Genomic DNA, 144,179 nt, shown 5'->3' with positions numbered 1-144,179 from the left:
TATGGCAAAGAGTTGAAGAATATCAAGCTAAGTGAAATAAGTCAGTCTCAAAAAACCAAATCCAAATTTTTTTTTGATATCAAATGTTAATTCACAATAGTGGGGGCTAGGGAAGAATATACTTACTTTAGATTAGGTAGAAGTGAACAAAGTAGGGGTGAGGTATGGGGATGAGAAGGATAGTAGAATGAATCAGACATTATTAACCTATATACATATATAACTATAGAACCAGTGAGGTTCTGCATCATGTATAGCCAGAAAAATGAGAAATCATTCTCCATTATATATGATGTATCAAAGTACAAATGCATTCTACTACTATGTATGAGTAATTAAAACAAATTAAAAAATAAAATAAACAAATCAAAATTAAAGGGAACGTAAGTCATCTCAATTATAAACTTAAACATTAATGGCCTAAACTTATCAAGTAAAATACATAGACTGAGAGATTGGATTAAAAAAGGACTGTATAGAGGGAAAAGAGGGGTGGGAGGGGTGGGGGGGAAGGGAAAAAAATAACAGAATGAATCAAACAACATTACCCTATGTAAATTTATGATTAAACAAATGGTATGCCTTGACTCCATGTACAAACAGAGAAACAACATGTATCCCATTTGTTTACAATAAAAAAAAAACCAAGACCAAACAATATGCTGTTTCCAAGAGACAAGCCTCACAGGCAGAGACATCCCTAGACCAAAGGTAAAAGAATGGGCAAAAACATATCATTCAAATGGATTTCACAAGCAAACAGGGGTTTCTATCCTCATATCAGATATAGACTTCAAGCCAAATTTAATCAAAAGGGACAAAGAAGGACATTCAATACTGTTTAAGGGAATCACACGTGATTAAGTCATAACAATCATAAATATTTATGCCCCCATTTAAACAATGGTGCATCTATGTATATCCATAGAACTGCTCTCAATTTCAGGAATCAAATAGACCACAGCATAACAATACTGGGTGACTTTAACATATCTCTCTCACTACGGGATTAATCCTGCAAACAGAAACTGAACAAAGAATCTTTAGAACTAAAAAATACAATTAGTAATTTAGACTTATCAAACATATATTGAATATTTCATCCAACAATGGCTGAATACACTTTCTTCTCAGCAGCACATATATCCTTCTCTAAAATAGACCATATCTTAGGCCACAAAGCAAGTCATAGCAAGTATAAAAAATACAGATAATACTTTGCATCCGTTAAGATAATGAAATTTGAAATCAATGATAAAATGAAAACTAGAAGCTACTCCAATACCTAGAGACTAATAATATGCTATTGAATCAAAAATGGATAGCAGAAGAAATCAGAAATGAAATTTAAAAATACTTAAATGTAAATGAGAATAGCGATAAAACTTATCAAAGTCTCTGGGACTCAATGAAGGCAGTGCTAAGAGGAAAATTATTGCATTGAGTTCATTCATGAAAAGAATAGAAAAGACAGCAAACAAATAACATAAAATTATATGTCAAAGCCCTAGAAAAAGAATAAATCAACACTAAAACAGTACAAAACAGGAAATAATTAAAATCAAAGCTGAAATCAATGAAATAAAAACAAAAGAAATAATCCAGAAATCAACAAAAAATTGGTTCTTTGAGAAAATATATAAAATGATAAACTCTTAGCCAAGTTAACAAAGAGAAAGATAAAACTCAAATTACTAAAATTTGCAATGAAAAAGGAAATATCATAAAAGAACAGTAATGAAATACAGATCATAATCAGAAACTATTCTCAAAATTTATACTCTAATAAAATAGAAATTCTTGAAGACATTGACTAATTTCTAGGGACATATGTTCTGAATCAGGAGAAACATTAATTTCAAGCAATGAAATTGCTTTTGAAGATGTCATCAAAAACATATCAAGTATCACATAAATATAAACAAATAAAATAAAGGTATTGTGTCCATCCATGACTAAAGTGAATATTTTTTAAAAAAGCCAACCAATAAAGAAAAACCCAGAACCAGAGAAAGTCTCAGTTGAGTTCTAAGCAGACCTCCAGAGTAACCACACATCAATACTTCTCAAATTAGTCCATGAAATAGAAAAAGGATGGAAGGGATACATGGTGGGTTCAATATATGGAAATCAGTAAACATAGTTCATCACATCAGTAGATTAAAGACAAGAATCAGGTGATTATCTCAATAGAGGCAGAAAAAGCATTTGACAAAAATACAGCATTCATTTATGTTCAAAACAATAGAAACGAGTGATAGTAGGAAAATACCTCAATATTGTAAGAGCTATATATACTAACCTCAAGGCCAAAATCACTCTAAATGGAGAAAAATTGAAAGCATTTCCTCTAAAATCTGGAAAAAGACAGGATGTACTCTGTCACCATTCCTATTCAACACAGACCTGGAAACCCTAGCCAGAGCAATTAGGAGAAAGAAATTAAAGGAATACAAATAGGAAAAGAAGAACTCAAATTATCCCTATTTGTGAACAGCATGATTCTATATTTAGAATACAAAAAATCTCCACCAAAAAACTTCTAGAACTGATAAATGATTTAAGTAAGCAAAGTAGCAGAATACTTAACATCCACAAATCAATTGCATTCCTATATATCAGTGATGAATCTACTAAAAGAAAAATTAAGGAAACTATCTCATTCACAATAGCCTCAAAACAATATTTGGAATCAATCTAACAGAAGAGGTGAAAGACCTCTATAATGAAAACTACAGAACGCTAAAGACAGAAATTGAAGAAGACCTTAGAAGATGGAAAGACCTCCCATGGTCTTGGATAGGCTGAATTAATACTGTCAAAATGACCATACTACCAAAAGCACTTTACAGATTTAGTGCAACTCCTATTAAGCTTCTGATGACATTCTTCATAGAAATATTAACAGTAGTCATAAAATCCATCTGGGAAAATAAGAGACCCAGAGTAGCCAAAGCAATCCTTAGCAAGAAAACTTATGCAGTAGTAACCACATGGCCATGCCTCAAATTATATGACAAAGCTAGAGTAACAAAAACATCATGGTACTGGCAACAAAACAGACATTAAGACCATGGTACAGAATAGAAGACACAGAGACCAACCCAAATAAATAGTTATCTCATACTAGACAAAGGCGCCATAAACATACTTTAGAGAAAAGATAGCTTTTTCAACAAATGGTGAAGGGAAACTGAAAATCCATATGTAACAAAATAAAATTAAACTCCTAGCTCTCACCCTGCACAAAACTCATGTGAATAGGCCACAAAGCAAGGACCTCGGCATTAGACTAGAAATCCTGTGCCTACTAGAGGAAAAAATAGGCCCAAATCTCCTTCATGTTGGCTTAGGAATTGAATTCCTCAACAAGACCTAAAGCACAAATAGTAAAATCAAGAATCAGTAAATGGAGTGTTGTCAAATAGGATAGTGAAGAATAGAGTTACTTTATATTAGGTAGAGGGCAGTGAAGGGAAGGAAAGGGGTATGGTGGTAGGAATGAAAGTAGAGTGAAATGGACATTATTACCTCATATACATATGTGACTGCATGATCCATGTGATCCTACAATATGTATAATCAGAAAAATGAGAGATTACACAACATTTATGTATGATCTATCAAAATATATAACTGCATTCTACTATCATACAACTAATTAGAACAAATTTTTAAAAATTAAAAAAAAAAAAACTAAAAAAGATTCTTCACAACAAAGGAAACAATCCAGAACATGAAGAAAGAGCCTACAGAAAGAGAGAAAATCTTTGCCACCTGCACCTCAGATAGAGCATTAATCTCCAGGATGTTTAGAGAACTCAAAAAACTTAACACAAAAACACAAATAACTCAGTCAATAAAATGGGTAAAGGAACGTTTTCCTTCACTGAAGATGAAATACAATTAGTGTCAACAAGTATATTTTTAAAATGCTCAACATCACTAGCAATTAAAGAAATGCAAATTAAAACTGCACTGAGATTTCATCTCACTCCAGTCAGTATGGCAATTATCAAGAATACAAGTAACAATAAATGTTGGTGAGGATGTGGGGGAAAAGGTACATTCATATATTGCTGGTTGCACTGTGAAAATTGGTGCAACCACTCTCGAGAGCAGTATAGACATCCCTCAGAAGACTAGGAATGGACCCACCATTTGATCCAGCTATCCCACTCTTTGGCATATGCTTTAAAGACTGAAAGTCAGCATACTATAGTAGTGATGCAGTCACATCAATGTTTATAGCAGCTCAATTCATAATAGCTAAGCTATGGAACCAACCTAGGTGTCCTTCAACAAATGAATGGATAAAGATATATGGTATATATACACAATGGAATATTACACAACCCAAAATAAGAATGAAATTATGGCATTTGCCAGTGAATGGATGGCACTGGAGAGTACCATCCATTAAGTCAATTCCAAAAAACCAAAGGCCAAATGTTTTTTCTCATATGAGGATTCTTACTTATAAAAGGAGGGTGGGGTATGGGGAGGAGAATTAGATAGGGGGGAGTGGAGGGATGGGAGGGAGGATGTGAATGGGAAAGAGAGTAGAATGAATTGGCATAACTTTCCTATGTCCATACATGAATACACTACCAGTGTAACTGCACATCATGTATAACCACAAAAATGGGAAGTTATACTCTATGTATGTATAATGTCAAAATACATTCTACTGTCATGTATAACTAAAATGAACAAATCAAATTTTAAAAATGCCATTCCTAGAGTGTAAAAAAAGATTTCAAAATATGAATTTTGTTCAAACATTAGTCCACTGCAGATGTTTACAGCTACAATGCTATAGTTATAGATCAAGGGTAGAATAATTTCCTTGGCCAACTAACAGTCTTCAACACACATTTATTTAAGTAAAGAATGATGTGAAAGTAATGATTGCCTTGATTTCACATACATATGTAGTGGTTATCTATTATTGCAAGAAAAAAATATCCCTAATCATAATGACTTTCAATAAAATATATATATTATAATACCTATATTAATTATATATTAATTAACAGTTTCTGAGCATCAGAAATCAGTCTGGGTGCTTCTCAATCAAAGATTCTTTGGAGGTTGCATTCAAGCTCTTGACTAGAGCTATACCATTTCTAAAATTGTTACTGAAGTAACGTCTGCTTCCAAGATGGCCATTCCCAGAGCTAGGAGTCTCAGTGCGTCTCAACATTGGTCTCTCAATAGAATTTCCTGAGTATCCTCAAAATATGGCAGCTGGTTTCTTCAGTGTGAGTGTTTGGAACAATGGAGGAGGGGTGGGAGGAAAGTCGAAAAACAGAAAAAGAGGAGATGGGGAAACAAAGGACTCAAAACTAAACACAAATTCTTTTATAATCTAATCTTAGAAATGTCTTCACTTCTTCCATGTGCTATTGGCCTTGCAGTGCATTAGTGAAGATTTAGAAAAATAGGAGAGGGCATGACCTGGGACCCTCTTTAAGGTGGCTACTGCATCTAACAATGTTACAGCTTTCTCCATACAGTATAGAATACAAGATTCACAAAATATTTTTAAATGCAAGATATTCATGATATTATTAATATTACTTTGAATAAAACAAGAATATTGGTATTTAGATAACTTAAAAATATGAACAAGAAATCAGACTATTGAGTCTATTAACCATTTAGGTAGGAGAAACTTCACAATCCTTTGCTAACATTAAAATATTTCTTTCACAATGCTTTATACCCTGAGTTTTTAAATGATACTCCATTTTTACATCAAATGCTGACTCTCAATTTCTTCAAATTTCTTAAAGAAAGTGACTAAGATCTGATAAATTTTCTAAATTATTAGTGGGTTCCTTTTATTTAAAACATGCTTTCTTTGCTGGGTGCGGTGGCATACACCTGTAATCGCAGTGGCTCAGAAGGTTGATGCTGGAAGATCACGAGTTTCAAAGCCAGCCTCAGCAACTTAGCAAGGCCCTAAAGCCACTCAGTGAGAACCTGTCCCTAATAAAACACCAAAACAGGACTGGGAATATGGTCCTGTGGTTAAATGCCCCTGGGTTCCATCCCCAGTACAAAAAAAAAAAAAAAGCTTTCTTTCAAAGGGAATATTTTTGAAGTAGTTCTTTTAAGTCACTAATAAAAACTTTAAGGAGCCTACAGATGAAGTAATTTTATATAGTTCATTTTATAATTTATTTAATTTCATTCCAGCAATGGAAGAATCTTTTGGCACCAATCATATCATACCTATGTGCCTAATTTCACCTTTGTCAGATTAGAGGTGCAGCATAGCACAAGAATTTTAATTTCAGCCATCCAGACCGAGGAAGTAGTATTGTTTAAAGATAAGAAATGTAATTGTAAACCAGTAGACCTGAGTTCTAGACTACACTATACTGACTGTAACTGACTATAATTCTAGAGTTAAGTCCTTTAATGCTTTTAGACCTCTGTTTTCCCTATCTTTAACTAATGGCTTAAGGTAGCTATCCCTTAACATGACTTTTAGAACTGAATCCCTATCCCTGGGCATAGTTTTGGCCACTGAACTTCTATTTCATCAATGTTGAAATATGCAAAGAGAGGAATTGGATTTATGTAAATAAATTCAGTGCAGAATGTCAATAGACCAAATCATACCAAAATTATTTCTCAGTGCAAGATTGTGCAAAACCCTTATACTCTCCACACCTTGACATCTTCACCTGTAAGGTGAGGATTGATCTTTAACCATTTCTTGACCACTTTGATATGAAGACCCATCAGGGACTCATAAAACTGATTCTGTAAGTTCTTCATGATTAACAGTAAACTGGGAGTGACTGAGGCCCAGAAGGGTTAGACCACCTATTATCCTGGATAAGAGTTAGTGGAAAGCATTGCTTACTTCCTATTTTCTTGACTTTACAGGAACCTGTAAAGTTCTTCAGTCTAACCAACTTGGAAAAAAATACATAATTTGAATGCTTAAATTTATTTCCCAACACTTGACATTAAACTTGATTTTAAAACATAAAAGCATTAAATAAAAATTGAATTGAGTTCACTGAGTTTGCCTTCCAAGGATATTTCTTACTTTGTCTTTTTATACTCCACTATTTTTTTTTCCATCTACCAACAATTTTTCTCCATACTTAGAGTGGTGACCTTTTACTCTCAAATCTTTGTACTCATTAGTGACCTTCCTAAGACCCTGGGTCTCATTTAACACTCCAGTATTTTTTTAAAATTTGAAATATCAAGGCAGTTACCCCTGCACTCTTCTCTTGGTTGCTATTCTTTTAATGTCTTCATCCCTTCTGTAGTGATTTATTTACACTTATAATTTTATTACATGTAAGTTGTTAAAGTTCTTCAGAACACTTATTTATATTAAAGATGCTCTTTCAAATTAAACTGTGTGGCACAGCTTGCCCATTCATACTCAAGTGCTCTTAAGGCTCTCCGTGTATATCCCCTATAAGGGAACGGATATTGTTTAAAAATTGCATTTTGGAGACTTTATAAATCATTCTGAAATGAGTGATATACAGGTAAACCAAAAGACCTGGATTTTAGTCCAGCTTTTTCCATCAATGATTGCTTTGGTATAGTTTATTTCCTTTCAAATTCACATCAGTAACACTTAGTAAATACATTATGAGCCAGCTGTATACTTGGATTTCAAGATACAAAGATAAATCAGATTTATCAAGTGAAGAAAGGATAGCAATGTGAAGCAAAAGAGCAAGCATGGAGCCTTGTACCAAGTGCTGCTGAGGCACAAAGCAAAAACAGACTTATTCTATATGCAGTGAGAAAAACTCTCTAAGTCTCAGTCACAAATGACCTGAGGTGCACACAGGGGCAGCAAGCAATTTGCAAAACAAAAGGAAGAAGAGTCAAATAAGAAAAATAGGGCAGTGTGTGCATGAAATTAATAGAGCCTGTTGTACTCTCCTGTTGAGAGGAAGAAATAGTACAGGTTACTGACTGGTAGCTCCTTTTTCAATCAATTCCTGTAAAAATAAGGAAGCAAAGGAGAAACATGGAGTTGATTAACTATGGAAAAAATGAGAAATCTGATGGCTCTCTTGGCTTAGTGTTTCAGGAGGGAGGTGGGGAGATGAAGGCTGCAGAAACCAGTCAAAAGAGAGTTTGGAGGAAAGTTTTTCAGTTCATTTTTTAATCATTTATTGGTGGTGGGGGTGGTCGTGGAAAAACTATTGCAAGCCATTTTTCCCAGTAGAAATCATTAGCAATAACTTGGGTGGTCATTCAAATTGGGTATGTTTGTGGGTGGACATGCGGAGGTAGATTAGTGCTTTGCAATATGAGATTGTAATGAGAAATCCATGTCAGCTGCCCCTGGCATTGTCTTTTCCACTCCCTCCTTACCCAAAACAGCCCATGTCAGCAAAGCCCTTAGATTTTCAAAAGGTTCAGATAAATGGTGACCTGTTTATCTCTTGCCAATATGTCGCTTCTTGCACGTTTCAAGGTGACCCCTTGATAATAGCTTTTCTTTGTCTTTGTCTGGGCTACTGTGCCCTAGAGTTCATCTTCTTCCTTCTTCATTTCACCCAAAGAGATCCAGAATGATATCTGAATTTCTGCCATTCCTTGACATACATCAGAAGATACAGGGATACAGAAAGGTAGTTCATTTGCTTATGGTCAGTCATAGGCTAGCAAGGGGCAGTGCTGAACAATGAATCAACAGATCTGATTCCAATACCCCATTTTATTCCACATCGGTGACATGCATAAATGTATACTGTATTCTATATATGGAGAAGAAAGGCCACATCTGAAGCATCTTAAACACGATTTAAAGCAAGTCCAGAGAATTGATGACCTGAGCTATGTACTGACCATTCTGGTCCATCTGAACATCATAGTGCTTGCTCCTGACCAGTGTCTGTGGGGGCTTCTCATGCAGCCCAGGAGAGGGAGTGAGTAGCTACACTGGGGATGACTGCTGACTTCTGGGCTCTGGCAGTACTTTTAGATAAAAGCGGTCATTTCTTGCATTCTCAGGTTAACTAAATAATGAGAAAGAAATTAAGTCTTTTAAGGGGTTCATGCACACAAAGCCTGTTTTCCCACCTTTCTATTTGAAAATTTGGAGTGAGATGCTGAAATTTGGACTAGGATCCTCAGAAGGAGTCATGGACTGGGTAGAAAAGAGCAGGTGATTTGGAACCTATGACAAATAAACCAAGTGAAAATAAAGAAACACAAGTTTGTAAGTGCACACTGGAGGAATGGAGAACAGTTCAAGTGACTGACCTTGAAGAAAAATGGAAAAATGATTGTTAGCCGTCTGGTACCCAAAGAGACCGCACTCTGTCCCTTTCCCTATGTCCCCATCCTGTGGCCTCATGTTCAAGTATTTAGATTGAATTTCTTTCAAGATTATTGTTTCATTTTGTGTTTTTCTCTGCAGCTGCAAGTTGGATAAATCTCTAGTGAAGTGGCCCTGCTTTGGAGATTTCTGGAATCTTTTCTTATCTGAGGTTCAATGAGTTATATGAGGGTCAGAGTGGGTTTGAAACAGCAAGACAATTTATGCTCTCCAAGATCAATACAATTTTCTTGAAAATACTGTTTTGTATTTCTTGCTTGCAGAGAACTGAGCTATATCTATTGTCCAAAAGTAAGTTTTCATCTATGTACAATTATATTGAGCAATAATTCATCCAACAAATATTTAATTCACATACCATGAAATTCTCTAGATAAAAATAGTATAGAAAATAATATGAGACAAATATGCTTTCTGAGAACTTACATTGTATGTTTCTTATTTTTAAAAAAATATATTGATTATTAGATACCAGGATGAGTTACTAGAAATTTATTTTTATGTTACCTCCATCTATGAATTTAAATTTGGTCTCTTTAATTACAAAATGCATTTAATGAAACCTGCTTAAAACATAGAACCATCTATATAAAATGCATACTATAGAGTATTAGACAAGTGTAAGATATAATTGATAACATAAATATTCTGGTTTTTCAGAATTTCTTATCTCAAAAATCATGGAATACATAAAGTATGTCTGGTATTTAAGTATATCTTAAATTCAGAAAACTAATTATTTTAATTTAAAAAGTAAAGAACTGTGAGGTACAATCTCATCCAGGTGTCAAACCTAGAACAGTAGGTTTAGAATTATTAATATGATGAGAATTTTAGTGGAACATCCCACAGGTCAATCTTGAGTCTTATGGTGATAGTAGCAAACTTAAAGAGATTTAAGAAAAAATAGGAAAAAATTATTATCCTTGGAAACCAGTTAAATATGGTGACTTGATGGAGACAGAAAGAAAATCTTAGGATGGCTGCAAGCCACAAAGTTGATGCTAGCATGACTGACATTGTAGAAAATAACAGGAAACAATAGGTTTAGGGTTTATCAGAATAACTTCAGCTTTACCTATAGAAGTATTAGGTGCTATATTTATTATTTATTTCTACAAAACAAATTATTCCAAATATTTGCAACATTAAAACACATATTTATTAATTCAAACTTTTAATGAGGACCAGGAATCCAGGATGGATTAGGAAAGCGGGCTCAGAGTCTCTAACATAATTGCGGTGAAGCTGTGGGCCAGGTTTGCATTCCTATCAAATAGTATCAGTTCCAACCTCAACCACATTGCTAATTGCAAGAGACTTCACTTCCTTATCATGGTCTATCAATCAGACTGTTCATCACATCGCTTCTTCTAGATCAAGTGATCAGAGAAAGAGGGGAGCAATAATCCAAGAGAAGACCTCTTATGAAATTAACTGCTTTCAAGAAATGGCATGACTTTTGCCATAACCTTTTGATCCACAAACAGCAATCATGATACAGTTTAGAAAAGTCGTACACAAGAATTAATATATCATGAAGTAGGGATCATCTTTGAAGGTGGCTATCAAACGCTATTAAAAATATACAGAATACTGATAAATGAATAGTTGTGCTACTGAGGTCAGGGCTAAAGATAGAGATTCGAATAGTTTCAGTTTATGAGTGGCAGTTGAATTTTGAGAAGAGGTGTCTGCTGTCAGAGGTGTCATAGAAATGACCCTAATCAGAGTGCATACAAATACAAGTCCCATAAGTGGCTAGGAGGGTAGGGATGAGAGGCAGCACATACTTTCCAATATTTTCTTATTTTTTCTAATGAGTTATACATGACAGTAGCATGCATTTTGACACATCATGCATTTATGGAGTATAACTTCTCATTCTTCCGGTTATCCATGATGTAGAATCCCACCAGTTGAGTAATCACAGCTGTACCTAGGGTAGTAATGTCTGATTCATTCTACTATCTTTCTTACTCCCATACACCCTCCACTCCCTTCATGCTCCTCTGTCAAATCCAAAGTACCTTTTTTCTTCCCTAGTCTCTCCACCCTTATTATAAATTATCATCTGCATATCAGAGAAAATATTCAGCCTTTGGTTTTTTTGGAAATGGCTTATTTTGCTTGGCATGATATTCTCCAACTCCATCCATTACCTTCAAATGCCATAATTTCATTCTTCTTTGAGGTTGGGTAATATTCCATTATGAATAGATACCACATTTTCTTTATCCATTCATGATCTTTTCATGTTATCCCATAATTCTCGTAAGTTCTGTTCATGGGTTCTTACCATCTTCTCTGTTTGGTCAACTTTATTTTCAAGATTATATATTTTGTCTTCATTGCCTGAGGTACTGTCTTCTAAGTTGTCTAATCTGTTGGCAATTCTTTCCATTGTATTTTTAATTTGGTTTATTGATTCCTTTGTTTTAGGTATTCCAGCTTGATTTCTTTTTATAATTTCTATCTCTTTATTGAAGTGATCTTTCACCTCCTGAAATTGATCTGTGATTTCACTTCTTACATCATCCTTTATGTTGTGAACAGTTTAACTATGTACATTCTGAACTCCTTCTCTGACATTTCTTCTGGTTGTCAATAGAATCTATTATTGGAGCATCTCGGTATGTTTTGAGTCCTTTCTTTCCTTGATTTTTCATGTTGTTTGTGTGTCTTCCCATCTAGCAGTGTGGATCTGAGGTATTAAAATTTCTACCCTGTAGACTTATGGTGTCTCTGCAGGTTTCTGGTACCTCACCTTTAAGGGGGAGATCAATATTACCAGCACACAATGCAAACAATATACAGCCTTAAGTCAAATAGCTCCTTATATTTACAGTTTCATCACAATAATCAGAATGATGTGATCAATCTTTGTCTGCAATATAAATATTAGGTTTGAAAAAGGGTTTACAATTTCTAATGGTGGAGAAAGAGAGAACAGGAGTGGTGTAGGATGTGATGTCATATTTATAAGGAAGGAGGAGAGAAGACAGAAGTATAAGGTTGTAGGAAGACTGAAATAGGAATCACTAGAAGTTGGCTGTTAGGAGGAGAAAAGAGAGAAAGAGAATCCAGGAAAACAGATATGTGAGAGGAAAGTATATATATAAAGTAAAAAAAATAATAAAATAAATATAAAAAAGTAAAAGCAAAAAGTAAAAACAAAAGAATACACAACTATACTGAAATATACTATTCAGACATCCCAATAATCAATAATCTGATATATGAAAAGTATTTGGTCTCAAAAATGGTGGGGATGTGAGGAGGGAAAAGAAAAGAAAAAAAACTTAAAGGAAAATCAAACAATTGTTTTCTTTGTAGTTCAAAAACTACTCAGTTTCCCTTCTCAGTCAATAGGTGGGGTTGTCTGGAGTTTGTTGTTAGTTTCACCCTCAGGATGGTGAGTGTTACTAGGGTGGGAGTGTTAGTCCTGGGGGTAGAACTCCTGGAGGCATGGTATAGCAATTGCTGGTCAAAGTTGGAAGACTGCACTCTTGGAATCTCCTTTGGGTTCCACTCATGTGATGTAGGAGCCTGATCTTAGCCCCTTATGGTGCCTGGGGACCCCACAATTCCTGGTCTCTAATTTAGTCTCCAAACTCAATCTTTCTTGTTCCTGCCCTTAAGACTTCCTGGTCAGATTCCTCTCTCCTGAGTAGTCCTGAGAGCTGAGTGCTGGGACCTATGTATTTGTCATGGAGAGCTGTTCTGTATTGGGTGGATCAGGACCAGGTACTGAGAGCTGTGGGCTGGTGGCATAGCTGGTCCAGATTCATGGCTAGGGAGGAGTTGGGAGAATGGGGATTGGGGATCCAGAGGGCCCTGTTGTTTGACAAACCTGGCAGGACCAGGGGATCAGTGGATAATGGACTGAGGAGGGAATCAGAGACCAGTTTGTTGTGAGGTCTCAGCGGGTGCCGGGCTGAGTGGGCACCAGGAACCCAGTGGGTACCTGACTGGTTGGCAGTGTGAGCTGAGTGTAAGATGCCCTCACACCCTCTTACAACCTCAGACCTGCTGAAGCCAGTCCTATCCATCCCTGTGCACTTCAGGACTCGTGGACCTGGAGAGGGTCTGGCTCTCTCCAGCCTCTGCAGCAAGATGATGGCTAATAGCACAGCTAGCAGGAAGAACTCAGGTGTAACCAAATCTGTAGGCACCTTAATGATGGGCTAACAGGCCCTGGCTGGTGTCCCTTGATGGAAGCAGCCATGTCCTGAGATGGTGCTCAGGCAGCAGCAAATCTGCCAGTACCTTGATATTGTACTTCCATGCCCTGGTCAGTATCCCAAGATAGAAAGGCTGCTGTTTCTTGAGAGGGCAATGGTGGCAGCTGAGGAGTCCCATGATGGAGGCTGCCATGGTCAGAGATGAGGCAGCAGCAGCAAGTGGTGCACTGATAGTGGGTGGCCGAGTTAGGAGATGGGGAACCCAGGCTATGCTGTGTGGTGGGCTGCACCTTGCAGTGGGTGACTTTTCATATCTTGAGTACAGTCTTTCAGGTACTTCCAAAGGTTCTAAATGACCACATCCTGCTTCCTATACCATGACATTTAGAGAATCACTGATGTATTCACTGATTTTTAATCCAATAAATATTTATTGAGAACCCACTGTATATAATACCAAAATCAGTATATGCAAAAGACTTAAACTTTGTCTTATGAAAGGAGAAAAAATGCAAAACTACTATTATCAAGAGAATTGAGTACAAATAGAAACAGAGTAGACCCTGAAGGATACCAAGATGAATTTTCTAGAAAACACACAGAACAGTAAATTCTGTGAGGTCAAATGAGTAAAGAACTTTACAAAGGAAGAAACAGAGTCAGACTCAAGATAAAACTGAGCAAAAAATAATGACTGAGAAATAAATAGCAATAAATTAAGGAATAGTAATTAAACATAAAATAACCTAATTGTCTTTTTAGAATACAGATTGTAATAGACATTTATTTTTAACATTCTCAACATTTGGTCATTAAATACTTGAAACTTCTTTTCATCATTAGTGAATTTTCCAAGGTATATATAATTTTTGATCATGCCAAGCTTAGGTAAAATAATTATCAAGAGTCTAATTTCTGTGTCTTTTACTCTTAATGAGTGTATTTTCTTTTCAAATCTCATCCACTATTACAGAATAAAAATTTTAACAATTTTGACATGTTATTAAAGAACCCATATTTAAAGTCTCAATTATAGATTATTTTCCTAAGAAATAATTATCTTAATTTAATCAAATTCATTTGATTATGGTTCATTATTTTATTTCATATTTCACAATTTTTCAGAAAATCCTGAAGTATGTACTTCTACTACTCTGAGAATCACCCCAGGACACTTTCTGGTCCAAGTCTCTGTGGGCTCTTATTTGAGTTTTTATAAAAACTTCTAACTATCTGCTCTAAATCCTTCCCACTCCCAGACCAATGCTGAGTATGCCTAGATCCACAACCAGATAGCCTAGTGAAATGTAAGTAAGGTCATGGTGCTTCATTTCCCTAAATCTACCCTCTCTCTTAGGGATAAATTTAATTTGAATTTTTCTTATTCTGGTTTTGGATTATCTTCTTAGGAACAGTACATTTTAGCTCCAGAGGAAGAAATCCTTTTCCCTAGTGTACATAGACAGCACACCAATTCATCCTTTAGAAAAGTGAATTATATTATATTTCCAGCAGATATAGACTAAGGGTTCCAATTTATGCAAATGAGCTACTTCAAATACATAAAACATAAGATATTGACCTCAATTCATCACCAGTATGTTTTTAACATAAAAAACATAGAACCATGCTAATTTTCTTCTTAATTCCTTTCACAAGTCATATTTCTTTCCTGTCATTAGTCATATTTTTTTTGTTGATGGCAGATTGCTTTCATTTAGGCTCAATACTTAAAATAAGTAGCTATTTTTGAAACCTCTTACTAATTTTTTTTTGAGTTAAATTCTGCTAATGGTTCAGAGGCAACTGAAGTTTTTATGGCTAGTACACAAAATAAAATGTTAGTTTGCATCTTTCCAAATTAAAAACAAAATGATAATTTTATTACATTTCCCCATTAAGAATTATGGTAAATTTTTCAAGTGTCCTATTGACAGTATGAACAACTTATATTCTCATGTTTTTAAGCTAGATTTTGTGAAGTTATCCTGGGATTGATGTTTACCTAAAATTATGCCCTTGGAAATGGCAACTCTAGTTTTACTGTAATGAATATAAGAATTTACTCTTAGGTAAATTCATTTATCAGATATTTTCCAGCTTGACACCTAAATGTATTATTCTGAAAGATTTACTTCAGATTAATGAGTCCTAACTTATGCAGGAATGCTAGGTCCCAGAGGATAGTCTAGGGTCACCAGATCTCTACCAGGTAGCTCTCTTATGTTCTTATAGAGAATATGATATGGGTCATATCTCCCACTAGATGTAATTCATTCTCTCCCCCACTCCAGTTTTCATTAAAATATACACTCTACTTCTCTCCTCTATATTTATGCTAATTTATTTGTCCAGTTACTCTTCAAGATATCCATGAAAGTTATAATTTCTGTCAACCTATATATTGTGAGTCCATTATCTGTTATTTTAATTCACCCTGGGCTCCAACAACATTGAACTGTTTCACTTTCTCTTGAAAGTTTGTGTGTGTACCATTCCAAGTTCTTGTTCATTTTTCATTTCATTTGTTTGAAATGTCTTCCTTTTTTTTTTTTTTTTTTTTTTTTTCTTTTTTTGGTGGTGGTGCTGGGGATTGAACCCAGGGCCTTGCACATTCAGAGTAAGCACTCTACCAACTGAGCTATATCCTCAGTCCTGAAATGCTTTCCTTTGTCTCAGAAACCCTCAATCTTTTCTTTGCATTCTTAAAAAGACATGTTTATTAATAGACAATTCAGACCAAGATATCTTAAATCATTTTGGGAGAAACAAGATGAAGGTACAAATAAAATACACAGTTGAAACATGAAAAACAAATCATCTGTTCTTATCATCTAGATAAAATGAAATACTGGGTGGATCTAACTCTTATCACCTTCCCAGCATAGGTTTATTTTTCATACCATTATTATGATATGGTATCTATTTTATTTTTGTTTTCTTGTAACATTACAATGGTTATTTGTGTTATCAAAAGTGCTGGTGCAATCACTGTGGAAAGCAGTATGGAGATTTCTCAAGAAAACTAGGGATGGAACCACCATTTGATCCAGTTATCCTAATCCTTGGTATATATCCAGAGGATTTAAAATCAACATACTAAAGTGAATCATCCACATCAATGTTTATAGAAGCATAATTTATAACACCTAAGCTATGGAGTCAACCTACGTGACCTTCAATACATGAATGGATAAAGAAATATGGTGTATGCACACAATGGAGTATTACACAGCCATTAAGAAGAATGACTTTATGACTTTTGCTGGTAAATGGATGGATCTGGAGACTATCATGTTATATGAAAAAAGCCAATCCCCAAAAACCAATGGTTGAATGTCTTCTCTGATATGTGGAAGCTAACCCACAGTAAGCAGGGCAAGGGAAAAATAGAAGTTCAGTAGATTAGACAAAGGGGAATGAAGGCAAGGGAGGGGGTTAGGAAAAAAAGACAGTGGAATGAAGCTTACAAAATTTTTCTATGTATATATTATGAATATACCACAGAGACTCTTACCATAGTGTACACCCACAAGAATAGGATCCTAATTAGAGGAAGATGTTACATACTTGTATAATTATGTCAAAATTGAGTCTATTGTCATGTGTAACTAAAATGAACCAATAAAAAAATCCAGGGTAAATTTTATTCAACTATAAACAAACCACTGGCAGAATTCTCTCTCTGTCCCTCTCTCCCTTCTTCCCTTCTCCTATGCCTCCCTGCTTCCTTCTCTCCTTCCCCAATTCCTTGCTTTTTCTTCTCCCTCACCACCTCACCACCTCAATATCTTATACACACTTCCCTCTCTTTCTACACTGTCCCTTTTCCCTCCCTTCCTTCCTTCCTTCCTCCCTTCTTTCCTTTCTTCCTTTCTTCCTTTCTTCCTTCCTCCCTTCCTCCCTTCCTTCCTCCCTTCTTTCCTTCCTCCCTTCCTCCCTTCCTCCCTTCCTCCCTTTCTTCCTTTCTTCCTAACCTCATCTCTTTCCCCCATGCAATACACTTTCATTTAAATTTCACCTATGTATTATGTATCTTCTGGGGGTCTGAAGATTCTAGTCTTCTAAAATATTCCCTCAGAATTATTTCCATCAAGTTGTCATTCCATCTCCATCTCAAGAGGTCACTGGACTCCATATTTAGAGCCTTGCAGTTATTCCAACTCAATCTATTTCTCTATGGCCTTCATCAGAGTTTACTCTACTCTCTCCCAGCAAAAGAGCCCATTTGAAGTTTGAGCCCACATTGAAGTTTGAGAGAAAAACAGTAATCTGCATTGGTTGATTGCCCTAGGTATGAAGGGCAAAATATTTTTTGATGTTTGAAAAATCAGTAAGGAACTGTATTTGACAATAGGGATACTTTCATCTTAAATCCTATTCATGCACTGCTTTGTATCATGTTTTCCAAAGGAAAATAAAAATTTGGCAGGGACAACCCCCCAAAACTGACAGGCTTTGTCAATATTGTTTCATGATTTAATTTCACCCATTAAATGACTAAACCAGACTTATCAAGATCTCTGAGCAGTAAATATGTTCCCATTTCTCTGATAGTTATTATTTTCTGGTGATGCTTGCTCAGCCTTCCTTAATAAGATCTTTTAAAGATAGAGGGAATTGCCTGGGACCTACAGTTCTTAGCTTTACCGTGAGCAAAAAACTATAAATGTAGAACAAAGAGGTCCCACATACTCTTGATCTACTTTCCCTTTTTGGACCACTTAAAATAGAATATTTATTTACTTCTTAAATTATGTTTGTCAGCTTTCCATTATTGTAAAGAAATACCTGAGATAATCAACTAATAAAGAAAAAAAAGTTTATTTGGGTTCACAGTTTTAAAGTTACAGTCCATGAAACTGCTTTGGACCTGTGTCAAGGTTCAGTATGGCAGAAGCATTTTGGAGCAAAGCCAATCATATTATGGTAGGAAAGCAAAAGAGAAACAAACAGACCAGAGTCCTACAACTCCCTTTGAGGGCATACCTCAGTGATTGGAAGACCCTCTACTAGGCCCCACCTCTTAAGTTGCCACATTTCCCAACAGTTCCAAACTGAGAGACTAAGCCTTTAACACGTGGGCTTTGAAGGGACATTTAAGATCCAAACTATAGAATTAACCCTGGTGAAATAATAACTAAGATAACCATTTTTTTTTCACTAATGTCTGTTTTCTGTTTCAAAATCTAACCCAGGATCTCACTTGGGCTTAGCTGTCATGTCACTGTAGTTCCCCTGCCTTGAAACAATTCCTTAGTCATTCTTGACTTTCATGATATAGTTCATGATTTTCTTTCGTACTTTTCATGTCATTTTGAATGGGCAGCAAAAGCATAGGATGACCTTCAATTTGAGATTGTCTACAGTTAGTTCTGTTAAGATTAGTTTTGAGACAACGCAGTTACAGGACACAAAGTTAAGGTGTCCTTAGTGCATGATTTCAGGGGTATGTGATATTGACATGTTTTTCTGGGAAAATAGACTACTTGACAAAAGCAAAGACTGTTGGATTTCTCCGCTGTAAACTTACAATTTTTCCATAGTCAATTACTAAATATTTGGGAGAACATAGTTTGAGAGTATGCAAATATTTTGTGTCTACTGAAACTTTCACACTCTTTAGTATTCATCAGTGGAGTTTGCCCAGAAATTTTTTAACCGTGATGTATTAATAGAGATTTTCTATTTTCTGATAATTTATATACTTATCAATTTGACTCTTGATAGTTGAGTGGTTGATTTTTTTAAATCTTCTTTGTTTCTCAAACATTTATTTGTTTAAATATGAACTCTAGGATATTTTTGTGCTTTAAGTACTTCTTCACTTTCTGGTCTTGCAAGATGTCCCAGGATTGTCCTCATTTTTTCTTTCAAAGCCCTTGAATCAGTCACTTCATTAAGAAGCTCTTGATTGAATAATTCTTATATTGAATAATGGCCTTACAAGATATGGGTGCAGGATGTGCTCACTGCTACTGGATAACAATGCTTCTAGTTCCACACAATGGATATAACTAGTATATATGTATATGTGTGGATGTGTATACAGTTGGTTTATATATCATGTATATATACACATATATTGTGCATTAATATACACATGTATATGGTGTTAATATACACATGTATACTTCTAGATATTTTTTGTGTCCATCTGTGTGTGTGTGTATAGGAGTCTCTCTTATATACAGCAGATATGTTTCAAGTCCCCAAGGAGATGCCTGAAATTATATACATGATATATCACATTTTCTCATATATACACTTTTATGTTTAATCTTAATTTATAAAGTAGACACAGTAAGGAATTGATAGCAAAATAGAACAATTACCACATTATATATAACAATATGACAGTAGTATAACAACTTCAACATGCAATTTATTTATACCCTTAAGTTGAGAACTTTTACATGTTCACATAAGGGAAGCATTTTACAGTTTCTTGTTGGCATATATGAATTGCCAGCATCACTACCCTTGTGCTTTGGGAACATTATTCAGTAAAATAAAATTTACTTGAACTGGATTAAAGAATGATTCATACCACAGGTGGGATGGAGTGGGATGATGGAAGATTTTATGACCCACTCAGGGTGGCATGCAAATTAGAACTGATAAATTGTTCACATCTGGAGTTTTCCAGCTATTATTTTCAGACCAAAATTGACCACAGGTAACAGAAACTTCAGAAGACAAAACCACAGATAAGGGGAGGCATTACCATATATACATTTTTTCGAGTCTAAATTGGTACCTTTATCTTTAGTCTAAAGTCACAGAACTTGTTCTAGCTTCCACTTTTTCTTCCATTGTAGATTCTCTAGCACAAAGGAACCTGGTTTTCTCTGTATTTCTTTATGCAACTCTCGCATACAAATGAGATGGTTTTGGAATTCCTAACCTACATTCCTGTGAGAAAAGAAATGAACCAATTGAGATGCAATGCTTTTATTCAGTCTGTCTTTAGCTTTATGGTATCTTTCCTTGTTCATGTTTGCAACTTAAATGTCACAATTTCTGTGAGACCTACTCCCAGACCCATCACTGTTAAAATCCACGACCAAGGATTCCTCTGCCTGAGCTTCTGTGCAGATTAGAACACAATTCCATAAGGGCCCTGCAATTCTGGGGATGTAAAGAGAAGCAAGAAACAATCTCTGCCCTTCAGGAGCTCATTGCCTCAAGATGGTTGCTGCCTATCTGTTCACAATAAGGGGTAATGCAATCACATGCTACCTTGACATTACAATGAATTCAGCAGTTCTTATATCAGTAAGCAAAGGAATGAACAGATGCTCTATGTGAACAGGAAAGAAAGAGTTCTGTAAATGTACATGGAGGCTGAAGACACAGAACTGTTTAATGAACTGTTCAGTGTCTTGCATTTGACTTTGGAACTGCACACACCCAGGTTTGTACTCCAGTTCTGCCATTTACTGCTAGCTGTGGGAACTGAGGCCTCCTGTGAGCATTTGAAGGAATTATATACAGTGGAGGACAGCACTGAAAAGACCACCTTGAGGCCATCAAAGTGCACAGTGGATTTTAGAAAACCAGATAAAAGTTAGTACTAGTAAAATCTATGGTATTCTGGTGGTCATATGGCAGATTAAGATGTTTCTGTCACTCAGAAATGGAAATACAATTAAAGTTCCTGATTTAAGAGGGACCATGACAGACTTTAAAAATTAAAACACTTGGGTAACTAGGGTGCTGTGAAAAGAGTTAGTGTCATGACCACACAGCATTTCAAGATCAAATTCCATGTTTCAACTTCATTGTCAGAGCAATAGAAAAACATGTAAGAATCTAAATATGAACTTTCAAACTAACATTTTCTCATCTTCAAAGCAGGGTAGAAAGCAGTTGAAGAGAAATATAAATGGGTACATAGAGACCAGATAACAGACTTTTCAGTTTCCGAGTAAAGATATTATGGAAGCTGATGATAATAGACATGAAGAGAAGTGAACAGATTTCAGCAATAATTCAAAAGGAAAATAGACACGATTGAACGTGCATTTTTACCCTATGTTGGCTATTTTATCTCATTGTGGAATCCAAAGAACATACAGTTATTTAGAACAGTATCCCTGAAAGGAAAAGTGACCTTTGGTTGAAGAACAGACCACCCTCAAGGTACATGTCTTGATTTCCCATGAATGTGCTGTTTAATGCCTGTTTTTTTTTTTTTTAACATAACATAACCCAATACTAAAATGCAAAAAGTCATAAAAATAATACTAATTACCCAAACCTATTGCACAGATTAAGAGGCAAAATATTGTAAAACAAATGAAACCATGGCATGTAATACCAAGAATATCAGTTTGTTTATGCTCCTAAAGAGAAACTTTTAGATTTGTTTCCGTTTTTGTTTTATAAATAAACCCTTATGTCCCAGTCTCGTGAAGCACACATATGAGGGTATCTTTAAGTTTTTAACTTGCAACAAAACTGCTGGCCATAGAGTCTGCAGGCCTCCCGTGTTGCTGCATTTGTGCCCTGGAAAGGTGGCTCCAGCCTGCACTTCAGCAGTACTTGTGAGTACATGTTGCTGTATATCTTTTCTTACACCTGGCATTTACTCACTAGAAGGAAGAAAAAATTTTCATTCCAAATAATATTGATTTTATTTCCATGTGTGATTTGATTATTTCACATTTTCATGATTACTCTAAAATTTTGAATCATAACAAGTGTTCATTGATCAATTATGTTCTTCCTTGAATTGCTTGTTAATAACTTGTGTACATTTTCTGTTGGGTTGTTTGTGTGTGTTTGTGTGTGTAAGTGTGTGCACTAGTTTGTCTTATTGATTTGTAGACCATCTTAATATAAACTGGATTTTATCATTCTCATAACTGTGGTAAATATTTTCCACCTTTTCTGAATGGATGGTCTTCGCTCTTTCTGTTATCTTTTTTTTTTCACTAGAGCTAAATGCCAGCAATTTTATTAAGTAGTTTTTATCTCTTGTATAAAAAAATCTTTCCTTTCACCAAATACATAAAAATAAACATATAAAATATTATGTTTAAATTTATTTTTATATTTATTATTTAATTCACTTGGACTGTTCTACTGTATGGCAAACATGAACTAATATTATTTTTTTCATACAGGAAGCGATTATTTCAACAGTTGAACAGTCTCTTTTTCCCAGTCCTTCTACATTACCAGCTCTACACAATAAATTTTCAAGTATGCAACATGATGCATCTGGATTTGATTTTGCTGCTCTGGTCTATATCAATCATTTTCTTTTACCACAGTATTTAAATTTCTGCCATCTAATGATATATCCTGGTCTATCGTAAAGTCGTACACACACGCTGTTTTTATCCAGGGTCACTTAATTTTTAGCACTTTACATTTTTACACATCATTTGGAACCATCTTTTCACTTTCCTCTGGTTGCAATCACATTGAATTATTGAGAAATTATGAAGAATTGACATTTGTAAGATGTAATCATCTTACTAATGAATTTAGTATATCAGTCCTTTAAACCTCATTCCCTTTCAATAGTGTTAATTTTCTCCATAACCACATTCAAGTTTATGTTAGACAGTTTTATAATTACTTTAACTTTGAAGCAAATTACATATTTTAAAATCTTTTAAAAATATAATATGTATATTCTAATGATATCCTCAAAATTGCTACATTCTCTTTTTAGTTTAAATTTCTAGAGGAGATAATCATTGTGCTCATGTATAAGGATATTGGGGCATCTACTTTGCTTCTAATCTTCATATATTTATTTTTCTTGTCTCAGTTCACTTAAAGAATGTCATTTGAGAGATACCAGTTTTAAATAAAGCATTAATAGTGGCTATTATTACCTTATTTCTTAAAGAAAATGCTCTTGTGATTTCATCAAAAAGATATAAATTGCTGACTAATTTTAGAATCCATCAGACTGCATACATTTCCTTTTAATTTCATTTTTAAAACAATTTTATATATAACTTAAATACTAACATTTTTTTCTGCAATTTTACAATGAAAGTACTTTTTAATGTTAAATTAAATTTGCTTAAATGAAATAAATTATATCTGTATCTATCTTGGATACAGATAGATATAAAATTATATGTATTGTTAGATTTGATTTGACGATTTAGGGTTTTCTGCATGTATATTCATGAGTAAGAGTGTTAATTAATATTCTTTTCTATTTTGTGATGTCTAATTATATATGTCAATTTTACTGTGTCTCTGGTTGCCCACATATTTGAAAAAAACATTATTCTGAGTTTCTGTGAGGGTATTTTTGAATGAAATTAACATTTAAGTAGGTAGTTTGAGAGAAACAGATTGTCCTCCTGGATGTGGGTGGGCATTGTTCAATCAGTTGGCGGTGGCAGTAGAACAAAAGGGCGTGGCTTCCCCAAGTAAGAGAGATGCCTGTTTTCTGACTGCCTTCAAACTGGGTCAGTGAATGTTTCATACCTACAAATTTGAACTAAAGCATCATCTTTTCCGGTTTCTTGGGATTCCTATTCTTCAGGATAGGGACACAATCATCACTTTTCTTGATTCTCTGACCTTAGAACTCAGACTAGAAGGTACACCATTGTCTCTCCTGGGTCTCCTGCTTGCTGATTCACCCTACAGACTCTGGGACTGGCCCATGTCTGTAATCAGGAAAGTCCTTTCCTTGTGACACATTGCCTTCTATATAAACCTCCTACTGGTCTTACTTCTCTAGAGAACTCTGACACGCATATACTGTTGTTGTCTGATGTTGGTATAGGGTTCTATAAGACTAGTTGGGAAGAATTTTAACTCTTTCCACTCAGTGAAATAGTTTACATAATATTGAAATGAGTTCTTCTTAGAACCATCTGGGTCTTGGGTATTTTTTTCAAAACTTATTTACTTTCTTCAGATCACAATATAGTAGAAATTGGTATTCTAGAAAACTCTCCCTCCTTAAATACTCAATCTTTGTTTTGCTTTAATATTTATTTCACCTACTTTTCAAATATTATTTTAAAAATAATATCCTCTATGTCATCTAAAGTTCCTCCATTCTTCTCTCACCCCCAACCCTTCACCCCCATTATATACCATCATCCATTAATCAGGGAAAACATTTCATCTTTGGTTTCTTGGGATTGGTTTATTTCACTTAGCATGATATTCTCCAATTCCTTCCATTTATTTGCAAATGCCATTATATTATTCTTCTTTATGGTTGAATAATATTCCATTATGTATATATACTACGATTTCTTTATCCATTAATCTGTTGAAGGGCATCTATGTTGGTTCCACCTTCTAGCTATTGTGAATTGAGCACATTTAGATTGCATAGAAGGAAACGAGAGGGAGTGGGGTATGTAGGATGGTGTAATAAGACAGACATCATTAACCTATGTACATGTACAATTATATGAATTATTGAATCTACATCATGTACTACCATAGAAATGAAATGATGTACCCTGTTTGTTACAGTGACTCAAAATGCAGTCTGTAAAAAATAATAAAAAATAAAAAAAAATTAAATCCTCTCATCTTTCCTAACTCTTATATTTTAACTGTATATGATCTTTCTAATGATTATCAGTAGGATCTTTCTCATTTTTCCTGACCAATTTGCTGGAGATTTTTCTATGTAGGCTTTTCAAATGACATTCTTATGGCTATTTTTCTATCTTCTGTCTAAATGCTTTATAATATTTAATGTTATATTTATGTATTCTTACTTTGTGATTTTTAATTTTTTCTCCCTAACTTCTTAAGCTGGATGATTAGTCTACTAAGCACTTAAGAAAAAATTTCTTTAAAGTCCTTCTTTGGCTAAACCGCATATAGTTTGCTATGTAGCATTTTATCTTTCAATTTTAATTACATTTATAAAGTACCTATTATATTTACCATGCATCCCAAAACCTATTGAACTTTAAAGTTCTCAAATATAAAAGCTTATTTAATTTATCTCTTAGTTTTTGACTACATAACTGAATTCTATAGAGTATGATCTTATAAACAAGTTCTTATAATTTATTGAGGTTTATGGAGTACCACATATTCCATTTAAAAGGAAAAATTTCATGTATGAGATAGAAAACAATGTTGACTCTCTTATTGGTGAGAACTGTGTTTTACCATATCTATTGTTTAACATGTCTATGTGTCCTTAACTCATGTTTTTTATTCAATCTTTCTGTCCCATTCTGAGAATTTTTCTTTGCCATCATGATGATGAATTTGATAGTTTTTCATGGAAGTTTTTCTGTGCTATTATATATATTTTTGCTCTATGTATTTTGAAAGCTATCTTAGCTTCCAACAGGAGGCATATAATTGTTTAGATGTCTTGTTTTCTTGGTGAACTCATTATCATTATATGTTGACAATTTTTCCTTAATAGAACTTTGAACATGAAATCAATTGGCTTGTTATTAATATATGGATTTCAACTTTCTGGAGGGTTAATATATTCTTTTCCTATGGCTTTATTTGCAAGTGCCCAGCCCTTATATTTTAAATTCAGCTGTTTTATGAAATACAAAATAACAAAATGATAAAATAAGGACCTCAGATATTGATTTTAAGAGGTATAGATAATAATAAAAATATATATTAGTGAATTTCAAGAAACAAAAGCAGAATTTCATGGATCCCAAGGAAATTTCAACTAAGCATGTTATTTTGGAAGTTTTCTACTTAACACATAATGTATATTTAAGCATTAAGCCCTTAACAGGAAGCCTTTTACGTACAAACTCAATTGAGAGATTATATTTAATCTTTCCAGTCTCTATAGTAATTTTCCTTTTGTCCTTCCTCTGTCATTGATTTGAGGCTACACACCATTCATGGACAGATTCATGCTTGCTGTAGTTTGTCACAAAAGGTTCATGTGCTGTCTCCTGTGCGCTGTGCTGAGGTGGTGAAACATGACGTAGGGCCTAGTAGAAGATAATTATGTCATGAGCCACTACCCACAGAAGGTACAGCTGCAGGTCTTGAACATAGCACTTCACTGGAATTCTTCTTCTGTATGTGTCTTCCACATGCACTCCCACTATTGTGATGCCATCCAACATGAGTCCCTCACCATAGCAGAGCAGAGGCAGGCATAAGCCCTCAACCCTCCAGAACTGTCAGCTAAGTAGTCTTTATTCTTTATAAAACACACAGCTGAAGGTATTCTGTCATAGGCAACACAAAACAGGCCAATATGGCGTATAATGTAGAGATCTTATTTCCCACTTTCCAAGGCTTGCCTTGACTGGATGGTGGCATTATACAAAGCCTCGGTGTCCACTTCAGATCTTATTCCAATTGCGATTTCAACATTTTCTTCCTTTGTGATCGTTATCCAGTTCTTATAACTGCTTTGTTGTGTATCTTTGTTCACATTTTAGTATTTAATGTAGGAGGACATTCCAGAATGCCTGTTTCACCATAGTGCTAACTGAATTATTTTGAGTCTTCAGATCTTTTTTTTTTGACAGATGTACATTCTTATATATTACTATATATTTATCTTTTTATTTTTAAAATATAATATATATTTCAAGTACCTTGTAGTCTGTTCTTTAATATATAGGATGAAATATATATATATGTATGTATGTATGTAGTGTGTGTGTGTGTGTGTGTGTGTGTATTCCCAATCTATCGCCTACTAAATAAACATAGGCAAATTGCCCAAATTTAGGCAAAGGAATATATCTTCCTTTAAAAACTTCTTGTCTAGTTGTCTAGGCAGTTCATACACATGGAAATACAAATAGCAATATAAGCACTGATTATAGTCCTCTAAACTGCATGACAAATGAATGGTCCATATAGCTAAGTGAGCTCATTATTAGCCTGGTCTTGAAGTGAAGAGATATTTAGATTTTATATCCCTGGGGTTTCAGTATTTGTAGCTTTCTTCTCTATTCAGCACATCTTATGGCAGCTGGAGTAATGTATAATTTGAACAAAACAGATGATCAATGTCATCCTGCCATCAGCTGGATCATCTTTAAGAAGTGTTTAAAAATTGCAATGTTCTGAATGTGTGGGTGTATTAAATTCCAAACGAACTCAGGTCAAGGCATTTCTGTGGGTAGGAAAATAAATGAAAATTCTATCACCTAGAAAACTTAAAAACACAGGAATCTGAAGCAGCAATTTTGTTCTGTTTTTGTTTTTTGGTAACCAATAATCTTTTAATATTTTCAATAGAATTGGCTTTGCTTTTTGCTGATAAACATAGATAATAGATAGATGGATTGGTAACTATAGAGTAAAAGCAGTGGATAATAATGAATGGACAGCAAGAACAAATTCCAAACCATTCCAATTCTTAATCCATAGGACATTTATTAAATAACAGATATACAATATAGTAGCACTGCCCCTACATACTGCAAAAGATAATTTACTGAAACATAAGTCTTCACCAAATTATACAGATCTGCACAGCTACAGCTATGTAGGCCTACATTCTGCAAATCCTTGTCTTTATTGTCACAGAATTTGTTTTCTTCCAAGTTAGCACTTTGGCAATTGTCTCTCACTTCGTCATCCTGCTTATTTCTTATTTCTTCTTATGTCTTTGTAAAATAGGCCTTATGTTTAGGCTTAGCAATTTTTTTTTCTGCTTTTCAAAGTACAATTTATTAATCCTCAGCCCTGGGCTTTGCACAGTTAAGTCAGGGAATGTAACTGCTTTATTTTAGTTTTCCAACTCATGCTTACTGTCACTCAGGTTGTTATGGGATGCAACTTAAGAACAGATCAATCACCACTAAGAAGTACAAATTTGAGAGTCTTTATTAAGCAGGTAAACTGACTGTCTCACACAATGCCCCAAAAAATGGCTATTGGGAGAACAGCCCTGACCACAGGGTTATAGAAGTTCTTATACTAAAAATTACATTAATCATAAGTGTCTGTTGCTATGATTTGAAATTACACATTAATGTCATGAGATCATCGACAGAGGGGGAAGTGGGTCACCCAGGTACAAACTAAAGAATGATTACTAATAACCACACAATTATGTTTACACGGTACATTGGTTAGGAGCAATAGACATCAAAAGAGAACAATTTTTCATTACATAGGAATTGTCATTTTATATTGTTAAACATGTCACACCAAGTAACTGATGATGGGACAGAGAGGGGGTGTTCCCATGGGAGAAGCTAAGCAATTGTTGATGGGTACAGAGGTGGGGTGTTCCCATGGGAGAAGCTTATTTCCTACATAACATGGAGTCTCAAAGCAAAATGGAGTCTGTTTAGTCATTTCCCTTAGAGTCTGGCCTGTAACATTCTCATGGAACCAGATCTGTCAGCCTATCACAAGATCCAAAGTGAAGACGCTGGATCCCTTGCTACATAAGCATGGCAAACCCTCTTCCTTTCATTCCTGAGGTCTGTCACATGTCCCACATGCACAACATTGAATACTAAAAATGTAGTTTGGGTATGTCTGTGTGCAGTCTCTGGTCACTTTCATACTTGGACTACTCTTTTCTATTCAATGTTGGATTTGTTCTCTTTTAATTATTTTTTTATTTTTACAGACTGCATTTTGATTCATTGTACACAAATGGGGTACATCTTTTCGCTTCTGTGGTTGTGCATGATGTAGATTCATACCATTTGTGTAATCATACACATACATAGAATGATTATGTCTATCCCATTCCACCATTTTTCATACACCCCTCCCTCTCATTTCCCTAAAGTAAATAAACTATCTCAGACTCTTACTTTTAAGATAAAATATATTAATATGAATAGTTTTAGAAAGAGCTGTTTTGTATTTTAATCACCTCTTCTTTTAATTGTACAATGAATACAATTCATATGGAGAAAGATGTCTGGCTTCATCATTTATTTCTTTGCATAAGAAAATTTTAAATGTGCAGACCAGAAAGGTTCTAATTTCAATACACAACTGCTTCAATTGCTTCTCTAAGTTTCACATACTGAAATGAATTCAGGAAAGGGGTATGTATATGATTTAATTGCTGCTAGTACCGCAAGTGGGCATAGAAACTCAAACAGTTAAGATTTAAGATTACTGTTCCCCAAAAGTATAAGAGAAAAAGCAAATATTAAGAAGGAGTTTTGAAGTCAGGTGTGGAAGCCTGTAATCCCAGTGGCTCCAGAGGCTGAGGCAGGAGGATCAGAAGTTGAAAGCTTGCCTCAGCAGCTTAGGCCTTAAACAATTTAGCAAGACTCTGTCTCAAAATAAAAAAATAAATAAATAAAAAGGGCTGGGATTTGAGTAAGTCCCACTAAGTGGAAATTGATGAGTTCTCAGTTTGAGAGGTTGAAGCAGGAGGATGGCAAGTTCAAAGCCAACTTTATTGAGATCCTAAGAAACTTAGCAAGACTCTGTCACAAAATTTTTAAAAAGAAAGTAAAAAATGGGCTGGGGATGTGATTCAGTGGCTGAATACTCTGGTACTAAAAACAAAACAAACAAAAAAATATGTGTAATCAAAGATAGGTAGTATAAATTTATTCTGAAAAGTGTATTAAATTTTTAATGTGATTTTACAATAATTTTTTTTAAGGACTGGGAATTGAATCCAGGGCAGTTCTGTCACTGAGCAACACCCTCAGCCTCCTTTTTGTTAATTTTATTTTGAGACGGGTCTCTCTCTTTGGCCCAGGCTTATCTTGAACTTTCCATCTTCCTTCCTCAGTGTACTGAGTCACAGCCTCTGCACCTGGCTTGCTCCAAGCATCTTAAACATACTTTTACAATAGTGGTATTGGAATGCGAGGTCTCCATTACTCTATGCATCTCTTTTTCTCTCTAGACTCCCCCACAGATTAAATGTCAATACTTTATCACAGAAACATAAGCATCTGAATACTGAAAAGAAGAAGTCCAGGGGGATATGATTAATTGGATAAAATCAAGAATCAGAGAAAAGGAGATACAGCATAAACTTGATCACAAAAATCCCAAGATACCATAATGGTTTTAAAATTAGGTCAAATAAATCATGAATTTTATTCAGTGAAAAGCAAAAGTAGAATGTTTGTTTCTCCCAGGAGAATAAAGAGCCTAGTAAGAAAAATATCTTTCAAAAGATTTGAGACAATATTACAGATAAAAAGTTAAAATGAGCTTCAATTTGAAAACACTTTTTGCTTCCATGACCAGAGAACTGCATAAAGTGTGTCTTTTTTTTTTTAATCATAGATATTTAACCCTAGGATTATAATGTTCTTCACTGAATAAGTACCTTTCTACAGGCTAAGGATTATCAGATGAATATAAATTGTTTTTATAATTATAACATCAATGAACAATTAATTTATAATTAATTCATTAGACAATTGATAATTTATAAGATGCATACATATTTGTTGTTTACAATGGAGGCAGACCTCAGATTATAGAAAACATGCAGAATAATGGCCAGAAGGTGGACAATGTTATTAGAATATCTCTTTTGAACCCTGGATATGCAATTTATTTGCTGTGATTGATATTAAGAGCAAGATAGTTCTTAATCTCTCTGAATTCAAATTCTTCATCTACAAAAATTTTATAAGATTACCCCTCAGGCAATCATTGTTTAGTATAATATATCTACACTCTCATGCGCTCAATAACATAAGCAAAACCAAAAGTTGTTGCGAGGGCGTCCGGAATTCCATCCAGTGCTTGACAAAGATCCTCTGGAGGATGATTGCAAAGGCTCATCCTAAAAGGAATTGCCGGATGTTTTACTCCGGAGCATGGTGTTTTTTCTGCTGTGTTCTTCTGATAATATATTACTCATTTCAGTCTGAACGGATTGCTTAAGGGGACCAGGGGAATACAACAAAAATTCCAGAAAATATTACCTACAATCTGAAAAACAATGGGTCTTTACCACTAACAAAATTAAAAATAATTTTGCAACCGTGCAATGAGTCTCTGAAAGCCTCTGGAGAAAATAGTTACAAATCTGCCTTTCTCTCCAACAGGCTGGTTAAATTTTAACAATGGTTTTGTTTATGTGTGGTGGTGAGGTAAGAGAATAAGGTTCCACAACATTCCTTCCTTCCTACAAAGAATATGTCACCCCTATAATAAACGTTGGCACACAATAACCATTGGGACTGCTGCCCTACTGTACCCCTTAACTCAGCAATTTAGATATTAACCAGATGGACCTAGTAGAGATAGTCACATGAGAGTACTTGTCTATTGTTTTAACCACGAGAATAATAAGAATAGTCTTAGGTCACATAGAGTTTAGATATTAAGGAAGTAAATATTGTATTAGTTCACCGACGTAGTTAGATATTCTTAAAACAATTGTGATTAGGTAAGGATAATTTGTAAGGTTACTGTTTTCTCATAATTTTCTGTTCCTTGTTAAAAACAATTTCTGCCTATGCTTTGGAAACTTCTTTAATATTAACTACAAGACTGTCATTATAGCCTGAAGAAAAATGTATATAAACCCAGCCTTCCCCAGAATAAAGTGGGATTGATTGCACCAGAACTAGAGTCTGTGTCTTTCATTCATCCATCGCCGACGCTGTCTCCCCGCGCCCCGTTTACCGGTGTGGAACCCATGGACTCCTGCTAGGGCTGGACCCCAGCAAGTTGTCTCTGTTATTGATGCTATTTATAATCTTCTAGTTTCTCTGTTGGTTAAATATCGGGTCAAAGGGGAGAAAATGTTGGTGTTATCTGTAATTAGATTCTAGGGAATTAAAATAGCATACACAAATTCCTTCTTCTGACAGCATTGTGTTGCCCTTTCTTCATCTACCTTCTAGACTAATATACATAGAAAAATAAATAAATGTATTCTCTCATGAATGACCCTGCATATTTAATTATTTTCATGGAAGTTTGAGAATAAATCTGACCTAATATTCTACCAAGTAACCGAATAGGTAAACTGTCTTAGTTCTTCTATACATAATTTCCATGGTGCCAGAGTCTGCTGGGTCTTCATGAGAAAAACTTGAATTATAATAAATATTAGATGGAATAGTTAGCAGGATTAGCTGAATGAGACCTAGTACCTCACCCTTAGCTCCTGCTATTACTTTCAATATTCTTTATTTACTTATTTTTGTTTGCTCCTTTCAGCTTTTTATTTCAACTCTTCAAGCTGTTCTCAGATTATGCTGCTCACCCATCTGGATAGAACTCTCAATATCACTTAGGATCAGGGCACTAATCCTCGTCCTGGCTTATTAGGGAGCCCCTCTTTGTCTCCCACCTAGTTCTCATTTACCTTTCTGCTCTCGTCTACTATACCTCCCTCCTAAACTTAGTCTATCCACACTGGTCTCCTTGCTTTGGCTGAAAGAGAATTTTTAAAATTGTTGCTCCCTTATCTATGGTGTTTGTTTGATTCACAGAGTCATATGGCTCTATTCCAGTAGTAAAGATTGCCATGTCACATCATGTCATGGACAGAACAAAGTTCTTTCTCCCAAGATGTGCACATTCTAATCCCCTGAACCTGTGTACACATTGCTTTACGTGGAAAAAGATATTTTGCAAAGTGTTCAGATCATGAGATGAGTAGTGTCCTGAATTATCCAGGAGAGCCCAGTGTACCACAAGGGTCCTTATAAGAGGGAGAAAAGAAGGAAAAGTTGGAGAACGTTATAAGGAAAACAAAGGAAAATCTATGTGAAATGGAACCATAGCCACTGTTTGAGTACAGCTTCTAGAAGCTGGAAAAGGTCATGAATGAATTATCTCTCTGAGCTTCTGCAAAGGACACGGTGCCAACGCTGTTTTTATATTATAAAAACTGTGTTGCTTTAGGCCACTGTGGTTGTGGAAATTTGTTGGAGCCGCCAAAGGAAACTAATATATCAAAATTTTCTTGTTCACCTGTTTCCTGTAAGATTGAGCCATAGGATTAGTTTTGATCAACAGGCTATGAGCAGAAAGAATATGTATGATTTTTAGGCTAAAGCATTTAAACGCTGATGTATTATTTTCTCATCTTTTTCCACAGCCCAGAGAATATTCCTGAGTAGTTTGAGCAGGTGAAGCTGCAGTCAGCAGTGGTGCCTAAATGACCATGCAGCACAGCACCTTTCCAACACTCACTGCCAACAATAGGCAATGGCAGCAAGAGGTGACCTTTGGTTGCATCATCCCTGAGATTTAATAGTTAATTTGCTACGACAGCATAGACTAACACCACGAATAACAAATTTCTTCAGTTCCTGGTCCAACTGCCTCTTTTCAGTAAGAACTTCCCTGAACACATGTAAAATAAAATAAAATAAATAAATAATAAATAAAATTTTACTTCTTTCTCTGGTAAAGCATTTTCCTCTACTTTGGTTTATTTTGTCTTTTACAATGGCAATCTTTGTCATCTGTCACTCTACGTGTCTTATTTGTTTCTTTACCCTCAATCTCTTCTACATGTGTCAGCTCCAATAGGGCAGAGATTTTGCTCTGCTTATTAGTTGCCTTCTCCCTGCACTCAGACATGCTTAGAATGTGGTAGGAGCTCATCATATAATTAAGGAAAAAAAATGAACAACCCCATACAGGAGATTATTTATTCCTTTTACAGTCTTGCTAATAAAAGTTGTTTCACTTCATTATCTGACTTCAAATTCTGCCCCGGGATTAAGTCCTCTTCATTTCTGAACCATTTCTTTGATTCTTCTTACATTCAAATTCTACTTCACAAAGTATGTCAAGAGTGCTTCCAATTCCTATGTCTCCCGTATGCCTTGATTGAACTGAAAATATGAAGGATAAAATGAAGAAAGAGGATATATGAACCAAAAACAAACCACATGCTAGAACATTGGGTAGGGAGATAAACGTATCCCATCTTCAAGGTCTTGATCATGAGAGGGATGGTATGCCATCAAGCCAAAGGCCTAGCTTGAATAAAAACCCATTGTCTTTTAATAAAATTTTGCATTGAGCTGCACAATCTAAAGAAATTTTTCTGGAAGTTGTTATGTTTAAACTAGGTAATTTATCATTTATTCAGAATAGCATTTTTTTTTTTTTTTTTTTTTGGCCACTAACTGGCTAGTAGCTATGTAACAGACAGGATAACAAGTACTGGAGATAACAAAAGGGAGATAAACCCACCCTGTTGCTACCTTCACACAGCTTTTGGAGAAAGAAGGGCGACATTTTCGTTGTTACAGGGCAAGGATCTGCTGAAGAGCCAGGATAGACAAGGAGATCCTCTCTCTACAGTTCTTGTGATCAATTTAGAAAGTTTTTAGACATGTTGCTCAGAGAAGCAGGTGTGAATTTATTAGAGGGCATGTGACATTCTTTAGAGAAAATATCAAGAGGACATTTAACTATAATGAATAGCAGGTGATCAAGAATGTCTGGGTTACAAGTGCATGTGGGACAGGGAAAAGACATAGAGAAGATGAGGGGAAGTCATAATATTTCAAATATCTTAGAAATAGTTTATGAAAATTATTTGGAGTCAACAAAATCCATAGAAAAGAATAATACGATTATGTATGCAATTTAGAAAGATTGGTATGTAATGAATGTGGCAGATGGAAAGAATACAAAATTATAGGCATGTCCACAGAGTCCTATTAGAATCTTATTATGACAATAAAAGGAATTATAAGCTGTTTGAACTTGGGCATGATAAGGAATAGAAAGAGTGGTTGAATGATGTAGTGAGATTTAAGGTTTTAAACCAGGAGGAAAGATTGAGTCAGAAATAAAGTCAGTAAAGACACTGGTCACGAACCTTTTATATTAAAATAACTTTTCAAAATAAGGCAGGTGATAACCTTAATTTAATTGGTATATTTCTATGTAAGTTTATAATGATTTTTTTCCTCCAGGATCTTAAAACATATGCTAAGTTTTAAGTGATTCTTATTTTTTTCCAAGACCAAGAGATTTGGTTTAAAATTAATCCAAATGTTTCAGCCTAGAAGGAAATTTAGGGAAAAAAACCTGAAAAATCATAATTTGTTGCAATAATGGATATCTGCTTGCTTTGACTTTACATTTAGGAACTTCCAAAGTTTTTATCACACTATTATTTATTTTGCTCACTGAGAACTTTTGTTTGTTATCTGTTGATCAGTTTGAGGTTATATTTGAGAAAAATTCCAAGAAAACAGATCACAATCAGCATAATAGACAGTTGCTTGTATATGTGACGTGGTGAATCCAAGGAGAAAAGAGGTAAACGATTTTATTTACATAGTCTACGTGAGCTGTGATCATACCTTTTATCATGAATGCTACAAGAACCTTTGCCAATGAGGAATCATTAAATACGTATAATCTGGAAGACACTGCATCCTATTTGAAACAAAATGTGCACAAAATGAACAAACCTGAACAAAATGTAAAAACCAAATAAGTAAAATGACAAAAAAGGAATGAGCCCATTTAGAGGTTCCAGTCTAGTCCACAGTAAAGCAAAAGATAGAACAGACAACTCGGAAAGTAAAACTACCAGAAGAGCACATAGAAGGGAGGTAAAGTAATCAGGGAATTGAAGGGAACCTAGGGGTAATGTCTTTCATTAAGGGAAAATAAAATTTAGTTTTATGCTTTCATGAAGACTAAAATTACTTGACCCTGACCACCATTGTCCCTGTATCTGAAGCAGTAATATCCTTTCACTAAAACTCACATCACAATCTCGATGTTTCAGAGTTTCCTTCACTAGTTTCCTGCAATCCCTTTATTCATTGTTGTTTCTTTGTCTTAGACTAGACCCTCATTCAATCCTCTTCCATGCCCCATATCACCATTATGACTTTTTTTATTATTTATTCTGTTTTTGTCATAGTTGAAAGTTGACTCATTTTCACATAATGATACAATCATGGAGTATGTCTTAGGCTAATTAGGATTCCAGTCTTGTGGATGTACACAATGTTGAGATTCACTGTGGTGTATTCAATTATGTCTTTAGGAAACTACGCCCAATTCATTCCACTGTCATTCCTATTCCTATCTCCACTCCCTTCCCTTCATTCCCCTTTGTCTAGTCCACTGAACTTCTCTTCTTCCCAGACCCCCTTGTTGTGGATTAGCATCAACATATCAGAGAGAACATTCAACTTTTGTTTTTTTGGGATTGGCTTATTTCACTTAGCAAGATAGTTTCCATATCCATCGTTTACCAGTGAATGTCATAAAGTCATTATTTTTTTTATATAATTTTAAACCTTTATTCATTTTTATGTGGTGCTGAGGATTGAACCCAGTTCCTCACGCATGTGAGGCAAGCACTCCACCACTGAGCCACAGCCCCAGTTCTCATTATTCTTTACACTTGAGTAATATTCCATTGTGTATTTATGTCACAATTTCTTCACCCATTCATCTGTTGAAGGGCACCTCGGTTGGTTCCACAGCTTAGTGATTGTGAATTATGCTGTACTAAAAATTGATGCAGCTTGTATCACTGTAGTATGATAATTTAAAATCCTTTGGGTATATACAAAGAGTGGGATAACTGGATCAAATTGTGGTTCTAGTCCTAGTTCTTTGAAGTTTCTCCATACTGCTTCCTAGAGTGGTTGCTCTAATTTGCACTCCCACCAACAAGGTATGAGTTTACCCTTTCCTCTATATCCTCAATAACACTTATTGTTATTTATATTCTTTTTTTCTGGGGGTGAAGTTACCAGGGATTGAACGTAGGGGCACTCGACTGTTGTGCCACATCCCTGACCCATTTTGTATTTTATTTAGAGACAGGGTCTCACTAAGTTACTTAACACCTTGCTTTTTCTGAGACTAGTTTTAAACTTGTGATCTATCTGCCTCAGGCACCCGAGCCACTGGGTTGATGGCATGTGCCACCACACCTGGCTACTTGTATTCTTGGTAATTACCAATCTGATTGGAATGAGGTGAAATCTCTGTGTAGTCTCAATTTGCATTTCTCTGGTAGTTAGAGATGTTGAACATTTTGCATATATTTGCTGACTGTAATTCTTTTGAGATGTGTCTATTTAGTTCCTTTTCCCATTTATTGATTGGGTTATTTGTTTTTGTAATGTTAAGCTTTTGTGGTTTTCTTTGTATATCCTGGAAGTTAATGACTTATCTCAGATGCAGGTGCCGAAGACTTTCTCTCATTCTGTAGGCTTTCTTCACACTCTTCATTGTTTCCTTTGCCGTGAAGAAGCTTTTAGTTCGATACCACCCATTTACTGATTTTTTTACATTATTTTTTTTCCTTGTTTCCCTTTGTTGAAGAAGTTTGTTTAATGGAAAGTTGGGCCTATATTTTCTTCTAGTAGGCACAGTGCCTCTGGTTTAATGCATAGTTCCTCGAACCACTTTGAGTTGAATTATGTGTAGGGTGAGAGATAGGGGTTCAATTTTATTTCATTACACATGGATTTCCAGTTTTCCCACAACCATTTGTTGAAGAGGCTATCTTTTCTCCAATGTAGGTTTTTGGTGCCTTTGTCTAATATAAGGTAACTGTATTTATGTGGGTTCATCTCTGTCTTCTATACAGTTCCATTGGTCCATGCCAATTTGGTGCCAATACCATACTGTTTTTTTGTTTTAATTTTTGCTATAGTTCTGTAGTATAATTTAAGGTCTTGTGTCATAATGTGTCCTGCTTTGTTCGTCTCACTAAGTATTGCTTTGGCTATTCTGGGCCTCTTATTTTTCCAAATAAATTTCATGACTGCTTTCTCTATTTCTATGAAGAATGTCATGGGAATTTTAGTAGGAATTGCATTAAATCTGTATGTACATTTGGTGGTGTAGCCAATAAGACAATATTAATTCTGTCTACCCAAGAACATGTGATATCTTTCCATCTTCTAAGTCTTCTTCAATTTCTTTCTTTAGTGTGCTATAGTTTTGGAGATTAAAAAATGTTATTTGCCATATAAATACCCTTACAGACAAGAATCATATGATTATCTCAAAAGATGCAGAAAATGCATTTGATATAATACAGTATCCATTCTTGTTTAAAACACTAGTAAAAGTAGGGATAGTAGGAACATACCTCAACATTATAAAAACTACATGTGTCAAAATCAAAGGTGAACATCATTCTAAACAAAGAAAATGAGAACGACACAATATATCAAAATCTCTGAGACACTTGGAAAGCAGAACTAAGAGGAAAGTTCATTGCATTGAGCTCATTCATTAAAAAAATAAAAAGTCAACAACTAAATGACCTAACATTACATCTCAAAGTCCTACAAAAAGAACAGATCAACACCAAAAATAGTAGAAGACAGGAAATAATTAAAATCAGAGCTGAAATCAATGAAATTGAAACAAGAGAAACAATTCAAAATATTGACAAAACAAAAAGTTGATTCTTTGAAAAAGTAAACAAAATTGATAAACCCTTAGCCACATTAACAAAGAGAAGGAGAGAGAAAACTCAAATTATTACAATTCATGATAAAAAAGGAAAGATCATGAGAGACACCATTGAAACACCTAACATAATTAGAAGCTACTTTGAAAATCTACACTGCAACAAAATAGAAAATATCAAAGACATCAGGCTCCACACAGGCCTGATGGGGCCCAGAATCGATTCCAATGGCTCCCATAACTCTTATCACTATGAGTGTACGGAGCCAAGAGGTCAACTTCCTCTTAGATACTGGCGCCAGTTTTTCAGTGCTCACCTCTTATTGAAGCCAGAATTAAGGACAGGTAGTGAGTGTGGAAATAGGAAATTGGGTCAATTCGAGGAAATGAAGCCATGAAGCCATCTGCCTTTGGAAGTTGGAGACTGCCCCTGGAAGAATGGAATGTCAAAGATCTCCGGAGCCCATTGATTACCAAATTTACCTGCCTTTATCAAGGACTGCAAGCAAGGAGCTGCTAATTAATGCCCCCTGGGCCCTTATCTGCCTGAATCACCTTGGCCCTCCCCCTGCCCATGGCTTCTCACTTAATGCAAAACCGGGCCTAGTCATGTAGACAGGAAGGGAGAGATAAGGCGGAGAGAACTGGAGAACAAAAGAGACTTTAACCTATAAAAGATGCAGGGTGTGCTCACTTCTTGGGACTTTAGAACATCAGCAATGGCCCCCTTCTTCCTGCCGGGAGAAGTCTGTATTATTCCCTTTAAATAAACCTGCTTAATATGCTTGCCTTGGCGTGCTTCTCTAGTGCTTAATCTTCAACATTAGAAGAAGCAGAACTCGTCACCGGTAAACGGCGGTATCATTATCCTGGACCTCTTTCCTCTAATACTATAATGGTACAAGGGGTGTCTGGACGGACTATTACCAGAAAGTTTACTCCCCCACTGAGTTGTGAGTGGGATGGGATGATGTTTTCTCATGTATTCCTGATAGTACCAGAATGCCCTACCCCTTTATTGGGAAGGGACTTACTTTGAAAACTTCAGACTTCCATTACAATGAATTTGGGACCACTAGGATCATTACGTTTACTTCTATTAGAATGTGATATAAACCCTGAAGTATGGGTCAATGAAGGCAAAATTGGACAGGCAAAAAGTGCAATCCCAATTAAAATAGTCTTAAAGGATCCCTCTGTCTTTCCACACAGAGACAATACCCGCTATACCCAGAAGCAAAAAAGAGCTTATTAAAGATCATCCAGAACCTCAAATAGCAGAAACTTTTAGTACCTTGTAATAGCCCATGCAATACACTGATTTGGGGAGTTCAAAAATCAAATGGGGAATGGCGTTTAGTCCAAGACCTCAGAATAATTAATGAAGCAGTTGTTTCCCTCCACCCAGTAGTTCCTAATCCATATACTCTGTTATCTGAGATTCCAGCAACTGCTGCTTGGTTTACTGTGTTAGATTTAAAAGATGCCTTCTTTTGTATACCTCTGGACTCTCAGTCTCAGTATCTGTTTGCCTTTGAGGAACCAGATAGTGGATCCCAATTAACCTGGACAGTACTTCCCCAAGGATTTAGAGAGAGCCCCCACCTATTTAGACAAACTCTGGCTAAGGACTTAACAAAATTCAGAGATAAGACATCTGCACTTGTTCTCCAATATGTGATGACATCCTGTTATGCGCCTCCACCCAGGAGGAATGTCAAAAGTCGACTTCAGAACTCTTAAACTTCTTAGCCAATCAGAGTTACAAAATCTCAAAAAAGAAAGCTCAGTTATGCTGACAACAGGTTCAATATTTAGGATTTCGACTGTCTCAAGGAATCTGCAAACTAGGACATGAAAGAATAACTCCCATAGGACAATATCCTCTGCCTCAGACCATAAGGCAACTCAGAGGCTTCCTAGGAATAACTGGATACTGCAGACTTTGGATTTCTGGGTATGGGGAGTTAGATAAGCCTCTTTACAGCCTTCTGAAAGAAACTTTACACCAAGGAGCAACCACCCTAATATGGGAACCAGAACATATTAAAGACTTTAAGACATTAAAAGGGGCCTTACTCCAAGCCCTGCCCTTAATTTACCTACTGAAGAGATATTTAACCTGTTTGTCACTGAAAGAGGAGGAATAGTCCTGGGAGTGGTAACACAAAAGAATGGACCTGTTCAACAGTCAGTAGCCTATCTTAGCAAGGAACTTGACATGGTGTCTCAGGGATGGCCCCAGTTTGCAAGTAATTGCAGCTGTAGCCCTGTAGTCCCTGAGGCAATCAAAATCACCCTGGGAAGAGACCTTATTGTCTACATATCCCATGATCTCTCAGGAATTTTAAACACGAAAGGAGGACTATGGCCTTCAGACAGTTGCCTTCTAAAGTATCAGGCTTTACTTTTGGATGAACCCATAACTCAGATAGAGGCCATGTCCTCCCCAAACTTATCATGGGAACAAATACTTAGCTCCTGGTTCTCTGGTACCTCCTGGTGGAAAACGTTATTAGTCTCTATCATCACCATCATATTCATTGGCATGTTCCTATGCTGTGGCATTTACTGTTGCATTAATCATATCCCAGTACTCATAACTTCTTGTTTCTCTTATAGACTGCCCATCTCTCAAATGACCCTCCAGTCTATTACTTCTCAACCAGACTGTTACCGTGGACCTCTCAATTGACCCGATTTCTGAAAGGGAACTCCAAACTGCTTGCCCCACGCTGCACCTTTCCAGATCGAAGCAGCTAGAGTGGTCATCATGCCCTTTCCTTACAGCAATAAGGAGTTCCTAAAACTAGAAGGGGGGAATGAAGCCAGAATAGGGAAAGGCAGTTAGTGTAGAAGTAGGGGATAAGGTCAGATCTAGGAAATGGGGACCATGAAAGCCATCTGCCTCTGGAAGTTGGAGACTGCCCTGGGAGAATGGAATGTCAGGGATCTGCAGAGTCCATTGATAACCAAATTCACCTGCCCTTGTCAGGGACTACAGACAAGGAGATGCTAATTAATGCCCCCTGGACCCTTACTTGCCTGAATCACCTTGGCCCTCCCCCTGTCCATTGCTTCTCATTTTATGCAAAACCAGGCCTAATCATGTAGGCAGGAAGGAAACAGATAAGGGGGAAAGAACGAGAGAATAAAACCTATAAAAAAGAACAAGATTTGCTCAATCTGATGGATTCCGCCTTTGGGTCCCCTTCTTCCACCCGGGAGAAGTCTGCTTTTACTTTTCTTTAATAAAGCTTCTTACTTTCTACTCTTAAAAAAAAAAAAATTAGTGCTCCATGGTCAAGTGGAGTTTATCCCAGGGATGCAAAGTTGGCTCAATATCCAGAAATCAATAAATATAATTCATCACATCAACAGACTTAAAGTTAAGAATCACATGATTATTTCAATAGATGCTGAGAGAGCATTTGATAAAATATCACACCTTTTATGCTCAAAACACTAGAAAAAATACGAATAGTAGGAACATACCTTAACATTGTAAAGGCTATCAATGCTAAGCCCACGGCCAACATCATTCTTAATGGAGAAAAACTGAAAGCATTCCCTCTAAAAACTGGAACAAGACAGGGATACCATCTTTCTCTACTTCTATTCAACATCATCCTTGAAACACTAGACAGAGCAATTAGACAGATCAAAGAAACTAAAGGGATATGAATAGGAAAAAAAGAACTCAAGCTGTCACTATTTGCCGATGACAAGATTCTATAATTAGAGGATCCAAAAAACTCCACTAGAAAACTTCTAAAATCAATAAATGAATTCAGCAAAGTAGCAGGATATAAAATCAATATGCATAAATCTAATGCATTTCTATTTATAAGTGATGAATCCTCTGAGAGAGAAATTAGGAAAACCATTCCAGTCACAAAAGCCTCAAACAAAATAAAATACTTGGGAAACAATCTAACAAAAGAGGTGAAAGACCTCTACAATAAAAACTACAGAACACTAAAGAAAGAAATTGAAGAAAACCTTAGAAGATGGAAAGATCTAACATGTTCTTGGATAGGCAGAATGAATATTGTCAAAATGGCCATTCTACCAAAGACACTATACAGATTCAATGCAATTCCAATTAAAATCCCAATGACACACTCCATAGAAATAGAGAAAGAAATCATTAACTTCATCTGGAAGAATAAGAGACCTCAAATAGCCAAAACAATCCTGAGCAGGAAAAGTGAAGCAGAAGGTATCACAATATCAGACCTTAAACTATACAACAGAGCAATAGTAACAAAAACAGCATGGTATTGGCACCAAAATAGATGGGTAGACCAATAGTACAGAATAGAAGACACAGAGACAAACTCACATAAATACATTACCTCATACTAGACAAAGGAACCAAAAACATACAATGAAGAAAAGATAGCCTGTTCAACAAGTGGTGCTAGGAAAACTGGAAATCCATATACAGTAAAATGAAATTAAACCTCTATCTCTCACCCTGCACAAAACTCAACTCAAAATGGATCAGGGACTTAGGAATTAGACCAGAGACCCTGCACCAAATAGAAGACAAAGTAGGCCCGAATCTTCATATGTTTGCTTAGGATCACACTTCCTTAACGAGACTTCCAAAGCACAAGAAATCAAAGCAAGAATCAATAAATGGTATGGACTCAAACTATAAAGCTCTTTCTTAGCAAAGTATACAATCAATAATGTGAAAAGAGAGCCTATGGAGTAGGAGAAAATCTTTTTCCACATGCACTTCCAAGAGCACTTATCTCCAAAATTTATAAAGAACTTACAAAACTTTACACCAAAAATACAAAGAACCCAATCAACAAATGGGCCAAGGTACTGGACAGACACTCTACAGAAGAAGATATACAGGTGATTAATAAATATATGAACATGTCTAGTAATTAGAGAAATGCAAATTAAAACTACTCTAGGATTTTATTTTACTCCAATTAGAATGGCTATTACCAAGAACACAATCAGTAACAGATGTTGGTGTAGATGTGGGAAAAAAGGCACACTCTACTTTGAGCTTTCCTATTATTTAAATGTTTGTGTAGCAACTTCATTTATAGGATGTATTCAACTTTGCTCACTATGATAATTGTAGCTGCTATAGTAAGTCACTGTTATGCCATAAGATAAAAAAAATTATGAATAATCATATCTACCAGACACTGTGACACATGCCTATAATCCTAGCTACTCAAGGTTGAGGCAAGTTCAAGGCCAGTCACAGCAACTTAAGTGAGGACCTAAGTACCTTAGGAAGACCCTGTCTCAAAATAAAACATAACAAGGTCTGGGGATTTAGCACAGAGGTAGAGTCCCTGCATTCAATCCCTAGTACCAGAACATCAAATAAACAACCAAGACAAAACAACAAAACACAAGAAGCATTTTAAAAAAGTGTATCCAGTCTTTCCATGAAGTTTCTCCCAAATAAAACTTATAAAATTTGGTTCACATATCTTTCAGTCTCCAGAAATGATCCCACTGATTTGTATGAAAGGCATTCGAGGGAAAGAAAAAGATGAGGTGTCTGAGAGATTTATTGATCATAACTAGGGAAAAGGTGTTTCTTTGAAAGAACTCAGTGTATCAATTTCATGTTCCCTGCTGTGTTTACATACCTGTGGACAATTACCCAGCAAGATTTCCTCAGAAGTGACAGACTAAATTCAGCTGATTATTTGTGACCCTGCAAGTCACAAATAGCAGGGGAAAACAGAAAAAGAGAACAAGAAAAAGAAAGAGAGAGTGCCTTTTTTGAATTCTAGCTAAATGATTCAAAGAAGAAGAAGAAATACCTTCTTCAGTCAGCATGGCCACAGTCCTGAGGGAGCCAGTAAGAAGAACCTCATCACAGAGCCAGACACAGTGATGAGGCAGAGGTAGGCCAGGAGCCCAGGTTAAACTCTGACGTGGATGAATGAGGAAGCAGAAATAACACTGGTGATGACTCAGTGGGGATATTATAAGGCCTCAGTCAGTGGTGAAGCCAGAACTGGGGATAGGCAGTTAGTGTAGAAATAGGAAATCAGGTCAGATCAAGAAAATGGAGGCCAAAAAGTCATCTGCCTCTGGAAGTTGGAGACTGCCGATGGAGAATGGAATGTCAAGGACCTGCAGAACCCATTGATAACCAAATTTACCTGCCCTTGTCAGAGACTACAAGCAGGAAGGTGCTGATTAATGCCCCCTGGGCCCTTGCCTGTCTGAATCACTTTGACCCTCCCCCTGCCCCATCACTTTTCACTTTTTACATCTCACCTGCAAAACCAGGCCTAATCCCGTAGGCAGGAAGGGAAAAGATAAGGGAGAAAGAATGGGAGAATAAAACCCATAAAAAGGACAAGATTTGCTCATCCCATGGATTCCGCCTTTGGGTCCCCTTCTTCTGCCCGGGAGAAATCTGCTTTTACTTTTCTTTAATAAAGCTGCATTTCCACTCTACATTTGCCTCGGCGTGCTTCTCCGGCGTTATACTTCAACACCTGAGGAAGCAGGACTCCTCACCCGTAAAGAGCGGTATCAGTGGCAGCTAGTGAAGCCAGGTGTTCTGCCGTCATGAAGTTGAGAAAAACAAGCATGAGTCATCCGAATGGCCAGTAAGGAGAAGCTGGCTCCACTGCACATGGGAGGCAGCAGGGAAATGGACCCTGAGCGTCATGGTGCCACAGCGATGGAGGAGTCCACCAAGAGGCAAAACGCCCTCTGTCTCAGTGGCTATTTTACCAAGACTTTCTTTTTATTCTTTCCCTGAACTATGTAGGCATGGCAACCATGGATTAGGCTAATAAGAAATGAAGTAATTCCCTGACATTGATTCCCAGATTCTAGACAGAACTCCAGGTCAGGCCTACAGGAGAACCAGAGGAATCCCTTGGTTTCTCCTTTCTGTGCAAACTTAGGTAATAGAACTATAAGGAGCAGGTTCAAGGGTGCTTACAGTGGGATATTGAGCAATCTCAACTAGTTATTCTGATTCCACTTTCCTAACATAAAAGAAAATCACTATGGTCATACATAACTTGTACTGACATTCCAAGTATTTTGGGGGATATGTAGATATTTAACAGGATGTTGTCTTCATCATGTACACTAAAAAGTAAAAATTGCAGTTACTCCTTTTCTTTCCCCTTCTGAAACTGAAAATAAAGAATAGGTGGCAAGGTTTAGGTTAATAGTGGGTGGATATATCATAGAAAGAGTATTTGGCTTGGTGATTTGGTTTCTGGAAACTGTTTTGCTATTAAATAAATCAAGTATAATTTCATATTATTCTTAGTCTATAATTAAATTTAACACTGCTATATGCGAGGCATAACTTCTCCAGATTTTATTATGATCAGTGAATGAATTCTGAGGTCATTGTTGGTACTAACATTGACTTCTTAGGAATACAGTAATTGTGCCCTAGATATGCCCACTTGTGCCTCAGAGGGTGACACAGTATGTCATTAAATCAGAGATGAAGAAAAGATAGATTTCCTCACAAGTTATAATTCTGCCACATATTTTACAGACTTATAACAATTTTTTAAAATATGTAAAAGCAAGTACCTCTCCGTGGTGTAAAATTCACCATCAAGTTTTAGCATTTTCATGGTTCTGTAGAGAAAAGTAGTTGGCTGGTTAAACAAGGTTCTGTCATTGCCTTGAATAAGAATAGCATGCACGTGACTGTCAATAGAACAAAACCCTCTGTGCAAGGAATTCCTAGCCTTATGTTTCAGAGCTTTAACAGATTGTTGACTGGGGTGAGAAAAAAAATTATCCTTCTTACATCTCACTGTGAAATTAGTCTAAAGCATTTTGGGAACTCACTCATTTCGTTACAACATCTGGAAAGGAGACTGAATATTGATCTCTTTGGACTGCTCTGTTTTGTCGAGGGTGACAGTTTCTATATTCAAGGGAAAGGTTATTTGAAAATAATGAAGACATTTCACATAGCAAGCCCCAATACACATCCAAATAAAAGCTGAATCCTTGTCCTCAGGTTGTGCAGTTGAATACAAAAGGCAGAAGTAAGAATGTAGTGATCATAGCTGCTCTGTTGCCAATGCATCACAGAAAGCATCTCTCAGGGCTGTGGCTGGTATTATCTGCACACTGTTGTCTGCTCCCGTAGGGGCACAGAGGTCAAAGCCAGCAGAAAGGCATACTGGCCCTCTTATACTGTGCTTTTCATGCCATTCAAATTCCATTGCCCTGGGGTTGTGTTATCTTTTGTTAAACCACACATTTATCCCTTAGGATAAAGATACATGGTTATAAGAGAACATATACAGCCTTATGCTACGGTTTTCCTATTAATTCATCAGTTATCACTGAAATTCAAGATACATCAAATGTACCTTCAGAATGATCCCAAATACAAAACTGTCAACACTATCAATTTGTTGGAATTAGTGTGCAGTTATTATTTCATTTAAACCTGCACCTCTTTATTTATTACTGAATGACTGATTACAGTCTGATCACTCTGAAAAAAGGGTCCCATCTATTTCTGGGTCCTGTAGGACAAACTATATGAATTCCATCTTCCCTTATCTTCTTCAAAATTATGCTTCCTTCAATATCATTTTCCCTATAGATTTTCATGAACCACATTCTTACAATATTTTTCAATACCTGCCCAAACATGTGACTATAATGGTTTAGATGTGGTATACCTCAAAAGCTCAGGTGAGAGACAATGCAAGTTTAGACGGAGAAATGGTTGAACTACAGCCTTACCCTAATCAGTGAGTTGATCTCTGATGGGATTAATTGAGTGGTGACTGGCTGGTGGGGTGTGGCTGGAGGAAGTGGTTCATTTAGGGCATGGCTACAAGGCATATATTTTGTATCTGCCTAGTGGAGTCTCTCTCTCTGCTTGCTGATGGTCACGTGAGTTGTGTCACTCTGCTGCACTCTTCACCATGGTGTTCTGTCTCACCTCGAGTCCCAAGGAATGGAGTCAACCTTCTATGGACTAAAACCTCTGAAACTGTGAACCCTCAAATAAACTTCTGTTCCTCTACAATTGTTCTGGTTAGGCTCTTAAGTCACAGCAGTGAAAAGGTGACTAAAACAGTGACTGAGCACTTTGAAATTAGAAGTTAAATAAATTTAGAGTTAGTATCAGGGGGAAGATGGAGACTCCAAAGGATAGACATCCAAAGGTGAAATGTCACTCATAAGGAGAGTGATCTTAGAAATTTTTATATTTCTCTTGATTTGTGTGGATGTATTATTTTAAAAATTCAGAAAGAAGGGAATGTCTTATATAGTTGGCTCTTTATTAAAATTCTTTAATGCATATCAAGAACAAGAAGAATTATATCATTAATGTATAACACAATATTCCATTCAACTGAATAGCAGTGGCATTTGTTCATTCGTTTATTCAAATATGTGTTTGATATGTATGTATTCAAATATTCAGTATGCATGTGTGTATTCAAACATACATTTAGCACCAACTGCAAACTCTATTCTGCCTATGTGTGGCCTATTGTCCCATTAAGCTATTAATGTTCTGATAATGATAAGAACCTGAGATCTACTTTCATGATCATAGTTACATTGTTGCAAATAGATGAGATTAATGGAGTAAAACCAATCCACGCTCTTAATATTGCTTCACTTGAAAGGTGATAGGGATTACAGAAAACCAACACTACCAATTCTAACTCAGCTATACTCATCATCCTGTAATTAGCCTTCAGATTTATCAAAGAAAACATCTCAAGTGTCCCAGACCTTACTTAGTTGCAGAGTACTCAGCTGCTGGTCATAAAAAGCATTTTGATGATGTCAGTGAAAGCTACAGAGAAACTGAAGTATCTCTATCCAAGAAGAAATTGTACCCAGCTGGGATCTCTCCACCAACCCCTGCCACAGATTGCCTTCACCATTCATAACCAATTTTACTCAACCAATATTCCCAACCAATTAGAATATTTTCTGAGGAATCCTTTATCACCCATTACATCTCTTTAATCTCAGTCCTTCCCTATTGAGGCTGCAATACACCTCTGACTCTAAAAGAGTTCTCTCCCCACCACTTTTAAAATTGATGTCAATATTTTTTAGGCATTCATGTTCTTTAAATCTTTTCTTCCTCATTATAGTTCTAGTTTTCTTTATAGGCTAACTTGCCCTTAATGCAGTCATCATGAGATGGTTTTTCTTTTTTCTTTCTTTCTTTCTTTTTAAATAACACCCTATGTTTCAGAAATTGAAGATGTCTACTTACCTTTACTATTTATAGAACCCACTCTGGCAGGGACTACAGACATCAGTGGGCTAGAGGTAATCTCCCCACTTCTGATCTATGTCTGGATGTGCTTGTACTGAACTATAAATAAATTATATATGTGTCTAAATTATATATGCACAGATTTATATAATTTATTTTTCATCAAAATAAACATATCTGGATTTACTTTTTGGTAAGAAAGAGGGTTTGAGAATAAACTATATTATAAAAATGTAGCAACACAGCATTCATCAAAAACACATAGCAAGGAGATGTCATTCTACTGTGCCTGATATAACAGAATCCAGAGCTCTCTCTCTTTTTTTTTTTTTTAAGCTACTTTGCAAATTGCATGTGTTTTTCCATTTTGAAATGGAAATTTTATCACCTTGGTGTCAGGCACTATGACTCCAAAGTCAGTAAGGAATATACAGAAACTGGGAGAATGAAAGAAATCAAAGTTAAATCTAATTGCCTTAAAGAGGGTGTGGAAATGAAAATTCATTAACATGCCCTTTGACCAAAGTGAAGTAAACTAGCTGGATTTTCTGAGTCACAAACCGGAATACCAAAACCACACTCAGGCCAGTCTACAAGAACTTATTAAAATACTATCAAAGGTTTACTCTCTGTGCAGGGTGCTATGTTAAACATTTAAAATTCATCAGGCATCCAACCATTACAAGGATCCTGCTAGGCAAGTATTTATATATCTTCATTTTAGAAACAAGCACATCAGTGAACTTAGAAATCTGCCCCAAGTCACAGAGCACATGATAGAGCAGAATTTAGAATCTAGATTTCTTTATCCCTATGGCCCAGCACCCAAACTAGGGTAAGACCCATAGCAAGTTACTTCATCAGTATTATCAGTGCTATTTAAATATTACCTTCCACTGTTTTCCCCTGACTAGAGCAATTCAGGTACATAGGTAGACCTGCCTATCACATAGCTGTTAGGACTTTGTGGGTTTTGTAGGCCGTGATCAAATGAATAACAAATCCATGCCTCAGATCAATTTAAAATCCTATTCTTCAACAGTTATTTCATTTGCAGAAAGTCTAAATTATCCTTGGGAACATTAACTATAAAGATCAAGTTTTATTGAGATCAGGCATAAATTAGATGAGAGAAAAATCAATATAAGTATCCTAACAAACAATAGAATTTATTTTTTATTACATTTCAATGCTAACCCTAACTCCACACTGTCCAAGGACACCTTCAGAATGATGACTTTTTCTCTGTACAGAACTACCAGGAGAAGCTTCATAAAATTAGCAGTGTTTGGAGAACTCATACATCATGTTTATCCAAAATAAATAAGATTAGAGATAAAATTTCATTGGCAGTTTTGCAAAAGAGGCTGATAAAATTGGGAACTGGAAAGTTGCTTGAGGAGGAAAGGAGTGACAATCTTCTATCTTGGGGGTTAGCTTCTGTGTAACTGGGGAGTTGTCTAGCACTAACCTGAATGTGGTGAGATTGGGCTATGACTCCCACGCGTTGTCTTGCCCAATAATGTTCTAATGCAATGTGAGAAAAAAGAACCTCAGCCTTGAAAGACAGGAAAAAAGTGTTCATTAAGGATATCAGGAGTAGTGGTTTGTAGCCTTGGTCGACCCCCGATGTTACTTGTGCACATTTATTTTGTAACTTACTGTTTGCACACCCACTACTTAGGTGATTTTAATTCTAAGACTCATGTATGAATCTGACAGCTTGTATTTATAACTGTTGATAATTTCCAAAGGCAAGAGTTGAAGTCAGAGACAAATAAGAACTCTACAAGTTTATGGCTATAGTTTTACCATTTTACATAAGAACTAGCCACTAGTATTTTATGCTTTTGTATTTATTTTTAATTTTCTATTATTTTAAATTAAAAATTTAATAATCATAAAATGAAAATATTTTTCAACTAAAAATTGTGAAAATTCACTTCTTCCCATACTGATATCTCTCCTGGAAATACTTAATTCACAGAGATTTAGAATTAAATACTTTTTTATAAAAACATGCAGATATATACATATTTTCTGAAAAAGAAGGGGTATACTTGTTATTTTTAGTGTTTTAATTGTAGTAAAATACGTATAATATTCACCATATCAATCATTTTAAATGTGTAGTTTAGTACAGTTAGGTATACTCATGTTGTTGTACATTCAATCTTCAAAACTTTATCTTGTAAAATTGAAACTATATCCCATAAACGATTCTCCATTTTCCTCCCTACTACTCCAATGGTTACTAGCCAGCATCTTCATTTCCTTTCTGTGTTATTCTTTTAGGTACTTCATGTAAGTGGAATCATATATTTAATTTTTTTGTGACTGGTCTATTTCACGTAATATCCTGGGGTTCAACCCGGTTTTAGAATTTGTCAGAATTTCTTCCTTTTTAAGGCTGAATAATTGTCCATCATATGTATACACCATATTTTGTTTATCCATTCATGTGACAGTGTACTCCCAGGTTACTTTACCTTTTGGCTATTGTTCATAATACTGCTAGAAAAAATGGTTATGTAAATATTTTTTGAGACCCAAATTTTAATTTTTTTGCATGTATTTCAAGAAGTAAAACTGCTGGATCACATTTCATTTTCAGTTTTTTGAGGGACTGCCATACTATTTTGTAGCAGCTGTATCATCTTATTTTTTAACCAGCCGTGCAAGGGGTTCCAGTTTTTTCCCTTGATCATGCTTCATATTTTCTGTTTTGGTTTATTTGTTTAGTAATAGTCATCCTAATGGCTGTGACATAGTATATCTCATTGTGGTTTTGCTTTGCAATCTAAAGTGATTAATGATGTTTAGTAACTTTCCATGTGCTAATTTGCCATTTCTACATCTTTTGGGGGGAAGTGATTATTCAAGCCCATTATTTAAAGGCATGGTTTGAGTTCTGTTGTTAAGTTCTCTATATATTCTGGATGTTAATTCCTTATTAAATAAATATATAAATTGCAAATATTTTCTTCCATTTGGGGAATTACTTTTTTAGTCTCTTGATAGTAACCTTTGATGCACAAAATGTCCATTTGTCCTTTTTTTTGTTGTTGCATCATGATACATGACTCATTTTAAAATTATATTTTAACCCATTATAACTTCTCATCACTACATTTAGATCTAGCTGTCTTCTTACTTGCTATCTAACATGAAGGCAAGATAATTTATTTTAATTTTGTATTAATGGATATTTAGGATACTTCTAACATCTTATTACTACAATTGCTTCTCTAATTAATACCATTATTGTTGATTATTATTAATACCATTATGTAAATTTTCCTATTAGTATGTTAATTCATTAGAAAAAAGGTTCATCTGTTATTTTGCCATTCCTACAGAATTTTACTTAAAACTTTTGCAACTTATAACCTATTTACTCATCCTTTTGACTAAAATAACTAATACCATTTTAGTTTCTTAGATAAGTCAAAAATGATATTGTTGCATTAATTTAAATGATCACAGTTATTATCTGGACACTCTTTTATTAACATTTTTTCAATGAATTGCTTGTTCATACTCCATTTGTCCATTTGATTAATTTTCTTTTTCTTAAAATGCACATATATTTTCAATATTATGAACATTAAATATATTTTATGTATTTTTATGCATTTTTTTCAAATTTTGAGGTTATCTTTTAACTTTGTTTAGGAAAAATGTTATGCTTATTAACTTTGTTTTGCTGTAGCATCTACTTATGTTTTTTATCGTTTTTGTTTTTTGTTTTTTAGCTAGGGCCTAATACAGGTCAGGCAAGCTGTCTCCCACTGAGCTCTCCCCAGATCTGTTTATGTTTACATAAACCAGTAACTATTTTATTTTGTTTCTAAATTGTCAAAACTTTTTCTACTGCTATGTTTACAATAATAACCTCTTATTTTATTTTTCTACCATAAGCTAGTGATAACAACTACCAACTCCAGTAGAATGTGAGAGGGAGCACACCAGTTTAAATATCAGGAGGAGAAATCACTGGGTGCCCTCAGACAAGCTAATTACTAGAGCCTATAATAAAGTAAACCCTAGGACCATGGATAACTTTAATTGTTAATGATGCAGGCTTTTAATATTAAGTCCTTGTGGACATGTTAATAGCATCAATTTTATGGAAAATCAATTCTTCAAGCAAGCATCATCTACCAGCTATGTAAACATACATAAATATGGTCTTGAATTTTGTAGAAAACTGTCATATTTCATTAGGCTTAAGAAGTCATTGATTTTAAGTCACACCACTACTTTACATTCTATTGAGACAAGAAAACACAAAAACATAAAAATTATAACTGAGAAACATCATATATAAGTCATAGCTCCATGGTCAGATGTTTATAAACATCTTAGCACTTTGAAAAAAATGTGTATGTTGGAATTTATGAACTATAGCAGGCTAATAAAAAATAGTTTCATCCACAAAACTTTTCACAATTTTGAATATTCCAGAGGTTCTCTATAATATGTAGAACTTGTCTTTTTTTTTTTTTTCCAATTCATAATTCAAGAAGTTCTCTCATATGATTGTAATTCCACTTTGCCATCAGTGTTGCTTTTCTCACACTGTTAGTGCAAAAAGACCTGGATGGACACGAACTTCACGAATCAGTTCAGCTCTTTCATTCAAAAAACAAAGTTTCATACAGGAAAAGGGGATGCAGAGATGAAGTGGCTTCGGTATACCCACTTTCCTAGTGGAAAATGAGCCACTGAACAAAGAAAGGGACTGAGTTTATATAAGTTATTTTGAGGGGTGGTCTAGTGAGCATATCAGTTTTCTTCCACACTCAGGAATTTGGGGTCTAATCTATGGATCAGTGAAATGTGTCAGTTTGAGTGCTTACGAATTTGAACTGCTGGGTCAAGGGTCTGTGGGCAGCATAATGCCTCCTAGATACTGTCACTTTAGGTATAATGAAACACCTCCTCCCTGCCTGCAGCCAGCATCTGGAAAATATTTGTCTTGGGAGATGAAGGCTGTCAGTCCCTGGACTTCTTTTTCACTCCCTTTTCAGGTCACATTATCTTAGGAATTTTTCATTTTCCCTATCTATTACTATTCATGGGGGTTCATGGGTTTATAAAATTATTTTGTAAAAAACATTCCTATGTCTTTACCAGATCTCGTACTATAAAGATGATTCTTTTTATCAAAGCATCTGAAGAACAGACAAAACCAACAGAAAATTATCTTTCTAAAAACACAGAAAGATGTGTTTTCTGTGGTTTTATTTTGAATTCTAATCTGAGGACTCAAGAACTTTTTATAGAGAACATTAATACATTTTTGTTGTTTTTCAATTTTTAAATTTGATATTAGGTTTTATTTCTAGTATTATATTTTCTTCTTATTTTTCTCTACTGATGTGGAAAATAAATCTTGTTATACTTGTCACAGTTTCCAAGTTTTAAAACACAAAAATTTGTCTCTAATTCACTATTCAGCAGTATTAAGATTTAATTGCTCTTTCATCTAAAAAACAAGCTGTTTTTATTTTCTTCCCTATAATTATACATGTTCTCTTTTGAATTATTTTTAACATTCATTTTCTGTTTCTTAAATCTAAATTTAGAATTTGTTTTGCATCTAATTTTATTTTCCTTGGTTTTGTCTTTATATACATGTATGTAATTTTGTCTTAGGTCTCCTAATAGAAAACTTAATTTTCTAAGTTCTTACTGGATTATGTCTCTTTTTCTTATTGTGAAAAGTCTACATATATTTGAGATATAAGTTCATTGCCAGTTCTGCATTGTGAACTCATTTTAATTGACTTACTGATGTCTTTTAAATTTAACTTCTTCATTTTTATGTAAATTAACTTTATTAAAATTATTATTATAATTACTCAAATATTTTATTAAATTTAAGTTGCTTTTGATGCCATATTTAAATTTTATTTACAAGTACTTTTAATGCTTTTACTTTCAAATAGAGTTTATATTCTTATATTCTGAAAAAAAATTTCCTTATGTTTTAGTAAGTTTGAAATGTAAATAAATAAAAAAATGCGAGTCAGTACATAAATATTAATATGCTATTTCAAAATATATGAATGTACATATTATATATATTGGCTTGTTGTTCTTTTCTGTTCATTTATTTTCTTTTCCTTATATATTTTTTCTTTCCTCCCTTCCTCTTTCTCTTTTTAGTTCCAAGAGAACTGATGCTCTGAATTTAAACATATAACCTCTTTATTTATCAGGACTACTAAAATATTTGGACTGACCAATGTGCCAAGTTTTGTCTAATTGCAAAAGGGTAGCACATAAGCCACAATTTCTGCTATTTAAATGAAATGTAATTGAAAGGCTATATTATATAGCTACTTTTTAAAGATCCAATTAAAAACAAGTGCAGCCTTGGTGATCCCCATTTTTAGATATAGATCCAGATGACTAAAGTGTAATTCTGCCTCCAATCTTTAAGGAGGAAGGGAATCAAGAAACGAAGAGCAGCCTTCAACATAGTAAAAGTTCTACAATTTTACCATACTTCTGCAACATCCATATTTATTAATTTGATTATTACTTTTGTTCATATGCACTGATTTATTCAATAAATGTTTGCTGGGCATCTTTTATGTGTCATGCACTGCATTATAGATTGAGGATTCAGCTGTAAATCTAACAAAATCCCTGTCTTCTTGCAGCTTGGAGTTAAGCTTATGAATAATTAATTATAATTTAAATAGAATAAGTATAAATGTCCTGTTCTAGTTTGTTCTGCTGACTTACATTCTACCACTTGCTCCTTTTAACATGTCTTTGTGTCCTTAGAGGCTAGAAAATTGAAAAGTACATTTAAAAGTTTCTCTGAAATTAGAATCTGGATGTGATTTAGATTCTGCCTGTCCATTACACTTGCAAGTATCTAATTCTGAACTGAGTTACATAGTGAGAACAAGGAATAAGAATTCAGTTTTATGGAGTGGATTTTAGTAGAAGCAAGACTGTTCTGCAAATAGCAGATGTGAAGTTTCTTTTCCTTTTATTAGCTATATGTGGTTCTCTATGTGCTTTGAAGGGGGGTCATTTCTTTAAATCATCTTGGAGTCTGTGTCTTTAAATTTCCTAATACTCTGTGAACTGTCTAGAGTGTCTAAAACATGTCTTTGCACATAAACTAGCTGGAGTTGATTCTCTACTTTCTATGTATGAAGTTGAGGTTTGTACTTTTCATAAATCATACGGGAGTAGAGATCTTGGTACTGGAAGGAACCATATCACATATCACAGTCTTTAAATGGAGGTACAAAAGTAGCATACGATATTTAAGGAAAGCTGGCTGCCACATTAGAATCAGCCAAAGTGCAACATAAAATAAAATTTTTAGTCAGAAAAATATCTAAGTCATTGCTTTCATGCAAGGTGGTTAAAAAAATAAAGGACTCAAAAGTGACATTAGCAAGGGGGTGGAATAAGAATCTTCTACCATCATGCCATCTCAGAATTTTTCTTTTCTTTTTCATTTTGAAGTGCTGAAGATCAAACTCAGCATTTCACCCATGCCAGGCAAATGCTATACCACTAAGCCAAATCCCTAGCCCAGAAAGAATCAGACTTTAAAACTATCCACAGAGGGAGTTCAGTATAAAAGTTCTGTACACCAGTGGAACAAAAAAAAAAAAAAAAAAAAAATTTCTGAGAATAGATGCATTGGAAAGGGCATGAAACAGAACATTTCACTCTATCCATGTTACTTATCTCCAAAGGTGGCATGGCTCAGTGCCAACAGAGACCCCTTAGGCTAGTTATTACTCTCATGGAAGAAAGTGAGAGCATAGTGAGTGAACTTCTTGGTCTCCTAAACTATTCATGAAACTTCTGCACAAGAGGCCTACTTCTTGTTTGTTCCACCCTTAATACTGAGGTGATCAGCCTGGCTGAGCAGTTAGGAGAGGCTGGGAGCACAAGAGACCACAGAGCATGCTAACTGCCCCAGGGATTCTATCAGGAAGCCTGTCCATGAGTCTCATCAGGCACTCCAAAACCTGCATACACCTAAGTGCCCCCACCCCAGTTGTTCACGTGCTGTATCTGATCAGCAGCAAGGGAACACGTGATGCAAAGACAGTTCCCCAATGTGAAATTGGAAGAAGGCACACCAACTTGGTGTTTTAGGGCACTGGAAGCAAACACTGTGTTTCCAGTGATTATCCTGGTTGTGCAGGATCAAGAAAAGAAATACGATTTTAGAATTGTCCCCTGGAGAGTACAAGATGTGTGAAGCAGTTTCATCGTAGTCTAAGAGAGTAAGAGAGCTTAGGAATTCCTAGCCAGACTGTTTGTTTAAAGTATTTCTATCCCAAAGATACTTGGTAAGGTGTCAGAGATTCTTTAAGTGCAAAGAGAGAAGGCAGGACTTCAAAGAAACACAGACATCAAAAAAAAAAAAAAAAAAAAAAAGACAGCTTTATGTCACTAAAAGAAACCAATAATATTATATCCACCATCACAGAAACATGAAGAGCTATTTTATTGACAAAAATTTAAAATAATTGTTTAGAGAAAGTTTAACAAACTACAGAAGAGCTAATGGACAATATAAGAAAGATCGAAAAACACTATATGAACAAAAATGAGAAATTATTTTTTAAATGAATCACAAATTCTGAAGCTGAAAAATGGAAAAATGCTATAGAGAGCATCAATAGTGGGCTTTAGTAAGCAGAAGAAATAATCTGTGAACTCAAAGGCACTTGCACACACCTAGTCAGAAGAGGAAAAAGAATTGAAAGGAATGAAGAAGTCTATGGGATTTATAAGACCCCATTGCCAACATTCATAGAATAAGAGTGCAAGAAGGACAGGATTAATGTGAGAAAGCCTATTTAGAGAAATAATGACTGAGAACTTTCCAAATCTGGAGAAATTTCCATATACATGAGCCTTGAAGTCTCTATATTACAGTTCAACCCCAAGAAGAATCCAAGAAATGGTAATTAAACTGTCCAAAATCAAATTTAGTAAGAATTATGAAATAAATGGAGAAAAGAGGTTCTACAAAGAATACTTTAACAAATTTGATGACCTAGGTGAAGTGGGTGAGTTTCTAGAAACATACACCTCATCAGGACTTAATCAAGGGAGAAATAGAAAATCTGACCAGAACAATGAGTAAAGTGATTAAATTAGTCATCGAAAAACTCCCCAAAGAAAAAGATCAGGAAGAGTTGGCTTCACTTCTACCTAACATATAAGAAGTAACTAAGACCAGTCTTCCTCAAAACGTTTCACAAAACAGAAGAGGAGGAAACACTTTCAAACTCATTTTAAAGGCCAGCTAATGACTCTAATATATAAGCCAGATAAGGACACACTACCTTAAAAGAAAATTGTACTCCAAAGTCCCCAAGGATCATGGATGCAAAAATCCTCAAAAAAATACCAGCAAAGGGAACTCACCAGCACATTAAATGGATCATTCATCAGAGACTTAAATCGGGATTTATCCCTAGGATTGAAAGATCATTCAATATGTTTTAACCAACAATTCAACAACAATATCACACAAATAGAATGAAGCATGAAGCAATGTGAACATCTCAGTGGATGCAGAGATAGCATGTGATAAAATTCAACTTTATTTATGTTAAAAACTCAAATATCAATGGAATACACCACCACACAATAAAGGCTTTTATTACAAGCCCATAGCTAGTATCATATTTCATAGTGAACATCTAAAAACTGAGAATTTCTCTGAGATCAGGAAAAAAGAAAGGATGGTCACACTTACCATTTTATTCAGTGTACTACTTGACATTCTAATTAGAGCAATTAGGGAAGAAAAAGAAACTAAAAAGCATTCAAATAATAAAGGAAGAAATGTAATTGTTTCTGTGTGCAGATTACATGATCCTACATATTAAAATGAAATTAAAGTTATACCAGAAAATCTGTTAGAACCAGTAAACAAATTCAGTAAAGTTGCAGTATACACAGATTAGTTGTGTTTTCATATACTCACAATAAATTATACATAGAAATATAATTCATATATCTAATTTATGATAGCATCAAAAAGAATAAAATACTTAGGAATAAGTTTAACCAAGGAATTAGAAGATCAAAACTACAAAAGATGGATTGAAAAAAAATTGAAGAAGATATAAATAAATGAAAAAAGTTCTCTGTTCCTAGATTAAAAGAATTGATATGTCCATACTACATAAATTAATCTATATATTCAGTATAATCAGTATCAAAATTTCAATGACACTTTCTACAAAAGTAGAAAAATGTTCTAAAATTAATATGAGATCAAAAAAGATATTTAATACCTAAATCTTAATCAAGGGAATAAAAAGCAGAGAAATCTCCTTTCTTGATTTCAAATTGTATTATGATCATTACGATCAAAACAGTATGATTCAAGCATAAAAACCTAAACCATGTGAGATGGGATAAATAGCTTACAAGGTCAACTAATCTTCAACAAAGCAATAAAAATACACAATGAGGAAGAGATAGTCACATCAACAAATGGTCTTTGGAAAACTGTATATCCAAATGCAAAGATAAAATTGAATCCTTAAGTTATACCATGCACAAAAATTTGCTCAAAACAAATTAAAGATTTAAATGTAAGACCTAAAACCATAATATTCTTAGAACAAAACAAACAGAAAAAGCTTGACATTAGTCTTGGAAATGATTTTCAGGATATGACACAGCAAACAGAAAATAAAAGCAAAAATAAACACATATGACTAAAGGAAACTGGAAGTTTCTACATAGCCAAAAAAAAAAAAAAATGTAAAGGCGATCTATGAAATGTGTGTAAAGTTTTAGAAACAATACAACTGATAAGGGGCTAATATATAAGAAATTCCTACAACTCAATAACAAACAAAACAAAATTACACAATATATTTTGTGCTACTTCTTTTGTTTAATTTTGTTTTGGACAAAAGGACTGAATATACATATTTCCAAAGTAGACATAGCAAGGGACTACAGGAATTTGAAAAGGTACTCCACATCTTAAGGGAAAAGTAAATCAAAAGCACAGTGAGATCTCAAGTGATAAATTGCAGGATGGTTTTTATCAAAAAGATAGAAGATATCAAAAGTTTACAAAGACTGTGGAGAAAAAGAAACTTTAATATTTCATTGACGAGAATGTAAATTGGTACAACTATTCTGGAAAAAGTATGGAGGTTCCTTGAAAATTAAAAATAAAGTACCATATGATCCACCAATTCCACTTCTGGGTACATATCCAAAGGAAATAAAGTCAATATCTCTAAGAGATATCAGTACTCCCATATTCACTGCAGTACTGTTCACAATTGTCAAGAGGAAACTGTCTATTGATGATAAATAGATTTTTTTAGAAAAATGGCATACATGTATATAATGGAATATAATCTGGTCTTAAAAGAGAAGGCGATTCTGCCATTTTAAAGAACATGGATGAACCTACAGGACATTACAGTAAGTGAAATAAGACAGAAAAACACATTGCATGCCTAATCTCATTTATACATGGAATCTAAAGCTGTCACACTTACAGAAATTGGAAACAGAATTGTGGATATCAATGGCTGGTTTGAGGGAAATGGGGAGGATTTTGTCACAGGGTACAAACTTTCAATTATAAGATAAGTTCAGTGGCTCTAATGAAAAGCATGGTGACTATAGATTATATATCTACTTGTGAAGAAAGTAGATCTGAGTGTCCTTCACACACACACACACACACACACACACACACAATCACACAAATGGTAACTGTGTGGCCATGTATATGTTAACTAATTTTATTCTAATCATTTCACAATGTATACATTTTGTATACTTGGAATATAGTAAAACTTTAGTTGTTAATAGTACTTCAATAAACAAAAAAAGGAAAGAAAGAAAGAAAAAGGAAAGAAAAAGAGAAAGAAAGAGAGAGAGAGGAAGGAAGGAAGGAAGGAAGGAAGGAAGGAAGGAAGGAAGGAAGGAGGGAAGGAGGGAGGGAAGGAAGGAGGGAAGGAGGGAGGGAGGGAGGGAGGGAAGGAAGGAAGGAAGGAAGGAAGGGAGGGACAAGCTTGGGGAAAGAAGAGGAGAAAAATATCCTAAGGTTTTCTAAGGTTTAAGTAAGGTTTTTGGCATTCTCAAAGGATTCTGTCTGACACAAATTTGAAAGGATGAGTCAACATATTACAAGTTTTCATTCCTCTGTATTCAAGATAAAGAGTGGTAGAGCTTCCAATGCTACAAAAGGAAGCCTGACATTATCCTTATTTCATTGAATCTTTGCAGTTCAGCGGAAAGCCATAGTACTAAGCCATATTTCGCCAATTTCTCTTTGGCTTCGTCTACTTGCTAGTTGGCAGTGCTTATAGAGCATAGTTCCTTCTGCTTTACCTGTGTGGTTTCTAAGAGAATATAAGTCTCTAACCACATATTTCTCAGCTCCTGATGTGCAAAAATGAGGAAAGAAAGAAGACAATTAGCATTCATGGAGGGCTGTATTAGTTTCCTAGAGCTTCCACAGGAGAGTGTCACAAAGTGGGGGGCTTAGAACAACAGACTGTATTGTCTGACACTTTTGGAGGCTAGAAGTCCAAACTCAAGATGTCAGCAGTCTAGGTTCCTTTGGAAACTTGAAGGAGCAAGACAGGGAGGATTGTTCCTTGTCTTTTCCTGATTTCTTTTGGCGTGCTAGAAAACCTTGGCTCTTCCTTTCTTAGAGTTGGAGCACATCAATCTCTGCCTACATTGCTGCATGATATTCTGTGCTCATGTCTGTGTGTTTCTTTGTCTCTGCTTATCATATTACATCAAGGATCCACCCCACTCCAGTATAAACTCAGCTTAACTAATTATAACTAAAATAATTCTATTTCTAAATATGTCTCATTCTGAGCCACTGGGGTTTAAAATGTTGATGCACCATTCTGGCAGACACAACCCATACAAGTGTCTTCTTGGTGATAAGCACTGTTTTCACTTCACAGCCTTTTGAAGGAGGTTTTATAATCACTACTTTTTTTAATGAGGCAGCAGAGGGAAAGGAATCAATTTGCCGTAAACCATCTTAGCAAGAAAGTGGTCATCAAGATGTAGAGTTGGCACCCCATAATGTCTTTATGTTTTGCATGACTTCACTGTGCAATCAGGCTCAGCACTCCTCTATTTAAAACCATGAACTCATGACCCACACTCATGTAAATACACTAAGAAAAGATTAGCTCTGGGGAAACACAGGGAGTAACCTCAAGGAGTCTGCTTTATAAAAGGGCATGCAGTGCTGAGGGAGCATGGATGAAAGATGATTTAAGCTTTATAGGTGCTCTGGAAGCTTGTTCTAAATGTAAAATCTTAAATAGAAATCATTTTGGAGGAAAGTTGGCTATTTATATTTCAAACACAACAGCATGCAAAAAGAAAGAGGTATGACTAAGCGTGGCCTATTCTTCCCCTACCTGTGTTTCACAATGGCTGAAACAGAAAATTCATGACCTACTGAGAATGATAGAAAACACTAATTCACAACTGAATTGCCAGACTTACTGTTCTATGCTGTCTTGACTATTTAATTCCTAGGTGATTGGGAGACTTTTTTAATAAACACATGGCAATGGCTTCTTGAGATTTGCTAAAAAATATCTCTAATGCCGCAGAACAGAATTAAATGGAAGGAGATGGGCCTAGATGCAGATGGGTTACAAGGATATTAAAATTAACATGCAACACACCCCTGCCAAAAACAAACAAGCAAACAAAACCACAAGTGCATGCTCCTAATATACTTGGATCTGTACATTTTCAAAAAGATTTTTCACTCTAGACTTCTGACTCTTGTTAGAAAAAAGTGACTACACCTAATATAGTTGCTTATATATTCAATATGTTTTTAAATTCAGGTCTTTATGAAAGTGAAGTAATTCTTTAAAATTAATAAACACAGTTTGCTTTTCTAGCAACATATCAAACAATGTGTGAAACAAACATCAAAAAAAAAAAAAGCCTACAAAAGCCTATCACTACAAAAGCCAATCGAAACTATTTTTTTAAAAATGTGAAGTCAAAGATACTTCCACAAACTCGTTAAGGGAAATTTACAGTTATGAAGAAATTACTGAACATCGAGCTAGTAATCTGAGATTAAATCTATGTTGCCCCTGATGGGGTTCATCTTTTTTTATGTGGGGCATTGTACGACATGTGATGTGCAAGAAGGGGATGTGGAGAGTTAGATAATTTAGTGAGAAAAAGAATTATAATCATTCATCCCATAAGCAAACAGAAGGAACTGGGCAACTGGCCTGAACAACCTGCCCTCTTGAAGTTTTTAAAACTTTATTGAGATTTTAAATATGTTCCTAAAAAGCAAAAGCCTATGCTGTGAGCTTATATCCAAGTAATTACAGAAAATGTTAATTTCTTCAAATTGTTTTGTTCTGCAAATTCAATGTAAATCCATTCAAATTTTCAATCTGGTCTTCTATAAAACCTGATAAAAACCAAGATATCAGAATATGAAGAAAGGCAAAGGCAGGGGATTTTTGCTATAAATACAAGTATAATGATTTTAAACAATGTAGTATTAATGCAGGAATAGTAGAAACTCTGAGATATATGGAATTTGGGGAAATGACAGAGGTGGTATGGTAGATTAGTGAAAAATAGAAGGTATTCTTCTTTTTATAATTTTATTTCCTTTTTTATTTATTGGTACTATGTCTTTAATTCAGGGACATTTTACCACAGCCTTTATTGTTTTTTAATTTGAGACAGGATCTCACTAATTTGGTGAGGCCCTCTCTAAGTTGCTAAGGCTGGCTTTGAATTTGTGATGCTTCAGCCTCTACAGTCTCTAACATTGTTAGCATGTCCTCTGCACCTGGCTGAGAAGGTACTCTTCTTAAGAGAGAGCTTAATGACTTGGGATTGTGGCTTAGTGGTAGAGCACTTGCCTCACACATGTGAGGCACTGGCTTTGATCTTTAGCAGCACATAAAATGGATAAATAAAGGAAAGGTATTTTGTCCATTTTTAAAAAAAAGAACTTAAAATAATAGAAATTCATAAGTTATTTTTCTAAACATGATTCAATTGATCCAATTAAAAATGGGGTAAGGGTTTTTTTTTATTGTTTTGGATATGAAGTGTTCTCAAAAGTTTGTGTGTTAATGCAGAAATGTTCGGAGGTAAAACAATTAGATTGTAATAGTTGTACCTGATCAGTGGATTAGTCCATTCGACAGATTAATAATTTGGAAGGATTGTGGTACTAGGTGGTAACTGTAGGTAGATGGGGCAGACTGGAGCGGGTCGGTCACTGGGACATAGACTTGGGGATTATATCTTGTCCCTCTGGTTCCTCCTTTCTCTCTCTCTCTCTGCTTCATGGCCACCACAACCTGAGCAGCTTTCCCCTGCTGTGACCTTCTGCCACATTCTGCCTCAGTTCAGGCCTAGAGACGCGTAATGATGAACTGAACTTTTCCTAACTCTAATTTTTTCTTGTCAAGTATTTTGGTCACAGCAGTGAAAAACTCACTCATACAGGTTTTAACTATCCAAAATAAATGTAAACTTTTACAACAAAAATATAGATGGGTATATTTTAAAACTTTCAGTAACAAAATATATTGGATAAGATACACAAAACACTGATGATGAACGAAAACTTACAGAAATGTGACTGACTTATTTTAATAACTTTTATATACCTTACATAAAATGAAAAATACAAATGAGAATATTCATCACATACAGAATTGCCAAAATTTAAGTATAATTACCATAATTATGCTTAAGAATATATTATTTTTATACCAATTATTAAAGTATACTTAATTATACCTGAACAATATACTTAAAAATCCAACAAATTCTTAGTTGGAACATACACTAAATAAATAATGATCAAAAAAAAATTCATTGACATTTTACATGAGAAAAGCCTATGTAAATTTTTTTTCTAAATGTTATAAATTTATATAGCAATGATGATTATGAAACAATGAAAAACTATGAGGTATCATTTAAATCTCACTGGATAGAAAAATTTTAAACTTTTAGAAAAAAAATGTTGGAACTAAAATGGATCTACAACTTATACAATGCTGGGGAGTTGCATTTGATATAACCCCTTTGTAAAACCTCCTTGTTATTAACTCCTAAGTTTAAATTTTCACATACCTATGACTCAATGATTGAAGTCTGTGAAAGTTATTTCTGAGAAAATGTGGTACAAATGCAACCACATGTGTATGTGTACACATGCATAAGTATACCTATGTATACACATGTATGTACTTACAAAACTATATATACGTAGGTGTATATATGTACCTATATACAGGTGTGTGTGTATATATATATATATATATATACACACACATATGCATATATATGTACATTTTGTGTGCATATGTGTGTATATGTATATATGCATTATTTTTATATATACTTATTCTCATGCATATACACACATATATATTTATATATGAGTGGTTATAGCAGCAACATGTGCTGTAATAAAAGCCTTAAAGCACTTGGATGTCCCACAAGAAAGTGGGTAAATAGTATAATCTGGGCCATATTTGTATAATTGAATGACACATAGCAGTCAAAAAGACTGAAGTATAATGACTTATAATAACAGAACAATTTTATTTACAATATTAAATGAAAAAGTAAATATCCAAAATTATATACATATCATGATATTTATTTTGCTATGGTTAAAGCAACTGAAATTATGCATGTGTGTTTAAGGAATACAAATAAATGTATTAAAGCTTTTGCACACACATAGGTGTACCTATATATAAAGTGCATCAGATGCCATCATACAATATAAAATAGAAAGACATGAAATGGTAAACTCAGAATTCAAAATAATGACTTAAGGATTATGTTGGTTATGGATGACATGGGAATTAGTGAGAAGGAAGAAACCAGTGGCTCTATGTAGATAATTTCTTTTTTTTTTAAGTTTATTTATTTTGATTCATTGTAAACAAATGGGGTAAAACTTATTTCTCTGGTTGTACATGAAGTAGACTCATACCATTTGTGTAATCATACATGTACATATATGTAGATAATTTCTAAATGTCTACCTTTTATTGTTTGTAAGTGTGGGTACCTATTACATTACTAATAACGAAATATTTATCTAGCTTTGTACATTAAACCTGTCAAACATAGACCAATACAGAGGGTACATTAAGAATCAATGTTAGTAGTAGTTAAGAACCTTAGTTAACCCAATTATATGCACCTTAGTTTAAAAAAATAAAAGAATAAACTTACCATAGTAAACTAACAAAAAGTATAGAATAATTGAGAGTAGGTCTAAGTTTGGGGGAAAATACCTCAACCAAAAATTTGAAATCAAAGCTATCCATACACTAATTTGGCATTGAAATTTATATTGCCACAGGGATATAAATAATACAAAGTTAAGAACTTAACCTGTTCCAATATCGCTCAGCACCACTAGGCTGCATGGCATAACTAAAGGAAAATCTTTTCTGGACATAAATACTCAACCTACACCTTTCAGAATTCTCACTCAGAAAAAAGGAGTTTGAATAAGGAAAAATATTCACTACAGATAATATTGGCAGAGGCAAAAGAAACAGGTACTTAATTTAACAAAATTATTAGACACAGATTATAAATAGTTATCTATCTAAAACAAAATCCTAAAATAATGAAAAGAAAAAATGATGAAATTATGGAGTCAATTTAATTTCACAATTGTCTTCCACCAGTTTACCCACATTAGGATGTCAATAATTTAATGAAGGAAAAGAGCAAATGTTGTTGAAAATATAAATAAGTTGGTAACTTCATACATTGTCTTTGGAAAGATAGAATGGTATAGCTGCTATGGAAAGCATTTTGATGGTTTCTATTGAGCACTAAGTTATGTAATTATGGGCAGTGGGAAATCTAAAAGTGTAGGAATAGCATCAGTCTAGAAATTCAGAAAAGTTATCATACTCAAGTCAAAAATCTACAAGGCAGCAGGCTAGAAATTCGGACATGGTCTCTAAGTTATTGTCTTGAGGCAGAATTTCTTTTCTGGGAAACCAACGTTTTAGTTGATTTCATGAGTCTCATCCACACTGTGCAGAGTAATCTGCTTTCTCAAACTACTGATTTGAATGTTAATTACTCTAAAAACTACCTTCATAGAAACGTCCAGATGGGTGTCTGACCAAACAACTGAGAGCCATAGCCTAGCCACAGCAACACACAAATTACATCACCACCACAATCCAGGAGAAGCTTCAAGTGCAAAGTGTAGGGTCGAATCTCTTCCTTTGTTGCAGCATATTTTGACACTGAGCCTTTGACAGTCCAAGGTCTTGACCAATATATTTTAGTCAACTAGAGTGAATTCAAAACACACATTGCTGACCATTATTTCTGTAACATAATAAAGTCATAAGTGATACAACAATTGAATATTATTTAAGAGGAAATGAGGACAAAGTGTATTAGTTCATCATTTAGTACTATAACAAAAATCTGAGGCTGGCACTATTACAGAATAGAGGTGGATTTAGCTTAGAGTTTTGGAGACTGAAAGTCCAAACAAACTAGAGTCAGCTCCAGCAAGTTTTCCCTTAACTGCATCACATCTTGGTGAGGTCACCACAATCTTGGAAGTATGTTCGAGAGAAAGATCACCTCAAGACAGGATGCCAGAAAATGATTCGAGGATAAGGTTCAGGCTTTTTAATAACACTCTTGCAAGAGTTAACCCAAGAGTCCCTCAAGAAATGGCTTAATCCCTTCTGAGGATATCAACCATGATGACCCAGCACTAGTTCTCACCTCCTAAAGTTTCATCATCTCTTCATCACCACACTGAGGACCAAGTCTCCACACCACAAAACCCTGAAAGACACACTTGCACCAAAACAGCAGATAGTAAGATGGTTTCAGAAAGAGTACCTGAGAAGCAAGTAGGGATAGAACATCAGATATTAGAAACCTAGGGTAATGTACATAAAGTAAACTGATAGAGTAAAGATGGTAGTGATGATGATGCTGATTAAAAGTAGGATACGAAAATAATGGGGTACTGAATTATAGAATTATAATGGGGTTCTAGATTATAGAACCATAAAGTGTTATTAGTACAGAATAAATATTAATAATTAAACATCTTATGCTTCATTTTACCCTCAGTAGAACAGAAATGTTGGAAGATTTAGTCTCATGCATATGTGTTTGTGTGTATTTTTGATTGTGTGTGTGACAGAGATGTGTATGAGAGAGGTTTCTCAAACCAAGAAAGTGTGCCTTCAAATGTACACATTTTCCAGGTGTAAAACATTGTAGAGAATTTCTCACACAAATGACTTCTAGTTTGCAGTACTACTGGGACCAAGTATTCAAATTTGTCAATGCCCTGGAAATATATCAGATCATAGCCAGGTAGATATAGTTGAGAGACATCTAAAAGATCTATTAGTTGTAAGACCACTCATTTTACTGTTATGTATTAGTATGTCTAAGAAATATTGCAATGTGAAAAACTTAGTGGTTGAGAAGTGTTAACTCATAAAATAAAAGAATGCAATATAAGTTGGTATTTAATTTGGAACTTATTTAGCAGTGTTACTAGGAAGAAGCACAAATAGAAAACAAATTACATGTTTCTCTCCTACTGGAATTCAAAATTTACTAATCAATCAAGGAAGTGATGTTAAATTATATTTCTTTTCTCATAAACCATAATATTATTGATTAGAGATCTGCTGTAAAAATGGCCAGTGCCGTAAATGTTATATTCCATATAGTACAATAAAGATCTCCATAGCAGAGTAATAAAATATACTTCATCTTATATTTTGAGAACTTGCTTTTATCTAAGTTTCTTCCTTTTAAAATACATTTAAAGAGAATAACAAAAACATCTGCTCAGTGGCTAAAGGAAGCAGGAGACATATTTGGTATAAGTCAGTTCAAAAGTTCTCAAATGCATCTTGCAGGCAGCATTCTTAAGCTAGTCAGGTCTGAAAACCCATTCTTTGTGTACCTTATTAGGACAAGTTTTTCATACACTCAAAAATGCACTCATATTCATTTTCTCCCAAACATGAGGAGATGTTTTGTGACAAATTGTAATGAATGCATAAGATGCATTTCCCTTCAGTATGCTCCTTTTACTTGAGGTACAGAAGAAATAAAAATGTTCAATTAGTATGAGAACTTTCAACTTTACCAGTTATAGAACTCAAAAACTATTAATAGACATAGTAATATCTGGCATTTAAGATTTACCAAAATTTAAAAAGTTATAATTGATGGGAATTTATATATAATGTTGATAGGATTATTAAATTGATAGAATAATTTTCTCTAAACTATCTAATAGACATTTTAGATTATTTTTATAAAGCTCAATGTTGACCCTAAAATTGTATACATAGTAAATTATATAAAAATAATACAATGGAAAATGATGCATTTATGACTATATTATTAGAAGTGGTAGAAAATGAAAATCGGAATAGCTATTTATAATTATTAATAAAATAAGTTGTCTCATTTTCATAGAACTATCTTTAGGCATAACAGTGGTAATTGACATATGGGATGTATGTGTATCCTTTCATTCTTTAAGACACTTGTGTAAATCTGTGTGTAAGCACTATATATAAAATAATCATGCAAACATGTAATGGAATACTTATCAAAATATAATAGTATTATATGCATGCAGTGTGAGTATATGATTATGTATAATTAAAATATGCCTATTTATACATTTTTCTTAAATGATCCTGTACTATTTATTTTATAAAATAACAGATGCATTGAAACATGTAGGGATTATCTCAATGTCAGCAGATTGTGACATTAAATTTAAGTAGCTGTTTGATTGTTTTCTTTTTTAGAAAAATAAAACCACCTCATTTAAGAGTTTAAACTGTTAAACATAGTGAAACCAACATCTGATTTGCCTTATTTTGGTTACTAAATATCTTTTCATTTCATCTATGTTTCATGCGCAGTATCACTCTTCTTCACCCCAATGAGGTAGAGTGTGGTGAGGAGTGAAAAAGGGGTGTCAGAAGCAGGCAGAGGGAAATGAGAGCATGGTGTTACCTGCAAGGGCATCTCTGGACATGTCATTCCATGCATTAAAAAACAAAACTAAATAAATAAAACTGAGGCTCACTATATCTTAAATGGAATCTTTTTTTCTAAGTATGTAGTAAAAAAGTACTTAAGACAGAAAATATGCAGAATTATTAAATAGAGCCTTATATCCAAAGATTGTTCACAATCTTTGAGATACATGGACTTCGTGAATAAATGGTCCACCCTTGCTTTTCTTAATTTGCTCAATTCTAGCAGAAAAAAAAAATGGCCCCTCTCGTGCACTGGGGCTTAGCCACTCTGAACACAGAAAAATGACTGAAGTTTAGTTTAGTAAGTACATTGGTTAATGTGTAGTCTTTCAGTCATACACCCCTTCACTCTTTATAATTTTGAACAGCTCTGTGAAATAACAGTTGTTGAAAGATTGGAGCTACTATGGTGATGATGGCATAGTACATTTTTATACCCTAGGACAGTCAGTGGGGTGTGTTTTTCTATTCTTAAAATGGACTTAGGATTCTGTGGAATGGAGAGCACAGTGTGAGTATAACAGACAGCTGGCCAGTGCTTCTTGACCCAAGCATAGGCCACAGTCTCTCTGAGCCACCTCCTGTTCTTGTGCACCTGACCTGCAGTGGCCCAATATCCACAGCATGTCTGCCTCGTACCCTGCTGTGGAGGGTGCCAGAACCCCTGATCCCCCACCCAGCTGTGTCCAAGAAGGAACTTGAAATACACAGTCCTAGAGAGGAGGATGAGGACCGGAAAGTAGAGGAAGAAAAAAAGTCTTCTTATGGAAGAGAGCAGCTAGTAGTGCCACTGGTAAGAATCAAAACAGTCCCAAGAAAGTGAATCTGAAAATAGTTCAGATGATGAAACTTTAATCAGAAATTGGGGAAGCCTTGCAACAATAGGTGTTGGCGAGGATGTGGGGAAAAAGGTACACTCATACATTGCTGGTAGGGTTGCAAATTAGTGCAGCCACTCTGGAAAGCAGTATGGAGATTCCTCAGAAAGCTTGGAATGGAACCACCATTTGACCCAGCTATCCCACTCCTTGGCCTATACCCAAAGGACTTACAATCAGCATACTACAGGGATACAGCCACATCAATGTTCATTGCCGCTCAATTCACCATAGCCAGATTGTGGAACCAACCTAGATGCCCTTCAATTGATGAATGGATAAAGAAACTGTGGTATATATATATACAATGGAATATTACTCTGCCATGAAGAATGATAAAATTATGGCATTTGCAGGCAAGTAGATGAAATTGGAGAATATCATGCTAAGTGAGATAAGCCAATCTCAAAAAACTAAAGGACGAATGACCTCGCTGATAAGCGGATGAGGACATATAATGGGGGGTGGGAAGGGTTAGCATTAGGGTTAGGGTTAGGTTTAGGGTTAGGATAAGGAGGATGGTAAAAATGAAGGAAGGACTGTATAGAGGGAAAAGAGGGGTAGGAGGGGTGGGAGGGAAGGGAAAAAAAATAACAGAATGAATCAATCAATATTACCCTATGTAAATTTATGATTACACAAATCAAATGGTATGCCTTGACTCCATGTACAAATAGAGAAACAACATGTATCCCAATTGTTTACAATAAAAAAAAGAAATAAAACTTAGAATAGTACAGAGGAGACTAAAAATAAAAAGAAATAACTCTAGAAAAAAAACAAAAAAGAAATTGAGGAAGCCACCTACAGATGGTTACTGTTAAAGGAAACAGTAAAGAAATTATTGGCCAGTGCTAACTTGGAGAAAGTCTCAATGAAGCTGATTTCTAAAGAGGAATATGAATATTATCCTGCTTATGATTTAACTGAAAGATTTCATAAGAATAACTGTATATGAGCTATTTCTTGAGATTGAGGGCTGAGACAGATGACTTGTTCCATAGATTTGAAGATATGATTTATACCATTAGACCAGCAAAGAGAATATGTTTGCCTTTCTAAATACTTGTTAAGCATCCTGTTGGTAGAACATGTTAACCTTTTTATCTTGAAGGTGAAGTAAATTTGAGTTTGCCATTTTAAATGCATTTCTACACAGTTTTTAGTTTAAAATTTTGCATGACAGCAATTTCTTCTTGCATTTATAGTTGTATTCTGTATATTTCGAATTTCCTTATATAAAGTCAGTCATTGTGGGTTTTAATTCATTTAAAATTAGCTTGCTTAAAATATCCTTTTAATCAAGTAGAACAAAACATAATATAAACTGGCATTTTTACATTCAGAGATTATTGCAGTATTTAGCATATGAGATATTTTGAATACACATCTCTTCTGTCAGTGTGAAAACTCAGTGGCAGTGTGTTCATCATATTAAATTACACAAGCTACAGCTAGCCAGATGACTAAATGGGATCTTTTCTCCCGCGAGTCTATGTATGTCATACTGTCAACATGAAAGAAATGACAGATGCTATTTTTGTAGTTTAAAAAACCAATTTGTTATATATAAAGTATTTTTATTTCTTTTGTACATACAAATTTCTAAAATCACATTGGTAGGTATCTTTACACTTGTAAACTCTAAGATGTCAGTTTTCAACTAGACAATATGACACAGCAATGAAAGTCAAAATTCGGGGACAGGAAAACTGAATTAACTGTGTAACTCTGCTTTGCCATGAAAGTGTCATCGATTTCTAGTTTTAGTGTTAACTCTATAAAAGTGTCTATAGATACATTTTTATATTAAAGACAGATGAAATCAACACACGAAAACTTCAGAAAGTTTGGGAAAATGTGGAATTAATTCCAAGCACATTGGGCTTATAGTAAATGAACTGATTTTTCTTAACTGCTTTTGATCATATAAAATGCTGATATTTGAGTCCACCTGTGGATGTCAATGTTAATGATATAAAAAGACAAAAAAATATTAAACTAAACAAGCAAGATGAAGATATAGAGAAATAAACCATCAATAAGCAAGAGCCCAAAGAAGGAAGTCAGGGATGGAGGTAATGTCACCCCCTTTTCAAGCAACATTGTTTCCCCTTTATACCCTCTACTTACTTGTACGAAGTGCTTCAAACTCCTGTGACAGAAAAACCTCTAGTATAGGCTGAAAGATTCTGAGGGATGCTTTTTCTCACTACATTTTGCTTCACAACAAGGACCACCTACATAAGATAACTCATTCAAGGAAAACACTCTCCCTTTCGGGAAAGACTAACCAAATATTTTTCATCTACCTAAACAATCTTACAATGACATGGACAATGTGAATAATTAAAGCTGCTCATAAAATATTGCCTACCACTGAAAGTGCTGGCATCATGTTCAGACTGACTCAGTTAAGATTTTCTACACACCAAAAGATCAATGTCAGGTTGAACAGGGGCCACAACTCAACAGTCCCCCACTCAAGTCTAGCCCACAAACATTATGGGTAATCTGCGCTGCGTCAAGCAATTTTCGTGTAACTTTTGCCTTTTGTCATGTGTGACTAAGATTTCCATTTTTTTAACTGTACCTATTTACAGAGAGCAAGTTTTTGTGTCTGTGTCTGTTTTTAAAGAAAACTCAGAATAAATTGGAAACATTAAAAAATGCTGATATTTACAGTAAACCTGGGTACTTTCATTATTATGATAAAATTTCCAGGTATAATGTGACAAGATAATGTTCAGGCAGTAGAAGATGTCTCTAACAAAGTACTTTCAAAAACTGATAATATGTTTATTTTATATTAAAAAATTTTAATGCAAAATCAAAGCTGTTGGGTTTTTTGAATTTTGGCTAATCAGGATTCTAGGTAATGAATATATGGACAATTCCTGACTGTAAAACACTAATTTTTTTCCCTTAAACTTACTATCTTAATCATTTGATTAAATAAATTTTCTCTACAATTTAAATAGAACATGCCACTTATGTCAGAATTAGATATTTTATATAAAATTGAGTGTGTAAAATTTTTGTATCATAATAGAAATATATATAAAAAGGATATAAACTGAGTTTTTAAAGAAATTTTCACAGATTTAATTCCTTTTTAAAAAGTATTTTTTAGTTATAGAGGGACACAATATCTTTATTTATTTATTTTTATGCCATGCAGAGGATCCAACCCAGTGCCTAGCACATGTGAGGCAAGTGCTCTACCACTGAGCTACAGACCCAACCCCGGTTTAATTCTTTTGATAACTGTTTGGATGTCAGGGAAAGATTGATTTAATAAAAAAGTCAATGGATAAACAACTAAATGAGACTTATAATTTAGCCTTTGATTTAAATTTTTTTCTTATAAACCTTGTCAATAAAATAAAATCAAATTAGGATCCCATTCTTGTGGTTGTACATGATGTGGGGTTTCACTGGTGGTATAGTCATATATGAACATAGGAAAGTTGTGTCCAATTCACTCCACTGTCTTTCCTATTCCTATCCTCCAAGTTATACTCCATGTATGTATGTCAAAATACACTTTCGTGTCTATCTGAAAAGAATAACTTAATAAATAAGTAAATAAAAATAAATCAATGGTGAAAAACCTGGCTTTGAAAACTTACAGAAAAGTCTTTCAAACTGTTTCATGCAAGGCAAAGAAATCTAAGAATCTGTACGAATCTCTGAGCCCAGTGTCTACTTCAGTGTAAAACGGTATAATTTAATCTGTTATTGGGCCCAAAGAAACAAAATTTTGAAAACCACTGGGATTCTATCTATCATCAGCCTGCAGTCAGTAAAGTCTCATGAATACTTGCTGCAGCTGCCAGTAGAAAAATACACAGAGGCGGGAAAATGACCATCCTCTCGACTCAGTTAACCTCAAAGACAGCTTTCACTGTGACAATGAAACTCAAGCACTAATTAATATTCTTCCCTTAACCTACACTTCATTCATAATTAAACATCAAGAAATCTTAGAAGAATTTATGAACTTGTATAAGATTTCGATGAGATAATTTGCACCTCCTCGAGGGCTCAGTTCTAACCCGAAGCAAGAAATTTCTAAGATAGTTCTTTTCTGAGCTGGATAATACTGTTTCCTTATGTGTAACATCATCATTTGGAGTACTCTTCAAGTGCACACTGGTTGTGAAGTCAGAGGAGAAAAATTGAACTTCCACTATGAATATCTAAGTTTAAAAGATAAAAAAATCTACATTTATATCTAAAAAATAAGGACATCAGTTTTAAAAGCTGTACAGGTATATAAATTGTAGCATATCTCAACATTGCTAAGTCTTAGTTTCTCAAGGTAAAAATATGAATAAAATTATCTAGGTCAAAGTTATTTTGGAAAGCTACTATGATGGTTTACCAAAAAACTTCCTTAGAAAGCATATATTGTAAGCCCAATATGTGTCAGAAATCGTTAAGTGCTGCTAGGGATACAGAGTTGAGCCAACTAGAATAAGGTCATAGTGATATAGAGGAAAGATACTAAAATAAGCTGGCAAAATATAGTTCAAATAGTGTTAAGCAGTGCTAAGTCTCCAAAAAGGAAATCACAATGAAGAATTACATGGGATGCCAGTGTTAGGGCAGACAAAGAAGAATTTCTGTAAAATAAAATAAGATAAAATGAAATAGGCATTTGAGACCTGAATAATATTTGAAGACAGTCACACAAAGAATGAGAGATAATGCAAATAAGTCAGTTTCAATGGAAAGTAAGGTGAGAAAAAGCTTAAAATCAGAAAGAAATAGAACCATGCAAGATGTCCTTTAATATGTGAGTAAATGAATGGTACGTAAATACAATGAAATATTATGCAGTGATAAAAAAAAGTAAGTTGTCAAGGCACAAAAAGACATAACTGATTCTTAAATGTGCTTAATAAAATGCATTTAATTGAAAGTAATTTTTAAATTATATTAAAAATATTTTATGTTTAGTTAGCAAATAATAATTGTATCTATTTATGGGGTACATTGTGAAGTTTCAATACAGTTATGCACTGTGGATGATCAAATCAGGCTATCCATCACCTCCACATAATTATCATTTCTTTGTGGTGATAACATTTAAAATCCATTCTTTTGGTAATTTACTAAGAGGCCAGTCTGAAAAGGCTACAAAATAAAGAGTTCTAATTAAATGACACTTTGGAAAAAACAAAACTATCAAGATAATGAAAATAATCAGTGGTTGGGGAGAAGGGAGGGAGGGTTAGATTATTGGGGCAGAGGGGATATTTTATGTTGGTGAAACTCTTCTGCATGATGTATAGCATTATGTTATTTGCCAAACTCTGAATTTTACTGCATAAAGAGGGAAGCTTAATGTATGAAAACTTAAAAGGTTATTTAGGAGATTGGTAAAAAATGAAAATAAAATGAAAGAAGTAAGGGGAAAAAAGGAACTGTATTATAAATGTGAGGTGAGGGGAAAGACTGCCAATCTCAGAAACTCAAAAAAATGTAATCTAAAAATGAAGATAAAAGATATTTTACATAAGTACTGTACTCCAGTTTATAACATTGTATCTCATAAAGGTATGGGTTAATAATAATGATGCTTTTATCATGTGCATACTGTAAATGGACCCATAAGTAAATGCCCATATATGTGGCCAGGTTCCTCACTGTTGAAAAGGAAGGTACAGACTAGCAAGGGTACAATATAAAGACCCAAATTGCAAAAAATAAATAAATAAATATCATGACTATACCTGGGTGTAAACGTCATTTGCTGAGCACTTCCACAGAAAATGCTGACTCTAATCATTGGATCATACAATGTTCACCATCTCAGTTCTCTACATAACATGACTAAATTCATCTCCAAGGGAAAAAAAAAAAAAGAAACCAAATGAAATTTCCAGAATACAGGGTGGGGGTGTGCGCCTAGCTTATCTGGCATTATTCTCAGCATGTCTTCTCATTGATTCCTGCAAGCCTAACTCCTAAAGCTCAAATGTCTAGATTGGAATATCAAGAGAAAGAAGATAAAAACTAGATGTTGAATCAGCAGGTAATCAGTTACAGTTTAGTCTGTTTTGAAACTGTTAATCTTATGAAAATTAACTAAGTAAGAGTAAATGTGCATCACCAATTAAACAATAAGTAGATTCAACTTTCTCTTTAACTACCTGAGTAATTTAAATAATTTGAATAAACTTCTGATAGATATTTTTTTAAAGATACATAACAGGGTTGGTGTTGTGGTTCAGTGGTAGAGTACTTACCTAATACATGTGAGGCACTGAATTCGATTCTCAGCACCACATAAAAATAAATGAATAAAATAAAGGTTCTATCAACAGCTAGAAAAAAATTTTAAAAAAAGGAAACATAACAATGCACAGTGCAGTTAATTTTAAATCTCAAATTTAAAATTCCACACTAACAACTCATTACAATGAAGTCGGTTTCCAAAATCCTTGGAAATCTTAAGGGGAATTCAAATTCCACCTAACAAATCTAGCACAAACCTCTTATTTACAAAGAAGAAATTAGGGCCTTGATAGGAACTTCCACAAAGTTGAAGTCTTGAGGTTCTGTTTGCTAAATCTGCAAAGGTAGAATCTATATTTTAAAACATTTAAGTATTAATTCAACATTGTTTTTTAGAATGCTAAAGGACTTTATAAGAATAAAATTGTGATTTCATAAGTAAAAAATAAAAAAAGACCCAAATTGTAGTGAAACAAAATTGAAGACATCATTATGAAACAAGTCCTTTTCAGCTTAATATAGGTACAGATGGCTACACACAGAAATATGTATTGAGTGTGTGTGTTGTGTTTGTGTGTGTGTGTGTTAGTATATACACAACTAGTTTCTTGTTCCATCAGCAATGATACTCCAGTGGTAATAAACACAGCTAGCACCCCAGTTTCAGTTTCTCTTAATGTTCAACAACAACAACAAAAGGAAACTGGGGCTCCTTGGTGAAATTGTTGATTAAGGGGAGTGGCAGGAGATAGAAAAGCTGAGCCTAGGAACATCTTGTAATACAAAGAAGAAAGTGCTTGCAGAAAAGTTAAATAAACAAAAATGCAGTGATAGATGTATGTTAAAGGGAAAATGGAGCCAAAAGATCTACCAATAGCCAAAGCAGGGCAATTTGATCTAAATGAATAAATAGTCAATCAATAAAATCCTGTTGGATTAAGTTCCAAAGTAAAAAGTAAGCTTCAATAGATTCAGATTGATTAAACAAAGTAATAAATTGTGGAGCAGAGGCAACTCTTTCATTCAGAATTCCAAATAACTTATGTATGCACTTTGTTGAGAAGGAGGTGGAACATAATTTTGCAGAAAGGAAAGAGTAGGAAAGAGGAGATTAGTTTGACACTACCTTACCCAGCATATCAAGACAAAATCAACACTGATGAGTAATGTTGAAAGTAGGTACTCCTGATAAGATGTGGTGCGGACAATTTATCTCTGTGGTCTTTAGCTCCCAGACCCATAACCCAAAACTAATCATGAAAACAAAGCAGGCAAATATCAATATAATACCATTTTACATAATACCTGACCATTTCTTTCCAAAAATATCATCATCATAAACCAGGTAAATCTAAAAACATGTTATAGGAAAAAGGAGCTTAAGGAGGCCTGATGACTAAACCTGGATGGGCTCCTAGAACAGAAAAGGGAACTAGGTAAAAACTATAAAAATATGAAAAAATAAAATAAATAAACTATTAATAATATAGCAATAATAGTTTATTATTTATCATAAGTAAGTCTTATGAATGTGCTAGAGAAAAATACCTATGGGATTTATTGGAACTTTGAATTTTTCATTGTTTTGTAAACGTCAAATTGTTTTAAAAACTGAAGATTACTTTTAAAATTAAAAGATAATTTGAATAGAGTAAGCAAAGAAGGATTATACATAAGGCAGGTGAGAAAACATGTATGAGTCAAATCACATAACACTTTATAATTTGTTTGAAATTCTTTCTCAATGCAATAGGAAGCTACTAATAATTTAAATCTAGTATGTGAAAATCCTTTTATGATTTTAAAAGATATAGCAGTTTGGAAAAGTGGATTAAAGCTGGTGGTGTATAGCATGATGGTTTGAGAATTAAAATAAGGACAGTAGTAAGAAAAAAATATGTTACAATAGAACAAGATAGAGGCAATTTGGATGCCAAGCTTTGAATGAAAGAGCATGAATTTGAAGTATACCCTGGATGCAAAGTTGACATATTCAATTATAGGCTGAATCTTTGGTTGAAGTGGAACAGGTTGTAAATAATGGCATGGATTTCTAGTATTCCTGTTGGAGAACATTTATAGAGATGTGTAAAGCTACAGGAGAAATTTTGGAGTAAAACATTAGAAATTTGCTATGGATGTGCTATGTTTAAGAATTTTGAGCCTTGTTTACTGAAGTTATCAAGCAGTAAATTAAATATGCTTGGAAGTAGGGTCAAAGTTAGAAAGAAAATTTTGAGAGTGAAAGCGTGGATGACAAGCACAGACAAAGAAATCAGAGAAGAGTAATCTATAAAGAGAAAATAGAAAGCAAAACGATGGTAACGGATGGCAGAAAGGTAGAAGTTCAAGGGTAGAAAAAAGAGAGTGGTAATTTAGGGCACAGAAGGGAAGTGTTCAAGGCTAATTCTGCTAGGAGTCCTTAAGGGATGAGAACATTTTCATCATATAAAGAGATATAGTGGCCATTTTCAAATCTTAAGACAGTTTTTCCAAAATGTTGTGCACAGACTTTTTTGATGAATATATAATATGTATTTGTTGAGTGAAGATACTAGAGAAATATACAGGCAGAAAGTATGTTACTGCATAAAAAGAAAGGAAGTCACTGGATTGTTACAGTGACAGGTAACTAACTATATTATTTGGAATAATTAACACTAGTTGCCACCATAAACATATCCTCAAATTCTTATTGGCCAACACAACCAAAGGCGATTTACCTGATTTACCTGGGAAGAATCAAAATACATTGTGAAAGTGTTCTTTTTTTTTTTCTTTCCTCTTTTTTTTTTTAATTTTTTAATTTTGGTTTTTGGTGGTGCTGGGGATTAAACCAGGGCCACTCACCATCCACATGGTAGAGAAACACTCACACTGTAACAGTGAATATCCTTATCCTATGAAAATGTTAATTATCCCACTTTTAGAAGAATTTATGTAGCCTTTTTCCACTTTGAGACATTATTATTGTAATACATGGCTTCCAAAGTCATTTAATCAGAAAAAAGCAAGGAATAGAGGATGCACATCCTCTCTTCACTGTGTACTTTAAACAGAGTCAGTCACATGAACTGAATTTGCTTCCGGAGGGTTTAAAAATAAACAGAAGTCCTTTTCATTTGGGATATTTGGCAATCACTTTGTCACAAAGGCTAAAGGTTTCTTTTCGTGTCATGAATTAAATGAGCTGAAAATCTAAAAATTTGTAGCCAGTTTTAATTGATATGTTGGGAATATTCAATGTGTGTTAAAATCTGTGGTGTGATGCTGGGATGGATCACTAAGAAATGTTGAAAAGGAATTTGGAGATCAGGTTTGCAGTAACTGAGTGTAGTCAAAATTTCAATGAAGGATGTCTGTGGATTTCAGCAACGAGATAAAGAAGAGATTATAAGTAAATGTCACAAACCTCAAAACAGCTTAGAAAGTTAGAAAATGGAACAGAAGTATAGACCTAGAAACAATTCCTAGCTTCCAGCCATGAGATAGATAAGGTATAAGGGGATGTGAAGTCAGTCTCCTCTAGAGAGGGGATTTACTGACCCAGAAGAAACTCAGATTTTAGTTAAGGCAAGGTGATTAGAGGAACTTTCCAGAGTAAGGTAAAAATATTTGAGAAATTGTACATGCACAAGTCAGCATAAGGAGAAAACTGGGGAAGACTGGTACGGTTAGAAAGCTAGATGAGAATGTATAAATCCACGAGGTATATGAATCTAGGGATAATGAATAACAAACATGTCTAAGAATAACAAAGATAAACAAAATGAAGCTGTACTGAAATTATTGTCGAATAATGTTACACAAACTGGTAGAAAATCACATGAAATTAAGAGATATAGGTAATGAAATTTAAATCTTATTTCTCTGTTAGTACTTTACTTGCTATTTCAACTTTTTACTCTTTTACTTCTCCATGTAGTTTGCAAATAAGTGATAATGTAATGAATTACCCTATTTTTAAAACAATATTGCATGATCTGAACATATTACCTATGTTCTGCAAGCTGCTTAAGATTAACTTGTAAAAGTGGTTAAAGTTTAGTTTTAGTTTTTGAATTAGTAAGCCTTTTCCTTCACTAACAAAATAACTTAGAGGAAAAGTCAATATGGTTATTTGAATTCTATCATTTTCCTAATTAATTAAAGTTATTTCCTTTGTGATACATACTTCAGAACTTCCAGTCTTGTGCAACCATTTTTATGCATAGCCTTAGAGAAATGAAATTTCAGAATTTGATGTGTTTAATTGACATAGACAATGGGATGTGGATATGCATGATTGACACTATCCTTTTAATATTAATTTACCTTTCATTGTTCAAATAAGTCTTTCAAACTCTTCAAATTGCTTGATTCCTAGTTGTATATGTATATACTCTGCATTGTTTCTCTCTACTTCATATGGTGGGGATGATAGTAGGAAGTGAGAAACTGTACAAAATTTTCCTGTTGTCTGTTTAAAAACCAGCAACATAAACTGTAAAGCCTCATCCCATGAAAAAAAAGAGCTTGGATTTTTGTGAAAATGAAAAAAAAGACAATTCTTTCATGATGGAAACTAAAAAAAAAAAAAAAAAATCAATAAAATTTATAAGGGCTATTCTCTATCCATGATTAATTAAGATCTCTACTCCATACTTAGACCCACCTCCAAATCAAATAAGGGCAAGGATAGAATATTCTGTTATCTTTCTCTCTCAAAAATAGATTGAAGTAAATTCTACTGAAATTAAAGAACAGAGTTAAAACTATCCAACGGTATAATGTATAATTTTTACCAATAGCATACTCTTCAATCCCAGAAATGGTGAATTTTGCACGGTCATCTCTTAGAATGTAGAGTTGATTTTATTTTTTCATAGGTTGATAGACCTAGGTGCTTTCTACTTCCTCTTTTTGCCATAGAATCTAAATCAATAGTTGAACTACAAATTCACAGCCACTTCTGCTGGCTTTACTAGTCTCAAGTATCAGTTTAACTGAATAATAGGTGATTGATGCTTTGTTTGATTTAAAGTCTACACAACAGATGTCCAAAGCTCTCTTTTCTGCCTGAACTTAGAAGACAACATGTTGAAGGTTTGCTTTGAACTTGGTTCCTCTGGAATTCCTGCAGCTTCAAATCAATGTCTGTTTATAAGCTTCTCCAAACCAGACCACCACTGACTGCTAAAGGAAGGAAAAAGGCTACATGAAGAATCCCAGTGTACCTCCTGCCCCAGAAGCCATTCTGTGGTTGCTATGGAAACATTCACCAGACAGCAGTCAGAGGTACTATGCAAGTGGAAAAGGAGGCATGGTACTTTCCTCACCACATCTCCTAGGGTGCAACCACCTTCTGAGTGAAGAATGTGATGAGCAAAACTTATCACTCTGATAGACAAATAGTTCAGGAGAATGTTGAGTTCTTTTCAGAAACTGTATAGTGCTATTCTCATTTATTTTTCTTTCCCAGTTAAGCATTTCCTTCAGATTGATTTGTATAAGAGCATAAACAGGAGGAAGGAAGAGAATCCACATTTATGAAGTACCTACTATGCACCACTTTGCAGAACATTAAGCTTTAACATTTCATCAAGGAAAACGGCTTGAGGGATATCTTGAAAGACTCTTCCACTCAGGTATGGGCTGGGATCATGAAACTGGACAATTTAATAATGTTAAATACATGTTTGCTGAATTGAATGGATTCACTTTGTTCTCAAAGTTCTTATGTCTGGTAATTTAGAGTTTAGAATTTTCAAGGTCATTTTCATTTTTAAAGAACATGCTTATAGTAAACCAAACCTCAAACTTGAAACATGAGGGAATTATATACTCATTTCACATTCACTCTATCTCATATTTGCTTCCATCAGTCTCTTTATAACTAGAGTTAAATTTCTATATATTTACCTTTCTGGGTGACCAATGAGTTCTACTACTGCTCTAAGACAAGGGCATCAACACAAATACGGTGTCTGTGGCTCACCCTTTTTTGACCTATATTTGTTGCTGTTATCAATTCTGATTACTCCTTAACAGGTTCAATTTCAACTGTTTTATTTGCCTTAATGAATACTGTTAAAATGGCATTAAAAATCAAATTAAATTGGAATTCAGTGATAATAACAATACCATATAGCACTTTCTCATTAACGTTTCTCATCTTAATATGAACTCCTGCATCTTTCAATTTACACACAACTGCTTCCTATGCTAACCTAAAATAGAACTTGTTACAGGCATTATAAAATGTTTGGGCTTTCTGTATCTGAATGTCTTGAAAGTCATAAAAGGATGCTCAGGTTGTAATGACCTACTTGGAATTTCCACACCCAATTGCTCACATTGATACTACTAAGCAATTTAACCTGTACTGGAAGGTTTACTTCTTTTCTGTCTCATTATCAAATCAACCTTGATATTCAAGAAGAATTCTATGATGTAAACTTAGAAATTCAGTGTTAAGTCTTATAACCTAGCAAATCCTATTATGCTTGGATTCCAGTTCTGTTATAATTTTTAAGATGTTTTGCATTTTTTTTTATTGTTTTTCTTTCTTTAGCTTGTCTCATGAGTTCCTACCTTAGTAGATGCAGTCAATCAATATTCCACTCTGGGATCCAAACTCTCAGTGGTTGGATTTCTTCCACTGAATTCTAGTTTTTGTATGACTAAATTCTCAGTACCAATTTTCCTCTCACTTTTAAATGTCCTTTTCCTGTATAACTATCAAATTTTCATGGCTAGAACAATACTCCAAATATTATAACATATTTGATGATTTATTGGTTTATAACTTGGGAGTTCATATTTTACCTCCATTATTTAGTGCACAATCCTCTTCCTTAAAGCAATAGAATTGTTTGCTTCCAGTTTCAATTCTTTGCCTTACAATACACATTAATTTCAAAATTAAGTTCAAGTTTTAAATTTTCTTCTCAATTTCTGCCTATTCACTCTTTTAAAATTTTTTTATTTGTTTATTTTAGTTATACATGGCAGTAGAATGTATTTTGATATATTATACATACATGAAATATAACTTCCTATTCTTTGGTTGTTCATGATATAGAGTTACACTGGTGATGTAGTCATACACAAACAAGGGAAAGTAATGCCTGATTAATGTAATGTCTCTTTTCCTAGCAGCCTTCTGTTCTGAGACAATGAAAACCCAGCCTAGAACTATATTGAGAAATGTCCTTCTACCAACTGAGGAAGAGTGATATAATGAAGTCTAGTTATAGACTATATAAAGTTGATCAAGTCCTTCAGTAAAGTGAATTACTTATGAATTGTGTCCTGTTTCATAACATGAATAAATGAAACAATAGTGATTAAGCAAAATTTAAATTTAATTTAAGTTTGTGTTAAACTAAATCCACATATAAGTAGTTGCTAACATTATCAACTCAAGGGAAACAGGGCTAAAGTCTGAAAGAGTTTCTTAAATTTTCTGTCATGGTATCAAGATAACTCCTCTGGCCCCAGACATTACAGAAGAAATTCCTAGAGAGCAGAAAATTTTGCCACAGAGTCATTCCTCCCTTTCTTCTATAGTAAGATAATTCTGATGATATTGGAGAAAGAATTGTGCTTAATTTATGAATAAATATACAAGCAAATAAATAAATAAGGAAACTAAACAAAAAAAAAATGGCTCTAGGTTTCCAAGATTCTTTGAGAGAACATAGTTCATGAAATATTTTCAGAATCACTGTGAAGGGTCATTGAAAATTTTTTAAAGTGATTATTCAGTTAACATGTCCTTTTGATGCTTTCTTATTTCTTTCTACCAGATGTATTGATACTAAAATTGATATTCAACTGTTATGTCCCCATGTGGTTTCACTAGTTGCTTATACTCAACCCATTTTTCTTGTACAGGTATCCATTCCAATTAGTTTAATGTCCCTATTATACTGATAGTTGTGATTATTGAGTATCATTGTTGCTGTCTGCTACATCTCATGGATATTGATCAAAGAAATTTCATGAGAATTGCAGTTATTTTGCTGTGTAGACTTGAGCCATTAACCAATATTGTGTTACATACTCCCAAAATATTTTGTTATCTAAGTGAAAAATGAACCTTGTTTCTTATTGGCATCTCTGGTGTCTTCATTTTCTATTACATGCAACTGCATGCAAATGCTCACTAATAGAGATAGTTCCCTGAACACTGACTGAGAACCTTTACAGAACTCCTGAGGTATATACAACATGTTTGATGTACCTATTTTATGAAATGCTTGCATTCACAGTCTGATCTCAAATTTTAACCCCCATCCTACTGTGTTTGCATGAATTTAAATATATGACTTTGCTGTTTTCTCGAGGTTTTTTAAAAAACTCATACCATTTCTTCCCGTGAATTCCTACTATATCCTGTTTTACTGAAGGTAAATCATATCTTACTCAGTGATCTGCTAACTGAACACCTGGCTTATGTAATTTTGACATTTAATCCATAACTAACACATTTATGGCTAGGAAAGCATGACTGGGCCATTCCAAATGTTGTTTTTTTTTCTTTTTTCATGGCATTATCACAGTTATCCTGTTTCAGAGTTCTTAGGTAACTTGAGCAGTTTTTTTTATTTTTTTATTAAAAAATGATAAAATAGAATGCTAAAACAGTTCAGTGACTTGTCAAAGACCAGCATGATTAACCAATAGCAGAGTCTGATTAAATTAATGGTAAGCAATCAACTTGCACATGCTTAGAGTATGACATTTTATATAACATAAAAATTGGTAACTGAGTTTATAAGCAATTGCATATATTTATTTAATACTGGTTGTCAGGTCATTTATACTATTTCTTGTGTCTTAATTTCCTATTATTCAAAAATAAGTGGATGCAATAACGTGCATTATTTTTCTTCCTGACCTAACAGAACATATTTTTCAGTTCATGTGGCAGATATATAGACAATTCCTCATGATAATTCTTTGTACATAAAAGTTATATATTTGAAGAAATAGTTAACATTACTTGTTTTATGTCAATGAGCCCATTTGAAAATGTAATTTAGCAATAATTCTAACTAGGGAGTAAGTAACATAATGAGTACTTTTCAAAGTAGAGAGCTTTTATCCTCAACATCCACCATATTTTCCTGGGAGCTCTCATTCCCTCCTTCTTTTCCTTCATACCAGCAGCCTAGCCCAAGGAACATGCCTGCAGTTGGTTGGATTCAGCTGCTTGCCTATATAAGAAATAGAGGAGTTTCAAGATGGTGGCCTAGAGGGCGGCTGCATTTCACGTTGCTCCAGGACACAGGATTCAAAAGAGGAGATAGTGAGAGACTTGGGACCAACTCAAAGCCGCCGGGTGAGTCTCTCCCGTTGGGGAGGCGTCCCAGATGGGGCGGTAGCCCCGGAACGCAGGGAATTTCTGAAGTGGAGTTGCTCGGCGAGACGCCCCTCCCGCCGCTGGAGCGGTAAACATGGACAACTGGGATCATTGTAGAGGAGGCGGCTCAGCAGAGCGCTTGGACTCAGAGCAACCACTGGGGCTCCGGGCGGCTGCCTGAGGAGGAGCTGCGTGGTGAGGTGTTTAGACTCAGAGTAATCGCTTCTGAACACCGGGGGGGTGCCCGGAGGAAGAGGAGGAGCGCGGCGGGTCGCTTGGTCTAGGAGTGACTGCATCAGAGCCACAGGCGGTTGCCAGAGGAGGAGGTGAGTGGTGAATTGATTGCACTCAAAGCGACCGCTCCTGAACACCAGTGGCCTGCCTGGAGGAGGAGCCCGGTGGGTCACTTGGTCTCGGAGCCACTGCCCCTGAACACCTGGGGAGCTACCCCGAAGAGGAGGAGGAGGAACAGGGCGGGTCACTTGGGCTTGGAGTGACTGCCTAGGGCTACGGGAGGTTGGCGGGAGGAGGAGACGCGAAGTGAGTTGCTTGGAATCCTAGTGACTGCGTCGGAAACCGGGCGGCTGTCCGGTGGAGGAGGTGTGTGGCGGGTCTCTGAGTATCAGAGCTATTGTACGGGGCTCCAGGTGGCGGCTCAGAGGAGGGGCCGCATAGCCAGGCGATTAGGTGCAGAGTAGGGTCCCAGGAGCTAGGTGGCTTCTTGCTGGAAGAGCCGCACAGAGACACGCCTAGGGGCAGAGCGAAGTTTCCAGGACTGTGGGCAGATTCTCTGGGAGAGGCAGCCTAAGGAGACTCGCCTGTGGAGGGTGAGGCTCCCAGGCCCAGGAGGTAGGTCCGGGCCCCTGGGATCGTTGCAGAGGAAGACAGCCCAGCCCAGGCGGTAGTTGTAGATTGAGGGGAACCTCCAGGAGGGGAACTGACCAGCGAGACGTTCCCACCAAGTGAGTCTTCCCTACCGGGAGAGGTTTTCCCACAGGGACGGTAAAACCAGAGACACAGGCACAAACAAAACTTGCCTCAGCCTGCAGCCTAGTTCCCCGTTGGATGACCATTGGTCAATAAGTGGAGACACCTCTGACGACTAGCAGGGAATATACGCCACCTGAGGGTCACCACCCTAGAGAGGCAGCTTCTTCGTGGAGCTCCGCATTATCAACTTCCTCCAAGACTTCAGGCTACTGAAGGATACGAGGGGATATACTAGTAATCTTCAGGGACATTATAAGTCGATAGAGGAAATCTGCAATATCTTAATGACCCACTGATTCCTGAACATTATGAGAAAACAAGGGAAGAAAATGCCCCAAACAAATCTAGATGTTACATCAATAAAATCCAATGACAGCATGGCAGAAGAAATGACAGAAAGGGAGTTCAGAATGTACATAATTAAAATGATTAGGGAAGTGAATGATGAGATGAAAGAGCAAATGCAGGCATTGAATGATGAGATGAAAGAGCAAATGCAGGCATTGAATGATCGCACCAATCGACAGTTAACAGAGCAAATTCAGGAAGCAAAAGATCATTTCAATAAAGAGTTAGAGATACTGAAACAAAACCAAACAGAAATCCTTGAAATGAAGGAAACAATAAACCAAATTAAGAACTCCATAGAAAGCATAACCAATAGGATAGAACACCTGGAAGACAGAACTTCAGATATTGAAGACAAAATATTTAACCTCGAAAACAAAGTTGAACAAACAGAGAAGATGGTAAGAAATCATGAACAGAATCTACAAGAACTATGGGATATTATGAAAAGGCCAAATTTGAGAATTATTAGGATTGAGGAAGACTTAGAGAAACAAACCAAAGGAATGAACAATCTATTCAATGAAATAATATCAGAAAATTTCCCAAATCTGAAGAATGAAATGGAAAATCAAGTTCAAGAGGCTTATAGGACTCCAAATACACAAAATTACAATAGACCCACACCAAGGCCCATTATAATGAAAATACCTAACATACAAAATAAAGACAGAATTTTAAAGGCTGTGAGAGAAAAGAACCAAATTACATTCAGGGGAAACCAATATGGATATCAGCAGATTTTTCAGTCCAGACCCTAAAAGCTAGAAGGGCCTGGAACAACATTTTTCAAGCTCTGAAAGAAAATGGATGCCAACCAAGAATCTTATACCCAGCAAAGCTTACCTTCAAATTTGACGATGAAATAAAATCTTTCCATGATAAACAAAAGCTAAAAGAATTTACAAAAAGAAAGCCAGCATTACAGAACATTCTCGGCAAAATATTTCATGAGGAAGAAGTAAAAAACAAAGAAGCAAATCAGCAAAGGGAGGAATTATCTTAAAGGAACTGTCAAATAAAGGAGGAACCAAGATGTATCAAAAAAGAAAGAAAGAAATGAATAAAATTTTAAATATGAACCAAATGACCAGGAATACAAATCATATCTCAATAATAACCCTGAATGTTAATGGCCTGAATTCATCAATCAAAAGACATAGACTGGCGGATTGGATTAAAAAGAAAGATCCAACAATATGTTGCCTGCAAGAGACTCACCTCATAGAAAGAGATACCCATAGACTAAAGGTGAAAGGACGGGGAAAAACATACCATGCACATGAACTAAGCAAAAAAGCTGGAGTATCCATCCTCATTTCAGATAATGTGGACTTCAAGCCAATGTTAGTCAGAATGGATAAGGAAGGACATTTCATACTGCTTAAGGGAAGCATAAATCAGCAAGATATAACAATCATAAACATCTATGCCCCAAACAGTGGCTCATCCATGTATGTTAAACAAATTCTTCTCAATTTTAGAAACCAAATAGACCATAACACAATAATACTAGGTGATTTTAACACACCTCTCTCACCACTGGACAGATCTTCCAAACAAAAAATTGAACAAAGAAACCATAGATCTCAATAACACAATCAATAATTTAGACTTATCAGACATTTATAGAATATACCATCCAACCAAGAGCAAAAACACTTTCTTCTCAGCAGCACATGGATCCTTCTCTAAAATAGACCATATATTATGCCACAAAGCTAATGTCAGCAAATACAAGAAGATAGAGACACTACCTTGTATTCTATCAGATCATAATGGATTGAACTTAGAAATAAATGAAAGAGTAAAAAACAGAAAATACTCCAACACCTGGAGATTAAACAATATGCTTTTTTATGATGAATGGATGACAAAAGATATTAGGAAGGAAATTAAAAAATTCTTAGAGGTAAACGAGAACAAAGAAACATCATATCAAAATCTCTGGAACACTGTGAAAGCAGTACTTAGAGGAAGATTTATTTCATGGAGCGCATTTAATAAAAGAAGTAAAACTCAAAAAATAAACGACCTAACACTACAGCTCAAAGCCCTAGAAAAAGAAGAACAGACCAACACCAAAAGTAGTAGAAGACAGGAAGTAGTCAAACTCAGAGCTGAAATCAACGAAATTGAAACAAAAGAAACAATACAAAAAATTGACAAAATAAATAGTTGGTTCTTCGAAAAAATAAACAAAATTGATAAACCTTTAGCCACTCTAACAAAGAGAAGACGAGAGAAAACCCAAATTACTAAAATTCGAATGAACAAGGAAATATCACAACAGACACGACTGAAATACAAAACATAATTAGAAGCTATTTTGAAAATCTATACTCCAACAAAATAGAAAATTTCGAAGACATCAACAGGTTTCTAGAGACATATGAATTGCCTAAACTGAACGAGGAGGACATACACAATTTAAATAGACCAATTTCAAGTAATGAAATAGAAGAAGTCATCAAAAGCCTACCAACAAAGAAAAGTCCAGGACCAGATGGGTTCTCAGCCGAGTTCTACAAAACTTTTAAAGAAGAGCTCATTCCAATACTTCTCAAAGTATTCCATAAAATAGAAGAGGAGGGAACCCTCCCAAACTCATTCTATGAAGCCAATATTACCCTGATACCTAAACCAGAAAGAGACACATCGAGGAAAAAAAATTTCAGACCAATATCCTTAATGAACATCGAGGTAAAAATTCTCAACAAAATTTTAGCAAATCGCATACAAAAACATATTAAAAAGATAGTGCAACATGATCAAGTGGGTTTCATCCCAGGGATGCAAGGTTGGTTCAACATCAGGAAATCAATAAATGTCATTCACCATATCAATAGACTTAAAGTCAAGAATCACATGATTATTTCAATAGATGCAGAAAAAGCATTTGATAAAATACAGCATCCCTTCATGCTCAAAACACTAGGAAAAATAGGGATAGTGGGAACATTCCTTAACATTGTAAAGGCCATCTACGCTAAGCCCATGGCTAATATCATTCTAAATGGTGAAAAACTGAAAGCATTCCCTCTAAAAACTGGAACAAGGCAGGGATGCCCTCTTTCACCACTTCCTTTCAATATCGTCCTTGAAACTCTAGCCAGAGCAATTAGACAGACCAAAGAAATTAAAGGGATATGCATAGGAAAAGAAGAACTCAAACTATCCCTATTTGCTGATGATATGATTGTATACTTAGAGGAACCAGGAAATTCCACCAGAAAACTGTTAGATCTCATAAGTGAATTCAGTAAAGTAGTGGATATAAGATCAATGCACATAAATCTAAGGCATTTCTATACATAAGCGATGAATCTTCAGAAAGAGAAATTAGGAAAACTACCCCATTCACAATAGCTTCAAAAAAAATAAAATACTTGGGAATCAATCTCACAAAAGAGGTGAAAGACCTCTACAATGAGAACTACAGAACACTAAAGAAAGAAATTAAAGAAAACCTCAGAAGATGGAAAGATCTCCCATGTTCATGGATAGGAAGAATTAATATTGTCAAAATGGCCATACTACCAAAAGTGCTATACAGATTCAATGCAATTCCAATTAAAATCCCAATGATGTACCTTACAGAAATAGAGCAAGAACTTATGAAATTCATCTGGAAGAATATAAAACCCAGAATAGCTAAAGCAATCCTTGGCAGAAAGAGTGAAGCAGGGAGTATCGCAATACCAGATCTTCAATTCTACTACAAAGCAATAGTAACAAAAACGGCCTGGTATTGGTACCAAAATAGAAAGGTGGATCAATGGTACAGAATAGAGGACACGGACACAAACCCAAATAAATACAATTTTCTCATACTAGACAAAGGGGCCAAATATATGCAATGGAGAAAAGATAGCGTCTTCAACAAATGGTGCTGGGAGAATTGGAAATCCATATGCAACAGAATGAAACTAAACCCATATCTCTCACCATGCACGAAACTAAACTCAAAATGGATTAAGGATCTTGGAATCAGACCAGAGACCTTGCATCTTATAGAAGAAAAAGTAGGTGCAGAGCTTCAACATGTCGGCTTAGGACCAGACTTCCTCAACAGGACTCCAATAGCACAAGAAATAAAAGCAAGAATTAATAACTGGGATAGATTCAAACTAAAAAGCTTTCTCTCAGCAAAGGAAACTATCAGCAATGTGAAGAAAGAGCCTACAGAGTGGGAGAAAATCTTTGCCAATCATACTGCAGATAGAGCACTAGTCTCCAGAATCTATAAAGAACTCAAAAAACTCTACACCAAGAATGCAAGTAATCCAATTGACAAATGGGCTAAGGAAATGAATAGACACTTCACAGAAGAAGATCTACAAGCAATCAACAAACATATGGAAAAATGTTCAACATCTCTAGTAATAAGAGAAATGTAAATCAAAACCACCCTAAGATTCCATCTCACCCCAATTAGAATGGCGATTATCAAGAATACAAGCAACAACAGGTGTTGGCGAGGATGTGGGGAGAAAGATACACTCATACATTGCTGGTGGGGCTGCAAATTAGTGCAGCCACTCTGGAAAGCAGTATGGAGACTCCTTAGAAAACTTGGAATGGAACCACCATTTGACCCAGCTATCCCACTCCTTGGCCTATATCCAAAGGACTTAAAATCAGCATATTACAGAGATACAGCCACATCAATGTTCATAGCTGCTCAGTTCACAATAGCCAGATTGTGGAACCAACCTAGATGTCCTTCAATTGATGTATGGATAAAGAAACTGTGGTATATATATACAATGGAATATTACTCTGCCATAAAGAATGATAAAATTATGGCATTTGCAGGCAAATGGATGAAACTGGAGAATATCATGCTAAGTGAGATAAGCCAATCTCAAAAAACCAAAGGAAGAATGATATCGCTAATAAGTGGATGAGGACACACAATGGGGGGTGGGAAGAGTTAGTGTTAGGGTTAGAGTTAGGTTTAGGAAGGGGGGCAAGAATGGAGGAAGGAAGGACTGTATAGAGGGAAAAGAGGGGTGGGAGGGGTGGGGGGGAAGGGAAAAAAATAACAGAATGAATCAAACATTACCCTATGTAAATTTATGATTACACAAATGGTATGCCTTTACGCCATGTACAAATAGAGAAACGACATGTATCTCATTTGTGTACAATAATAAAAAAAATAAAGAAAAAAAAAAAGAAATAGATAAAAGATGGATGTTTTAGTTAGCTTTTTCACTGCTGTGACCAAATGACCCTACCAGCACAACTGTAGATGAGGAAACATTTATTTGGAGGCTTATATTTTCAGAGGTCTCAATTCAGTGACAGCAGGCTCCATTCCTCCAGGCTTGAGGTGAGGCAGAATATCATGGCATAAGACTGTAACAAAGGAAATCAGCTTACATATGGATCAGGAGGCAGAGAGAAGCTCCAAGACCAGATAAAAATATATACCCCATAGACACGCCCCCCAATGAATCACTTCCTCCAGTCACACCCCACCTGCCTCCATCTTTCACATAGTTAATCCCATCAGAAATCAATCCACTGATTAGGCTAAGGCTATAACCCAATCATGTCTCCTCCAAACCTTCTTGCATTGCCTCACATGTGAGCTTTTGGGGGACACCACATGTAAACCATAACAAAGGAAAAGGAAAAATGAACTTAGTGCACTTTGTTCAAACTGGGGAGAAACAGGAAGATTGTTTCCCCTAACCAGTCCCACAGAAGTGATTATGATTTATAGAAATAAAAGCCATGTGGTATACACATGCAGACTTAGTTATCTTGAGTTACACAGGATGGAGGCAGGGGTCCATCTCTGTTCTCCTCCCTCTTCTTTGGCCTGAGTTTCAGCCCTTTAGTTTCCTTCTCTCAATAGGAAAGTTGTTCTTGCTTCAGAAAGGGGACCCCAAATTCAGTCTGTTTCACTTTAACTCATTCTCATTATTAGTAGGTTTTCACTAAATCCATTGAATTTTTATCAGACATTGTTCCACATAATTTCTCACCTTGATCCTACCACTACTATTTTCCATGATCCTCATTATGTGTATTCCTGAAAAATATCATCTAAACATTTTTTTCTGCATCAAGTGTCTTCCTCTTCTAGGTTTTTTCCAACTCAACTAGATGTGATATTTTTCTAAAACATTAATCAACATCTTTCTTCTTAAATACTTCAATAGGCTGTTCCCTATCAAATGTCATCCTTGCATACTTTCCATTAGCTAAACAAACTTTCTTTACCGAATGTCTCCATCTGCTTCTCCAATGTGTCCACCTCTAAACTTAAACCTGGAGTCATATCTAAGCATGTGCACCATAGAATATATTGATTTTTTCATTTTGAATTTCCTCTCCTCTTGCTCAAGGTCTTTTTCTTTCTAATTGTATGCTCTTTGAATTTGACTTTGGTCAACTGGAAAAATCATTACATGTGTTCTGCTGTTGTCAGAAAACTTCTTTCTCCCTAACTCTGCTCAAGTGGTACTTTTTGCACTAGGAAATCTCTAACTTAGGAAGTATACACACCACTCCTTTGTGTAATCCATGTGTCATACACATACACACACACATACATATGTGTGCATACATATACACATGCATGCACACATATACTGAAAGCACATGGCACACAAATGAAGTAGGCAGGAAGCGGGAAGCAGACTTCGGATCAGCAAGCTCTTCTTAATTCGGTGGCGGAGTCAGTCAAACACTGATGTGGCTCATTTTGGGGAATAAAAATATCTGCTGGGTTTTATCCACAGCCTTAGCAGAGCCAGGCCAGGGGAGGAGTTAGCTACTTTTGGTGTGCCTTTTTGGTGGGCTGGGGGCAGGACTGGGTTGTAGGATGAGTTTTGGTGGTGGGATCATTAAAGGTGGGCTGGAGGACAGATAGGTAACCACATCCTTCACATCCATATGTATATATAATAACATTATATATTCTTAGTGTGTAAAAAAAATATATGTAAAATATGTATATTGTATAAAAAATATATATACTTTTCATGTATGATGAGATGTATAGACACACACGCCCACATACACATACCCTGAATTGTATGTTGCTTTTTAATCTGAACTTTCTCTTGGTGACTGAACCACCTTTACCAAATCATCATTTTGATACCTCCATTTATTGGTGACAAGATCTGCCTCCTCAGGTGTTGAAGTATAACAATCAGAAAAGCACGCAAAGGCAAGCATACACTAGGCAGATTTTAATTTAAAAGTAGTAACACAGACTTCTCCCGTGAGGGAGAAAAGGGCCATGGCTGATGTTCTAGAGTCCCCAAGAAGTGAGCATGCCCTCTATCTTTTATAGGTTAGGGTCTCTTTGGTTTTCCTGTATTTTCTCCCCTTATCTCTCTCCTTCCTGCCTGTGTACATGACTAGACCCAGGAGAAGCCGGTGACATAGCAAAGATGGTGAGAAGCAGATGGCAGAGGGGAGGACCACTGGGAGGATTCAGGCAGGTAGAGGCCCAGGGGGCATTAATTAGCAACTCCCTACTTGCAGCTTTTTAAGAGGGGTAGTTAGGCAGGTAACCTTGGTGACCAAAAGGGCTCTGGAGACACTGACATTACAATCTCCCAGAGGTGGTCTCCAACTTCCAGATGCAGATGGCTTTCATGGCTTCCATGGCTTCCATTTCTTCAATTTGACCTGATCCTCTATTTCTACACTAACTGCCTGTCCCCAATTCTGGCTTCAATTTTAGGACTAGTTCCTTTACACTTTTCAAATCCTCACCAATTAATTAAATGTCTGTTACATAACTTGTACCCTCTCTACAGGAATTGAATAAGTGTATGTAATGACATACCAAAGAAAAGGAAAAGACTGAGGTGGAGAGACTGTTGCAAAGTCCTCTTTTATCCGTGAATCCTTTAAACTCACCAAACCTGCAATGATATCAGGTCTATGCCAGCAAAAGTACAGTAAAACCTTTCACCACCCAAGAAAGAATTCTATTTAAGACAAACTTCTTTACTTTGGGTAATTAATATAATATGAAATTAAAGGAGCCCCAGGAATGACTTTATTACATTTGTGGACAATGTAACAGCATTTTAATATTTTTTTAAATTTTGTGATCAAAGATGTATTGTTAAAGAAGCAAGGCGAAGAATAGGAATAGAGTGCACCATTATTTGTATAAAGAAAAATGAATTATATGAATGCAAGTATGCATGTATTAATTTGCTTATACATTAAATAGCTCTATAACTGTGGTTGCCTTTGATGGAAATATTGTATGGCCTAGGCCGGAAAGGGGAGGGAGTTTTAACTTTCACAGTATATTCTTTTTTAGTTCATTTTATTTCATATAAATAGGTATACAATTAGATAACATGTGAATGTTTATGATATAACAAACCTAAATATGATAAAAAGTGACAATATGGAACGAATCTATGATGTTTTACATATTTTGCTGGAAAGAACCACTCATTTATATCAATTTCTGAGAATTTGGTGGCTCATTCAGGTTTAGTTGTAACAGGAACACTGGACCTCCTAAACAGACAGAATAGATCTGTTTTGCTGACTTTTCCTTCTACAAATCAACTAACTTCAGTCACTTGACAAATGTTCCATCATCATGTGCACATAGTTCAAGCTTTCATCTCTAGATGAAGTCAAGCAAAGTTGCTGATTCATTTAATCTCTACAGACAGCTTTCATGGATGAGTCACACAAAAACAAATGACATTTTTTTTCACCAATACATTTATTACCCAAACTGCTGTTTTTCTCAAGTTCTTTGTCTATTTGGTGAAATCAAACCAAGACAAGATAGTGAGAAATGTCAAAAAGAAGTAAGATTTTCCTGACTAACAATGAAAAAGAAGGAAAAAAAAGCTTTGTGTTAACACTTCAATCAAAGGCAGATTGTTCCCAGCACAGACATATTTCAGCATGAACTCAAAAGTTAACTTTTGAGATGATTTATAAAGCAGAGGTAGGTCATCACTATCCAAAGTAAATCCGTTGAGAAATATTGACAAAGCAACCATTTCCTACCTTTTCATCACATCCTAGTGCTTAAAGGGGAGCCTATTCTTCTCAGGAGGACACTATCGGACTGAACTGCTGGTCCTTTGAATGGAGTTATTGCTTTGCTGGTGTGAACTCATTCTCAGCAATGGTTTGCTATCAGCTCTGAATCTCCATTCACTTCAGGGGAGCAGTAGTTCTTGAAGTACCAGACACTGAACCTGAATGGATTGCTATTGACAACAAATCTTTTGCAAGAGGAGTAAAATGAAAAAAAAGAAAACTCCCCTAGTCAGAATAATTGCAGCTTAGACTTAGTATGATACTGAAATCTGTATAGGAGGCTAAGTAATTGGGCTCCTACCACTCCATTCCAGAAGTGATAAAGTCACTGAATTCTTCAGCACAACTTTCCTGTGTTCTTCACATTTGTTCTTGGACATGTTTTTTATTATCAAATAGGGTGTTCAGTTAGGGTCCAGGTCTTTGGTGTCCCAAACAAAAACAAAAAAAAAAATGAGCAAGACAAGTAACAAGGAAAGTACAAATTTATTGAAGGTGAAGGTGAAAGTAGCCCTCTGTAGTGTAGAACAGAGTGGGCTGAGCAAGAGAAAGAGGCTCAAAACCTGGATGTCTAGAAATAAGTGTCTTACATGCTAGACTATGAGGAATTCTTTTCTGTATATGGACAGATTAAAAATATTACCCATTTGTTCCCTTATAATACCTGATTAGAATAGTGTTCAATTTCACTCCATTGGTTACTTTAGAAAACCTAATTAGAATGTTGTCCACTTTATGTCATTGGTTATTTTAGAATACTGAATCTGTGGTGAGAATTATCATGGGCCATAAGTCCTCAGTGATGGGAGTTGTCATGGTAATTGGACTCAGTATAAACAGGGATGTGATGACTTGTCTCCCTGTCTTGTCCTCCAGCACCATTTTTCTTGTACCCTGCCTCCGCCGTCTTTGAATCCCTGGACTCTTACCTAACAGTTTGCCCTCATATGTCCATCTAACTACAGATTCTTCATCTTATTTCAGAACAGCTACAAGTTCCAGATAGAGTGGTTTCTAACTCTTAGTAGATTCTACCTATAACTATAGTCACAGGCAACCTAAAACATGGTCAGATACTAGTACAATTTCTATTCAATATGGTAACTTTGGTCAAAGATAAATAGGAATACCTCCAAAACTATACATTTAAACTCCTGGAAAATTACTAGAATATAACAGACTATGTTTGAAAGGACAAATAACTGCATTTAGAGAAAGTATTTTGTTAAAATGAGCCAGTTTAGGATATTCAGAAGACTATGGGATGCCTCTTTATGAAATAGGAACTGTAATGAAACTATCATCCATGTAGTATCTACACTTACTCAGTGTAAAACATTTTCATATGCACCATTATCTCTTTGCATCTTTATAGCAACCTCAATGATAAGTTGGACTTTCTAGAAGTGACTTTAAGGCAGAGTTTAATAGACCAAATTTTAATGAATGGTTTGTCCTGGAGCAACGCACTTGGAAAAGATGAAGAGACAGCAAGCCTGGCAAAGAGAGATCCCAGCTACACAGCAGACCAAAGAGCAATGCTGTCCAGGCCCATGGTAGCTCTAAAACGAACGTGACTTATCCAAATTCTCTCATTTGGACCCCAAATGGCCAGACTTTTTTGTCTCTGTTCAAAATCACTGAATGTGGGCTGTCCCCCAAATTTGTTGTCCTTGGATAAGGTAACTTTCTGCCATGGAGGCAATTGCTGAAGAAACTGACAACCCAATGCTGCCTGCAGATGCCACTACCAGTAATCATGATAAATCTTTCTTTGATGAGGTTTCTGGGGATTACATCTCTCTGTTCATCACAACCTCATTTAAAAATGGAAGGACATGAGAATGAGAGAGGTTAGAAGAAGTTAATACAGTGAAGGTCTCATAACAATTGGTGGTATGGAAATCATACCACGGTTTGTTAACTTTATTTACAGAGTTCTTCCAGTGCTCCAGGTTGACTCTCTAGAACTCAAACAAATCTAGAACTCCTTAGTAGGAACTTTGTATTTTAATACAACCTTTCTTTATTTCTCTATCCCAGCATTTCAGGATGTTCATCATATTGACTTCTTTTTCCTTGTCTCAGAATAAATTACCTCTGCTCCTTTTTGAAAAATTCACCACCTGAACACTTCATTTTATCTTACTCATTTCTCATTATCTCTGAAAACTTGACCCATCAATTATTCTTTCCAATTTACCATCAATATCTCCCTTGTGGCTTACTTTTCCAATACATTTAAAATACACCCAAGATGTTCTGTTTCTCTTTAGAACTTCCATGACAGCATTTTTTATTTTTCACCTACACCTCCCTCTGGCTACACATCCACCTACTCAATGGCAATTTCTAGATTCCTTATAATCTAGCTTCATCTCCATTTTCTATATTCAAATTGTTTCTTGTAGTGCAATACTGACATGGAAATTCTCTAATGCAATCTCCCCTGTCATTGGTGTACTGGCCCACACTTCCTCCTGAAACATCAGTCACCCTCCCACTTTGCCTGCCATATCTCTGCATCTTTAGTTGTACCCTCTATCTTCTTCCAATTGCCTGGTCTCTTCTCATTCCCCTGAAAGAATATTTAAATTCCGAACATTTCTCTTCAGGCCCTGTCTCTCTCTGCAGTTATGTTTCTACCATGGTGAGTTAAATTTCATCTACATCTCAAGCTATGGTTGTATTTTTTTGTGTTTCTAACATGTATTCTAACTTTACAGTAATAGAGTATAGCTAATTTTCAAACAATGAATAGTCTTGCAATTTTACTATTCATCAACTCAGCAATCCCCCTTCATTATTCATTGTCTTTATGACCATTGTGGTCCTTTCTCAACATTTTATTATTCACCTGTCAAAGTCCTAATAATTCTTTAGGTGCTGTATATCCCAAGTCACTTATTCTTATTTTTAATTTTTTGAGCATTTAATGATTTTATAAGGTCTTAAAAAAACTCATTCATCTTATACTTGCCAGAGTATGTGTAATAAAAAAAGTATCAAAGATATCCATTCAATTATTTAGATAAATTTAATACTACTGATTCATTGACCAAATGGAGAGTTTCCCTAACTGAAGCTGGATTTAAACATTCAATGAACATTTTTCATGTCCCCAGTATGTGCCAGTTACTGAGCTAACTACAAAAGAAAAATAAGACTTCTCCTGAAATTCATAAGTAGGGTAGAGGTAGACTAATAAATAATATATTAAACTGGAGTTCCATGGTAAAAAGAGTACTGAAGAAATTTGAAACTATCTTATATGCCAGATTGCATAGTCAGCAAACTTCTGTTTATTCAATGGCAAGTAATATATCACAATGCTTCTGATTTCTCATTGTGCAATTTTGATTTTATACTTTGTTTTATTCAAAATATTTATCCAAAAATGTTTGAAGACATTGTAAAACACTCAAACATACGTATGCATAATCGTTGAAGATATAGGTAATGTATAAATATAATTAGATGGTATTCCAACATGCATTGCACAATACAATCAAAGCAGGTAAAATTGATCATTGACTATAAGCACAAAGAAAGAATTGGTAAACTAGCAGTGTTTTCTGTATAGTACTTCATATTTCAAAGCAGTATCAAAACTGGTTTACTTAATAAGTAAAATGACTAAAAGACTATTGGATATTAAAAAAACAAAAGTGCTAATCAAACAAAATCTCCAAAATTTGAAAACATAAAAATCATCAAAAGAGCAATAATGTATAGAAATATAGAAAATGTACGAATGTAGTTAATACCAGATAAATATTTTTATTTTCCTTCTTATTTCTGGCTCAGAGTTTTCCTTCTGTTTAAAAGTTAGCGTGTAGGCTTATTTTCTACAATAATGAGATGAAACATATGTCTTATCTTCAAAGACAATTACTTAAGTGACAGGCAGAGCCACACCGAAGTAGAACTATCACCTGACAGAGTATCATAAAAGCATGGTGAGGTCATCTCTAATGAAAGGCAATCAGAAGCATACTTGTACTTCTGAAGCATTCTTACCAGCCAGGATTGTACTAGACCATGTATATGAGAACCACGAGTACATGCAATGAAGTCAATAGTGTATGAGACATGTACCCCACTCTCGATTCATTTATAACTCATTTGGGAATACATGACCAATCCAGTGAACACACAAGTGGCATACAGTACTATTCCATGTTTTTGACTGTGCACTAGTGTGCTTCTTAAAAATGTCACCAAATTATCACCAATGATGAAGAAGAGTCACAGTGTGGTGCCTATGTGTGTGTATGAGAGGGAAGTACAGCTAGAGAGGAAGAGCAGATGGCAGGAAAGAAGAGAAGGAGGGAAAAATGCTGAAACTCAGTAAAACCAAAACTTGAGCAACACTGTTGACAAGAATGTCAGGGGACACAGAGAATAGAATGGACGTTAGATTTTATAACTCTCTCATTTTTATTATTCCCTAACTCTCTTCTCTACCAACAACCAGTAATTAGAAGTAAATCTGCGATTACAAGAAAGACCTATTGGCTGCTCTTTAATGCTAGCTAAGAAGTAGGAAAGTGCATCCAGAAGAGGTAGGATGAGAAGAATTTCATTTTGTAATCAAATTGGGATCAGAAAAAGATATTCAATGTGTGTATGAATTGTGGATGCTATAGACTATTCGAGAATAAAAGAAAACAGATTAATCTTGTATTCTGTACAATTCAATACACTGGGAACAAGAAGTTCTCTAGTTTACCAGTCAGAAACCGTTTCAAAGAGATCCATTTCTGAAGACCTCACTCAATCTGTATTCCTCAAGTGATATTTTCTTGGACAATACAATATTTTCTTGACAAAGCACTCTCATTGAAAGCAATACCTTATATACTTATGGAATTAATTCATACATAAGGCCTTTAAAGAAGGCACAATTAACTTTTTATTTTACTCCCCTAATATGTACTAGAATGGCAGAAATGTCTTCACTAATTCATTCACTGAAACTAATTAAATGGTTGTTAAAGTGAATGCAAATATACAATTTGTATTTCCTATAATGATATAAAGACCTCTCTTCACCCTGATAGGAAGAGTTTTGTTCATTTTGGGGAAAAACTATATTGGAGTGATTCAAATATATATGTAAGCGGCAATTAGGATCATTGGCTCCGTGGTTGGAGATTTGAGAAAACAAGAATGAGTACCTTAGTCCTAAGACAAGGTTCTGGAGGTGATTGGAGGATAGGAGAGAATGTAGGCTCCATCTTTGGAAACTGTAACGTGCCAGAGTCAGAACCATCCTATGGATAGAATATATTCACTCCCTTCTAAGATTACCACCCCCAGTCTCATCCCATTAGACATCAGGGTTTAGCTCTAGTTTGAGGATTCTGTCATTCAATAAGGTCCAGATGAATATGAGGGTCCTCAGGTGTATTTTCTCAGGTATATCACCATGAATTTCACTTTTTTTTTCTTGTCTGAAAACCCATGAAATAAACAGAAACTTGATTTGTCACCACTCACTCACATACAATGGTGCATCAGGTCTAGGATAATGGCTAAAAAGGGGAAAATTAGAAGGTTCAAAACAAGCCCTGATCCATACAAATATTGAAATCACAGAAGATTTCCAAGAGCTGTTAAGAGGTTTGAACTTATTGCAAACTAAACAGCCTTCCACAATTTCATGGGTTCTGGCAGGAGATAATAGACTCCTGGTTAAAGATGAAGGATAGTTTATTATTCACAGCTATAACAGTAGTTAGAGTACATAGAATTTGCCTCAGTTCCTTGAATCTCCATTCCCACAGGGCAATAGCAAAAGGGTCAGGTAACACCTGTACAGGAAGTGGATTCCATTACAGGACAGTAACCATGAATTTAGGCAGTCAAAGCTTTTATAAAGGAAAATGTGTCTGCCTGACATTTTTTTTCTGGAGGAAGACACTATGCATTACATAAGGCTATAAGAAAACTGATGTTTTAATATAAATGGAGACACAATATCCTCCAAAACTGTTCACTATACAAGATCATCAAAAAGATAGTCCAGAACAATGAAGTCAGTTCCTCTGCTTGTGAGATATCCAAATTTGTGAGGGACTCATGGAGACTTATCTCCCAAAGAACATTCTCAGTCAGAACTCATCAGAATATATCATCACACAATATCATCACAAAATATTATCACAATGTATCACTATTTAGAACACATCACAATTTATCTTTATCCTCACCAGATATACTTATGCTCTGAAAACTTATTGTCAACAACTATATGACGAATAACTTATTGGAGAACATTGATCATAAAAATCTCTCCAGTGCAAGTGCTATCATCTGAATATGGAGAGAGAATGGAAAATTAGAGAAACTATGAAGGGCATTAGCAGAATCTCTTTGTTCTGATTTAGCTCACAGTTTATAGTTTGAATGTTGATTCACTGTAACACCCTATATGTAGTCACCTCCACCATGGTCATAGCAAACTTGGCAATGACATAAAAATTGGTCTGCAATAACTACTGGAATGGAAGGAAAGGCTCTGCGTATGTTCAGAAGTTAAGGATGAACTTGAAAGCACAGCCAGGAGTTGTCACAGTTGTCTGAGTCATTAAATTGGGTGAAAACAGAAAATCACCAGTGACACCTTACACCTGCCCTCCATCAACTAGCATACACAACACCTGCCTTCTACCAAACCCCACTTGCCTGCTCTGCATTAAAACCCTCCTGCCTCTTCTCAATGGGCCAGGCAGCTGTCTACCACTGTCTGAAACATGAAGATTTCCATTCTTTTCTGCTTTCTAGCCCTCATGCAAATACTCTCATTAAAACAATCTAAACCAGAAACTGAAAAATTGAATCTGATAAATGGGTTTTGCAGTCCAGGAGCCTCTGCAACATGGAAAAGATTGAAAAGTTAGGTGGAATAATACTGAGATGGCAACTTGAAAACATTGACAAAGAAACCACAGCTCAGTGTAAGCATTTGCATTCTTTACTTCCTTTGTCCCTCTAGTTTTGGAATATTTTCTTGGTTACCTAAGTAGAATTTGGTCCCATATTATAGGAAGTGGATTTGGTTGATTTCTACAAGGAGATCTGTACTGAAGTTTCATTACTTTCTCATTTAGACATAAGGAAAGATTGTGAGCAAAGACAGGTAATTGCAAAGGGTTATTGGAATCAATTTATTTCTTATTTGTAAAGGGAACAGTCCAGGATTGAATGAATTTTATCTCTTAAAGTGTCTAGTGGAGAGATTTGCATGTCAGGACTTTACTTGAAAACCCAGTCCAGTGTGAAGAACTGGACAAATAAAACATCCTTTGGAAATGTAACTTTTAGTGGAAACCATAAATGGTGAGGGGTCTATTTTATAGCAGTAAAGGTTATGTATCAGCAGGAGTCCTTCAGGTAAAGCTAGTAATGTCAACATTAAATTAGCTAGAGCATGTTAGAAATGTGAATTCTCAGGTTCAATATGGAACATTTTCTCATCTTCTATATTTTATTTTATTCAGACTGTAGAGTCTATTGCAAATAAGATATAAGAGGTCCACTTACTGATATCTTATACAAATGTAAGAAAACTGCAGCCAGGTAAAAACAAATCAAATGAGTTCGACATTACTGATGTTTAAAGCACATTGTGATCTTAGTAGCATGAATAATGAATTACTATTATTCATCTATTTCTATTGGAAAGTTCTTTAAGACTTTCAGTGACAAATAACATGTACTTGACTTTCACTCTTTAGTTTGCAATTAGACTTTCAATTTCAAAAGTGTCTCTGTAAGCTTGATGACTGAGGGTTGATTTCATACTACATCCAAATTGATGAACTGCAGGATAAAACTGGGACATTTATTTTCATAGAATCCTTAGTCTTTCTCATTGTTGGTGTTACTTTATTTAGTAAAACTGTCAGCTTTTTTTTCCCCCTTCCAATCATCATCTGAATTGTTTAATTCCATAGAAAACATGGTGATTAGTATTTTGTTATCAAGTATTAGTTTAAGTATTAGTTAGTTATTAGTATTTTGTTATCAACCTCAGTTACAACATATTATATACTGTATAAATGTATTTGGGGGATATATATATATATCCCCCAAATTTTCCTTTAAAAACAGATTTACCAATTTCATTTTACCTTATAAAACCTGTGTTGAGTAGCAGCATGTACAATTTGTTAGTATTTATAATCTCCACATCATTTAATTCGTTATGTTTTGTTTATTGTCCCAAACTATATCCCTCTTAAACAGTGAGATACTTTCTAAGTCTAACATCATGGATTTAGTAAGATAGTACATATCCTAATATTGGTAACCACAGACTTTCTAAATCCCAAACTCAGGAATTGGATCATAAACTTTATCTTACATTTCTAATTTCTTTGACTTCAGTCTTCTTGTAAGACTATAATGCCTAGACTAATAAATTGGCTCCACAGTGCTATTTCCTGAAACCAGTCCATCGTTCCAATGTGTACACATGCAAAACTCACACTCTAATTACCTGTGCATTTAGTAGCACATACTGCATGGGTACAGAGTACTCTAGAGAAGCAATTTTGAAATAGGGTTCCAGCCCTAAGAAATTATAGTAATAGTAATATAATTATATTATAGTAATATAATGATTGTGCAAAGTGCTTAGCTTCAGCTTCATTCCACCCTATATTTGTTGTGCAAATACACACACACACACACACACACACTCACACAAACTGGTTTTAGCAGTAGGTGAGAAGGTCCTACACAAATAAATTATTCTACAATACTTATAATAATTTCCTGATATTCACTTAGTATAGCTTCATTTATTTTTAAAATACTTTTAAGGAAAGTTCTTCAATGTGATTCTATTTCATCAGGAAAAATATTGTGTTTTTCTGTACTTATTCTATCTTATAATTATAGCAAAACTGATATTCAATCAAGAATACATTGTTATATAAGAAAACCATACTCCTACATGGGAGTTATTTTATTGTGACCCCTCCAAAATGATAACCTAGGTTGGAGATTAATCACTTTCAAATAAATACTCCCTCTATCTGAAACATGCATAACTGGTTTTCACAAAGACCCATGCATTTTAAGGTACTGTCTTCCATTTACCATGACAGTTGGATTTGGATATTTGTCACTTTTCGCCAAATTTGTGTTGGAAATATCTGCAGAAGTTCTGAAACATCCTTGTACATCTAGGAACAGTGCAGAGAGCAAGCTATCATCCAGGCACTCCACAATTAGTGCTTGACATCCTGGATTAGACAGCAGAGAAACACTGTCACTCAACTCAGGGCTAACTTTCTTCCTTGGGGTGACCTTTTCCTTTAAGACAAGTGCCTTGATGATTCCTGGCATTTGGAACAAAAAATAAATAAATAAATAAAATAAAATCTAGAAAGGTCAAAAGTTTTCTAAAATCATGCTGTGTAAAATGTTTAGATCTTGCTAAGTGACAGTTAAAAGAACTCTAGGTACAGTTAAATGCAAACATTCTCTTTTCCTTGCATTATTGCAATGTTATGATGGTTCCAGTTAAAAAATAAAAGTCAGAAATGCAAAAAGATATTGTTCCCATAGTAGCAACCATTTTTTTTTTCATTCTCTGTATATGGTTTTTGAGATTAGTAACCTGTCAGCTGAAAATGAACTGAAATATGCAAAGGGTTGTGGAGGGAGAACTGCTATTGTTATGAAAATCTAGCATTAAGCACTAACTATATGAAGCTAGGAATACTTTTAGTTCAATTAATTAAACTAAAGAATTGCCCATTTGCATATCTGTTACTAAATATTTACCAATCCTTAGTCCAATGAGAGGAAATATTTCTCCTGTGTTTGGAGTGGAGATCCTTTATTGTGAAACTGATCTAACTCCTATCTTTGAAGCAAAATTACTAAAAAGGGATGGATTGATATATAAACTGGTCTATAAAGCAAGCTACAAGTTTAATTTATATTCTCTTCTAATATGGACAGTTAAATCATTCTGCAAAATCAAATGGATTTATGGTAGACAGCATTAATTTGTTCCTTTGATCATTTTACTCACATACACATCCATATATTACTAATTATGTTTCTTAGAGTTTTGAATTGCTCATGTAAATTTGACATAGTTTTATGATTGGAGGAGTTAGACATCTACTAATGTATAAAAATGTAAGTACTTAAACGCAAAATACTGTTATAGTTACATATATATGAGGTGTCTCCCATGTGGCTCCTGTGTGAGACAATGCAAAAAAGTTTAGAAGGTGAAATGAATTGGGTTATGATAGCCATAATCTAATCAGTGCATTAATCCCCTGATAGGGATAAACTGTGTAGTAACTATAGGAAGGTAGGAAGTGCCTGAAGGAGGTGGGTCATTGATCAGGGGGTGTTGCTCCCTGTCGAGCAACAAGGTCCGATGTATCTCCTCAGGGTCCGCCTGCGGAGAATACGGGGCCGAGCAGGACGATGAGTGTCGGCGGCAATGGAAACCAACCAGAGCTGGGAGGTCTGACAGCGCACAAAGCACAGCAGGAACTCGTTTATTGAGGAAGTTACACAGCTTTTATGTAGGGTGGGGAGCTAGATGGGAACCAATCAGCTTAAATGTCAGCAAGGCATGGGGAATTCACGAGGGAGAGAGTCCCATAGGACTAAATGGCAAGCAAGAGTTGATCCCGTTCATGGAACTGCTGCTAACCAATCCCAGACAGTAGGGGGTGGAGATGAGCAGGCCAATCAGGGAGTTGCTGGGTAAGAACACATTTTCAGTTTCCGGGGGAGAGTGGCAGTACAAAGATGTCCAGGTAAACTGTTGGTGGATCAGGCAGTGTCACGTATGAGGAAGAGGTTGTCACGAGGGTGCAGCCGCCATTAGGGTGCAACCCCTACAAGGGGGTATGCTCTTGGCATTTATATCTATTTTTTTTTTATTTATTTTTTTTATTATTATATACAAATGGGATACATGTTGTTTCTCTATTTGTACATACAGTCAAGGCATACCATTTGTGTACTCATACGTTTACATAGGGCAATGATTTTTGATTATTTTTTTTTCCGTCCCCCCCAACCCCTCCGACCCCTCTTTTCCCTCTATACAGTCCTTCTTTCCTTCATTCTTACCGCTCTCCTTATCCCTAACCCTAAACCTAACCCTAAACTTAATGCTATCCCCTCCCACCCCCCATTATATGTCCTCATCCGCTTATCAGCGAGATTATTCATCCTTTAGTTTTTTGAGATTGGCTTATCTCACTTAGCATGATATTCTCCAATTTCATCCATTTGCCTGTAAATGCCATAATTTTATCATTCTTCATTGCGGAGTAATATTCCATTGTATATATATGCCACAGTTTCTTTATCCATTCATCAACTGAAGGACATCTAGGTTGGTTCCACAATCTGGCTATTGTGAATTGAGCAACAATGAACATTGATGTGGCTGTATCTCTGAAGTATGCTGATTTTAAGTCCTTTGGGTATAGGCCAAGGAGTGGGATAGCTGGGTCAAATGGTGTTTCCGTTCCATGCTTTCTGAGGAATCTCCACACTGCTTTCCAGAGTGGCTGCACTAATTTGCAACCCCACCAGCAATGTATGAGTGTTCCTTTTTCACCACATCCTCGCCATCACCTATTGTTGCTTGTATTCTTGATAATCGCCATTATGATTGGGGTGAGATGAAATCTTAGGGTAGTTTTGATTTGCATTTCCCTTATTACTAGGGATGTTGAACATTTTTTCATATATCTGTTGATTACTTGTACATCTTCTTCTGTGAAGTGTCTGTTCATTTCCTTAGCCCATTTGTTGATTGGATAATTTGTATACTTCATGTAGAGTTTTTTGAGTTCTTTATAGATTCTGGAAATTAGTGCTCTATCTGAAGTATGGTTGACAAAGACATTCTCCCACTCTGTAGGCTCTATCTTAACATTTCTGATAGTTTCCTTTGCTGAGAGAAAGCTTTTTAGTTTGAATCTATCTCAGTTGTTGATTCTTGCTTTTATTTCTTGTGCTATGGGAGTCCTGTTAAGGAAGTCTGATCCTAAGCCAACAAGTTGAAGATTTGGACCTACTTTTTCTTCTATAAGATGCAGGGTCTCTGGTCTGATTCCAAGGTCCTTGATCCATTTTGAGTTGAGTTTTGTATAGGGTGAGAGATAGGGGTTTAATTTCATTCTACTGCATATGGTTTTCCAGTTTTCTCAGCACCAATTGTTGAAGAGGCTACCTTTTCTCCATTGCATATTTTTGGAACCTTTGTCTAGTATGAGAAAATTGTATTTCTTTGGGTTTGTGTCCATGTCCTCTATTCTGTACCATTGATCTACCTGTCTATTTTGGTACCAATACCATGCCGTTTTTGTTACTATTGCTTTGTAGTAGAGTTGAAGATCTGGTATTGCAATACCCCCTGCTTCGCTCTTGCTACTGAGGATTGCTTTAGCTATTCTAGGTTTTTTATTCTTCCAGATGAATTTCATAACTGCTTGCTCTATTTCTGCAAGGTACATCATTGGGATTTTAATTGGAATTGCATTGTATCTGTATAGCACTTTAGGTAGTATAGCCATTTTGACAATATTAATTCTTCCTATCCAGGAACATGGGAGATCTTTCCATCTTCTAAGGTTTTCTTTAATTTCTTTCTTTAGTGTTCTGTAGTTCTCATTGTAGAGGTCTTTCACCTCTTTTGTGAGATTGATTCCCAAGTATTTTATTTTTTTCAATGCTATTGTGAATGGGGTAGTTTTCCTAATTTCTCTTTCTGAAGATTCATCACTTATGTATAAAATGCATTGGATTTATGAGCATTGATCTTGTAACCTGCTACTTTACTGAATTCACTTATGAGTTCTAAAAGTTTTCTGGTGGAATTTCCAGGGTCCTCTAAATATATAATCATGTCATCAGCGAACAGGGATAGTTTGAGTTCTTCTTTTCCTATTCGTATCCCTTTAATTTCTTTGGTTTGTCTGATTGCTCTGGCTAGAGTCTCAAGGACGATGTTGAATAGAAGTGGTGAAAGAGGGCATCCCTGCCTTGTTCCAGTTTTTAGGGGGAACGCTTTCAGTTTTTCACCATTTAGAATGATATCAGCCATGAGCTTAGCGTAGATGGCCTTTATAATGTTAAGGAATGTTCCCACTACCCCAATTTTTTCTAGTGTTTTGAGCATGAAGGGATGCTGTATTTTATCAAATGCTTTTTCTGCATCTATTGAAATAATCATGTGATTCTTAACTTTAAGTCTGTTGATATGGTGAATGACATTTATTGATTTCCGAATGTTGAGCCAACCTTGCATCCCTGGAATAAAACCCACTTGATCGTGGTGCACTATCTTTTTAATATATATTTGTATGCGATTTGCTAAAATTTTGTTGAGAATTTTTACCTCGATGTTCATTAAGGATATTGGTCTGAAATTTTCTTTCCTCGATGTGTCTCTGTCTGGTTTAGGTATCAGGGTGATATTGGCTTCATAGAATGAGTTTGGGAGGGTTCCCTCCTCTTCTATTTCATGGATTAGTTTGAGGAGTATTGGAATGAGCTCTTCTTTAAAGGTTTTGTAGAACTCGGCTGAGAACCCATCTGGTCCTGGACTTTTCTATGTTGGTAGGCTTTTGATGATCTCTTCTATTTCATTGCTTGAAATTGGTTTATTTAAGTTGTGTATGTCCTCCTCGTTCAGTTTAGGTAATTCATATGTGTCTAGAAATTTGTTGATGTCTTCGAGGTTTTCTGTTTTGTTGGAGTAGAGATTTTTGAAATAGCTTCTAATTATGTTTTGTATTTCACTCGTGTCTGTTGTGATGTTTCCTTGTTCATTCCGAATTTTAGTAATTTGAGTTTTCTCCCTCTTTCTCTTTGTTAGTGTGGCTAAGGGTTTATCAATTTTATTTATGTTTTCAAAGAACCAAGTATTTATTTTGTTAATTTTTCCAATTGTTTCTTTTGTTTCGATTTCATTGATTTTGGCTCTGATTTTAACTATTTCCTGTCTTCTACTACTTTTGGTATTGGTCTGCTCTTCTTTTTCTAGCGCTTTGAGCTGTAGTGTTAAGTCGTTTATTTGTTGATTTCTACTTCTTTTTTTGAATGCGCCCCATGAAATAAATCTTCCTCTAAGTACTGCTTTCATAGTGTCCCAGAGATTTTGATATGATGTGTCTTTGTTCTCGTTTACTTCTAAGAATTTTTTTATTTCCCTCCTGATGTCTTCTGTTATCCATTCATCATATAATAGTGTATTATTTAATCTCCAGGTATTGGAGAAGTTTCTGTTTTTTATTCTGTCATTTATTTCTAATTTCAATCCATTATGATCTGATAGAGTACAAGGTAGTATCTCTATCTTCTTGTATTTGCTAACAGTAGCTTTGTGGCATAAAATATGGTCTATTTTAGAGAAGGATCCATGTGCTGCTGAGAAGAAAGTGTATTCGTTCTTTGTTGGATGGTATATTCTATATATGTCGGTTAAGTCTAAATTGTTGATTGTGTTGTTGAGATCTATAGTTTCTTTATTCAATTTTTGTTTGGAAGATCTATCCAGTGGTGAGATAGGTGTGTTAAAATCGCCTAGTATTATTGTGTTGTGGTCTATTTGATTTCTGGAATTGAGAAGGATTTGTTTGACGTACGTGGATGAGCCAATGTTCGGGGCATAGATATTTATGATTGTTATGTCTTGCTGATTTATGCTTCCCTTAAGCAGCATGTAATGTCCTTCTTTATCCCTTCTGACTAGTTTTGGTTTGAAGTCCACATTATCTGAAATGAGGATGGATACTCCAGCTTTTTCCTGAGTCCATGTGCATGGTATGTTTTTCCCCATCCTTTCACCTTTAGTCTATGGGTGTCTCTTTCTATGAGATGAGTCTCTTGCAGGCAGCATATTGTTGGATTTTTCTTTTTAATCCAATCTGCCAGTCTATGTCTTTTGATTGATGAGTTCAGGCCATTAACATTCAGGGTTATTATTGTGATATGATTTGTATTCCCAGTCAATTGACTCATATTTGTTTTTGACATGATTTGGTTTCTCCTTTATTTGGCTATTCCTTTAGGCTAGTGCCTCCTGTTGCTGATTTGCATCGTTGTTTTTCATCTCTTCCTCATGGAATATTTTGCTGAGAATGTTCTGTAATGCTGGCTTTCTTTTTGTAAATTCCTTTAGCTTTTGTTTATCATGGAAGGATCTTATTTCATCGTCAAATTTGAAGGTAAGTTTTGCTGGGTATAAGATTCTTGGTTGGCATCCGTTTTCTTTCAGGGCTTGGTATATGTTGTTCCAGGCCCTTCTAGCTTTTAGGGTCTGGATTGAAAGATCTGCTGATATTCTTATTGGTTTCCCTCTGAATGTAATTTGATTCTTTTCTCTCGCGGCCTTTAAAATTCTGTCTTTATTTTGTATGTTAGGTATTTTCATAATAATGTGCCTTGGTGTCGGTCTGTTGTAATTTTGTATGTTTGGAGTTCTATAAGCCTCTTGTACTTGGTTTTCCATTTCATTCTTCAGATTTGGGAAATTTTCTGATATTATTTCTTTGAATAGATTGTTCATTCCTTTGGTTTGTTTCTCTTAGCCTTCCTCAATCTCAATAATTCTTAAATTTGGCCTTTTCATGATGTCCCATAATTCTTGTAGATTCTGTTCATGATTTCTTACCATCTTCTCTGTTTGGTCACCTTTGTTTTCAAGATTAAATAATTTGTCTTCAATGTCTGAGGTTCTGTCTTCCAGGTGTTCTATCCTATTGGTTATGCTTTCTATGGAGTTTTTAACTTGGTTTATTGTTTCCTTCATTTCAAGTATTTCAGTTTGCTTTTTTTTCAGTATCTCTAACTCTTTATTGAAATGATCTCTTGCTTCCCGTATTTGGTCTTTTAACTGTTGATTGGTGCGATCATTTAATGCTTGCATTTGCTCTTTCATCTCCTCCTTCAATGCCTGCATTTGCTCTTTCATCTCCTCATTTGCTTCCCTGATCATTTTAATTATGTACATTCTGAACTCCCTTTCTGACATTTCTTCTGCTGTGCTGTCATTGGGTTTTATTGATGTAGTATCTAGGTTTGTTTGGGACATTTTCTTCCCTTGTTTTGTCATATTGGTCAGCTGTCAGTGGGACCCTGAGATATTGCAGATTTCCGCTATTGGCTTATAGTGTTCCGGTAGATTTCTGGTGTATCACCTCCCAGCCTTCAGTAGCCTGATGTCATGGAGAAATTTGATAATGCAGTGCATCCGAAGAAAGCTGCCCCTAGCCTCCTACTGGTTCCAGGGTTTGGAGCTGGCTCTGTGCGGAAAGGCTCCCACTGGGGGGCCTGCTCCGCGCAGCTGGCCGTGTGGGAGGAGCCCACCGCCGGAGTGTGGAAGGCTACCTGGGGAAGACTCTAGCTGCCCTGCCCTGCTCTGATAAGCCACCTCTATCTGGGCCTGCCACCCGGGCCGAGCTTTACCCAGTGGGCAGACTCACCCGTGGCTCTATTTCAGTCCGAGTCTCTCAATGCCTCCCCTTCTTAACTCCTGGGTTCTGGAGCGACTGGGGGTGCAGTCACCCTCTAGGCTGCCATCTTGGATCGCCCCATGGAAAGAGCCTGCGGCCGGAGTGGGCAGAGCCCCCTGAAGAGGTCTCTGGCTGCCCTGCCCTGATCCCAGAGGCCGCTTGCGGATCGAGGCTCTCCATTGGTTCGGGGACTTGTGGCTGGTTCTATGTAGAAAGCCTCTCACTGGGCGGTCTGCTCCGAGAAGCTAGCCTTGAGAGGCACCTCCCACCGCAGGGGTCCAGGCTGCTTGGGGAAGTCTCTGGCTGCCCTGTCCTGGTCCCTGAAGCTGCTTGCGTGCCAGAGTACGCTGGGAATACACTGCGCTGGCTCCGGGACTTGGAGCTTGTTCTGGTCAGAAAGGCTCTCACTAGCGGGCCCGCTCCGAGAGGCATTTATATCTTGTCTGTGGTAAGGAGAACAGTCTATTTATGCTTTCTGGTGCGATGTCCTGAACTGCTTTCAATTGCCACACCCTCTGTCATGATATTCTTCACCTTAGGCCCAACCACCAACTATAGACTGAGACTTCTAAACTCATGAGCCCCAAATCAATTTTGCATCCTCTAAAGTTGTTCTTGTCAGATCTTTTGGCCATAGCAGTGAAAAATCTAACTAAAACACATACATTATATTAATATATATTATTACATCCAACTAAGTACAGAGAATGAAATTAATATCATTTACTGAAATGTCACTTGAAATTTCCTGAAGGAAATTTAAGATTACCTTAACAAATTAATTGTATATCTCCCAAAAGACAAAAGGAAACAGATATTTGGGGCATAGAGTAGAACATTTGCAAAGACATAGAGTCAAGAGAAAGCAAGTTGTGTTTGGGAATGGAAAAGGGTTACAATGGCAGAAATATTAGCTGTAAGAGGAGCATGCTGAGAATTGAGGTCATACAAGCAATCTTTGGCACTGGAAAACAGGCTTCATAATCCTAACAATTCATGACCTATTACTTTTTTTTTTCTTTCTTTCTTTTTTTTTTTTTTTGTGGTGCTGAGGATTAGAACCCAGGGCCTTGTGCTTGCAAGGCAAGCACTCTACCAACTGAGTTATATCCCCAGCCCCATGGCCTATTTCTGATGTGATCATAAGAAAATATTGTTGAGAAGCTTTGAGTAGTTTCAATAGAATTATCCTTCCAAATTAGTGGTACTGGCCATATTCTTCTAACTACAAAATATTCACAATAGTGGTAGAGGTGTAGCTCAGTATCAGAGTATCTGCATGCATGAGGCCATGAATACAATTCCAGCATGACATAATCAAGGAGCAAGTACTTTAAAAACCAATCAATAAATAATATTTATTGTTACTGCCCACAGCAACAATCCCACGGGAATTTATCGGGGGTGGACTGGGAATGAACTACTTCTATTTCTGAGCTGCTTCCTTGCTTGCTTGCTTGTTCGCTAGTTTATAGAGGTAGAGAGTTTTGTTTAGAGGAAGAGAGACTTTGCTTAGAGGAAGAGAGATTTTGCTTAGAGGAAGAGAGGCTTTGCTTAATTTTAGAGGTGCTACGCTTTCAGAGAGGCTACTATTATCAGAGAAGCTATTTCTTAGAGGTCTGCTGCTTCTTCTTAGAGATGTGTCCTGCATCCTGCGTCCTAAAGGTGCGTGCTAGAGGTGCATGCTATCAGAGGTGCTTTCTATCAGAGGTGCTTCTTAGTGGTGCGTCCTGTGACCTGCACCCACGATCTAGAGGTGTGTTCTTAGTTCGGCGTTCTGCGATCTGCAACCTAGAGGTGCGTGCTAGAGGTGCGTTCTTAGTCCTGTGTCCTGCCATCTCCTCCCAGGTGAAGAGAATGTCTTATATACCTAAGGCAGCCAATCAGCTTAGGATTAAATAGGATGGTTGGAGCATGCACCACGGTACCAATTAAGAATGAGGAACATCTGTTGACCACTAGTGCAGAAGAGACATTAACCAATCAGGCAAAGGTAGATCACACTGTGTTAACACTAATTGTACACCACCTCTTGGCTCAATGCCAGGCACCATCTTAGGGCTACTTAAACATGTCTCTGCAATTTATATCATATTTTCATGTAATTATGCAGTTAACATTTTCTTAAAATATAAGAAAATATATATGAAAAATAATATGTACACTTTCATCCTCTTCCACTCCTCTGTAAAATAAGACTTGTTTTATTCCATATGAATGTTCTTTTAACACTTCTTAAAGATGACCTTTGTATATTCTGAGATCATGTCTCCCGTTTACTTCAGGTGATGTATGGAAAAATGTTACATTCTGTTCTTAATGTTTAGCAATTAGGGAATAATGCCAAGGTTTGTTCAAAATGTGTCTCTGTCATTGTCTTTGAATTCATGGTGCATAGCAATATGACTGGTAGGTGGTAGGCATTCATAAAATGGACGTTCAAAGCACGAATATTGGTAAATGAAAGGATGAATATCCAATTAGAAAGACAGAAAGGGCAGAACTTATGCACCATAAAAATGTACAGAGGCCTCTGCCTACCCAATTATACCCTTGACAAAGCAAAACAGATCCTACCCAAGACCACTATGCCGGAGCATGATGTCTGTGATGGAAACTTCTAAATCTGGGTCTCTGTGATTCTAGAGAAGTTAACAAAGTAATAGAATAAAACTTAGGGCCTACAGATGAGGAAACTGAGACTCGGGAAAGGGTCCTGTTCATATAAAGGCAGAATCTGAAGAAAAAAATCAAATCTTTTAAGTTTCAGGACAGAGATAAGAACCAGAAAATGACTGTGTTGGCAGGAGGCAGAAGTTAGATTGGGGCAGTAGCCAGATATTGCGCTTTGCTGGAGAGAAAGTTTGGCTAATGAATATTGGTCAATTTATTTTCACAACTAACCTCTCCCCATGAAAGTGACCACTATACAGTTTAACAAAAGAGAGAAGGTGAAAAGACATGTGGAGGAGAGAATTAAAGTGGGATAAGAGTCCATTAGGCATAAGGGAAACAAATGAGAAAGGGAAACATCACCACCTGTGATGAGTAGAAGAGATCTTAAGAGGTGATAGGTGGGGATATGAAGTGTTCAGAGTTTTGTTAATATTTTTATTTTGTATTCTATTTCTTGTTTTCTTCTGACTTAGAAGAAATAGAATGCAAATGATATCATCATGAAGGAGTGAGGAAAAAGAATGAAAGATATTTTATTGCTTCTCTTGATCCTATGTCTGCGACTAATTTAATTCTCCATTCATCAAAGCTTTTAGTAATATAGCTTTTCACTTTGCATTCCCTATATACATCCATTCACATATTTTTAAGTGATTAGGAGGAACTTCCAAGCTTATCCAGACAAGTTTAGAAAATTTCAAAATAATTGACTCTTGATGGTAATTGACTCTTTTTGGTATTGAAGGGACAGATTCTTATGATCACTTACTGAGAATAAAACAAAAGAGTTAAGGGAACGAGTACAAGTGATGATAGAAGATGGAAAGTGAAAACATTCTAAATTCTTTCTTCTAGCTCTTGGAAATATACACTACATAATTATTATCTGTAATCACACCACCGTGCAATAGCACAACAAAACTTCTTACATCTGACTGTGTACCCACTGATCAAACTTTCCCAGTCTGTCACTGACTCTACCCTCCTTGGCCTCTGTGACCACCATTCTCTCTCAGCTTCTATGAGATCAACTGTTATATATTCCACATGTGAGTAAGATTGTATTTCATTTCATGAAATAATCTCAGTTCCATCTATGTTGTTGCAGATAACAGAATTTCATTTTTTACTGTTAAATAGCACTCCATTGAGAATGCTTTCTGATTCTGTCATGTCATAGGGTATACATAATGCAAGATAATATGGTTGGCAAACTTGTTTAACAGGAGCAGACAATTCAAACCTCCCCCATTTTTTCCTTTTATCTCCAAATACATTGTTAACTTTTGGTTAGTTTCTGCTGTTAACTCTCTCTCTCTCTCTCTCTCCCTCTCTTTCTCACACACACACACACACACACACACACACACACACACACTCTCTCACCTCCCAGTCCTTCCCTTCCTCTCTCTTTATTCCTCCCTACCCAACTTCACTTTCTTCACTTCCTTCCTTCCTCCCTCTTTTTTTTGAAAGCATGTGCTTTCCCACCAACTTCCACCTGGGACCTCATGCTTTCTCACTCATAGGAATAATTAGAACACAAATTTCAAATAAGTATTTCTAACCTGTGTTTCTGAGACCAGTAAAAAGGATACTGTGTGAGAACCATAGCATGTTATTCTCAACAGTCAGTAAGTACTAAACTGGAGACTCAGCGGAATCATTTTCCATTTAGTCTATACTGAAGTGTCCATCTTCTTCTACTCTCAGAAAATGGCAGAGAGAAAAAGCCACTGATGCTGATTCATCTTAACCCTGTAGCATTTCTGAAAGTAAGTATATTTCTAAGGATGATTCTGGTTCTCATAGCACCCAGAGAAAGTTCTGAACTAGATAAGAAATGTTATTTCTCACTCAAAAAGGCATAAAGTCGGGGCTGGGGTTGTGGCTCAGTGGTAGAGCATTGACCTAGCACGTGAAATACTGGGCTTGATCCTCAGTACCACATAAAAATAAATAAGTCAGATAAACATATCGTGTCCATCTACAACTAAAAATACACAAAAATGAATTAAATCAAATCTTATCTTAGGAGTGAAAGAAGAAAGAGAGAGAGAGAATTGATTTTGCTCAATGAATTTATAGTGGCCCACTCTTTGACATAAAGTTTGGAAAATCAGTAACCAGACTTGCTGAAGTTCCAAAAAGTATTGAATACTTTCCTACTGATTAACACTAATAGTTTATTTTCCATCTTATGGAAGAAAGATTGTGTGTGTGTGTGTGTGTGTGTGTGTGTGTGTGTGTGTTTTGCACCAATTAAATTAAATGTCTCTGGGTTAAGTTTTTTAAAACAAATCATGAGGAGTTTTACTTAAAAAAAATGTGAATGCCAAACAAAATGATTTTGCCTGATACTCAGATAGTTGAAGAGAGAAGTTCCTAAAGAGTGTTTTTTTTTTCAAAAACTCCATTCTGATATTTACTTGGATTTCTATGGTAATAATTACCAAACAGAATTGGTTTTCCCCTATTTGATTGATAGTCCATGAATATCCAAAGACGTTCTCATAACTACAAGCTGTGTAAAAGCATGCACATTAGGAATGGAATATAAACATCTTGGAATGCATCGGTCTGTGGAGGCTGTAGAGGGCTGAAGGCTTAGAGCGGGTGTACTGATTTATTGCAATGCTAAATAGTACACCAGGAGTGTCTGGGATGCCGCACTGGAAATATAGAGCTAATCTAAGGCAGAGACTCCTGAGGATCATGCCATGGTTGTGAGTATAGGCACACTGTTTGATGCCTCTTCTTTTCTACAGTTCCTGTACCACACATAATTGAATATCATGCTGGGATGTGGAGGCACAAATGCAGTTCCTCTGAGTCTTAGCCCCAGGTACTTTGCAACTGTGTTCATCTTAGTAAACCCACCTCTGCCTGATTCCTCTGTGGCACACAGGGTTTAGCCCTGGGTTAGTTTTTCTACATTACAACTTGGCTCTCCTTATTTAAAACTAGCAATGTGGATTTGGCAAAGCTGCTAAACTTCTCTAAATCTTGGTTTGCTTAACCATGAAAGAAAAATTCCCAACAACATACTATCGGAGGCCTTAGAATTTACACCTGTAAAATCCTATGTAACTCTTCTATGAAAAGGGTAATGGTTTTGTCTTAATGATTTCATTACAATTTAGTTCAAAACCAACATATGAAAATTAATGAGATCCTGTGGGATAATTTTTCCCAGAACAATGGAAATAACTTCCTCAAAAAGATATTCTAGCTTTATCTGTACCTTATAACTCTCTGCAATGACGAATATATATATATATATAATATCTTATATATTATATATAATCTAATGTATAATAATACATATTGTATATGTGAATATATTATATATAATATCGTATTATATATATCTCTGCCATCCAGTGTAGTTACCATCAACCACCAGTGGCTATTAAGCCACTGAAATGTGGCTAGTGTGAATGAGGACCTAAACTTTTAATAGTAATTAAAGATAAGTGAAATAGCCAAGTATGGGTGGCTACTGTGTTAGCACAGATTCTAGCCTCTAACTCTTATTCTGAACAATTATAGAGTTGTAGATAATCTAATGTCTTATCAACCATGATTTCTAAAACAAAACCAGGAAACCCTAGGGTCTTTAGTTCACCCAGTTTATTTTGTCACTGTTGTTTAATATGTCTAGGTGCCATGAACTGTGGCAACAGCTTCATTTAAAAAGTCATTTATGACATAGTCCATGAACCTCAGTCACTACTGCCTACTAGGAATGACAGGTATACATATTAAGGATACCATGACATCAACAGTGGATTGATGCAGGAAAGCACAGAGTGCTACTATAATCTAGTGGAAATGATTTAGGCCGGACTGAAAGGAATACTTACCAAAGGAGATGGCACGTGAACTGAGTTTGAAAGATAATAAGAAGTGATGGACACAATTACTAGAAAACATTCAGCAATAAGCACTTAGAATTTCTTGATAATTTTTTTTAAAAAACCTTTATAAGAAATCACAAAAAAGAGGAAGAGACTTCCCAGCTTCCCCAAAATGGAAAGGAAACTGGAAACTTGAGTGATAAATATATAGATGAACACTTTATTGACCATTTGAATATATTAATCCTGGAAGTTTTTATTCTTTTTTGTCTAGAAGCTTGGGCTTTGTATTCTCCCCAGGATATTAGACAAGGTCACAGAAATATAAATGGAGACCTCTATAAAACAAGTCCCTTACAGGGAAGAGCAGTGCCTTGGGTAACATGTTGGACTCATCACCAGAAAAGAGAGTCAACCAAGCAATAGCTGTATGTCAGTAGGTGTCAAACTTGGCTACACATTAAAATCACCTGAGGTATTATAAACTAACAAATGCATAACGAAGCAACCAACAACAAAGCTCACAAGGTTGCTGAGGCCATTTCTAGCAGACTAATTAAATCAGAATCTCTCTGGGCATCAATCTTTATTTAAAGCTCCACGTGCAATTTCAATGTGCAGCCAAGTTTGAGAACCACTATTGGAGGTGATCTTCTCTTGAGCATTTAAAACACTAAAGTATCAGGCAAATTAGGGATTTAAATTAATTCTGCCTTAGGCAGAAAATCACAAGCAGAAATACTAGGAAATACAGTTTCTCAAGTTGTTGATACCCCTGGGGCTTCTAGCAGAAGCACTCTGGAATGATATTCTACAACCTAGGCTGCAGGATGTTCCCACTGATAAAAACAACTCTTCTAAAGTTAAACTAAAATCAGTCAAACAAACAAACACACAAAAACTGAATCTTAAAAATCTATCACAAACAAAAAGGACAAAATTACAAGTCCAAGATTTCAAGATGATTTAACAACAATCTAAAGGGACATATACTTTATAATGATTAAAATCATAAAAAGAAAGGAATAATGAAAGAATAGTCAAGCGTTATTGGAGGTTAGTTTGTACCAGACTATACCGGGTACATCCTATGGACATGGTGCCATTGGTGGTTTGAAAGGTAAAAACAAACAAAAGTTAGAACAGAAAGTACATATGAGGGAAGCTATTTTTACGAAAATGTTCGTATGCAGGAAGGAAATATTCAAAAGGGGAGAATAGTTTAACTTGTGAATGAACAAGGGATGCTAGGGAAATAAGGTATTCAAATTAGACATTTTTAAACTAACCCTCAAATCGTTTTCTTTGTAAATGGGGTGTGGTGATTTTATGTGTTAACTTGGTTATGTAATGGTACCCAGATATTTAGTCAAACACCACTCTAGATATTGCTGTGAAGGTCGTTTTAGGATGAGATTAACATTTAAGATACTACAGGGTAATTTTGGATATTACCCTCCACAATGCAGATGGAGTGCATTCAATCAGTTGAAGATCTTAAGAGAAAAATATTAGGTCCCCCAAAGAAGAGGAAATTCTTCCCCCAGACTACCTCATGGATCCAGCTGCAGGACCAACCCTTCCCAGTCTCCAGCCTGGCAGCCTGCCCTGAAGATCTTTTTATTCTTGCCAGCTTTCACAATGTTGAGAGCCAAGTCCTTAAAATAAGTCTTTCTTTCTCTAGATAGTTAGATATAGATAATACATATGGCAAATAGCATATTAGTTCCTATTCTTTGCTGTCCCCATTTCTATAGAAATTTATGATTGACTTTGCCATCTGGCCTATTGCAGGTGGAATCTATTTCCTACCCCTTACGTTGGCCTGATCTTGTGACTTGTTTGACCACTAGTCACCTGACAGACAAAACACAAATAGAGGCTTAAAATGTGCCTTTCTGGCACAACCTGATCTGTGCTCCTACCACCTCTATAGGAAGGTTATGTTCAAACTGAGTCTAGGTGAATGGGAGACACTGGGGACAGAGTTGACCCTGATGACATAAGTGATAGTGTTAATAGCTGAAGAAAATATAACTGAGGGAAAATGATGACAAGGAAGATCTGTTGTATCTAATCCATGTGAATATTTAAATACACCAAGATAATGGCCCTCCTTATTTCATCTGGAGAGTGAAGAAATGGTGAAACTTTCCTTGAAAAGATGCACATCCTAAATATAAGACAACAGTAAAAAGCACACAGGTCTAGTCTTAGGAAATTAGTTTTTGTTTTAATGTTTTCAAAGGTTAAGTTTGAAAATATGCTTTTCAAAAAACTGTACATAGTTTATAAACTAATTTTTATGTAGTTATGCTAGTGTGACATTATGGAACAATTTATTGAAAATATACCTGAATCTGCCTTTGAAATAATTTAAGGATGGAGATTCAGAGAATATTAACTATTGAAAATAATTTCTTTTCAAATTCATCTTTGTTTTTGATTGCATCTGGTTGCCAGCTATTTGTTTAACCAATGATGTTTTGAAATAGTTATAGTGTGAAAAATTAAATGTATGCAGACTGAGAAAAAAATAAATGACAAGGTTTTTAATCATGGTCTGTCAGAGGAAGTGCCCCAACACATTCACATATCTTCTATAAACCTCATGGGTACATTGTCCTGTGAAAAGTCATTTGGAAATATGTAGAAGTCAATGAATATACGATAGTATTAAAAGTATTTCATGTACACGGTTTTAAGAAGCTATACTTATTCTTCAGATTTTCCTTGATTATTAAGAAAACAAATTTTATCCTCTATACCTTAATTTCTTCATTTATAAATTAGAATCAACATAATATTTGTCTTTTTTGTATAGCCATTATGGTTAGATATGACTTTGCAGATATAATATTAAATAAACAGAATCCAAATGTAACATCTTACTCTCAAAATTGTTATGTGTGTGACTATATATAGATGTGTGTACACGTAAATTTAAGTAAAATCATACAGATTATGGTAATATCTGTACTATATTTTCACCAAAGACTTTCTAGGGCAGTTTCCATGAAACAGTCTGTTCCAGTGTTATATTTATGTCAACCCACATATCACTTTTGTTGTTGATGTTTTGACTTCTACATTATAGACACTGCCTCTTGAAAAATAGTCTAAGCATTCCGAAGTTTGTTGTATTGTCACAGTCAAGTGTTCATATGATCAGTTAAGAAAGGATATGACACAGTTTTCCTCAGTACATATATGAATATACCACAATGAATCGCCACATCATGTACAACCACAAGACTGGGATCCCAATTAGAATAAGATCTGTTCCATGTTTGTATAAATATGTCAAATATACTTTACTGTCATGTATATCTAAAAGGACAAAATTTTTTAAAAAATTAGTAACAAACCTTAAATTCAATGCTCAACTCCAGAAATCTATATTCTTGGAATGAAGTAGGCAAGAACCAACATGACCCACTCATGGAATTCTGCCTACATGAAAAGTATTCCCAAAGTTCTATTTTGAATTGAGTGGATTTGTTTTAAAAAAATTGTTTACTTATTTATTGAATATCTGGAAAGTGCAACTGACTAATTTAACCACTGAATGTCCAGGGTCAAGGTTTGCATGTTTGATTCTTTTCACTTCCCTGAAATATGAAGGATATTCAAAATATTTATTTTATATACTAAAGAGCAGGTTTGTGGTTCATCAGATTTGAAACAAAACCATGTGTCTATTATTGTCATCATTTTTAATTTGAGAATAAATGTATATTTTTTATGACATACAACTATAACATTCCTACAAGTATTGGCAATGAATTCCTGTAAATATGAGATCAAAATGCAAGAAAAAGCAGTACCGAAAACAATTTATCTGATGTTATGTCTAACAGTATGGAAGTAGCATTTAACAAATATTTATTGTTGAGAAATAGGGATGATAAATAAAAGCAGCAAATGAGGACAACAGGACAACGTTTCCGTAAAGGATGAGGGAGACAGTGACAGGGAAGACATTTGCAGTGCCCTCGTTACAATAGCAGATGTCATGTTACACTCTTCAAAAGCAGGTAAGTTAATACTGTCAGCCTCTACTTGCTGAGTGGGGCTGGACTTTCAGCAGTTATCATACACAAATCTTGTTGCTAAAGCAATTTAGGAATGAAAAAAAAAATGCATTATGTGAACCCTAGGGGAGCTGCTATTTAGAAAGAAAAGGAAGTAAAACGGTGCCCAAGTCTGTAAGCTAATGAGCACTCTAAGGAGTAGATTTCCATAGGGGAGTTTGCCAGATCAATTCACTAATTGTCTATCATTTTGAAATTTACGCCAGAATACGAGTAATTATATGTTTCTCATCTTTAAAAGTCACCATTGGGGGATAACAATGCACCTGAGAATTGCATTAAAGTTCCTTCTATTATAGATGGTACAGAATGGTATTAGTGAGCATGACAGAGAAAAATCAATTTATAGATGTGCAGGGCAACTTGAAAAATGAACACTAGACCCTACATTAAAAAAAGAGCCATTTGGAGAGAGTACTGGCTTTAAGTTCAGAAAAACAGCACACATAAGCCATTCCCCACATCCACCTCTGTCGGTTGATGCACACTCTGCACGGTGGTGTCATCAGTGGAGTTGATAAGCTGATCCACTAAATGGTTATGACTGAGGCTTAAGTGACTTATTATCAAGCATCCTTTGCTTATGAGTACATTACTTAATTTAAAATGCTTTCCTCACTTCCATTGAGAAAACCTAATTTGAATAAGAGAAGCAAAAATGGAGTTTCAGCTGGTCAGAAGTTGAAACAAACTGAATAAGATCATTGGAAGCACAACATACATGGGAACAGCAATTGAGATATTTGTAGTGGTGTCGTCATGCACTTGAGAATTTCCTAGTTGGGGAGAATTTCTTACTAATTATTGAGATACTTTCATTTCTCAAACCGTTGTGTCTGACAGAACATTCTTCTATGTGATGATACTTTTGCTACCACCCACATTTTAACTATTAATCTTTCACCTGTTTACATAACAAGACACCTCTCCACCTCTCCAAAGAGAGAAAGAATTCTTCCTGAAGTGAGTGTCCTATAACAGGGCTTATTACACTACATTGTTATTGTTTATTTTATTTATTTTTTTTAATTTTATTTATTTAGGGGGCTCTAAGCCTTGTGAGTTTTGCACCATTACTAATCCAACTCCAGGTCCCCAAAGTTTAAACATGGCTTTTGTATGTCACTAACATGTAAAATATTAAGAAAAGTACAAATGAGTTTTCTGATTTTGTCTTACATCCAGAATCAAGAAAATAGATTTCTTAAAAGAATTTTATACTAGGTGATATTATTTGAGTCATTTTACCCATCAAAACTTTTGAATCATTTTTGAATCTTATTTTGGGGGAAAGATTTTCTACAGTGATAATGTATTTAGAGAATGCTCAAAGATATTTTATCTACCAATGCCAGTTTCTACTTCTGGATAATATTGTAGCAGGGGGTTCAGTCAATAGATAGCAATTGACTGGCTGATGCTTAACACTGACCTTGGTCATCAGTGGGCACTACACTTACTGCTGTGCATCAAAATGTCAAACCATCAAATCCCCAGCACTGAAAAAAAAAAAAAAAAAAAGTCAAACCAGTAAGTCTCAGCATCTGTTTTGATGGCAACAGTTCTTTCTCTGACTTAAAGGAATTTGGCAGAACCTCTCATCAGTCTAGATGGTTTTCACACATTTTCTACCACTACTGCCCCCACAAAGTGATTAGAAACCACCATTAAAATATGTAATAAATGAAAATCTATTATCAAACTAATGTCAACATTTGGTATGTGCATTTAATTTAGTGAGAAATGATCGCTAATATAAATTTTTACAGTAAATAGAAATTTATATGTCTCCAAATGGGCACTAAAAAAACTAGTAATTTTGTATCTGTTATTTTATTGAACATGTATGAATGACAGAGTGACTGAACAGGGCAGTTAAGAATGTTCTTTGAAGTTCGAGTTTAGTAATTATTCCATATAAGAGGTCTTTAGTAGATGATTTTGTCTCTCTACTAATAAATCCTTCCTAGTGTAGTTATGAAGGATCAAAAGAGATAATACATTTAAAGGGTTTCACAGTGGATGTAATAAGAATTATTATTAAATTGAATTTTATATATAATTTTTTGCAGTATTGGGGATTACTGTACGACTAGGCAAGTGCTCTACCACTAAACTACCTGCCCAGACTGATTTTATATATAATTTTTGAAAAGCGCTTAATCTTTATTAGATTCTCACTATATAGCAAGTAGTGGAATAATTCCAGTCATTTAATCCTTTCAATACATTATTATTATTTCCCCTTTTTAGACACTCCATTGAAGGTTACAGTTGTTGAGTGACTTTCTCAAGTTCTCTCAGTTAGGGAGATATTGAAATTTTAATACAAAACAAGATTCTCTCACTCAAATACCCAAATCCTTAATAAATGTCTTATAATTATGTGATTAAATATTTTACCTCCTTGAAGAGATTTATTTCACCCTCCTTAAATAGGTAGGATACTTTCAAGCAGATTTTCTTTTATCTGTTAATAACCCATAAATGACTTTTCCATCCATGCTTCCTCCAACTTACTGGGTTTAAGTCATCTTAAATTGTTTTTGAAACAAGAAACAATATAAATATTTTAAGTAAGTAATTAAACTGTCAACATTTACTAATAAAATCATTCAATGTACTGAGTAAATTTCAGAAGGAATCAACAATGTTTCTTTATTCAAGACTTCTGCAATACAGTTAAATCATTATGCTTATCAATGCAAATACTACCCATCCTACCCATAGTACTATAGGAAAAGGAAGTGTTTCATGAAGGAGAAAGAAAGGCCAGCAAGCCAGGAATTTGGCATGAAGGGAGCAATAATGCTGGCATTATGGACCTTGGTCTACTCTCAGTGTCACTGAGTAGATAATGGTTCCTTACTCCAATTGCAAGGTGAACTTTTAAAATAAGTGTCTAAATCGGAGGGAGTATCTTCCCTTTATGACTGCTCTTTTTCAGTTGTTGGGGATTGTTGTCTTTAAAGAGAGAAAAGATATATTTGAAGTTCTCTTTAATATTAAAATATTGACTGAGGGTCATATCAGAATTTTCAATTTAGTCCAACATTATCTTGATTTTTGTGTTACACAAAAACTGAAATTAGACAACAGAGAGAGCTTTCCAAAATATCAAGGGCTAGCCAACTTTCTAATTCCTGAAAAATCATAAAATATAACAAATTCAGGGAGGAACTGAGGGATATGATAAAATAATTACATTGATCATTTTATAAATGAACAAGAAAGAAGTGTTTAACCATCCTGAATCCATGTGTGAGTGTGTGTATGTGTGAGTGTGTGTGTTTATGCATGTTTACAGAATAATTTGAGTTGCAGAATCAGATTTGATATGTTTATCACAAAGTACAATGTCATTAAGTATAAACACTAAGTAGCAAAACACTAAAAACAGCACTGTTTCAAAGGTTGTTGTAAAAAGTCATAAAATATTTTTATCACTTAATATATACAGAACAAGACATTGTGGTTTATACTGTGTCTTATTTTCAAGAGTCATGTGGTAGGGACTATTACAGGCAATGCTTAATGTAGTATGAGAGAAGACTGGGAAGAGATATTCCACAGTGAGGAAGGTGTCTTAAAGATTCCTGTGTCTTTTTCAAAGAAATTTTTCTTAATCCCCCACTTTGGTGAGCTCACTCTAAAGTTTATTTCTCACAATCAACTGAAATTTCTGGCATTTCTTAAAACAATTTCAAGTATCACATCTATAAATAGCTGATAATTGCATATTTATGGGTAGTAGGATATTGAAAGATAGGAAATAAATAACACGAATACAGATAAGGAGATTTAAGGAAAGTCATGCTTCTCCTTTAAAATATTCTCATAATTATAAGGAGCTAATTATGTGTTCATCCAATGCCTGTAAACTTCATGAAAACAGAAAAGATATCTGTATTTTTATAGATATATCCATAATGTCCACCAGTGTTACTTAATGAATGAAGAGTTATGTAATGAATGGATTTTCATTGAAAGAGTAGTTGAGTGTATAACTGAAGTAATGAATGAATGTAGTCTGCAAATTTAAAGACAGGAAGACACATAATTGTAGAATCTTCAATAAAATAGACTTTTGTGGTCTTCAGTGCTTTGCAAAGGAATATGTGTTTGATTTGGAGAGGACAGAGAGCCAGCAGAGAGGACTGGTAAGAATAACTTGAAAGACAATAGTTGAGATGACTAACAATGAAGAGTTTTGGGTAATCCGTTGGTTCCATTCTTTAACTTTCAAAACAATTTTTTGTAGCATTTATTGATTGGATTACAATGATAGAATAGGATAGGATAGGATAGGATAGGATAGGATAGGATAGGATAGGATAGAATAGGATAGGATAGAATGAAAAACAAAGAGCCGAAAAGTGAAAGCATCCAGAAAACCACTCAGGATATGGGAACTTACACAAGAGATTTTAACAAGCAGACAGAGTGTCTGCCCTTAAGGGTAAAAGAGGGAGAGAGAGAGCAAATGACAGGGGAACTATCCTTAAGTAGTGGAAACTACTAATTGGACCAACAACTGACAAGGAAGTTAACAACTGACAAGGAAGTTAACAATCTAGATTGTAAAATGGTGCATGTTGAGGGGGTGGGGGCAGAATCAGGGGAGAAATGGCTGCAGCCTTGTTCCCTTCAAAAAGACCCTTACCTGATTCATGATATGGAGATAAGAATAGGAATTAAGGAATGAAAGACTAGAATTATGAACTGATTGTTATGCCCAAATTATATTCTCACTACTATGGTGTAAACTAGGGAGAATCTCACTCTGTCAGAATTCCCCAAGACCACGCTCATGTTTGGTGATATAGGAGAAGGACTCAGAAATCAGAGTATTTACGGTTACTGCTTACAAGAGCAAAAGAATACAGATTCAACTCAACAAAGAGAAAAACTGTATGAGATAAAACCTAGAGGAAACTGATTACAAGCTTCAATGTGCCTGCTTCCAATGGAATTACATAGAGTGCATTTAATTTGCTTGGCAATGACACGTGACAAAATATTGCCAATCAGGGAAGTTCTCCTAGTCCAGATGTCCAGGATACTTTTTGGGGAATCAGTCATGGAGGCAAACTATGCTTGGGTGACTTTCAGTTGCTTTAACTGCACAGCCCCAAGAAAGAGCAGGTGCTCACATTGTTAGTATAAACTACCTGGAAATATGGTATAGGGTGGTCCAAGATCTCAGGCATGCAAAGATACTCTTACCCAATTAAAAGTTCCAGGAGCTCAGTTTTCAGGAGCTAGCCAAGGGTCAGCCCTAAAGTTGTCCTTTCTTGGGAATGTGCAGAGTTTGCCCTTTCCCATTTATTCATATTTTTATATTTTGAAAACAGAGCAAAATACCTACTGAACACAATTGTTCATGCAAATCAGAAGAGGGAAAAGAACTCAATACACATGCATATATATTATTTGCACATATATATGCAAAATAATTCAAAGACATTGCTTCCAGCTTTGCAAATACAAGGAGAAATAATTTAACAAAATTCATTTGATATTTATTAAAATGACAATTTAAGAATATGATGTATAGCTGGTATTGCTTATCCTTTATGTGTCTAGCCTATCTCTGAACCATGAAAAAATTATAAAGTTATAAAATATTATTCCAACTTCATGGATGCAATATTTATGACAGTCAAGGCCATTGGCAAAAAATGCATTGAGAAAAGAAGCTGGCAAATATATATTATTTTTAAGCATTTCTTGTCATTGCAAACAACTAATAGCTCTATACCCTTGAATGCCATCTCAAATTACCTTCCACTACTTCAGTTAAAATCAAAAGACTTGGTCCAGTAGAAAATGCACAATTTCATTTTTGAGAAATATACAATTATGGAAATATAGATGCGTACAGTGATCTGCTTAGTCAGTATGTCTAAAGGGGACTTTTAACTTATGAAGTTATGGGAAAACTAACATAATTCCTCTATAAAAAATCTAAGAACAGTTGAAATTTAAGAACAACCTGGGGGACGAAGTAAAAATGTGATGCCTGATGGTCATTTAAACACATCACAGTTAATAGCAGTATTATAACACCTACCTACAAAATCACTTGTCCCAACAGTCAACACTTTTAATAAGCCTCTCTTATCTCTCTTGGAGGGGACTTGTGTGAAAAGCATACACAGCTTTATCTGGGAACTGGGCTTGGTGCACATGCACCAGGCAACATCTGTGTGGAAATCACATCCATTAGTCCAGAACTTTAGCCTGGAGCACTGAGGGTGTATTTGTTGCATTCTTGCTTATGATCTTCACATGTAGAAATGCTGATTACCTACATAACATCCAGTTATTTTGAAAAACACACTTTGCCCCAAATCCTCTCTACCACAGGGTGGGTCTGTGATGGGCTGACAGATCTGGCTCCATGAGAATATTATAGGCCAGATAGACTCCATTTTGCTCTGAGACTCCATGTTATGTAGGAAATAAGCTTCTCCCATGGGAACACCCCACCTCTGTACCCATCATCAGTTACTCAGTGTGACATGTTTAGCAATACAAAATGACAATTCTTATGTAATGAAAAATTGCTCTTTTGATTCCTATTGCTCCTAAACAATGTACCATGTGAATGGTAATTGTGTGGATGTTAGTAACCATTTTTTAGTTTGTACCTAGGTAAGGGTCATTTTGACCCACTTCCCCCTCTGTTGATGATCACATGATGTTAGTTTGTAATTTTGAATCATAGCAACAGACACTTATGATTGAAGTGATTTTTGGTATAAGAACCCCTACAACCCTATGGTAGGGGTTGTTCTCCCAATAACCATTTTTGGGGCATTGTGTGAGACAGTCAGCCAGCCAGCTTAATAAAGACTCTCAAATTTGGACTTCTCAGTGGTGATCCGTCTGTGCTTAAGTTGTGCCCCATAAAAGGTCATATGACTTTCAATTGCCCTGAATTGATCCACTGTCCTCCATATATTCTCCTTGTAATCTGAATATGAATCTATAAATAGAGATTCTTTGGTATATAAGGTCAATGGTTTCATTTTTTATTTTACTTCTCTGTCTGGTTGTGAATATTGGTGGCAATTTATAAAATATCAAAAGTATCAACATCTGTTCATAGTTCATCTCATTAAGTTAAATAGTAAATTAAGCAAGAGGATTTTATAGATCCTTAGTTCTAACTTATAAAATGACCTACATTCTACAAAGACCAACCTGAGATATCTCTGATACATTGTTTTTTCTTTCTTTTTTTTCTTTATCGGGCAAAGAGATAGGTGGATTTTATGTTGCTGTTGCAGAAGCACATACAAATATAATGTTTATTTTTCAGTTTTTCATGTAAGTGTGAAATACAAGACAATGAAGAGCAACTCTCACAGGTTAACACCAACAGACAGGTAGTGTGATTTTCCTCTTCACTCCTGTTTCCTTGCTTTGAGATCAATCTGTGAGAGCAAAGAAACCTCGCTTGTGAAGAATACTTCAGAGAGTGAAATGAATGAAAAGATCTAATGGTTTCACTCTTGGAATTCAAAAAACAATTTAAGAAAACTTGTTAATGTGCCCAATTATAATTCTTTATTTCTAAATTTTGCTTTATGAAAATTATTTGGTATATCAACACTAATGCAGCAAAATTCTATTTTTAATTAAAAATAAGGGAAAAGGGGTTTTTTTTTTACCAAAAAAAAAAAAATGACTGAAATGTGGATTTTTTAATTTTTTTTATTGAATAAACAGCTGTCATTAGCTGGGTCCTTGAATTTATTTACTTACAGCTATAAATGTCATCTGAAATTACAGCTCACTAATACCACCTGTTTCAACTGCCTCTGTCACTTATTGAGCACATATTGTATACATTATGTCATTCAATTTGTAGAACAATCTATGAAGAACATTTTATCCCCATCTTAGGGAAACCTGAATTCTTTGAAGTTAATAAAGGTGCCCAAGGCCATTTAGAGAGAAAAATAGCAGAATAGGACTTTCTAGTTCTGGTTCCCTGACAGAAACATCTGTTTGAACAACTATCCCAGCACAAAAATACCTTCTCAAAACCTAAGGAAACTAGATGAAACATCACTGTTCCTGGTTACAGCACCATAATAAGAAAGGATACAGTGAATAGGGTAGGAAGGAGAGTTTTACATGCCCTCTCATCCTTTTCTCAACTCCAGGTAGCAGAGTTTGGAGAGAGGTATTCTCCCAATTGGAAAAGTTGAGGGAAATGAGTACCAGACCTTGCCTAGAATTCCAGCACTGAGTTCACCTCAGTAAAACCCAGCATCAATCTGCTGCCCAGGACACCAGACTCTAGACTGCAACCTGGGACTTGAGCTACCAGCCTGCCCTGGCTCCCACTGGATCCTGAGCCCCAGGTGCTTGATGAGCTTCAGCAGGCCTGGGTCTGGATTGACTCCAGCATCTGCATGCCCTGGAAGCCTTGGAGTTTGGACCCATCCCAGTACCAGGCCATCCCCAGTAGACTGAGGTTCTGGGTATGTCCCAGAACCAGGCTACAACAGTGACTCAGGGTTCCAATCTGCTGCACTCTGCTGGGAGGTAGGGAATATGGGGCAAGAGATGATCAAGGCCATTGACCAAGACAAATAACAGAGAGTAGACATACATGTAGGTTTGTCCCTGAAGAATGTGCTCTGCAGCCCTGCACAGCTTCTTCTCATGTACTTGTGGCTATAATCCTAAAATTACTCGTAATAAGTTTGTTCTAATTAGTTATACATGACAACAGAATGCATTTCAATTCATTGTACACCAAATGGAGCACAGCTTCTCATTCCTCTGGCTGTACAGAGTGCAGTCACATCAGGTATGTAATCATACATGTACACGGGGAAACAATGTCTATCTCATTACACCATCCCTCCCAAACCCACACCCTCTCACCTCCCCTCATGCCCCTCTGCCCAATCCAAAGTTCCACCATTCTTCCCTAGCCATCTCCCACATCCATCCCCCTTTATGAAACAGCATCTGCTTATCAGAGAAAATATTTGGCCTTTGGTTTTGGGGATTGGGTTATTTCGCCTAACATTATATTCTCCAACCCCATCCATATATGTATCTGCAAATCCATAATTTCACTCTTCTTTAAGGCCAAGTAATATTTTATTGTGTATAGATACCACATTTTCTTTATCCATTCATCTCTTGAAGGGCATCTAGGTTGGTTTCATGATTTAGCTACTGTGAATAGAGCTTCTGTAAACATTGATATGGCTATGTCATTGTAGTACGCTGTTTTAATTCCTTTGGGTATAAACCTATGAGTGGGAAAGCTGGTTCAAAAGGTGGTTCCATTTCAAGTTTTCTAAGGAATCTCCATACTGCTCTCCAGAGTGGTTGCACCAATTTGCATTCACACCAGCAATGTTTGAGTGTACCTTCCCACCCACCCTGCATACTTGCCAACACTTATTGTTGCTTTTATTCTTTTTTTTTCTTTTTTTATTATTTATTTATTTATTTTATTATTGTACACAAATGGGATACATGTTGTTTCTCTATTTGTACATGGCGTAAAGGCATACCATTTGTGTAATCATAAATTTACATAGGGTAATGTTTGATTCATTCTGTTATTTTTTTCCCTTCCCCCCACTCCTCCCACCCCTCTTTTCCCTCTATACAGTCCTTCCTTCCTCCATTCTTGCCCCCCTCCCTAAACCTAACTCTAACCCTAACACTAACTCTTCCCACCCCCCATTATGTGTCCTCATCCACTTATTAGCGATATCATTCTTCCTTTGGTTTTTTGAGATTGGCTTATCTCACTTAGCATGATATTCTCCAGTTTCATCCATTTGCCTGCAAATGCCATAATTTTATCATTCTTTATGGCAGAGTAATATTCCATTGTATATATATATACCACGGTTTCTTTATCCATTCATCAATTGAAGGACATCTAGGTTGGTTCCACAATCTGGCTATTGTGAACTGAGCAGCTATGAACATTGATCTGGCTGTATCTCTGTAATATGCTGATTTTAAATCCTTTGGATATAGGCCAAGGAGTGGGATAGCTGGGTCAAATGGTGGTTCCATTCCAATTTTCTAAGGAGTCTCCACACTGCTTTCCAGAGTGGCTGCACTAATTTGCAGCCCTACCAGCAATGTATGAGTGTACCTTTCTCCCCACATCCTCGCCAACACCTGTTGTTGCTTGTATTCTTGATAATCGCCATTCTAATTGGGGTGAGATGGAATCTTAGGGTGGTTTTGATTTACATTTCTCTTATTACTAGAGATGTTGAACATTTTTCCATATGTTTGTTGATTGCTTGCTTGTATTCTTGATAATTGCCATTCTGAGTGGAGTGAGATGAAATCTTAGAGAAGTTTTGATTTGCATTTCTCTAATTGCTAAAGATGTTGAACATTTTTCATATATTTGTTGATTGGCTGTATTTCTTCTTCTGTAGCGTGTCTGTTCAGTTCTTTAGCCCATTTATTGATTGGGTTTTTTTCTTTTTTAGGTGTTAAGTTTTTGAGTTCTTTATATATCCTAGAGATTAGTGCTCTATCTGAAGTGCATGTGGGAAAGACTTTTCTCTCATTCTGTAGTCTCTCTCTTCATGTTCTTGATTATTTCCTTTGCTGAGAAGAAACTTTTTAGTTTGGATCCATTCCATTCCATTTATTGCTTCTTGATTTTATTTCTTGCACTTTAGGAATCTTGTTAAGGAGGTCAGGTCCTAAGCTGACATGGTGAAGATTTGGGCACACATTTTCTTCTAATAGGTGTAAGGTCTCTCTGGTCTAGTGTCTAAGTCTTTGATCCACTTTGAGTTGAGATTTACCATTTGACCCAGTTATCCCACTTCTTGGTTTATACCCAAAGGACTTAAAAGCACCATATTACAGTGATGGAGCCACATCAATGTTTATAGCACCTCAATTCACAATAGCTAAATTATGGAACCAACCTAGATGCCCTTCAACAGATGAATGGATAAAAAAAAAAAGTGGGGTATATATATATATATATATATATATATATATATATATATATGATGGAATATTACTTAGCCTTAAAGAAGAATGAAATTATGGCATTGGTCAGTAAATGGATGGAGCTGGAGAATATAATGCTAAGGGAAATAAGCCAATCTCCAAAAAATAAAAACCAAATGTTTTCTCTGATATGTGGCTGCTAATTTCCAATGGGGGGTGGCACTAGGGAAGATCAGAGTTACTTTAGATTTGGTAGAGGGGAGTGAAGGGAGGAGAGGGTATATGGGGATAGAAAGGATAGTAGATTGAATCAGAAATTATTACCCTGTGTATACATATAACTATATGACCAGTGGAATTCTACATCATGTTTAACAAGGAGAATGAGAAATTATACTCCATTATTTATGATGTATCAAAGTGCATTCTACTGTCATGTATAACTAATTAAAATGAATTAAAAATTAAAAAAGATTCTGTGTTCAAGTTTGATATATGTCAAAACACACTTAATAATATAAAAAATAATAACTTCTATATCAGGGGAACACCAGAAAATTGTTGTCGAAATCCAGAGAAAAGCAATCAGGTTTTTACATGGCAAGAGGTAACATCGGTGATTATTCTCCTAGACTAAATAAGCTTTCTTTAGAAAGACAATGAAAGCAATTTGAATAAAGTCAATGAGAAAGGAATGAAACTCTCATAGGCAAGGTATATTTAAGAAACAATAAATAATATACTAGGTAAGAGTATAGGAATTTGGAGGCAGCAAGTAAAAAAATACAAAACCTGGAGGCCACTTTGTCAACGATGGCATTTTATCAGAGAAACTGAAAGATTTGCCTCTTCTTGCTCATCAGTAGAAAGGAATTAAAGTATATGCAAGCATCTCACAGGCAAGTAACTATTCCAGTGTGTTTCACAATTAGAGTATACTGAGTTTTAATCAAAATTCAGTAACTTTGTGAAAGGGAGATGAAATAAAATGAGGCTACTGCATACAGAGTTTTTCATTTTTCATAATTTTATACAATTTGTACTTAGTTTGTGATTAGTGAGTACAGGAGAGCAGTCCAAGAAATAGATGAAAATACTTGTATTGAAAAGAGTATTTTATATATAACTAATGATTTCACCACAGTGATTGAAATGTTTCATATGCTTCACCTGTTAATCAGTCCATTACTGCAAATAACCAAATTGGAGGTAAACAGAGAAAATTAAGAATTAAGGGACAAGAGTGAGAAAAAACATTATGGATTTAATGAGAAGAAAAAATGAAAATGGAAGCATCAACAATATCAGCAATTAGGCATAATATGCCCCACTGAGGCACGGATACAAAGCATTGGCATGTAATGTGCTTTCCAGGTCTGGTTTAACATATTGGTACCGGCGAGATATGAAGATGGGCTTTAATATCCACTGCACAGACCACTCCATAGTATTAGAAATGATGACCCATGCTATTTAAATGAAATTTAGTTTTTATAAAAGTTTTTCTAATAAAATAAGATTATAGTAAATACTTTTAAAAATCTTAATCCATCTACTATCACCATGTGTCCTACTATAGTGTGCCTACTATAGTATTTTCAGGAACGTGTGTGTGTGTGTGTATGTGTGCATGCACTATCTACTGCTGCTAGTTAGCAGTTCTATTTAAATTCAAAAGCATTGCACACCACTTAATAATTTACAGTCAGTGTGGAAGATTATACCATATATTATTTATGATGGGAAGTGCTCAGGGATACAACGATACAGACTGTATTTTTCAAGCTCCCCTTGTTGCTGGTTGGGTCACTTGAGGGTAAAAAGTTCCTGCGTTGCAGCTTAGGGAAGTCACTATTTACACCAGTCATCAAAAGAAGCCATCACTGATTAACTGTAGTCTCTGGAATGCGCTAAAGAATAAAATTAGTGAGGCAGATGGGTCAGGGGAAACTAGTCAATGGTCTCACTAGTACCACCCTCAAGTTGCTCAGATCTGGAATTTGTCCTCAAGTCCACCTGAGCCTGAAACAATAAGAAAAGAAGACGGTTTTTCCAATGTCAGGCAATCCACCTTCCTCCTGCCAAGTAAATAAATAAAAACTCACCTTGTTCCCTGAAGCCTGTTCTACAGTCACACCATAATTTGTTGGTTTGAGCAGCATAATGGATGCCGTTAAACTGTTGGGAACCACAGATGCCACTGCCTACCCCAGACCGGCAGGCTCACTCTCCCCGTTCTCGAAAGTGATGGTAGCATAAATTCTCAACTGAGTCCCTGTGTGTAAATTGCTCTAAACACAAGACATTTGACTTGCCCAAGGTTATGTCTCCTTTCTGAGGAACAACCTACACCCAATGCTGAGTCAATGAAGGATTTTAAGTGCTTCCTGCTCTGTGTTATATAAATAACTCCGAAAGAGTGCTCTAACCCACAGTTCCCCATGGGACTGCCAAAGGCTTTGGGGTGACCACATCACAATTTAGCACTCCTCTCTGCACTGTCCTACTTCCTTTGCTCTCCTGTCATTGACCCCAGATGCACTTCTTCATTTACCATTTTGATCATACATCTCGGCTTCAGGTCTTTCTTAGGGAACCTTACATAAAACAGTGGATTCTAAGAATGGCCCAGGAAATTGACTTGAAAGTTGAAATTTGGAACTAGATCTGTCACCATTTGACAATGAGAACTCCATTACTGGTAGAATGTGAAACACTGTTAGTGCCTTGCATTCTCTAGCAGTATAATTATTGAGATCTTTATTGTGGTAATCCAGGAGTGGGTGCATGCACTAGTGGGGATGTATCTCAGTTATTTGTGGAATTTCAGGCAGTAATCATTAGAATAGTGGGATTGAATCATTTTTACTAGGAGTTATAATGCATTGGATAAAGACAATTAAAGGTGGTTTTAGTTTTTTCACTGCTATGTCCAAAAGACCTGACAAGAATAATTTACAGGAAGGAAAATGTAGGCTCATGGTTTTAGAGGTCCACCGATGGCCAACTCCAAGGTGAGGCAGAATATCGTAGAAGAAGGGAATGGTGGCGGAAAGCAACTCAAGATGTAGCCACCAGGAAGGAGAGCTCTGTTCACCAAGAACAAAACAGTAAATCAGAAACATTATCCTCTCCTGGAGGGAAGAGTAGAAATTTTTTTCACCTGTAAAGCAGAGCTTCCACCAGGAAGAGATTTGGGGAATAAAAAAAGAGCCCCCAGGGGGTTCGACTTCACATTCTTAAAAGTTTCCAGTCTGTTCCACAAAAAAAAAAAAAAAAAAAAAAAATTTAAAAATAGAGCCTCAAAGAAGTTGGCCCACTCCCTGAATGAAGAATATGGAACTGAGACCCCAGGGAGACCAAGGAAGATAGACTGAAGGGCAGGGTAGTAGGGAGAAATGAACAGCAGCAGAGGGAGAATACTGGAGATCTTCAGAAAAAACACTCCACGTACCTTCAGAGAATATTACAGAGTAGTGAAAAGCATGCCTGTGAGAAAGCTAACTCAGACCTTGGAAGAAGCCACCAGAAAAGACAGTAAGAATAGGATAGAAAAAAATTTCCTATCCTCACCATCCAGAATTGTAAACCTCACAATTCCTGGGGAACAGGATTAACTAATCAAAAGGTGTTTGCCTCAGTGGTGAAAGAGCTATAGTCCCACAAGATGATCCTAACAGATTAAACATTTTCTAAATAACTACGTCCCAAAACAGACCTCAAGAATGTTCATAAGAATTAAAAAATCCAGCATCCAAAAAAGTAAAATTTAAAATGTGTGACATCAAATAAAAAATTACTAGACATTCTACGAAGTTGGAAAATACAATTCATGAAGAATAGGAAAAAAATCAATCAATTGACATTGACACAGAACAAACATAGATGTTAGAATTGGCAGACATCATCAGGGGTAAAATACAGGGCTGGGAATGTTAGCTGAGTGATAGAGTATGAACTTGGCAGGTGTAATGCTCTAGAGTTAATCTCTAGGACCAAAAAAGATAAGAGGTACCTAAAGGAAAATTATACCCAAAGGAAAACCTTGTGAGCTCACCTATCCCAACCCTTACCTTGGGGGAAAAAAAATGAGTATGCCCAGAATAGTTTCACCTAGACCTCAAAGCAGGTTCTACAGTTACTAAAAGTCTCTCTTCACTGGGTCTTTTTATTGGTTCACATGTGTATCCTCATACAAAGGAGTTAGGTTCTAGATTTTAGTTTAGGCTTAAAGGATTTTGATTTAGGTAGAACAGGCTTTTTGTACTGCCTTGATTTTGGTCCAGTGATGAAAATGAAGGGGGAAAAAATCATACATTCTAAAATTCTTCCCAAGTTATTTGTACCTGTTGTTCTAGCCTCGAGTATCTCACAGAGGATTATTTATTTGCCACAGTCTATAACACAATTTTAGTCAAATCATATATGTGTCATGTTACTGTTAGAGTTTGTTTATTAAAACCTGCTCTTTCTTGAAATAGACTGAAATTTTCTCTTTGTCTGCCTTAGAGCTATCAGTCATCAATCAGGTTAAGACAGGAGGTGGTTCTCACAGGTTTTTCACTGCCAGAAATTCTCTATAGTTGCCGTCTTCTTTCTGTTTGGACACACACCTGAACAAAAACACAGCAACTCCTTAAAAATGGAAAATAAATATAGAAATAATGACATATAATTATCTGTATTTGTAATTAGCTAGATAAAACACTTTTCATCTGTATATTTAGATTTTCTCAGATTGTAGAGTCTAAATATGAGAAGCAACTTGCTAAGGAGAAATGTAAGGAATGTGAATATAAATGACAACGACAAAAAAGCAAAGCAAGGACAAAAACATTCTTTCATAGAGTTAAAAAATATCTGAATTTAACAATTTCATTTTCAGGTTAGAAAATGAATTAAAATGATCAATTTGAAAGTGATGCATACAGCTTTCAGGAGCTGGAAGTAAGCCACAATTTTCTCCATCTATGCAGTTTGTTTCATTTGTTTTTACCTCTGTAGATTTTTTCCAGCATGGCTCTCCACCTTCATTCATGCTATAGAATCTACCTGTAATGCCTTTCCTTTTCAATTAATCATTTAAATTTTTCGACTTATTTAAAGTGCACTTGAATTTTTACCTCTTCATGGAAGTCATTCATCATCGTTCTATCCCAGTTCTAAACTGATTATTTCTCCACATTCTTAGTAGAAAGTGCAATTCATTGTTCACTAATTGGCACACCTAACTCTTTATTTCCATGACCAGGGAGAGGTCATTGAAGTCAGGACCCTGTATCTTACTACTACTTCTTCAATATATCCAGTCTGCTTCTTGACTCTGGCTCATTCTCCTGTATTCCTGATTATATGAGGTTTTTCTGTTTATCTTGAATTGTTCATTTATTCCTTTCACTACATTAAGTGCAAATTTCTTAGAAAAATAGTCAAATACCATAACTATTCTTTCTTAGTTTTCCTTACCTGCCTCATTCCCCCCATAACTAAGATTCCCCAAAACTGAAATAGTAAATATCAACAAATGTTATTGATACTGATTGATACTGTGAGGTTTTTTTAGCTTATCTTGGCATTCCTGTTCATTTTGATTGTTTATTTTACTGTTTACTTTCCTGTATCTGTTAAACTTTTTTTTTTTTTTTTTTTTTTTAGTTTGAACAGTGGGATATAAATGATAGAAGGATTGTTTTAAACAGCTCTTTCTCAATTATTGGAAATAATTCCTGATTCCATGGTTGTGCTATTAAGATACTTTAACATCACTGTGCCTAAACAATTCATGATTCACTTGGTTACAATAAGGCGACAAAACTTTTCATCTACTAATTGGTGACAGAGAAATCTTAAGTGTCAATACCCAGATAAGTGTCGATATCTATTCAACTTTATTGACTGTCCTTGACATAGTGGAACAGGGAGGAAACTGTTCCCAAAAGCACAGACCCCAATTCACCCTACGGGTAAACATATTAGAGAAAGTAAGGAAAAGATTATTTTCAAGGCACTAAGTAAGTCTGTATTCTTACCTTATTTCCACCTAAATATTTGGTATAATCTACTGAAAATAGTAAAAATGACCATTTGGTTCATGCACTGGATTTATTGTTATTACCTTAGAAGAAGCTATCAAAAATACATATGCATTAAGTAAGATTTGTTAAATGTTTAATTATTTATTGATACTTTATAATGTGGAAGTTAAGATTTGGGGTTCTAACTCAGACAATGTAGGTTTTAATTTTAGTTTTACTACTTCTGTGACACTTTGAGCAAGTTACCTGCTCAAATTTTTCTCTCAGTCAGGAAACCTAGATTAAACCATACCCATTTTTTGTTCATGCTTTATTCAAGAAATTTTTCTCACTTGCAAAATTAGAATTAAAAAAAAAAAGACCTGCTGTACAGATTAGGGTGATTTCATGTGTGTAAAATTATGCACATAAAGTATGCAACAATTGTTTCTTTTTACCTGTAATCCATTCAATTTGTTTACTCCCCACTCTTGGCTTTTCTTTGAAGAGTTTAGAGTTCTTAAAGTAGAAACTGTCAATATGTTTCTCTCAGAAAACTAGTAACTGAGACTGCCTTTAACTCAGCCATCAGAATTTGTATTTTTTAGAAAGAAAAGGGTATAGATGTGATGGATGATACCTACTACGGGGAAAAAATGGGAGTGAGCTCAGTACTTGGAAACTGAGGATGAGGTATCATGAAAAACAGAAGTCTGTGAAACTTAAAGGGAAACTGCATGTGGCACCTTTAGAAACTCCAGACCTAGATTTTGGACCTAGAATTGCAAATTGTGGATAATGGGGAAATAGTTAAAAAGATACTGAAAGTGATGAATGCAAATAACTGAAATCAACTAACCAAGTTACAACTCGATTTTTCAGGTCAATTTATCTCATCTGAGTGTCGACTTTTCCTTCTTTTAGTTTGCAAAAGTTTTAAACCATAGCTAAATATTAGGGATAAAGTAGTGTCTTCAATTTTTAAAAAATGCAAATAAGCATTGAATCTTATGAACTGTACAGAGCTCTAAAACATTCTGTCATTTTTTTCCTATTATCAAACCAAATTTCAGACTTGGCATGCAATATTCGTGAAAATAATGCTTGCATTTTTATGTTAATATACAGCTGGAAGAGAGTACATAGCAATTATGTGATGACTAAAAGGCCCAAAAGCATAATAGTGATGTTTTGAACAATTTAATCCATTAAAAGCTCAGTTAAGCGAATGAAGAAAATACTTTTAACATATGGTTGTAGTAAAGTAAAGACTGGTAAACATTTTAGTATAATGGGGTATTTTTCAGTAATTTCACCTTCTCAACCAATGTTTTCAGAAAATGGAGTGAGAAACATTTTAATCAGCAGAATTCTAATTTTTAACAGTGTTTCATTTGATCTCCATTCTCTATTTTTAAAATGTCTTTACAGTCTTGCTTCTTCTCTAACCTTCACATCCACATTATCTTATACTCTCTAAGGTAGTTGGTAAAGACAACTGTCATTGCTGGGCACAGTGGCACATGCCATCCCAGTGCTGCAATCCCAGCAGCTCAGGAGGCTAAGGCAGGAGGATCGAAAGTTCAAAGCCAATCTCAGCAATGGTGAGATACTAGGCAACTCAGTAAGGTCCTGGCTCTAAATAAATACAAAAAAAAAAAAAAAAAAAAAAAAAAGGTGGGAGTGGGGAGGCTGGGATGTGGCTTAATGGTTAAGTGCCCTTGAGTTCAATCCCTAGTATAGGGAAAAAAAAAAAAAAAAAACACAACAACAACAACAACAACAAAACCTGTCATTTTCTTCCAAGTCCAACCGTCTCATCTCTGCTTCCCTGTCTTGTTCTCAGAATCTCAGAATTAATCCCTTGATGCTTCTTCCCCATATCAATCCTGCCTTCTCCTGATGTCCTGCTCCATCCTCTCTTACTTGTAACTTCTATATTTCATATGCTACCCTAAGTACCTACAGTCCCCAACTTACAATGGCTCAGTGTAGGAATTTTCAATCTCATGATGGTGTGATGGGTTTTCACATTCCATCATGTCTGCAAATATGCATCTATTTTTGTTTACTTGAAATAGTCAATACTTCATGATCAAATAGACTTTGTGTTAATTAGTTGATCCAATTATAAGCTAATGTAAGTGTTCTGAATATGTTGAAGATAAGTTAAGCTAAACTAGGATGCTCAGTGATTTAGATCTGTTAAATACATTTTTTACTTTACAAATTTTCCACTTAAAATGAGTTAATCTGGATGCAACCCTATTATAAGTCGTGGAGTGTCTGTACTGAGGGTAAAAATAAATGTGTCATAAAGTCATGGATATTAATCTGCTTACAATCTAGTACAAGAACATCTTCAAATGAATAATTGAAATAAATTATGGAAATATGTATAAGTTCAAGCATTTATATGAAGGGAAGAGTGATTCACTATGTGAAGGTCAAATTCTGTTGCAATTATTGAAGTGAGTTTGTGTGTGTGACATACACTGATATAAAGGGAGGAAAGAAGGAACAAACTGTACAAAACCATGGGGACTGAACTGATTTGGCAAATACAAGTAGGCGTCAATCATGCATAATAGATAGTGCATCCAAATCACTCACCCAGTATTTAGCCCCAGCAAAGGCACCTATTAGGATGCATGGCTAGTTGGGTAAGTTGGGGCAGATCCTGAAGGGAGGTGTCATGCACTGTCCATGCTAGCGTGTTTAGATTTTGTCCTGTTATTGGTTCAGTATCTCACTACCATTTTAAGACTCTCCAATGACCTTTCTTTAAGTCCAAGCACTGGGAGATCAGATTTGAAGAGATGGAACTGAAATTTGAAAGAAAAGCAGACATTTTGTTATTTGGTATTGTTTTCATATTGCCTTCTTTTAAAGACCTAATAAACTTTTACTATCTTACATATGGTCAGTCAAGGTAAATTTAATTATCAATGTTCTTTGCAA

This window comes from Sciurus carolinensis, chromosome 13 (assembly GCF_902686445.1).
Source record: "Sciurus carolinensis chromosome 13, mSciCar1.2, whole genome shotgun sequence".
Classification (NCBI taxonomy): domain Eukaryota; kingdom Metazoa; phylum Chordata; class Mammalia; order Rodentia; family Sciuridae; genus Sciurus; species Sciurus carolinensis.
Note: the sequence above shows the minus strand (reverse complement) of the source record.